Source organism: Synchiropus splendidus, chromosome 1 (assembly GCF_027744825.2).
Source record: "Synchiropus splendidus isolate RoL2022-P1 chromosome 1, RoL_Sspl_1.0, whole genome shotgun sequence".
NCBI classification, from domain to species: Eukaryota; Metazoa; Chordata; class Actinopteri; order Syngnathiformes; family Callionymidae; genus Synchiropus; species Synchiropus splendidus.
Window position 1 is genome coordinate 64,525,875 of NC_071334.1, and position 121,896 is coordinate 64,647,770.

At 42.2% G+C, this 121,896-nt stretch overlaps 5 protein-coding genes and 1 long non-coding RNA gene across 23 annotated transcripts; 2 read left to right on the forward strand and 4 right to left on the reverse strand.

The window, feature by feature from the left end:
* Positions 1–11,659: 11,659 nt before the first annotated feature.
* Positions 11,660–13,359, reverse strand: LOC128752391 (uncharacterized). The gene is made up of 4 exons (XR_008413659.1): positions 13,261–13,359; positions 13,104–13,167; positions 12,826–12,983; positions 11,660–12,447 (listed from the first exon to the last, which is right to left on the reverse strand). It is a non-coding gene; the product is annotated as an uncharacterized LOC128752391 (long non-coding RNA).
* A 36,371-nt stretch (positions 13,360–49,730) lies between these two features.
* On the reverse strand, positions 49,731–76,640 carry LOC128755036 (histone demethylase UTY-like). 2 transcript variants are annotated; one of them, XM_053858222.1, is made up of 30 exons: positions 76,147–76,640; positions 75,964–76,027; positions 72,339–72,447; positions 70,204–70,253; positions 69,187–69,245; positions 68,537–68,657; positions 65,520–65,574; positions 64,909–64,943; positions 63,801–63,894; positions 63,600–63,726; positions 63,295–63,393; positions 62,998–63,217; positions 61,709–61,846; positions 60,123–60,254; positions 59,972–60,043; positions 59,771–59,878; positions 59,320–59,697; positions 57,630–58,522; positions 57,215–57,344; positions 57,004–57,109; positions 55,984–56,189; positions 55,842–55,903; positions 55,359–55,433; positions 55,124–55,272; positions 54,902–55,016; positions 52,701–52,888; positions 52,427–52,568; positions 52,232–52,358; positions 51,762–51,932; positions 49,731–51,026 (listed from the first exon to the last, which is right to left on the reverse strand). In XM_053858222.1, the coding sequence occupies exons 1-30, from the start codon at positions 76,320–76,322 to the stop codon at positions 50,997–50,999; spliced, it is 4,431 nt and encodes a 1,476-aa protein (XP_053714197.1). In that variant the 5' UTR covers positions 76,323–76,640; the 3' UTR covers positions 49,731–50,996. The 2 variants fall into 2 exon arrangements, with proteins under 2 accessions (XP_053714197.1, XP_053714207.1); XM_053858232.1 differs by lacking the exon at positions 61,709–61,846 and having other exon boundaries at positions 49,733–51,026.
* Positions 76,641–77,116: 476 nt separating this feature from the next.
* LOC128765121 (FUN14 domain-containing protein 1) lies at positions 77,117–79,690 on the forward strand. Of its 2 annotated transcripts, none has more exons than XM_053875583.1 (5): positions 77,117–77,229; positions 77,723–77,888; positions 77,977–78,052; positions 78,194–78,328; positions 78,773–79,690. In XM_053875583.1, the coding sequence occupies exons 1-5, from the start codon at positions 77,205–77,207 to the stop codon at positions 78,848–78,850; spliced, it is 480 nt and encodes a 159-aa protein (XP_053731558.1). In that variant the 5' UTR covers positions 77,117–77,204; the 3' UTR covers positions 78,851–79,690. The 2 variants fall into 2 exon arrangements, with proteins under 2 accessions (XP_053731558.1, XP_053731566.1); XM_053875591.1 differs by having other exon boundaries at positions 78,194–78,322; positions 78,773–79,689.
* Positions 79,691–81,084: 1,394 nt separating this feature from the next.
* cenpl (centromere protein L) lies at positions 81,085–85,029 on the reverse strand. The gene is made up of 5 exons (XM_053875572.1): positions 84,954–85,029; positions 84,063–84,225; positions 83,751–83,993; positions 82,496–83,074; positions 81,085–82,129 (listed from the first exon to the last, which is right to left on the reverse strand). The coding sequence occupies exons 1-5, from the start codon at positions 85,016–85,018 to the stop codon at positions 82,055–82,057; spliced, it is 1,125 nt and encodes a 374-aa protein (XP_053731547.1). The 5' UTR covers positions 85,019–85,029; the 3' UTR covers positions 81,085–82,054.
* Positions 85,030–86,653: 1,624 nt separating this feature from the next.
* Positions 86,654–118,906, forward strand: LOC128760894 (peripheral plasma membrane protein CASK-like). 16 transcript variants are annotated; one of them, XM_053868623.1, is made up of 29 exons: positions 86,654–87,327; positions 93,396–93,508; positions 95,219–95,324; positions 95,472–95,549; positions 95,814–95,886; positions 99,585–99,687; positions 101,551–101,726; positions 102,740–102,862; positions 104,196–104,279; positions 104,380–104,479; positions 106,450–106,467; positions 107,081–107,205; positions 107,308–107,385; positions 108,375–108,455; positions 109,533–109,721; positions 109,814–109,892; positions 110,769–110,854; positions 110,951–111,019; positions 111,088–111,156; positions 111,396–111,431; positions 112,304–112,342; positions 112,773–112,969; positions 113,738–113,853; positions 114,465–114,545; positions 114,643–114,723; positions 116,079–116,281; positions 116,382–116,465; positions 116,631–116,657; positions 117,445–118,906. In XM_053868623.1, exons 1-29 carry the CDS (start codon positions 87,269–87,271, stop codon positions 117,619–117,621), a joined length of 2,850 nt encoding a protein of 949 aa, XP_053724598.1. In that variant the 5' UTR covers positions 86,654–87,268; the 3' UTR covers positions 117,622–118,906. The 16 variants fall into 16 exon arrangements, with proteins under 16 accessions (XP_053724598.1, XP_053724622.1, XP_053724615.1 ...); XM_053868647.1 differs by having other exon boundaries at positions 114,480–114,545; XM_053868640.1 differs by having other exon boundaries at positions 111,091–111,156.
* On the reverse strand, positions 95,399–99,065 carry LOC128760963 (probable G-protein coupled receptor 34). The gene is made up of 2 exons (XM_053868764.1): positions 98,857–99,065; positions 95,399–98,189 (listed from the first exon to the last, which is right to left on the reverse strand). The coding sequence occupies exon 2, from the start codon at positions 98,153–98,155 to the stop codon at positions 96,953–96,955; it is 1,203 nt and encodes a 400-aa protein (XP_053724739.1). The 5' UTR covers positions 98,156–98,189; positions 98,857–99,065; the 3' UTR covers positions 95,399–96,952.
* Positions 118,907–121,896: the final 2,990 nt, after the last annotated feature.

Here is a 121,896-nt window from a genome sequence, read left to right on the forward strand (position 1 = left end):
ACTGAAACTTTGAGGAACTTCTTTGAAGTGGGAATTGAATTCACAAGAGTCACAATACCTTCAAAAAATGTCATAAGCTTATCAAATGCTCGGCAATTTCCACGTGAAAAGATATACTTTGGATTTAATCTCAGCAGAGTCGGAGCCAAACTTTATCAGAGCTTACCGCTCCTCTCTGCTAAGTCATAGTTCGGTGACCCCATTTCCTTCCAATAGCTATTGTGATGGGTTTCCTGGCCCGCAGTGCTTTTACGCCAGTCCATAAAATCCAACCTCCCAGGTCCTCTCACGCGCCCAAACTCTGCCGGTAATAATCGAGGTCAGCTTCATCATCACATCTGCTAACCTCTCCACGCCCAACGCTGCCCCCACCTGTGTGACCCTGCACAACAACTGCATCCTGTGCATCAAGACCACTGAGTCATGCTTGAGTGTTCATTGTCAGGAACCCAGGGTGTGGGCACGGATGTGTTAGGTGGCATTGCCTCACGCTCGAGGAAGCTGGTGGCACCAATAGGTTAGAGAAGCTCCATCTGCATTGTTCTGCAGTCTTATTATTGTTATTGCTATATTAATGGACCCGATAAAGGTTCTCCATTGTACCCTCAGGCCTGTCAAGTGATTTGATGTCGACAAGAGTGGAAATCTTCCATGGCTCTATTGTCAAAGTTCAATCCTCCCCCAAAAAAAGTCCTGTATCCCAGTGGAGTGAGAGGGTTGCAGGCTTGCTTCCATCTTGAGGCAACCTCAGTCCTTTTTGTGGGTTAACACAGGGCACTAGGGTTTCAAAAACATACAGCGGTCCAAAGTACTGTAGATTGTCCGTCGGTATGGGTGACTGGTGGTTTGTCTCTGTGAGCCATTTCACACCCGACATGGCACTGTGTTGGTTCCGGTTCCTGAATGCTATTTTGCACCGACTGGCATGTTCAGAAAAAACAGCTTCTGAACATGAAGATGGTTGGAGCTCATAAACTGTGACATGATTGGTCGTATGTTTTCAAAAGGAGAGGGAAGTGATCCTATACACACACACTGGCATGTCGTACCGTCTCTGTGGGGACCGCTCATAGCCATAATACTTTCCCAACCCTCGCACCCTAAATCTAAACATCCAAAGCAAATGGTTAAACTTCATCATTACAATGTACCGAATTTAAGCCCAATTACAATGACCTTGTTATTTTGTAGTCTTCACCTTCTATGAGTCTTAAGCCTGTGGGGTCCGGCAAAAGGGCCCCAGAAATGCTTAAGGGGTCGACAAGGGGGTGTTTTGGACCTCACTAGGATAGATAACCTTAAACACACACTTGCTACTGTACATACCAGATGAGTCAGATGTGTTCAACTTCTAACAAATAGTCTCAGTAAAGCAACAAATGTGAGATATAAGCAATGTTTTCATTTTGCCGGTGTGTCAGTGTGGAAGGCCTCTGTGTGCTGCGTTCAGGAAGTCCCTCCTGCCCCTGTGAACCTCCGCATGGAATACATGGTAGAAGATGTGGGAAGATTTGTGGGAATCCTAAAAGACCCTGTTTGTAGAAAAAAAAATAACATTTTGGTTTCAGCTTTTAGTACATTTTAAAATACCCTGACTTATTTACTGAATTAAGTGGCATAAAGTACTGTATATGGTATTTTTTTTTCTCACTTCAAGTAACCAGAGGAGGAATTCTGCTCACTCAGTGAATAAGCATTCCAGCCCAAAACCCACAAGGAGCCAAATAATAAATGTGCAATGAAAACCAAACTTGTGCCCGTACTTCTGTTCAACGCCGAAGGCAAACTGTCAAGACCTTGAACCACAATTTCTCTAGCACTTAAGCAGCTTGGCTGGAGTGCAAGGGCAAGTCAAGGAGTCAAAGGCAGCCAATGTTTTTCTGCTGTGCGGAATTGCAGTTTAATGAGAACCGGTGGGACATTTTTCTCTTCTAAGCAACTGATGGCTTTCAGACAACTATGAAGGTTTTTCCCCTTCCTCAATGGAGCGGTTCTTCTTCAGAGAGAGAAATGTTTAAATTGAATTACTGAATCTGAAAATGGGAAGCACTGACATTTTGAGTCTCAGAGAGGACTCGGTGACTTGTTTCACACCCAAGCAGGAAGAGAAGGGAATATTCCACTCTCATATCATTTATTCAATAGGCTGAAGCTCGAAAACAGTCAGAGATGAAGACATGCTGTAAAAGAGGAGCTTCTTCACAGTGACATGGAAGTCACTTCTCTCATCAAATTGGTTTATTATGCCATCACCAGGAGGCTGATATTGTGTATAATAGAGCTTTTATTGATTAAAATTGTGAAATGATGAAATGATTGTTGAGAACATAGACTATCTACTCGCGTAGACGCTTGTATTCTGTCAGTCGTGTTTGTTTTTGTGTACAAAACCAGCCATCACAAAAAGAAACCAAAATACAAAATAGTACTTCTGGCTCCCAGATTCTTCCAATAAAAATATTCTCCTGGAAGAGAGTCCCAGAAATCTCCATTAGCCAGGTTTAAAGAATACTTTTTTGCAATGATCTGTACATATTTAAAAAAAAAAGAATCTAAAATGCCATCTTGGAAAATATCCAACCCAGAGGCTTTGCAGGAGAATAACACATATACAGTATATTCACACAGAGGAACCAGGGCAAATTTAGTTTCACCTCTTCGAGAGGACCAGCGCAGCAGCAGGTATCAAAAACTACGCCATTTTAGTTTGAATTAGTCCATTGAATGGCAAAGGGGCACAGGACTGAGCAATCTACCGCCACCACTGGCTATAGGGGCTGATAATTGAGAATTCAATTGGCTGTTGCTATCAGGTGCGTCAATGAGAGCCATGTTTACGCAACCCACCAGCATGTCTCACCAAATGTTTTTCAGACTTCCGTAGCCTACACCATCAAGATAGTGGAGTCATGACTGTGCTGCAGTGGAAACGGTTTCCACATGTGGCTTATCTGAATAAGAATCCAACACACACACACTTCTAAATGGTGGTCACAGTAAAGAATTACAAAAGATGGTAACCAAGGTATTGACGCAGAAGGAAGTAAATGACACAAAATTGATGTCATTATACGTCCTTAGTTGCCATCAGTTAGTTGTTTAAAGTATTGCGTTCAATATTTGTGGTCATTTTCTTGCCAGCTGTGCTTCTGTTATGCAGCGAGCCGGAATCTAACCCGCCCTCCTCTGCTGGTAACAGCAGCCTACTGGAACGGGTTGCCCCGTCCGGTAAATGATGTCAGAGAAAATGGCACACTCACTCTGTCGGAACCAATAAACCGATGGAGAGTCACCTGTAGCTCTGCTGACTGTAGCGCCCACTCCTAAGTCCTCAAGTCCAGAGTGATGCACGGCTGAGTTTGCCATTTGTTCCGTCAAAACTTGTTCCAGCAAATGATCTTCCCTTTAGTGGAACATTGTACTTCAACCTGGGAGAAGTATCTCCATCAATATGACCAGTGTTGGAACAATCATGCCTGTGGCAGCACAGTTATTCTTGACAGAGAAACCCTTCACTGACCTGACATCTTTGCTGATGTGCTACAGTGGCATGTAGAGGAAGGCGGCAGATGAGTCAATGACATGACTGTTGGAAGGGGGTGTGCTCCTTTGACAGTCAACGGTGATGAGATGACCATCTGGCTGAAGCTTTCCTTTTGCTTCCCACTGATCCAGAGGTCCCGTGTCCAGGCGCAGTATTAAAAAGTATTGCTCCTGGAGCACCCACGGGTTCAGAGCCTCCTATCACTTCCGGAGGTTTGGCCACTGTTTCCTGACCTTACCTGTGACCCAGGGTGGGGCCACGGCAGAGGGAGGATGCCCTAAATGTGCAGACAAGGAGTTAGCGGAAAGGGAAAGCAGTAGCCCGTTGGCAGCTGGAGCCAAAGCCCTTCCTCTTTATTCCGCTCCTTCCTGTGGTTTTATGGCCTACTTACCATCAGCAGACTCACCAGGCTGGCTTTGACGCAGTTCTAGAACACAAAGTAGGGCTCAACTAGGAAAGTGGATGCCTCGGGCCGGTCCTGGACTCACTTAGCTCTCCCAGGTGGCCTCATTTCAGGAGGTCCGGGTTCACCGGACACCTGCAGAGACTTCAATAGATTGTAGATTGTTTAAGGGACAACAATCACATGCATTCAGGCACATGACAGTTTTTACAAACCCAAATATTTTCACTACGCTGATGAAATTTCAGGTCACTTGCTTGTTTTTTTGTTTTTTGGGGGTTTTTTTTGGGGTATTTTTTTATGTTATCATGTTGCCCTTTGTGAGAGTGTATATTATTTACAAGGGCCAAAAGAGTTACCCATAGATTAAATTACATCATTCTATAATTATTGCCTTTCACTGCCCAAGAATTACGTGCAACTCCTTCTTCTTCTTCTTACTATTATTATTATTACTATTATTATTATTGAGTACAACAAAGGCAAGACTGTGGAGAAGTGGAGGTGGAGAGAGAAGAAAATCTAACTTGCTCAAAAATCTTATTGGATTCAAACAAGCAAAAAATCTAAACAAATTGTAGTTAAAGTAGCTCGTATAAAATGTCAAGAAGCAGGTACCAAGTCTCTGATGGAACGACTGAGGCAAGCAAGGAAGCACTGGATGTACAGTAGTTATCCCTCAAATATCGCAGGGGTTATCTCTGTGTTAGGGGAAATCCACAAAGCAGAGGCTCTGTAGATTTTCATTTTTTTTTTTTTAAATATATTTTAAGCCCTGGAAAAAACCCTCTACACACTATGACAAACATTTCCCACATTCGCCTAAGTCTGATGAAATGGATGGATGAAACTCGAAGTTGAAGTAATCAAAATACTTTCATCTCTGTGGAGGAACAGAGGATACAAAATTGTGCCTTTCATTTTACAGGTTGAGTATTGTGGTGAGGGAAACTCTCCCGACCTTGTTGTAGTTGCTGGAGCTTGTGGTTAACTACCATGATCTGAATCACCTGAGAGCGAGGGCCGGCGGTCTGACAGGCTTGGAGACAGAATTTGTCAAAAAGAAATTGGACAAGTGAGATGTGTATTGTAAATATCATGCTGGGATTGTTGTCAAAACATAATCGGGCTTGGGTTGATTTCAAAGGATTTACATGAGTGTGCGTGCATGCAGCCGTGCATGTGTTTGAGGACTCTTGTGGGTCGCCGTGTGGGTGGGCCAAACTCTAGCGTGCAACCTCACTTTGCTCTCTCCCTGTACGGCCCTCATATATGCAGGGCAGAGTGAATATTAGAGGCATTTACCTTTCCTCGTCCTAATCACTGAGGAAATAAATCATCATTTATGGATGCGGAGTGACTCCTCCAAGAACAGCAATGGAAACGTATGGCTGACTTGCAAAAGACAAAATAAGATTTGTTTTTACAGATTGTAAAGGAGAGAATTTATGTGTCTGTTTTTTGTTTCTTTTTTTTGTTTTTTTGCTGGAGCTTGTTCATTGGCAAAGGCCTTGTTGAGAACTTGGAAGAAAAATGTGGTGCAGAAATTGATGAATATTGTTCATATTGCAGATGACGTAATCACTCAGAAGGCAATGTTTTCATAGTGAGAGGGGTCCAGTGTTTGAGCAAGGGATTGTGGGGGTTTGTATGTTGTGGAGGAGGACATGGAACTGATATAGGTTTCGTGAAAGAAGGAGACACAAGGTTTGTAACCAAAAAAAATGGGTCAACCTGTGATTGTTGTGTGGCATGTCAAGTTAAAGTGCGTTGACCAAATCTGTTTACAATTCATTGACGAATGACTTCTCAGCCTCTTACCGTCTTAAGGTGAAAAATGTGAAGTGTTCTTCCAAAACCAGTGTGAAGGTCGATCAAATTGAGACTAAATAGACACAAGTCACAGCTACTGTCTTTCTTTAGGGGGTTACAGTGAGCCACCACTTTTCTGGGGCTCAGATCGTGCTTTCCCCAGAAGCTTTTCCACTCAAACTCTCACCAGTACACGCTGGGCCTGCCCCCTGGCTTCATCACAGTGTGACACGACCAACACTTCTCACAAAAATGACATAAAACATCTAACCTGGAAACCTCAATTTTGGGCTAGGATGGGTAATTGTCCACTGCCTGGATCAATGGTTTCCCATTGTGTGACAAGACCAACCCTGTGACCAGGGCAAAAAGGTGACTTAACTCTGCAATTGGTTTTATGGAATTGAGACACAGGCAGCTCAGTGGTACAGCAGCTTCCTCGCAGCCTGTTTTCAGATTGAGTCCAGCGCGGTTGTTTCGGAGTGGATTGACTCTGGACTCGCGTGGTTTCCTTCCACTCCGTATATCGAGATGAATCGATGACTCTGCCCCTTTTGCCCCTCGTAGTATTTGGGGTAGGCCCCACCCCCTTCTCCCCAGCTGACTAGTAATATCTAACAAATGCTCACTCTTATTACCGTGTGGATCTACGGCATTTCCATCACAATTTGTTTCCATGTTAATCTCCTCCTTTTCTTAGAACTTGCCTTTGTCTTACAAAAGTCTTACACTACACCTGCTGTCTTGAGAATCTGCACCGCTGCGTGTTAACTGTCCCTACTGTACATAGGTGTTTGTGATCTTCACTCCACTCCACCACTCGGGTTGATCTCATTTTTGAACATAAACCCCATGAGTATTTTGTTTGCACCCCTTCTTCTTGATCAAGTTATGAAAGATCACTTTTGATTTCCACGGCTGTGATTGGAGAGATAGTGTTTCTGAGTTGCTCCACATGCAGCTGAAGCCAGGAAAGTTCCCCTGAGCTTGGGGGTAGGACTGTTTTTATCATGAGAGGGTAATTGGCTTTGCAGAAGGCCTTTCCCCAGGGTGACCCACGCTGCTAACCCACTCATCCACTGGCTGTTTCATTCCAGCCAACCTGGGAAAGTCGCATGGCTGGATGCCCTGAAGGCAGTGGATAGCAGTGTAGGAGTGAGTGTGTGTGTGTTTAAGCATATCTGTTGTAGTGAGGTCCAATTTTGGGGAAAACACCGCCTCGTTTTTGTGGGGCCCTTTTGCCGGAAGGTTGAGCCTCAATTTGAGGATGGTGGCTTTTAACAGGCTTAGATTCTGATGAGGTTTAAGTTTGGTTCCGCGTCCTGGTTAAGTTCAGTCATTTGTTTTGGATGGTCAGGTTTAGGCTGAGAGACTGGGGAAAGCATTATGGCAATGGGCGGTCCCCACAGAGTTGGTGCGACTGTATGCGTGAGTGTGCGTGTGTGTGTGTAGATGCAAGTTACATGAGTCCATGAGTTGGCAGGTGGGCTAGGTGTGTCTCCAGTGAGTCATTCAATCCGAAACTCTGCAGCTCTTTGGAAAGTGTGGGCTCACGTTTTGATCTGATGCCTTTCCAAATGAAAGCTGGCGTGGGATAAGTTGGAGCCTGCCATGAAACACCGTTACTCGACTTTGCCTTTTCTGCTGAATTTGACTTATTCTCTCTTGATGTAGCAAACATGGAACTACACTTGAATTTTTTACAAACATAGCTACTCACAAATGGCCAAAGCAGTAATATAAAGCTAAACAACATTTAACAATATAAGTGTTTACGACAATTTTCATACCTTTTACATACCATATTGTTATTTACAGAACTATGCCATGCCATGTTGGCATTTTCCACTGTACGCGGCGTAGTCGATCAATCGTAAACTGCGTCCCTAATCGCCGATGTTACAGAAAAGGATGTCAGTGTGCTGAAGCCGCAACGCTGGGTTTGAATCAGACACTTCACAACAGTGTCTGCTCTCTAAATGGCATGTTGTAGATAATGTGCCAGTCCATGCGTGAGGGTCGGGGGGAACGTGATCCTCCAGCCAAAACAGTGCAAGTGGGGAAGCCTGCAAAACAACTGTGTTTTCTGCAAATGAGCTGTGACCTAAGACTACAGTGAGGTTGATGGGTTGACGTGGGCCAAATAAGGGCAGTGCACGGGATTCAGAGTGGTCTAATTAGCTGGTGCGTGCGCACGTCTCCTCATCAGTCTGGAGGTCTGGAGCAGGTCTGCATGATGAATTGGCGTAATTGGGGGAAAGACAATTTATAAATGTGTGTAAATTCCTAATAGTTCCTTCTGCTGGTCCGCTCCTCTGGTAGTCGAAATGTAGGTCACATTTCTACCCCTTTTAATGATGTTTTGTTGAAGCCGGAGGGTTTGGATTACATTGGGAAGAAGTCTTCAATACTTGGCCCAGGTTCCCTGAGCACATGGCCACAACACGGGGGTAAACACAAAGCATTAAGCGCATCGGAACTTGCAACATCTGCAAGTGGAACTGCTTACCTAGCTGTATCGCTGCAGCGGTTACAGTTCAAACTTTCAGTTCCTTTACTGTCAGTATAATGCACCAACATTTATGTATGTCCTTACTCTATATGAATTGCCACAAGATGTTCTACCCCGTCCACCAAAACACATGCATCCGCTGACATAGCACCTTCATCTGCAACTTCTCCACTGATATTCCAAAGCTGGTTTTCTTCCGAGTTCTCAGAGTACAACCCATGTCGTCGCCTAAAATGACTGGACCAAATTCTGAATAGATGGCACTTACAAAACACACGATTACAAGGTGCTACTTTTCCTGAGTTGAGCTGAGCTAGTCACCCGTTGGTTAGGACACATACTCAGTCAAGTAGAGAAAGTTGTCTTTTGCGTCCGATACCGACAAAAATAATGCAGCCTTCAGCATTGCATATTGACGCATTGGCAGTGTGACACGTGAAAAAAAAGATAGAGGTTGGGATAAGTTATGGGATGGTGCTGCACTTATTCATAAATGGCTGTGTCATATAGCTATTTAAAGGCCATCAAACAGCTGTGTGTTTCAGTCACGGTGACCAAGTCACTACGGAGAAGACTCACGCAAGGTGTTATAAATAGTAACTGACATCCAGTAACCGGGATTTGCATTCACGCACCTCTATGTGGGGTGCTCATCTCGAGCTCCATGATGCGTCACGCGCCCACGAGCAATGCACGATCCACGCTCTTGAAACTCCTCTGCGTAACATTTTACACTGAAAGCTTCCTTTTTCATCTGTATGGTACGAAAAAGTCCACTTTCCCAACGTCCTGAATCCTGAACTGGCTGGTGGCATTTATAGATTAAAAAGAGCAAAACACAAAGACATTGAACAGCACCAGACGATGGGGCAGCAATGGTTTGGAAAGCAGGTCTGACTGCTCACCTGGGGTCCTGGTGCTTGAACATTTTGATCCCTTTGAGCAACAAAATCCTTAAAAACAGGTGCCTGTTTCAGAGACCATGTTATCCTTAGTAGAATACGAGCATTTCCCTTTTATATATCTATGATTCATTAGACTAAATGGGTCCTCAGAGGGGAACAAAATGTACGTTCTATCATCCAAATGAAATGCTACTCTACTCTTCATGAACAGCAACCGCCACCACACAGTCAGATGCCTGACGTTCATGAAACTCTATAGACAATCATACGCAGACTTGGACTCAGTAACGTCACTTGCGAACGTAAACAATACATACAGCTGTTTTCCGTTCCATTGAACGCAGGCCTGCCAAGGAAGGAGCCTATTTTTCCCCATTACCACCTTCTCTATTGGCGTCAGTGTGTTTGACATCAGATTAGTGAGTGGGAGACATCTGCTTTCCAAAATATCCCAGTTGTATATTTTATCAGCAGATTGCTTCAATTACTTCTCTCTCTGATGGATGCATCACAGTTCTGCGGCTGTGTTTTTACTGAATCCACAAAAGTAATAGGAGAACAGGGATGCAGCCAAGGTTCACTTTTAAATTCGAGCACAAGTAACCAGCCCATGCATACATCAACTGTCGGGTCCTGACAAACTGTCTGACAATTCAACACATCCAGTGGAACCCAAGATAAGACGCCCAATAAAGTTTTGTTGTTGAAATGTTGCTTCATAATCGCATGTCAACAAACATAAGTGATGAGATCACATGGAGGAATTGTTTATGTTCGCAGTTTTACTGAGTTAGTAGTCAGTGCCGCAGCCTCACAGAAAGAAGGTCAACGGGTTTAGATCCAGCTTGAGGCAAGTGGGTTTGGAGTGAAGCTGGGTCCTTGGCTCTTCACTCCTCCTGCTGTCAAAATCTGACGGTGGTTTATTGATAACTGCCTGTGTAAATGATTTCCTGACTCTGTGAGTGCCATGCAATAATCTGGCAACTGATCCAGCTGTCCCGTCCCAACTAGCTAGGGTATGCTCCATTCCACTGCCGCCCTGCTGAGGGTGTGAGCCAGAATAACGTTTTGAAATAGCAGAAGCTGTTTTCAATGTTCAAACGTCCCAAGAGTCCAATCCATGCTACCGTCTGCTCAAGCACGGCTGGTCCATTCCCCAAAAATATTGTACCTTTCATCACTACTATAGTGGTGCACACTAAATGACCAGTGCAGCCATTTTCTTCATTCATTTTGTGCACCTGTATTAATCCTGTCAGCGATGCTTTGAACACCAACTGTACCAAGACCTTCAATTGCCTATTGACTCCTGTTAGTTGAAAGATTTGGTCAAAAAAAGTTGACCTTTCCATCTGACCAAGTCCTTCATTGGACAGCCATGGCTTCCATCGCACTGGCTGTTGTGGGCCAGACTTCTCAAGTTTCTCAAAAAATATTCCGAAGTCTCAATTCTGCTGATATATTTTTGGTTTCTCTCAAACCAGAGAGATTGGTTTTGACTTTCCTGATGCTATTATTGAACAGCCTGACACAGTTGGCCGTGGATCCAGGAGTGCGAGAGGCCGAACCACAGACAGACCTTTTAGGGAGCTGGTGAAATCTGGAAGAGCAAACTACTGATGTGCATGTGTTCGGCTTCACTCTCTTAAGTCCAATAAAGCCGCTGCTGTCGTCTCGATTTTCCCTTCAATCTGTGTCGGATTTGCGACTCGGCTCCCTGCATGAGTGGACCGAATCAAACAATACTTTTGTTATTATACACGTCCCTCTCACGGTCAGTGTTTAGCCCAGAAATTAGGTCGCGTTCATTTTTGTGGGAATAGTTCAATTTTTATCCCCAAAACCATGAGCTGAGCGGCGCAGGCCGCCCGGTTTTTGTGTAATCGAGCAGGTTATGGTTTTCTTCATCCTTTAAACCAGTCGCACTTGACGTACTAAACCGATTATCGAGGCAATTCCCCACCAAGGCTGCGTTGATCGCTTGCTCTTTGACTTGCACAAACCAAAAATATGTTAAGAAGCAACCCGAGAATGTTCAGAATGCAGCTTTGAAGAGAAGATAGAATTTTGATGATTCAGTCTGAGTCAGCCTTTTTCCACTGGATGCTATCAGCAGATCATATTCATTTCTCATCATGATGGTCTTTTTTTTTATATCTGGAGAAGGTTATCATGCACTGTGACATGTTTCCTGGTTGGTTGTTTTGGGGTTCCTTGCGGGGTCCAAGTTTTATGAAGCTTGAACAATGTCTTTGGCTGCTATGTTTTTCAACCCACTGGCCCATTTTGAATGAAGTTGATTATCACAGTGTGTGTGTGTGTGTGTGTGTGTGTGTGTGTGTGTGTGTGTGTGTGTGTGTGTGCGTGCGTGTGTGTGTGTGTGTGTCGAGGGTGCGTCACAAACACTGAGAAAGTGTTCCAGAAACATGTTACATTTATTGAAGCCAAACATGAGCTCTCAAATTGATCTTCGTGTGGTCAAATGTCATCAGTTATTTACATCATGTTTGAGGCTCAGACTGGAATTTCTTTTGCCACATTTGACTTAGGGACATCTCCAGCTCCTTCACAGGTTCTGGGAGCTGCTCTCTCCTCCTGCTCTTCCAGACCATCAATACCTCCACCACCACCACACATCATTATCAGCATCATGAAACTGAGCAGAACGGTCCTCACTAGATGGTGATCAAACTCTGGCTCTCTGAACATCACTGGGGTCTTAGATCTTAACACACAAAGGCGACTTCTCTCAACCACATCCCAGAACTCTCCGCTGACCTACAGAGAGACGTTCCTGATCAACAGGCTCCTTTAAAAAAGATACATGATGTTTTGTGGATACCAAACATCAGATACCCGTCCTTTGGTTCTGCTGGACCTCATGAACTAGTGAACATCACCAGTATAGACCATAGAGAGCAGTGAAGTCCTCCTCAATGAAGACCAAACCAGCTGGAGGCTCAGACTCCTTATCCTAGGTCCTGATCCTCATAACCCTTTGTTCACAGGTGTAGCCTCCCAAGTGGTCCAACACTGAAGATGGAAGCATCAGTGTGGACTAGAAACTTCGTCTAGAATTCCACGGTGAATTATACATCCATCACTCATGTTTGAATTCTGCTGCCGCCAGAACAGTTCAGCTACAGACTGTGTTCCACAGAATGGAGGACAAACTCTGGTGGTACTCTGACCAGGAAACCACTGTGTAGGTCACACCGGTGCTGCTTCTTCTCCAGAGAGTAGTGGGAAACAGGAACAAAAGGTCTGTCAACTGTGAGCAGAAGAGAAGGTTTGTTCTTCACCAACTGGTGTTTTACAATTCGATCAATAATGATGTAAAGAAATTAAAGCAGAGAAGTATCACAGAAGAGTTAAAAGTATCACAGAAGAGTCTTCAAATTGAATAGAAACTTTGAATCATTACAAAACTGAGAAGATATATATATATATATATATATATATATATATATATTTTTTTTTTTTTTTTTTTTTTTTTATTTCTTTTTCTTCTCGAAATTCTGGTGAGAAGGAATTCTGGTGAAAGCATCAACAGAAATGGGTCAATTTATAGTTTACTGTTTGTTTAATCTAAGATCCACATGCTGATGACTGAGCATTAGAATGACCGTTGTTATATATTTCCACTCACGTGCACTTCAGATGCTCTGGGGATTTTGTTTATGCAGACGTGGCCCTGACCGCTTCTGAATCCCCCCAAAAACTGTCCAGCTGCTTCACACTGATCCCCATCTGGAAAGAGTCTGGCAGCGTCCAACACAGGCATGTGCAGTCACACACGTGCACCAGCTTGCACACACACACACACACACACACACACACACAGTCGCAGACGTATGCACGCAGAATAAATCCACTTACACATCAATACATACTGGAGACATTTCCAGTTCACAGAGAACTGCCTACCTCAGCGATTACTATTGTTTTTGTTCCGTGGCCTTGTTGTGGCCCGTGACCTCCTTTCTCAAATCTGTAAAACGTGAACAGATTTTTTTTGTTGGAGGAAAAGTTGGGGAATGCTCCCAGTGGAACGAGGGTGAATAAACACATCTGAAACACTCACCAGCCTCTCCTCTTCTCCCCTCTGTTTTTTCCCCTTCACCTCCTTCCCTTCTTCCTCGACAGCCCCGTCTCAGCTCTGGCCTGCTCCGGAGAGACTGACCCACTTGGCTGTGCATCAACAGCGTGGTTCCAGGGCGATAAACACACAGCCCCACACACTTCACCAGCCAGGCGGTGTAGCTATTGATTGGAGCGTTGCATGAGCAACAGGTCCTTTAAAGTCGCTTCCTACTTTAATGTCGACAATCAGATGCACAAATTGTGTGACAAAGAAGTGACCACCGTGCAACAAAAAAGAAAACAATCCGGTGTTTGTAGTGATCTTGAATTTTATCTCTTATTGCTTTTAAATTATTATATTTAGTAACTATTCATCTATTATTATTATTTCAATTAATTATTACTCATTTGGGCTGTCAAAATGAACAAGCAAATATTTTAGACATGCGTACGGGACCCCCCACACCTCCCTCCCAAAAGAAGGAGGAAGTGGTGTGCGATATAAGCAAAGGTTTGAGCCAAATGTCAATCGTTGTTATGAAGAGGTGAGAGTTGGTTACTTGGTTTATTTGAACCATATCACTCGATGATGGCTTGTCAGAGGAGGACGGTTCAGACGATGAAGGGTTATAGGAATTCACTGTTCACCTCCATAACAGACACATGTAAAGATCACACCCTGAAACACTGCGTGGTAATCGACAGAGCTGAAGATCACACCACAAAACACAGCATGGTAATAGACACATCTGAAGATCACACCCCAAAACACTGCATGGTAATAGACACATCTAAAGATCACACTGCAAAACACTGCATGGTACTGTAATAGACACATCTAAAGATCACACTGCAAAACACTGCATGGTAATAGACACATCTGAAGATCACACCCCAAAAAACTGCATGGTAATAGACACATCTGAAGATCACACCACAAAACACTGCATGGTAATAGACACATCTGAAGATCACACCACAAAACACGGCTTGTGCGCGCAAGTGTTTATCGCATAATGATGTTGTCCGGTGTCACAATCGAGTCTGTCGCTGCCTGATCCGTCCGTTGCTGTAAAAACCTTGTTCAGTGAAAGTGTAAAAAAAGGGGCAGAACAGCTATCTCCTGCTCCTTTTAAATAACAAAGTGTCTCCCATACATTACATAATGTATCGGACGCAATGCATTGCGCAGGTCAAATGTATTGGAGGAGATTGAAATAACTATTTATTCAGTAATGATGGGTTTAAAAAACTAGAATATCAGATAAAAACATATATTTCCAGATTAAAAATGTTAAGAGAGGACTATTTTAATAATAAAAACTAATTCGATATAACTGGTGCTCTTGCACTTACCAGTAAACGTCAGTTGGTGGAATACAGGCGCGTTACTGACTTTCTGTTCCAGCAGCGGAATTTCCAGATCTTTCACTTATTTTAAACCATATCGCTATTTATGTTTGCTTTCTTGCATTAGTGGTGGGTAGATGAGGTTCCATGACACAGTACTAAAGGGTTGATGAGGTTTCATGACACAGTGTTTTGATTTTTAGAGGCCACCAGATGGCAGGTGCTGAAAAATGTTTGGACTTCAACAACGGATTCAATGAAACCTCACATCAATTCTAAACCAAGAGCGCCATCTAGTGGTCTCGGAAAATTAAGACACTGTTTCACCAACCCTGCAACACTGTGTCATGATACCTCATCTACCCATCACTTGTCTGTATCTTTTATGAAATGTTTCATTGTGTTCGCTGCTCCCCCAGACACTGAGTTTTCTGTAACTCGACGTGCTTTTGGCTTTTTACTAACATGAAAAAAGAAACGTACCTCAAACGCTTGACCAGATTAGACTGGGCAGACTGCCGGAATAATATTCAAGGCTTTCCTGGCTGGAGGGCCGCCATGTTCTTCATGAAGAACCATCAAGTATATGCAGCCATGTGCTCCTCTTCCTGGCGCTTACACATCCAACTTCCTCGGTGAACATATTCATCAATGTTCAAATGGCAATTTGTCGTTCTGAACAAAGCATGTATTGAATTGTAAACTCACATTTGAATGGAGTGATTGACACCTGGCCCCTCTGTATGTTTGGAGACATCTGTGTCAAATTTGCTTTTTCCCTGACATGATGAATTCCACCTCCACTGCATGCCAACCACGTCCACGTCACTGACACCCAAACACCATGTATTGAGTCAGGATAAGTCTCGATCCGAGTCACTCAGTGGGCAGCTTGTGAGCGGCGGATCATGACGCCCATACATGTTTCAGAGCTGTGCCCAGACCAGCACATTGCTTCTTCACTCACACAGCAAATCCTCCCAGCCAGACTCGTCTTGTTCCATTGTGCGACATTTTCAAGTGGTCGGCTTTTAAAAAACCACAATGGAGACAACAGTCTCATTTACAGAGTCACATCATTAAGTCTAGACACACACTCGGAAAAAAAAATGTTCCTGTTTGTGCAGACACTTCTTTTTAATTCCTTGATAGTGGAAGGCATCAGGACTGGCGGCTTTAATCCCCTGAATCACAACTCTGTCGGAGTGTCTGAAATAATTAGGAAAAACAAAAAGAGAAATAGTTCAATTCATCACCGTTTAGAAATGTGGCAGTGACGACACTTCACCACGCGGCCACAGAGTGAGCTGGGCTGGCAGGAATGCTGACTTGGCAGAATCTGCTGAGCGGGCACGTGCGAGCAGATTCACAGCTTTCGCTTCGTTGACCTCGATATTTATCAGACCAACAGAACTAATCCTGATGTCGGATTCATGCTTTGGGGAAGATGAAAGTGCGCTGGGTATTCTGTGGTGAAGAGCACAAATACCATGTTCACGGATGAAAGAGACTTGCTGGTTGTTGTGGTCCACTCCGAATGTAAAGGACATTTTGGCATCAAATGATTTTCTAACATATTTGTAGTGGTGCTTCAGTGGTTCGTCTTGCAGCAATACAGCAAGAAGGTCATAGCTTTTCTCCAGCTTGAGGCAACGTGCAGTGAAGTTGTGGAAATACGAAGGTATCTTCAGCAGGTGCTTGCATGAGTTTTCCCTGGGCACTCCAGTTTCCTCCCACAGTCCAAAAGCACATGGATATGAATTGATGACACTACATTTTCAATTGGGGATTGAAAACACTTTATTTCACAGGGAACATTGAACATGAAGAAGGAGACTTGAATGAGGTTGATGGATGGAAAATCCAAAGGTCAAAAATGTCATGATTCACTGGTAACTTCCGTTATGTATTTCTTCCTCTTCCCTTGCTTTGTGGCACACGGCTGGAGTCAGTCATCTCATCATGGTCAGAGCTCATAAGCACCTGGACTCCAGCTACGTAGGCCAGATCAACTTCATTCGTTCTTTTCGGTAATTTGGATCTCCTCGTTCGTTCTCGCCTTTTGCTCGCTTGGTTTATTGTTTGGTTACTTCTCCATTGTCCCTGGGGCCTGAGTTAGTGTTTTGTTCTTTCCTCTGTCTCCACGTACTTTGTAGTTTGTTCTGTGATTTTTGTTATTGCTGTTCATTGTGTTTTCCGTTTACAGATTTACGTTCATTTGATCTCCCGGTTCGGCGATGCTTTCTGTTGGACTCTTATTCTTTGCTGTGGACTTCTCACGGTTTAAGAAGCTCTTGTTTTGGACATTTTGACTTTGTTTTGTTTTCTCCCAGTTTGGTGACGCTTTCTGTTCTGTGTTTATTGCTGTGTAATATTAAATATTGTGCCTTTCTCCGCATCTTGCCTCCTGTAAGTTCCTCATCATGGCACTTGATCATAACAAAAAAGTTCAATAGCTTCAGGATTTAAGCGTTTAAGTTCTGCGTAGACATATCTGTGCACTTCATGCAGAGTTCACTCGTCTCTAGAGCAATTTGATCATTCAAATTTGTAAATTATCAAAATGCTATTACACACCATTAATGAACTTTAAAACATCTGAATATTTCGATTTTTGTTTTTCCAAGTCAATCTGCCTGTTTTGTTTGTATTGCTAAAATTCGCTAACGCTTGCTAGCAACAAAGCTAGTGCGCGCTCCAACAAACCTGTGATTCTCATGTCAATTTCTTCAACTAAAAGAAGTTAAATCACCTCTTTCTTCTTAATGGGTAGAACCTGAGAAGTACAAACTAAAAACACTGAAGACAGCTTTGTCTGCTTGGCACTGATCTTCGGTTCGGTTCTTCACAAGCAGAATTCTTATGAGTGACACAGAAGCTAATGCGAAGCTACACTCAGTTACACACTGGCCCAATTGGATTAACAAGGTGTCTTAGCCCGACGGCATGGAATATGAATTTCTCTCCCATGGGTGCACTAAACTGTTGACATACATTTCAGGAGTCCGATCTTCGCCGGACTAATAAGATTGCTTTCTGACTCATGTAGCTGCGGTCGCTGTCAGGAACTTGAGCAACTCAATGAAGCCTGTAAGCTGTTAAAACGTCCATCATAGGCTCCTGGCGCAGATACGTTTATTTTTATTTCTTTGTTGACCTTAAGCCATCTTTGCATGTTTCACAGTCGGCCACAAAAACCCAAGGAAGCGTGCCAGCACTCTTTCTCATGCTCTTCTGCTGACTCATCAAACTGTGCCGCCGTAGTAAAAGTCGACACTTAATCTCACCGTTTCTGAAATAACATAAAGAAATTCCGTTGTACTTGAATACCTCCACGAATTTGAACTGCTGAATATAGGTCAAACCCAATCTAAAGCATGTGATCGTGTGTGCGAGCGAATCAATGCAGCTATTATTCAGATGATACTCTACTCGGGGTGTCGTGTGGTCACACAGGAGTCGCACTCGTCCAGCGCTGCGCCCCCAGCACTGCTCGTGTTACGCTCACACAGCAGGCCTTATTGACTTTGGTGGGACTGACGTTGTCGCACCGCAGGAGTTCCGTGGCCCGGCTCGAGCTCATTTTGGGATGGAAAGTCACAGGCCTTTTCCCTCTCTGGAGAGAGAGGGGCGAACAGAAATAGGTGATGCCTGCTGGCGTGGCGTGGACAAACAGTGCTGGAGGACAGACACGTGCTTTGTTTTGAGTTTAGCTACCAGACATCAGCGACATTCTGTTTCCCCTAAATGAATCAAAGGACCTTTGGATTTTACATTGTTAATAATCATTTTTGTCTTGTGACTCGTATAAATATGGGTTTCATCAGTGGCTTCTGGTTATAGAAGGGAACCTGTGAAGGTGCCTTTGACCCTCTAATATGCAGTTTTGTTTACAGGAGTATCACGTAAGCTGCATTGGGAAGTTGGCTGCAACACCTCGATAAACAGTCGGCGTCAACTCTCAACCACCATCATTAGCCTCCGTACGTCTCTGGCCTCAGTGGAATCCCGCAGAGGCGTGAGGGGAACGCCCCAATGTCCATGTTCTCCATTTTGCCACCAGCACTGACCTATATTGTGAACCAAACCAGCTGTCAATCAAAGTAAAAATACTGCCCTGTTTTAAATCCGCCGTGTGTTTCCTTCCACATTTCCATCTCCTTCAGTGGGTCACATCAACCACACACCTAAATTTCACACACATTTGTAGGTCAGCTTCGTGGGCACCACCACAGTAAAAAAAAAAAGGGAAAACATATAAAGAGGCTTGGTGCCAAGTTGTAGTCGAGCTGCGTCGTCCTCATTGGAAACTGCGGACGTTCCACACTGCAAGCGTGATTCACTGTTTTCACCAGAAATGGGGTCACAGTTGCAGCGAGCAATAATGGGAATGATCACTCGCTGCTGAATCAACTGCTGAGTGAAACCTTTTTGACCAAGGGGAAGCGCAGAGGTGCTGACGCTCAATGGTGTTTCTTAGGTTTTTTTTAAACCTTGTTAAAAAGCAAAGTATTTCAGGTCACCCCAAAGGACTTGTTAGCTGCCGTCGTCTGGAATTTGTAGTCGCAGATGGAGGCAAGAGATGAGCTCACAACATTTAACTCACCAACAGCAGCTATGCAAGTACCCCGAGAAGACTGCACCCAGCCTCTGTCTGTGCAGGACCTGAATAGATGTCCAATTTTGATAGAATAAACATCCGTATTACTGCTATTTGATCAGGAAAACAACACAGATATGGCTGTTGTCAGCAGCATCACGCACAGTTGGAAAAGTCAGGTTGTTCACATAGCTTGAAAGCCTTTGCATTCTGCAAAAAGACACTCCATGGACCAGCTCCGCTTCAGACAATGGTGCTATTTAAATCCACACAACGTGCTCAAGGATCAATTCCATTTCTTTGAATTCCTCTGACATAACCGAGCCCTTGGAAGTGTCTCCGGCTTGTCTTGGTGTGGCACTTGACTTTTTCTTTTTTTCGTTACAAAGAATCTGGTCATTCGTCTCTAGCACCGATGCATTCAAGAATACTGTTGACCGTAAAAATGGCGGCTGCGGCCCCCAATGCATTGCAAAATCACATGACTTTTTGAGATATTGTCTGCAGCAACTCTTTCCCTCAACACATCCTCACCCCCATGGCATCATATATTGAAGTTGGGAAAGTTGCCTTTTTGAGTTTTTGAGTCCGATACTGACCAAAAAGGCAGCCTTCAGCCTCCCATACTGATGTATTGGCAGGGTGGCATGAGAAAAAAAGACGATGGCTGGGGTTAGGGTAAGCCATGGGACGCACATTTCATGCCACCCGTCTAGAACGCTAAGGAAGGAAAACGTTCTTTTAATCCATTCAAACACCTATGCGTCAACATGTATGTATGTATCAGTATAGCACGCAAAAGTCTTCCTTCCCAACGTCACTATATTATGCCATGGGAATGAGGTTGTTTGGCCTCAAAGATATTGCCAGTGTCTTCTTGAGCCAAAGACACCGAACAAGTTATCTTATCATCTGCAGGTTGAAAGCCCACTTCTTTCCCTCCTCTGCCAGAACATGTGAATACTCCACTCCCAGTATCACTTCCTAGGCGACTCCTCCTATTGGAAATGGCGAAATGACACTATAAATGCCGCTTGTTTTTTTCACAGAAACAGGACATTAACTAAAGCTCATGAACTTCATCGGCTGCTCCTTGTTGCTGGCATCTGCTGGTCCGCCTGCATCACCTCACTGGCTAAAGAGACTAATCTGTTCCTGCAAGATTGCACTTGATGGTTTGAATTTGTTGCTGTAAACGGAACAGGACATGAAGCTCTGACCCACTTTTAGCGCTCAAGAACGGAACAGAACATCCTGATGAACATGCACAGGTCCTCCTCAATTACACTTGGCTCTTAGTAATGGGGCTTTATCTTTATGGCTGTTTAAACAAAGCCATCATGGAACAGCATATAATGTCATCAGGAAAAAGCTCATCCTGGCTTTTATGGCGATGCGACTGTCTGAATTATACGGATCAAATCAGCTGCATCCAAAATTCAAAGGGCATTTATTAGATTCCAGCGAGAAGATGTAGCCAACATGTGGGGCCACGGGGTTAATGGAGCTGAGTGGCGTGTGTTGGAGCGGCCGCTGTTTTCATTGGTACCCTGTTGAATGTAGGCCAACTGTTGGGCCGCTGAGACACTCACACACATGCGGTCGACCCTTCACCTCCCGACTTCTCTCCTCCCACACAGCATCTTTAAAGCCAGACTGACCCTAATAATCTACAGCTGTTAGAGCCCTCGAGCAAAAGCAGTCACATGTGCTCACATGACCCTGCCGCTGCAGAATACAAAAAAGATGGTGATGTGACACTGTAGAGGTCATCAACAGTACGTCACAGTAATTTACCTGCAACAGTTGTTTTCTTTTTCATTCTAATGAGGATGAAAACATCTATCAAGCCAATGATAAATATCACAAAATTGGCCTGGTGTGTTCAATTGTTCAAACCGTGTGTAACATTTTTTTTAATGTTACATATTACCGCAGTGAGAGGGAAAAGTGTGGCCCAAATATACCTCAAATGTAGTTCTATTACTTACGTTACATTTAACTTTACATATGAAAATGTAACCGTCAAACGTTGTTACAGTCACTGATAACATACTTCCATCAGACGTTGGTGTTGCCGTTCACCAATGTATCCACCAAGGGAAGCACTTCAGAGTTACAACTTTAGGGAAACAAACCAAACATGGTGACTGTGGAAGAACATGTCCTGTGGCTGCGTTGTTGGAGTCGGTGGTCAGTGAGGCTGTTTAATTTATTGAGATTGAAGGACAAAGAATTTCCGCTATTGTTATGTCTTCTTCATGTCTCATTCAAGCAAAATATCATGTAGTAACACCAACACTGCCCCCACAGTTTCCGGTGGTACTGTTCCATTCCATCAGTTTTGTGGGTACGTATAGAAACATGGATAAAATGAACACAGAGCTCAGGCAGAAGGCTCCGTCGGTATCTGGATCTGTAAGCAACGTTGAGTATAAATGGCCCTTAAGTTGAACATATAAAATAAACTCTGACCACAGGTCTCTGCCAAGCAGCTTCCACCTCCACCCACACTATGAATTTCAACCACTTTTGTTGTCGGTATTTGAATAGTTCAAATTCTAATTAGACCATTGTGACAGCAGGTGGCAGCAGCAGTCCAGAATACTGAGAAAGTGAGCTTGAACTTCAGTGCTGTGACTGCAGAAGATGCAGAAGATGTGGGAATGTGGCCGGGGCCCCTCATGAGGCCCGTTACCTGTATTTATGCACCTCTAAAGTGGTGCGAGCAAAAGAAATGTGCCTTTGTTTTCAGTATTCAGGACAATTTGAATTCTATATTTTGCAGGATTTTACTTTTTTAGTCCCTTTTTACGTGTCAGATTCAATCCTGTTAATGAGTAATGTTCATTTTAACAGTATTTCCTGTCCCTTAAAATAAATGTATTAAATAATGAAATCCCAGTAAAACCAAAAAGTAGTTCTGTTGCTAATATATTTATCATATATGAGTGGGCTTACAGGAGGGAGGTGGAGCGGCTGGTGTCCTGCTGCAGCCACAACAACCTGGAGCTCAACGCCCAGAAGACAGTGGAGATGGTCATAGACTTCAGGAGAGTCACAGTTTCTCTGTCCCCTCTCATGTTGGCTGGTTTATCCATTCCTATTGTAGACTCCTTCTGCTTCCTAGGAACCACCATCACTGAGGACCTCAAATGGGAGCCGACCATCAGGTCCCTCATCAGGAAGGCCCAGCAGAGAATGTTCTTCTGACATTATCTAAGGAAATTACGACTGCCAGTGAAGATGCTGGTGAAGATTTACACAGCCATCGTCGAGTCCATCGTCATCTCCTCTGTCACTGTGTGTTAACGCAGCGCCACCTCCAGGGACAAGAGCAGACTACGGCGCATTGTGCGTTCTGCTGAGAAGGTGATGGGTTGCAGTCTGCCACCTCTTCAGGACCTGTATGTCTCCAGGACCAAGAAACGTGCAGGTGGGATCAGAGCCGACCCTTCTCATCCTGGACATGGACTGTTTGTTCCTCTTCCCTCTGGCAGGAGGCTACGGTCCATCCAGACCAGAACCTCCTGACACAGCACTTTCAAAGCAGATTCCAAAGCACTTTCCTAGTTGGTGGGATCCCCACTGACCATGGCAATATTCTGATCACACAAAAATAAAAATGGCATGGCATAATTACACTCAATCCTATTCTCTTTGTTCTGTAGTACTTAACAAAATGGAAGTTACATCGAAGACTGTTCTTCTGCCTAGACTTGACTAGACAGACCCTCACACAGGTGGCACCTTAGGAAATACAGTTGCAGAAATGGAGAGCACCACAAAAAGGAATTGGAATGGCTTTACTGTCATTGTAGTTGGTAGTTGACTACAATGTATTTGGCTGTTGCATGTTCCATTTTCAACATTTAAAATGCTCAAATCCGTTGTCCATCTTCCCCCGAAGGAGCTGTGTCTGTGAGTGACATGGTGAGGCTCTTGTTTCCGTCAACCATCCACAGTGCCCATCGACCTGGTTCGTGGCTCATCCATAAGCCCACTTGAAGACGTGATACTGGAGAGCCGTTGCTACTCGACTCGACATCCCAGAGCCATCAGCCGCCATTACCATCAAGTATGGAGGAGGGCCGCACGGCCCTCAGATCAGTGAAAACTAAAATGAAGTGTGAGCCTGTGGCCTGAAGGAATCTGCACGTGAGAGCAGAACCATCCATCATCATAAAACTATAGAACTGAGCGGCTTGTGTGGATTGACACGGGGCTCGATTTATATTTATAAAGTTTAAATACAAAAAGTCAAATAAAACTGCACAGGGCAAAAAAAAAAATGCTGTGAAGTCGACGGAAATGTGAATTTAGCAAGATGTATACTGCCCTCCAGTGGCTGGAGAAACACTTACACAAAGGGCCACAAAGGGAAAATGTACAAGAACACGGCGCTTGAATCATATTTTTGAAAACACACACAAAAAAGGTTCATCATTCTAACAATTATAATCTTATGGAACATTTTCTTCAGAGTTTAGAATAAATCTACTGACATTCCGGCACATACAAAACTCTTTCTACGCCCTTTTTATATAAATAATTTGCTGTGCTGAAGAGTTCGAGCGGCGTCATCCTGAGAATAAGCCACATCATTGGTTATAGTGGTATTTTCATGGAGTCTGAGGTGAAACAGTTTGCCTTCAAGCCGCTGGAGGGCGACAAACCTTCATATTTGAGAGCATCAAGAGACAGTCCATGATGAGTCCAACCCAAACCCCAACAGGTGCCTGCTTACACACATATTATATATTTATAATATACATTTATTTTTATTTTCGTTATTCTCGATCATCCGGAACAAGAGATCGGAACAAACAACATTAATTGAACAATCCTGCTGAGCTCTGTTAAAGACCATATTGATGAAGACGTCGATGAAGATTTCGGGAAATATTGCAGCAATAGTGGCAAAACATTGCTGTACACCATGTGTTAAATGCATGTAGTGTGTTTTTGTTGCTACAGTTCTGATCCACTCAGTGACGGCATGAGTTCATGTGAAGTAGGTTTGGCGGATCATTGTCGAGACACTAGAAACATGACTTTGCATCTTCGCTCACTCTGGCTTTGGTCCAACTGCCGTCCATGAAAAGTGGCCACTGGTGGGCAGTCGATGACCACCCGCTTGTGTTTCCACTCTTTCAGGTTCATCATTTGTTCACGATCATTTGCTGTAAATGTTTCTCTTAAATTCAGTGTGCGTGTGTGTACGTGATTTATCCTCATGAGGACCTTGGTGGGGACCATTTCACTGGACTCCACGAATCCAAGCTTCAGTTTGAGGCTGCAGACGTCAAAATAACTGGGTCATTATTAATAGGTTTCAGTTGGGTTCAGTGTCCAGGTTAAGTTTCGCCATGTATTTTGGGTGGTTAGGTTTCGGGTGAGAGGCTGGGGAAAGGGTCATGGCAATGAGTGAACCCCACAAGGATGAAGATACAAACGTGTGTGTGGGTGTGTTGTCGATATAAGGGGATTAAAAGACATAATGTGATTCTTGAGTGACTATATCTTGTGGCTCCTGCTGCTCTGACCCTCACCATCGGGTCTCCTCAGAGCTGTGTTCTCTCTCCATGGCTCTTCTCCCTCTACACTAACTGCTGCACCTCCAGCCACCAGTGAAGCTGATCAAGTTTGTGGATGACGCCACCATCATCGGGCTCATCTCAGATGGAGATGAGTCGGCTTACAGGAGGGAGGTGGAGCGGCTGGTGTCCTGGTGCAGCAACAACAACCTGGAGCTTAACGCTCAGAAGACAGTGGAGATGGTCATAGACTTCAGGAGAGTAACAGCTCCTCTGTCCCCTCTCATGTTGGCTGGTTTACCCATTCCTATTGTGGACTCCTTCTGCTTCCTAGGAACCACCATCACTGAGGACCTCAAATGGGAGCCGACCATCAGGTCCCTCATCAGGAAGGCCCAGCAGAGAATGTTCTTCCTGAGGCAGCTACGAAAACTACGACTGCCGACGAAGTTGCTGGTGGAGTTCTACACAGCCATCATCCAGTCCATCATCACCTCCTCCATCACCGTCTGGTACAGTAGCGCCACCTCCAGGGACAAGAGTAGACTGCAGCGCATGTCTCCAGGACCCAGAGACGTGCAGGTGGGATCAGAGCCGACCCTTCTCATCCTGGACATGGACTGTTTGTTCCTCTTCCCTCTGGCAGGAGGCTACGGTCCATCCAGACCAGAAACCTGCGTCACAGGAACAGCTTCTTCTCCTCGGCCATTTGTGATCAGCCTTTATTTTATTTTATTTTATTTTATTTTATTTTTTAGCAGAACTTTATTTCAAATCACTTTGCTAGTTGGTGGGACCCCCACTGACCATGGCAATAAATTCGATTCTGATTTTGATTCTGAACGAAGGGTCTGTTTAAATATGTTATTGCACCTTAAGTGGTTGGGATTTTTATTGATCTCGTCAAACTATATTTGTATTCAACAGCGTGACACAACTCCAGAGGGCCTTATCCGTTCTACTTCTCCTTGAAGTGATGAGCGGGTCAATATTGGTGAGGAACACAATCCTCTTCCTTCTGCGCTTGTTTTGAGGTGCAAGAGGGCTGCTGTTAAACCCCGCTCTATTTGCTTTTCCCCTCAAAGGGACTATGTGAGGAATGCCAGGAATCCGACTGATCCTGGAGTGTCCCGGTTTGGCTCCCAGCTCTCCTGCCCGCTCACGTTTTGGAAACAACTGAGCTACCTGAAACTGGACACTGCCTGACCACCCCGCCGTGGGAAGCTGCACAGACCCAAATTCCATTTTAAAAAATGAGCGTGGAAGGTCTGAGATCTTTAAAAAATATATATTTAATTGAGAATATAGGAAATGCAGGATGATGAGAAGCACACATCACATGGTGAGAAAGATATGTCCAGTTAACACAGAGCAAAGTGCTGAACAAGTTTAAGCACGATCACTGTGACACTCCCTGTTGACCTGCTCCCAACCCAAGTCTTCATGAAAATGCTTAAATTTCAGGGAGATTACTTTCAATGAATTAGTTGCAGAAAATAATAATCCATCCAAATAACTGCACAAATGAACTGCGCATAAACTTTCTTTCACAGGGAAGATTTTTCACTCACCAATTCCAGGTGCTCCACATTACACATTGTGATGTCATAACCAAAACATCCAAATAATATTGCCCTGATGGAGGGGAAATTGAAGTTTAAAAAACTTCCAGCCAGAGACACAAAAGATATTTAAGCTTATGTGTGCAGACGTAAGCTTAAATCTGATCATTCTGCTGTCAAATATTGATCGATTATAAAAAACTAAACTGTTGATTTAATTGTTTCCCACCTCTGGTTAAAATGAAATCTCAACTTCAGGAGTTATGAGACCGAAATGTTTTAGATAAAGGCAGACAATGGAAAGAGGTTCATGCAGAGATGAAAAACAATCCTTCTTATTCATATCGAGTCTGGGCACTCATTCACTAGGAACCATTGAGGAAAAGAAGGATTAAATTATCTTATTTGAAGTTACATTTGTATTTGTTATTTAAGTCACCAAAATTAAAATCGATTCAAGCAAGATGAAATAGATGTAAAGTCAAAAGACTCCAGCACCCTGTGAACCCAAGAAGCTAAATGGCAGCAGAAAGAGAGTGGATGAAAAACATCACTCTTGTTATTTTATTTTCTTTTTTAAAACCAACATGATTGACAAGATTGAAGATCCCTTTTAGTGGTGTTTTTTTCCTCCTCATCCTCATTTAACAATAAAGTCAGTGGACTTGCAGACGGATGTGCTGGTATCCTCTGATATTTTCATTTTTAAGGAAGTTAAGTTCTTCTGCTCCATCTGCTGACAAAACCGCCTCCGTCTCCTCCGACCTCCTCTCCGGGTCACATTCTGACAGAGACCGGTTATAGATGGACTGGGTGATAGAGGCAAGCCAGCCAAGCATCGTGGGATACCACAGAGAGGCCAATGAGAGCCCTCCAGTTGCCTTGCTGCCGGGCATGTGCATCCACCTACAGCTGATCTTCAGCCGTTGCTGTGGCAACAGCGGCACTTGACGAGAGAAGCGTGAACTCTTCCAACGTGTTGTGAGTTTTGTTTTGAAATCTCAGCGGTCAAAGTCCGAACTGTTGACCTTGACAGGAGAACAGGATGTTTGAGGACTGGATTTGGCCTCAAATCGGGGGAAAGGATTGAACAAGAAGTGATGCAGAGCCTATAGTGTAACCAGGTTTGAACAAGGCGTGTTGTGCAAAAGCCATGAAAAGAAGGCAAACATGCGCTTCTTTTTTTCTTCTTTTTTGAATCTGGTGTTGAATGAAAATGTGTGTTATGTTAACAGCCTGTTATGTTAGCAATATGTTAACAGCCTTCAGTCAAGAGACCTGATTAAAAACAAGCTATTAATGTGTGGAACTATGAGTGGAGGCAGAAGTTACAGATGATTTCCTGATCAGGAGAGTGAGGCCAGTGTCCGATCGAGCAGAGCCCTCCTCCTTCACTCCCACATTGACGCAAAATTTGGATGGTGAATTTGAAGTGGATGGTGGAACTATACTTTATCATAAAAGTAAAGAACTAAAATAAAATAAAGATTTTGTTGGTCGCTATTTTTCTCCAGCCGAGCACATGCTGTGCCCGGTCTCTCGTAGCTTATTAAAATCTAACCTCCAACATATGCACTCACCTGGGTCAGAGAGAATGTGGCTCTCTCAAACATTCTGGAGGTGGTTCAGTCTGCTCCAGATATTAGCCTCAGGTCCACATATCTGAGTCACAGATGATTGATATTCGTACTTCAACACTTTAATTGGCCTGCTTGAGACGAACCTCTCATTACTTTAGTTTAACTGTTTCATCTGTCATGTTTGGCCGCTGTGGGATCATTTCGGGTCGGCATCCACGCATTTTGATGCATTCCCAGTTCTCTTCCAGCTGATTTCACCCGGAAAATCTCTAAAGCAGACAAACTGTTGACACTACGACGGCCTTAAGAGACATGAAAAGAAGAAAGATAAAGTGAAAAACTAAATAACGGAATATACTGTAGACCTCAATGAACAAGAAGGTACTTGGTTCGTTTTACTATGAAAGGAAAAGTACCATTCATGATTTCAGACATGAAAACTAAAAAAAATAAGTAGGTCCAAACAAAATGTAAAAACTGGAGCATTCAAATACAGTGGTACCTCGGTTCTCGACCACAATCCGATCCAGATGGCCGTTCAAGAAGTGATTTGTTCAAAATCTGAATCGATTTTTCCCATTACTATGAATGGAAAAAGAAATAATGCGTTGCAAGCCTTAAAATAGGCTTTTGTAGGAGTGAATGTAGAGTGTCTGCTGCAGGTGGCTGTTCCTCTATGTGTGTGGCCGCTGCATGTGGGAGGGGTTGCCGAGTGAGTGACGTCTCTCCAGAAGTGAAGAGGTGCCCGGTGCGTGTCCAGCTCTGAATGTGCGCTTCTGTGCAGTTTGGCTGTGACAAAGTCATAAACCAAGTCACGCTCTGTCCCAGACTGGCCTCATCCCTGTCCCAGCTCCAGCCCACAACAGGACATCAAACCCTGGAGTGAGCGCTCCAGCACCTCCCCTGTGACACTCTACCACGGTCCAGTGCGGAGACAGGAAAGGTTTTACACCTCAATATGAAGACAAAACAGTCACAAACAAAAACAATCAGCTGTTCGGTCCGCGCACGTTTCGGAGGCGTTCGAGTTCTGGATTTTCGTTCGAAATCCGAAGCAAAAAAATCTCAAAATTTTTGTTTGAACTCCGGTTTGTTCGAATTGCGGGACGTTCGAAAAGACTTAGACTTAGACTTAGACTTAGACTTGACTTTATTGATCCCTTTGGGATGACTCCCTCCAGGAAATTTACGTTTCCAGTAACAATAGAGGCAAGGAAGGGCATGCAGTTAGGAAGAGCATCACACAGAGAATAAGAAAGAAAATACAAATGAAATAAAAATAATAGTACTAATAACCTGGAAGTAAAAATACAATTGAAAATAAAATAAGATTAAGTGGTACCGAGGTACCACTGTAATTTGTTTCTAAAAATAGCAAGTAACAGTAACTGTTCTTTTTCAGACAATTCCGATCACTCAATCATGAAATCCGGAAAGGATTGAGGGATGATGACACATTACACCTTTCCTAAAGATCCCGGCCCGTGGACCAAGTCTTTCAAGATGGCCCAGCTGGAGTCTCCCTGTAGACTGTGGTCAGGGTTTATATACAGTGAAGGGGCAAGAAGAATGGTGTAGTACAGCTGCATTAGACGGGTGCCTCAATCGACCACTCAACCAAACAAAATGTTTGTGGAAGACACGTTCATTTACATGTCAAGGTTCAAAAACTCATCCTGGATGTGAACCTTGCTGACAAGAAGGTTTGTTTAAAGTGCTGTGATTGTTTCCTTGACTGCTGTTTGTGCTGCTGTCTGCTGTCTAAGGTAGGTATTTCGTAGACTTGGTCTAGATATAACTGAAAATACAAATGTTTGCATTGTTCATTTCATGCAGTGCTGCTGTATGATCATGTGAGATTTGATCCAGGATCTGAACCAGGATTTAGAGATTTGCAAATCCATAAACAGGAGGGTGATTTTGTGGGGAAGACCTATGAGTTAAATGTTCATATGAAATGATCAGATGATTCTTCGAAAGTAACTGTTGCCAGGTCAATCAATATTTTTATAACGTCAGAAAAGTCAGTAGATTTGTCTGATGGATAAATTAAAAAGTTGCATTAATGAATATGTATTATATGGCAAAACAACTTTTATTCTGATGTGTACAGTTAGAGTTAGAGAGGAAATTGTAGATCATCAACTGAAGCGCGGTTCAAGTGTCACTGCAGAAACGTTTCAACATGCTCAGTTTCACATCCACCATATATTCCAGAGGTCTATAATTTCCTGCTGTCAGCCATGACTTCAGACTTAATGTCAACCCTCCTCAAAGTGTTTGAACGCACAGCTGAGAACCTTGATATTTACCAGTGAGAAACGGAACCTGACAACATGTTGCTTCTTCCTCCGATGTTGTATTCACCACACCTTTGTAATTCAGTTACTCCTCTCTTTCCCCTCTCGTCTGAGAAGCACCTCCCTGAGCAAAGACACGTCTGTATGGATGGCAGGACTCTCGAATCGGATGCTATAGAGTGGGAGTTAGTCTTCTCACCCTGTCTGGCAGCTACAGCATTCACAGTTGGGGCTGTTGAACTGCAAAGAAAATTGAATACTGAAGCCACAGAATCATGTAAAAGAAAGCATCGTGGGTAACATCACATGAAATGGATCGAAAATGTTCAATATTGTTTCAGTTTCCAGTTCAATTAAAGTTTCTGCCGAAGCACATTTATAATTCCTGGCATACGGCTCCAACAAATAACCAACAAATTTCTGTGAAGCGCGAACACACACTCCGGCAGTGAGATCCACACTTGACTGTTGCCATGGCTCTACGAATCTGCCGATGTCTTGCCGCCAAGGCCGCAATGTTTGAAAAAGATATTGTCTGCGACGGTGATTCACATGGCGCTCAATACACGGAGCCTGTCTTTCTCTCTGCTTGTGAAAGCCTGTGCGTTTGCCAGAAGCTCTGTGATTGTGTTTGCCTAAACTGTCGAGGGAAACAAACATATTAAAGCTCAACAAAATATCTTCCTGAACAAGCAGCGGTTCTAATAAAGGTTGCGCCCGAAATATTCTCGGAGTGGAACTGATGCGGGAAGTACAGCTTCCTCACATACGTCCCAACGCTTACACGACAAACACGTTGCATCTCCTGGACTTTTCTGACAGATTCATGAATATCTCAGCTTCATGTTGGCAGATATTACATTTCTTTGTTGTAAAGGAGGCAGTGTGGCTGCTCCCTTGCCAGAAAACACCCACGCGCCCCATGTGTTCTTCTCTCGTACACGAGCTGCCGACACAAAAAAAATGAACAAAATTCATTCTCAACACTTCTGCTGTGCGACAGAGATTTGATATTGACTGTAAAATTGCCAAAATAAAATAAAAAGGGGGAATATATAATCCTTTTCTTTCATGGTCACAGCGACAGCACCGTCGGAGAGACAGTCCGGAACATGTCGGGGTCGGATCTGTTTCGCTCTTCGTCTGCTTTGCCGTGGTCTCCTTGCTCCATACAACCCTCCATGCACAGAGCTAACAGCAAAGATGCAGCATCTGTCTCCAGGAAGAGTCACGTCGTCCGCGTCACCAACTCAACAACGCAGCGAAGGTAGATAGTATCCAATGTAGTCAACACGAACACACAAGTCCATGTGTTAGCCGATGAGGTCTGATCTGGTTCGGGTGTGTTGAACGTTTACTGGTGTGGCAGGATTGATGCAGATGACTGGTGATGCCTGGATGAGGTTTCATGAAACCATGTCCTCATTTTCAGAGCTCACTCGGTGGTGTAAAAATGATGCGAGGTTTCATAGAAATTGTTCTCCAAAACCTACAGACAGTGCCACTAGATTCGATGTGATGCTCCCACAGTGGGGAAACTCAACCTGTCACAGCAGCCAATGACATCAAAAACACAAATAACATCATAATAAAAAACATCAAAGGCATCCATCAAGCAATAGCATACATGAAAGCACAAAGGTAAAAAAATCAACCCATCACTACCGATGACTCAAGACTGTGTCCGAGCTTTGGATTATAGAGATGAAAATTGAATCAAAAAAGAAAAAAAAGAGAGCGACAAGCCTTTAAAGAACATTCAAGAAAACATGTTATTGTCATGTGGTGTGCTGGTAGAGAGTAAAATATGAGATTAACTGAACATAATGTAAAATAAATGGAAGGTCAGACAAATTAAAAGGTGAATCAAAGAGTGAAAAAAGTTCAATTAAAAGGTGCCTGGAAGAGTTACTGGCTTTTTATTCATGAGCCTCACCGGTTATATTGAGGACACAATCTGAATCTTTAGTCAGGAAGTTAAATATTGCATTTATATATATATATGACTGGAGACAGGCAAGGTGACCAGAAAGGTGGGATTCAATTCATCTAGTTCAGTAAGAGGTGTTGTAGTCAATTACTCATTGTCATTTTAATACTTAAGACCAGAATAATGAAATTGAACATGTTCACATAAACTTAAACTTAGTGAACGCTTTACTCCATAACATTTTTTAAACTTAAATTTTCCTTCCATTAAGCCGTCCTGAGTCAATTTCTCTGTGACGTGTCTGCGTGACGCTAAAATATTTTGCCTTTTTAACATAATTAATCTCTGTTTGGATCAACATCACATGACAAATGAGGTGTGTTCAATGAATGCTGGAATAACAATTTCAGCCATTCATTTTCTAAATGTTGCATGTGCTACTGGCCTGTTTTTAATATCAAGGTCACATTGAATGAATAAAGAGACTTGTCATGGTTTGATTCCTGATGCATCGATCCGGTTTGCGATGGGCGCAGCTTCTTCTTTGTTGTCCCTCGTGAGTCGAGTGCGAGTTTTGATTTTGCACCACTTTTTTCATCGTCTTATTACAGAACATTTTCGAGTTCAGTTGTGACTGTGAAGAGTTTTACAAAGGAGAACATGGCTCCTAATTGACTTATAGTTTCTGCTTCAAATTAGCTCACAACAAAAAAATGGCTCATTCAATGAACTGTAACAGTGTCAAACTGGCGACAGACGTGTCTTTCCTCTTCCCCTCTTTGCTGCTTATCCAATAAAATAGTCTGGTCTGGTGCCGATTTGATTTGCCCTTGCGGTGATGTGGTCGGACGTCATGATTTTGTGAAACACTGTGGGAGCAAATGATTTACAAAACAAGAACTTGGAATGAATAGAATACATTAAACAGCGGAGGTGCAGATTCTTCATGGTGTTTGGTTTCCATTAAGGTAGTAGACACATTCTTGTTTGCAACGTTTCAACATGGCAACATGATTTGCCTTTGCCTCTGCTGGAGAACTTTAAATTATTATTATTACATGTGAACAGACTACATGTGTGCAGGTCAGGTGATTTTAGCTAGATTTTGCTTTCATCAGTGTTTCAACTGCTATCTGTGTCAATGACCAGGAAAAAAACAGAGACAAGTCTGACCCTTTTTTTTCAATGAAACCTTCCAGTTTGAAATCACTATTTCAAAAAACTGTAGCTCTAAGACAGTGAGCGATGAAGACTTACTGTAAAAGAAAGATGTGATCCAAAGTTTGGGATAGAAGTAAATGCATTAAATGAATTTGTGTATGATAGTTTCACCTGGCATAGTATATTACTTTACCTTTACAGATGTTTTCCTGATCCACTGGAGATACTCTTCCTCATCTCTCCAGCAACACGGTGAGGCGCCAGTATGTGCTGCCATCACAACATGCTGAAGCAGAATCACTTTCCAATATTCCTCCTCAGAATCTGAACCCACAAATGTTGCTCAGATTGAAGTTACAGGTGTTTGCCAGCTGCTTGTGTCAAGTAGTAACTAAACCAGGCCTCATACTGTATCTGCAACTTGTCACAGTGTTGCGACAATGAGGCTCTCAGGAAAACTGTTGCTGTTGGTCAGGCTTTGGTCTCAACTTAAGAGGGGCACACACATGAGGGTTTTCAAAACATTGAACTGTTTATTTACTTAAATTTTTATCTGTCAGAGACACCACAGATAGAGATTAACAAAATCTGAATTTGATCCTTATTCCTGTGGTATGTTCTAGTAATTCCATCGCAGCAAGCCGCACACACACCGAGAAGCTCGTCCATCAAGGCAGACATTTCTGAAAACACGATTTGCAATGGAAGTGGACATGATGATTTTTTTTAAACAGCAAAATCCAGAAAGAAGCATCATGAAGACAAAGCAATAGGAACACGTGGTCGTCCCACACACATAAATATTTTTGTTCAAAAATACTGAACACCGTTTTCACAGCAGATTCTTCTTCTTTTCCTTTTCACTTCTCCCTTCAGGGGTCACCACAGCGGATCATCCTCCTCCATCTCACCCTGTCCTCTGCTTCCTCTTCTCTCAAACCTACAAACCTCATGTCCTCCTTCACCACCTCCATCAATCTCATCTTTGGCCTTCCTCTCCACCTTCTGCCTGGCAGTTCCAACCTCAACATCTTCCTACCAATGTACTGGCTCTCTCTCTCCTCTGTACATGTCCAAACCATCTCCATCAAGCCTCTCTGACTTTGTCTCCTAAACACCTGACATGGGCTGTCCCTCTGATCTACTGCTTCCTGATCCTATCCATCCAGCTCACTCCCAGAGAGACGCTCAGCATCTTCATCTCTGCTACCTTCAGCTCTGCCTCCTGTCTTTTCCTCAGTGCCACTGTTTCCAAACCATACAACATTGCTGGCCTCACCACCCTTTTGGACACTTTCCCTTTCATCCTTGCCGACACCCTTTTGTCACACATCGCACCTGACACTTTTCTCCAATTATTCCACCCTGCCTGCACCCGCTTCTTCACCTCTTTCTCACACTCTCCAGCCTAAGTATTTAAAATCCACCACCTTCTTTATCTCTACATCCTGTAACTTCACCTGTCCACTTTGTCCCTCTCATTCACACACATGAACGAATTCACTTTTAACACACCTTGGACATGAGGATTCCCTCATGGGATGACAACAGAAAAGTTAAACCTTTACCATCCTTGGTTGGAAGGGTGACTATTGCCCCCTTAAGGCAGGTAGTGGAGGTATGGCACAGCCACTTTTACCCTCCAAGTCCTCAAATCTGGTTTAGGATGGAAGCAGCTTCTTGTTAAATATCTGTCTTGACTCAATCCCAAATCCGGAGTCCTCGTCTTGATTTTGTGGCAATAATAAAGAATTTCGCACCAGCTGTAATTTAACGGCAAATAATAATTTCCAGACTTCACATTTCCCTGCTAGAAACATCTTTTTAAAGAATCCGCAGTCGAAACTGGCCTCTCTCGACTTCCCAGAAGTTCAAAATCAATATCTCATTTTTAGAAAAGTTTCACAAGCTGTCCTTGGCTCTTCACCTGTGTTGAATTCTCATGTGCACTCCTCACGTTACAGACTAGATGAAGGACCTCCAGAGAAAAGACTAAGGCATATCTTAACCGTCTTGGGAAGTTACTTGAATCTATAAATCATTACAAACATGACACAAACCAATTCAAGGTTGGCATCACTTCCAAAATATTCAGAGAAGTGGGATCTTCTGTGGCGAAAGACCCTGAGTACCATCAACCAAACATTGTGCGGAACCAAACCCTGTTTTTTGGTTGCTCCTCTTCACCTGACTTGGATTATGGTGATTGTCCTTTTTTTGTCAGAAAAGAGTTTGTTTCTAAGTAAATTTGAGCTGCCTTTGTCCAAAAAACACACTTGTAAATAACAGCAATATTTTGTTCTTCACCGTACAGAGGCACCTGCACACATCAAAGGCCAACAGAATAGCACTGGAAAGGTAGATACTACACTCAACAAAAATGTAAACACATGAAGAAAAAACTTGTAGTTATTGTTATATTGCAATGGCACGCTCCCTTATTATCTGTGATATCTGTGGTACATTGACAAGTGGCAAAAGTCCACATTTGGTGACCAGACGGTAGGAGAAGGTGGTGTACTGGTCACACTTATTGACCCGCTCTCTACCATGCTCCATGACTCTGGGAGCTGAAGTACTCAATCTGAGACTGTAGTCAACAGGATTGGCCAAGTGACACTGGACTGCTGGGTTCGAGCAAAACGAATCATTCCATAAACAAATAACAAATCTAAGCAAATGCCATGACATTCTATTTTTGTTGACCATTTCAGGTTTGTGCGTTTATATTTTTGTTGCGTGTAATGACAGCTGTCAATTAACACCTTAAAAATAAGTGAATCATAGCCAATCTTTTTGCTGCTGATATTTTTTTGACCGTCTGCTTCTGCATTTTGAACCCTCCCTCTGTCCGAGCCGAGCGGTTGTGACATTAGTGAAGGTGAAAGTGAGACTGTCTCTTGATTCCTATGAGTAGTTTCACGTCTTGTGCATCTTTTGACAAGGCTGAAGTTATTACAGCTACAAACACAAGCACTTTCTCCATCATTGCGCTGTTCTTTAGGGCATGCGTTTATGCTGCTGGCATGTTGTTGAGCCTCTTCAGTGCCTCTGAGGTGTTTCTTAAGAATGTCCTTGACGTTTACGTTGCTATGTTGGCTTGTCGGAGTAAACAAATGTTTGCATGAGGAAAGCACTATTGGTGGCTCTTGTGTTGACAGCATCTTCCTTTCACTTACATTTAGAACAGGTGCAAAAAGTGCGATTTTATTTCGACGCCACAAAGCTCATGCAGCGTCACCCATCCTCTAAGGAGGTCTCGGGTTGAAATCCTGCTGGCATATTCACTGTGGCATCTCAGAAATGAAAGAGGAAGCTAGTGGGCAACAATGAGGGTGAGCAAAGAGGTGAGTGGTGACGGACGATCCACACGCGCCTTTCAAACTCCACACGAGGCAAAACATAAACTGAAACCCCCTGGTTGTCGATGGGTTGTATGGCTGTGAAAAGGGTTCGACTGAAAAGCGTAAAGAAATAGGGACGACCTTTATATTGCAAATACGACCTTTGTATAGTAACTGTCTCATTCATCGATTGAATTCATTTCATTTTATTTTTTTACTTATTTTTATTCATTTTTATCCTATTCAATGAATCCGAACCTTGCAGGAACGGATTCATTGGCGTCTTTTATTCAGGAAAAAGGTTTTGAAACTCAAATATTTCAAACAGAGACCGAAGCGAATTAGGTTCCAAGGACCAATTGTGCTGTCGTCATCATCACCGGGAAAGTGTTAAAGCAAATGTTGCCTCACACCTGTTAAAGCAAATGTTTTGGCTTCATCCCCGTCACGTACACAAAACCTGGCTGTGATGTGACCTCGATCTCTGTTCCAGATGAGCATGTCTGACGAATAAAACCGGAGATAGATGAAAAGATCCGAATGCTCTGAGGCATCATTAGACACCGTCTTCTGCAAAAAAAGAGGGGAATCGATCCATTGATTCCTTTGTTTTGTTTGCATGCTCTGGTGTCATTTTGTTGCCTTCCATCTCATGAGTCACTTGCCTTAAGCATAAATTCCTTGAAAGTATGAACTCATGTTGGAATAGATGTTTGCGCTCCCGCACCCCCGCAATCCTACCGCTCCTGCTTTTGCCAACACCTACACAACACACACATGCAGACGGTGTGTGGAAGCAAATGCTGTTCATGCATGTCTGCGAGAGCGCAGCTATGTGGAGAGGATCTTTGATCTCAGCCAGGCAGCCAACCCGCTTCTCCACTATTTGCATTTTAGTCTCCTGGGTCTGTTGGCTTCTTGGCCCCTCACCAGCTTCAGATGCAGGTTACAGAGGTAGCCAGAGGGAGATTCCCACACATTCCTGTTTGTGAGCGTGTGTGTTTAAGGGTTGTGTGTTTTTGAGCGTACACAAGCTGCCGGAGAACATGTGCCTGTCTATGTGTGTGGGAGAGGGGGGCATAAAAGAAGGGGCCAAGCGAGAGTACCTGGACCAGCACCACATCAAAGCCTACCAAGAATAGAGAGTGCCAGAGCAAGGAAAGTGAGAGAGGAAAAACAAACTTGTAATGTAAAGAGAGAAAAGGAGAGAGTGAGAGAGGCCTCTCCAGGAGGTCACTGAGTTTCTGGATCTCTGCTCCTTTTGTGCCGCGGCACATTCCATAGCAACAATCTGACCGGTCGCCCAAGGAGCCGCCAACATGAAAAGAAATATAGAGGCACCAAAACAAGGCCACCTCGGACAGAAACACTGGCAGCCTCCACTTCCCACAGGACAAATGATTCCCACTGTTTCACTGGAACTTGGAGACGCTTCTGACGTGCAAAACACATTTTATCACAAGACTGGAATAATATCAGCAACAAAACACTATCATTGAAGGCTGCTTTCCTGTCAGTGTCCTCTTAACAACATGATTTCACCTCATGGATGATACCCTTGTCACACACATGGGGTGCATCCTTGCTCATGATGATATTTTTCATGATATTTTTTTGAATTTAAGAGGAGCGATCAAAGGACAAGTGTGTTCATTGACAGTCACCGTGGATCAGAATCACAATCAAATTTATTGCCATGGTCAGTGGGGATCCCACCAACAAGGAAAGTGCTTTGGAATAAAATAAAATAAAATAAAATAAAATAAAATAAAATAAAATAAAATAAAATAAAATAAAATAAAATAAAATGGCTGATCACGAATTCAACAGTCTGAGGGCCGAGGGGAAGAAGCTGTTCGTGTGACGGGAGGTTCTGGTCTGGATCCATCCATGCATGGAGACAGAGTCGGTCATATCCAAGTTATATCATATCCAAGGTCATATCCAAGTTCTAGGCCGTCCATCCTCTCGAATCTTCCGTTTTCACTCACCGTATCGGATTCTTTTTGAAACTCGGTTCCCAAGTGAACACATTTGAAATGTTGGTTCCGTGTCCCTGCAACTTGTTGATGAACCTGCAACTTGTTGATGAACATCACTGCGATGGGAACTTTACACAACATTGACGGCAGGGATGAGCGATGGCGGCGGAGCTCATAGTGCATGTTTCATGGTCCTCTTTAATGGTCTACCTTACTCTGTCGCTCGATATGTGACCATTCCCTCCTTTTTCAAAGGACAAATCCATTGTGTTTTAACCTGATGCACCACTAACTTGAGCGTTACGGCAGATTGATGCGCGCACCTTTTCTGACCTGACCGACACTTAGGACTGTCTGCACCCCAGAGCTGCTCACGCGTAGAACCTCAGGTTTACCTCATTGTAAAAGTTGGTTTAAAACCATATGCAGAACCAAACAAAGGATCCTCAAAACGTGAACACTCAAAGAACTGTTCAGGTGCGAGCTGAAATAATGGATGTGAAAGGTTTGTCAGGAAAAACTGAAATTAAATGCAGATGAAGTTTAATTACGAACTGAACACCAACTTTAATACCTTCTAAGTTGTATCGTATTTTAACTAAAATAACAGTGGTGAAAAAAAATGCATTTTACTGTGTACTAATGGCAAGACTACCAAATATTAGTTTGATGGATTGATGCTTCATTTTTTGTGCGGTTTTGAATATCTTCTGTTATTTGTTGAGTTTGATACCAACACTGTTGAGAACTGACATATTGAAACTGTCAGGAATTGAGTTTTATTACATTTGCCTGTAAACAATAACCAAAATGTTGCATTGTATTTGTTTGTGTTTGCATCATGCAGTCGCCCTTTTGAAACACAAACAAAAAAAAAATCCAAGAGTTTTCATGATAATATTTAAGATTGTGTCGAACTTTAAGGGACACTTAAAGAAAGATTATTTGGCCTAAAATGTTCATATTTTTATTTTATTAGGACTTTGTACTGTACATACAGAAATGTTTTGGACTAACCAAAATCTGTAAATGTAAGTTTATGTTAAAATTGAAATCCTGATTTAATAACCCCACTTCCCATTGCAAAAGAAAAAAAAAGCTACACATTTGCTTCTTGGAAAGATTTTGGCATCCATTTTGGGATTAAAAAAATAGACTTTCTGCATGCAAAGGTTTGAGCGACTGTATATTTTGCATCCCACAATAGACACAGGGAGCAGGCCATGGTGCCCACAGGCTGTTTCCAGAAGATACATTTGTGACACCCGTCACTCTAGTATTTTACAAGCCACCATGAATGTGTGCTTTTTTTGCCTAGATCCGGTCGTTCACTTGGTTGGACCTTTGGCGAACCCTGGAGTGAATAGCGTGTGAACAATGTCGCCAAAGCAGGGGTCCTCCACCCCCTTCTGTCACTCGCCCCGCTGTCCCAAACGTCCACGTAATGCAGAATCCCAGCCATAAAAATTCTCTAACAGCAAGAGCCTCCTGAACGCATCTCATCCATCACTCGAACGGCTCGAATATAGCATCGCAGTCATCAGCTCGAGGTGTGTTTCGGTGTGTGACTGACATGACCAGATGATCCGCCTCAGGTTGAAGGAATTCGATTCAGCAAGAGAAAATGCTTTTAGCCGACTTAAATTGCGGTGCATGGTGAAAGCACCCATACGTGTGACATGGCCCCTTTAAGCTGTTATTTCCAGATATGCAAATGGAAGCTGCCAGTTCAGGCGAATTGCAGAAATCACCTATCACTCACTGCTTCCTCTGCTCTTAACGCGTCCCCCCGTGCACTAAAGTCAGGGAGTTCGCTCTCATTCCCGTCGGTAATTTGATATGTAATTACCCGTCATTTTGGAGTGCTTCAGGAGCCCAACACCTACATGCCCCTCGCCATCTTTCTTCTCTCTCTCCCTCCACTTGTTATTGTATGCCGGTGCAGGCTTGTATGTTTTCCTCCCCCACGCCTTTTTGAGCACTATCCATTCCTTAACCAATGTAAATGACTGGAGCTTATCAGACACGCCGTTTGCAGAACCACCTCACCAACAGCTGCGATGATAACGCTCTTAGGCACCAGCGGGAAATGGATCGTGTCCGAAAAGATCTTCTCACCCTCGTGTCTGTTCAGTGAAATACTCAAACATATAAAGTGTGGCCGGTCGTAATGCTCCTCTTCCTCCCTCATGTTCACCTCAACAGAAAGCTTAGTCCACACAGGCTGCCTCAAGAGTCACTGTTTGTACCTCTTATGTTTCGATGACCAGCATTACATGCTGAGAATTGCCCGACTCAGTTGAGCCGCCTAGTAGCAGGTTGTCCCGGTTTACGTGAGGCAGAGATCTTCACCGAAGAGCCTCTCCGCATCAACTGTCAACACGACGCAGACAGAGGATGTTTTCAGACCTCTGTATCGGATTCAGTACACATCAATGGTGCTGACTGATCAACTAGCTAAACTATAGAGGTCCAATATCAGCACAGCAGCGTGACGTCGCCACTGTCGTGGACCAGTAATCATAGTGGGGGAGAGGTTTCTAGATGAAACTTGCAAGTTCCTCAATAAAGTCAAGACGTGTTGAACGGTTTTTGATCTGTTTTCTTTGTTTTGTTTTTTTTATATATATTTTATTGATTTATTTCAATTGAACAATATGTGATGTGAGCCTGTTAAACACAGGCTCTGGTTTTAATGTCAGTGTGAAATATTAACACAACAGACCCGCCACTTCAAAGTGGCTTTTGTGAGCCAAGACTTTAATGACTTTTAATGCTAATGCTATTTCCTTAAACCAACAACTCACATGTTCTAATCTCTTTGTGAGAACTAAAGATTACAACTGGACCTGAGTGATGGTCGTTGAGGATTAATCTTGGAACATAGTGTTGAGTAAAACACAGCGTCTCTGTTGTATATAATGTAGTAGACCATCCTCACTTCACAGGAGTCGACACTTTAAATCACCTGGTCCCATCATAATAGAGCTTAATGGTTAACCAAGTACTGTTGTGAACAGTGAAAATGTCATTTGATTTGAATTATTTAGAGTAAGGAAGAGGTTAGGGATAAGAGTTGGAGGTATGAGGTGGCCAGATGAGGAATGAAGGTCAGTTGAAGAGAGGCAGGTGTGGACATGAGAGCGAGTCTGGAGAAAGAGTGAAGGTGAGGTCTGGAAAACAGAGGAGTTCAAGCTTATGGGAGGAGAAAACTAGAGTAATGGACTGAGATTCAGAGAGGCGAAGAAGATGCTGCGGCCAGGGTGGAATGGGTGGAGAGGCCCGTCGGGCAGGATGTCCACAATAGGGCAAGGTGGAGGAGGCTGGCTCTCGTGGGAAATGCTGAAGTTAAATAAATGAAAATGACTCGTATTCTAATCTTTCCATGTTTTCAATATGGATTCTTACTTGTCCTGCATAAAACAGAACTTTTTTTTTTCCAGTTGTCACACAGCTGTTCCACACAAACCAGAGCGAGTAGCCACGGTCTGCCTTCCCTCATCAGGATGAAAATCAGGTGAAATGAAATGGTGGGCTTTTGTTTTAATGGCCCTGTGAGCGTGGGTGCAGGCGATTGATGCGTAGGGGTGTGGAGTGGTCAACTGATGAGGCAATGTGGAGGCTGAGAGCTCTGAAGAGTGCTGTGTGGGTTGGAAGCCTTCTCTCCTCACACACACACACACACAAAAAAGCAAGGGGAGGTGGAGGGAACAATTCTCTCTGCTGCCCGTCCATTGATCAGTGGAGAGGTTGATGGACTTAAAAGATGAGTTTAGAGAGCGCTGAGGAGCAGAGAGAGGGATGGACACAGTGGAGGAGAGCGTGTGCTGAGGCACCACAGCCTGGACCATGTTGCTCCTGGTAAGCTCTCTGTTTGTCCATGTGCTGCATGTATTTGTATGCCTGTGTCGAGCCTCTGCAGAGAGGCTGTCTGCACGGTGCAGCAGGAGTCTTCACTGCAGACCAGACACTCCATCTGTTTGCTCCTCAATTCAACAGAGCACTACACTGCCCACCGCTGCTGCAGGATCCATGTCAGCACGCGTGCGACAGAGGGAATATCACAAGAATATTGATGCCGAAGTGGCACTGGGCTCGGCTTCTCGCGAATTACTGCTTTATCAATGACAGTGTTGGTAACAGGTTGTTGACCTTCCGTTAGCCCTTCGGAACAAGGGCTCCTATTTAGCGGTAATTTGTGGCTCTTTTCATTGAACATCTACAGAAAGAAGGTTTTTGGAGTCGCTGGAAAATGAACAATGGTTTTCCGTATCAACATGTTTCCGTTCTGTGAACAATTAAATCAGGTGCCTTCACACCGGGATTGCTGCGACTAAATAAATCAAGGTTTCAACAGTCAACTTCAGACTAGTAAATTCTCCTGATATTCTGATGGTTTAAATACGTCTTGTTCTGTGCATGCTCAACTCTTTCGTATCAAGAACAAATAAGAACTTGAAGAAAGAACAAATATGTGGAATTATATATATATATATATATATAATTAAATTAAATTCTATAACGTGACATTTATATGCTTAAACAATTATTTTAAAAATAGAAAACGCGTTTGCTGCAGGCTTTATAATGACATCCGTCTTATGAGGACTTTAACACCACTATTCATAACCTCCCACTATTGTCCGCCTCACGTAATGGTTACACTTAAAAATGAAAAAAATGTGTCACACATGACACTTCATGGATATTTAACATTACGAGCATGACACAGACATCGCCCTCAAGGAGAAACTTCAGTAATTTCACATTACACTTCGCTGCACAAGTCCTGTGCTTCACATTGGTAATAATTCTGATTTAAAACATCAGATATAAAGGTGATAAATATCTCACTTTCAGTGCTAAACTGATAGATAAAGGCCAACTGGTGAGGATAAGGACAGCAATGAGACACGAGTTATTGGAGGAAACTGCAAGGCTATTGAGCATGAGCCCTAGACCAATATGAATGTCCTGATTTGGGGTGTTTTGAGGTCCGCGCACCCCCGATTGTGCACCTCTGAGGGCAGGCAGCAGCTGAAAAATCTTATGATATGGAGGCAAACACGCGTTGACGTGTCGCGCTTCCGACCAGTGCTCTCGGAATGCGTCTCCCTCACTCGCACACTCCCACACTTTCACACACTCTTTCTCTCTCTCACACACACTCTCTCCCTCACTGGGACATGCGGCCAGGACACACGGTAAGTAGATCGACTTTCTCTCTGGGAGTTTTCCGACTAACTTTCTCCGGCTCCTAGTCCGCGTTTGTTGCTGAATAAGGCGGCAGTTGAACAGGGTTGCTCTTGTTCAGCGGCACCATTGCGCACATCCACGCGGATTGCGCAACGCGACGCGTGATCAGACTGAAGAAAACGAGTGTCAACAAATTATTGGTGCTTATCCTCTCTTTTTTTTCGCGTTGACAACTTTGCTGAATCCATCGCGTCTGACTGCGACCACGCCGAGCCTCCCCAGCCGCGCGTCCGACTTTCCTCGTTTGGAAAAGGTGACTTTACGCGCGGACTTTCTTTTGAACGCGAGTCAAGCTGGTTAACATCGTGTCTGTTTTTGGTTTAATCTCGATTGTTTGTCCCACTTCAATTTGCGTGTATGTGTGTGGTGGTTGGTGAAGGGGAGGGCATGCGCAAAGTGTGTGGTCCCGAGCTCTCCACCCCCGCAGAGACGCGCCGGTCGCACGCTCTCTCGCGCGCGCTCCTCCAACAAAATGTAGCAAAATCCAGTTAAAAAAAGAATCACGACTGTCCTCTCTAAATACTTGAAATGCATTTCTAGTCGTTAAAGTGATATCTCTGTCAATTTTGGGAGGTGAAATCAACCCAACTTCCGGTGGTGGTTTTCAAAATAAAAGCTGTCGGGCCTTGAGTTGAGACGCTTTTAATCGCGTAAACACGCGATTGCATTTACATCAGTCAATATAGATGTAATTTTCCTGTGGTTGGAAGGTTGAACAATAATTTAAAACTGGTTCGAATGGGTTCTCAAAACATACCCAACAATTTGTTGCTTCACGTTGCTTCAATGGGCATCTTTTATTTCTTTTAACCTAAACCTCTAGGTATTTCCTGTTTACCTCTTCTGGCCTTGGTGCAGCTTCACAGTCCAAACTAAGGGGGAGCTGAGGGGAGTTATCCATTGCCTGGGGAGATGGGATGGGGTGGGGGGGTTCTTGTGTTTTTGGTATGCAATTACCCGGCAGAGAACCCATGACTGAAGCGGAGGAGGAGCCGAGCCCAGTTAGGATACATTCCTGGCCTTCCTATTTCAGTTGTCCACTATCTCAGAGCTGCTGACAGGACGTCCACTCACATGACTCCCATGTGGTCAGATGACCACCGCACCACCACGAGAAACACTTGCTGAGCCAAACCTGGTATCGAAAACCCAAGTACATTTGTCGCTGCAGCTTCTCAAAAGCAAAGCTGATAAAACGTGGATCGCAAATGGCGGTTTTTAGTGAAAATTTAAGAGGAATCTGACACTGGAGTGAAATGCTATTTAATTTCATAAGAAGCAGTCGCGATCAATGAAGGAGGTCCATCATGTTCTTGTTCATGGCAGGCGTCAGCTGAAGCCGCTCACCTGCAGAACTGCCTCTGAAATCAGATGCCGGCTGTGGGATTTGCATAAAACCAGCCTGTTCCTCAACACCTCCGTCAGAGGCGTCATCGCCCACTCCACAATTATAATAATGGACTGATTGTTGGATTATAGCACCAAAGTGGTTTTAGCCGGCATCTGCATAATTGTTCCGAGCATATACGCAGCCGCAGGCTCCTGCTGCCATTAACTGCAGCCGGATGATTGAGGAGTCTGTCGGCGCTCAGGGAGCACGGTGCCAAGCGCGTGGGCGTCTGTCGTGTCTGTCTCAGCGCGGCAAAGTGTTGCATTGTTTGGTTGAGAATCGCAGTGGAGAAGGTGGCGAAGGACTTCGGTTGGACAACTTTACTTCACAGCAATGTAACGGTCTCCTTCTGTTTCAGCCATACGTGAAGCCACTACCGTGGAATTTCAAACGATATACGTTGCTGGACGTCGATAACGCTACGCCACTAAGCCTTGTCACCACTTATGCTACATTAGCAGTTCAGCTAATGAATAGCTCTTCGTAAATGGAGCTGCCAACTTCTGAATACTTTAGCGTGTTCCCTTCCGTACTGTACAAGTTCCCTGTCAGAAGTTAGGAGTGCGCAATCCAAAATGGCTTCCCTGGACCAAAACAGGAAGTAGCCTGCCACAGCTTTCTAGTCGGTAGAAGAACATGTTTATCAAGACGTGCTTATATCCAAACAACGCACATGCGAGAATAGCTTTCTTTTCCGACTTCATTTAGTGGCATACACTGAATTCAGCGTGACATTATCCCCATCTCCTACTTCCAAGGTAACTGGAACACAGCCTTCATGTGTGACAAGGGTGGAGGGCAGCGCCACCATCACATCGTGTAGCAAACAGAATTGGCTAGAAATACGTGAAAGGTGCCGTGACATGCCTCAACTTTCACACCGTCTGATTGTGTGAAAGTTGGCAGCCCTGTCTTTACCGCTTTGGCTTTCCAGCTAGCATTCATGCTACGTTAGCGCCTGAGCTGCGTTAGCATGTTGGCTGATGAGCGCACTTTCATTTGGTTGTATTAGCAAAACATGTTTTTGGTGACACCTTGAGCAAATAAGATTTTTAGTTTATACACTTAAATTACATTTCAATTCCATCTACAAGTAACATTGGACGTATGACTTACTGCTCGACTTATGTCCACCCCGACTTCCGACCACGGCCAGCAGATGTTTCTTTTTTTTATTCAATGTCTTGCACCGCAGCACGTAGCAGCCTGGCATCGTGAACAACAGTTATGGCAGCACAGTATCCCAGCATCTCACTCTCACACAGTGATCTACCACGACAGTAGTATCTATGACCCTCACGTCAGCCATTTTGAATGGCATTCGACTTACGTCCAATCCGACTTACGACCGGTTGGTCGGAACCGATCCCGGTCGCAAGTCGGATGCTACTTGTATATGGGTTGACAAACACATCACTAGTAAAAACTTAGTCCTGGTGGTCCCTGGAGTCTCAGCAGCAGGCGACTAACCGTCAATAATGGTTGACTACGTCCACTAGTCCAGTGCTGTTCTCAATATTAAGGATGAGTGATGTAGCTTCATGAAGCAGCGCCCTCATCTCCAGCAGAGAGCGCCATCTAGTGTGATCCGTGAGACATTTCTTGCTCCACTCTGACAGTTGAGCGGCACAGTGTAAACACGACAAGACGTTTGGCAGAATGGTTTTGTCAGAAGTGACAGTGATCCCATCTCGTCCTCTCGCTCTGAACCAGCAGCAGCGTCCCGCATGCGCAACACTCACTCATTCTCTCCTTCTCTCTTGACTACACTCTCTGCTAATTTATCTCCGTCTCCATAGCAACCGGCAGTTTCTGTGGCTAGTCTTTTATAGCATCACACCTGAAGAATGACTCAACCAGTTGCTAGTATTGAATTATCTGGTCTCAAGCTGTTTTTGGCTTTGAAATTCAATTTGAAAGTGACTTCAACCCCTAGTCTGAGACCACCATCAGCGGGAGCGTGCTCTCGGACTGGTCATCTTCTGCCTTTGAATCAACTCGAGTCTGTTTTAACCAGTCGCCTCGACTTGGACCCCTATCCTTCCAACCGTCACTGGGCCCATGACTCTGGGTCTGACAACCTGATTCAGACTTGTGTGCCTCCCATGTGACTCATTTAAATTGAATGGTAACCTGACAGAAACAAAAAAAATGCTGGCGGATCAAGGGACAAAAAGGACTAACCCTAACCCATCACCATGGGATTTGTGAATGAAGCGCAGAGAGCTCTGTGATTGGCTGGGAGAAGGAGCCAATCAGGAAGCACCACTCACCACAGACGGATGAATGAACTAGTCAGACACGTCGCAGAGGTCAGTGCCCGTCTGTTTACTGCCGGGCCACTGTACACGGCTGGAGGAAACACGGGCAGACAGTGAGGCGGGTTAAAATTAGCAGGCCGGTCCAGGCGGAAACTGAGCGAAGACGGACGCAGCAGAAAGGAAGGGAAAGCGGAAGGGACGGAGTGAAAAGAGGAATGAGGAGGTCGTGGAGGGGAAGGGGCGGGGGGACATTCATTACTTTGCTAGTTCCTTCCCTCGTGGGTTTCTCTCTGGTGCGACACAAGCAGACATTGTTAAGCAGCGGGAATTTAGGGGGGGCAGGTCGGTGGTCCGGGCCAGGCAGAGTTCACATACCACTCCTCTGGATCATTGCCAGACTTCACAAAGAATAAAGGTGGACCATGTTGGACCCGGAAACCACTGAGCTCATAAACACCTGAAATGAGTTTTGAGGGGAAATAGTTGGGAAATTACCAGAGCCCGTTGCACACACGTGAGGGAAGCGGGGAGTGGAGGGGAAGGGAGGGGAGGGGGGGTGTTCAGGATGGTGCCTTCATGTGCTCACGACACTCAAGGTTAGCTTCTGTGAATCCCACAAAAACATTGTGGCACATCATGTCAGTTTATTTTAATGGCCTTGTGTCAATGTGCCAAACAGAAGCCGTCTTTTATGCATCAAAAATGACGGCCCGATGATTATTTACCAATAGAATTGTGGACCTTTTTAAAATATGGTTGATTGCAATTACCGTCAGAGGACAGCTGGTGTCAGTAGTGTGCCAGAGCAAACTTGCACAACACAGCAGAGCAAGAACTGCCTGTTCTGCCCCACAGCGTGATGGAGCTTTAAATGTTTCGTGGATCCAGATGGTAATTCGGAACCCCACCGGAATGCAACCGCCTGTTTCAGGTTCCTTTGTGAATGTTTCCTGAAAATTTCATTGAAATCCGTTCATCTGTTTTACTTTGCTTCCAGACAAAAGAAATGCAGCAGTTTTTAAGCATTTCTCATCTTGGTTTTTACTTTGGACTCCCCTTAACATTCCAGCTACAACCCAAATTTTAAAATATCTAATTCTCTTTTTGTTTTCTCAGGAGACCAGACAACGGAAAAATGACGTCACGCCACCATCGGATGTGGAGCAAGAGTCTCAGACTTCAAGTGCCAATATTCCAGAAATAAATGGAAAGACCCCGAGGCTCACTCATACTTGAGGCCGCCGGGCCGCGTGGCGACAGGACGCCCAGCGTCTGCTCAGTAGTCAGTGTAGATCCTGTGGGGCTGGCAGCAGCTACATCTGGCTACTGGGTCTCTGCTGGACGGCGACTTTGTCGGGACACCTGGAGGATGCAGGAATGCGGAATGCTTTTTAGTAATGCCACTTTCTGAACCCAGAGGTTGCTGACAAGCAGCCGTTTAATTAATATTGTGAAAGCCTGCCTTGAAAGTGCTTTTGTCCAGAGGCAACACTTTGACCCTGATACCGGTTGAAGTCACTCTAAACATTCAAGGACGACTTGAAAATCTCAATCTACGCTAACAGACAAGTCAATCTGTGGGAAGAAGAAAAGAAACCATAGAGCATATATTTAATCTTTGGAATCTTTTATGCGATTAGGACAAGTTGCGGAGTTCCATGAATGCATCGTACCTCCTCACAGAAACGGCCGCTCTAGTCCAAAGCCACGGAAACGTGGACCTCTCTAGTTGACTTCTTACCTGAATGATAATGCTTCATGCAATGTAGCAACTTAATTCCACTTATTCTAAATGAAAGTTTGTTTGGATTGATGGGTATTTCAGCATCCGTGTCGGGAGTTCTGTGTCACTCGACCCTCTCTCTCTCTTCGTAATGTGACTCCGACACAGTGTGTGCTGCAGCAGAGGCTGAAGAGCCTCTTCCCATTTGGCACCTGAGGCGCGATGCATTCATGGAACTCCTCTAGTTTTTGTATTACTTCCTCATGGTCCTGAATCATGTGATGTCAGGTGAACTCGGCATTATTTTCCACTATATTCCTGTAATTGCATAAATGTTTGGAGTACTCTGATACAACTAGCACTATATAAATAACAGTAATGATTGTTTTAAGAATGAGTCTGGTTTTTCCCCCATACTTAAACAGCAGTGAAATGCAACCTTTGTTTTTTGCTAAACGCACAGGAATGGGCTTCAAGAGAAATATTCAAGAAAAGGAAAAATAATTCACATGGTTTATGGTAATAATCCTGCTCCACACTGACTTTTGGGACGTGCCACGACTTCAAGGAAATTTGTGTGTCAAGTCTGGACCTGGCATACAGTGTAGAATCCTGTGTGTCAGTCTACAGCTACATTGTCTGCTGGGTTTCAGGCCTCACTCAACAGCGTCAGAAGAGTGTGTGTTGTAATGATGAAAAAAAAAAAAGTTACATTATTTGACAATTTTTGTGTTTATTGACTCATAAAACATTCTTCAAACAATAAAACACTTTTAAATGTCTGTTTATGTACAATGCTTGCTAAGCAATTTTTATTTATATATAGAAAATGTACGAGGAGTCGTGTTAAAATGACAAAACTCCTTCAAATTTAATGGCAGGTACTCTGGAAAAAATAACAGCATTCCATCCACAAATATTTCCAAGCAATAAATATGTATTTATAAATAGTGTAAATTTACATCAAGATTAGAAACATAACAAAAAAAAAAAAATCACAAATGAAACCTTATTCCGTAAGTCTATGTGCAACCCATTTTCTTTGTGACTTGGCTAGGTTTTTTATTTATTTATTTTTTTTAATCATACATTTTCCTTTTTTTTCCTATTAAAATAAAGTTTCTGAAAAAAAGGGAAAAGCTGTAAGAAGAAACAAAGAAAAGGATTTCACCTAAACTCTTCACATTACAAATTTTTTTGGGGATATTTTGTAGTCCGAACAGTACTCAAATGACTACCTACCATAGAAAAGGACCAGTTAGTGCTCTTTAATCGGAGGAATACTGGGAACTCTAGAAATCAAAGTTGAAGCATCCCGATACCAGGAAAGAGGAGGATGAGGAGGAGGAAGGTCATCAAGTCAGTAGTATTTACGGGTGTCGCCGGCTGTGACGAGTATCTACAAAACAACAACAACAGCAACAAAAAAAAAAGAAACATTCCCGACCATTTTTGATTACGTCCTCCGTCAGAACCGGACCAAACCATTGTCTTTAAGTGGACAGTCAGGAGGAGGGAGTGACAGTCCTGCTTGTGAGCTCAGTAGCGCCTCCTTCTGGAAGGGCCAAGCACTCAAAAACAGGTTGCATAGACAGACGCAGTCGGCCGGCCAAGCCTCCAGCCGTCGCCATGGAGACCAGCCATAAGGGAGACGGCCTCGGCTTTCCTGAATATCAGAAATAGTCTGTGTTTAACCACACAGGAGGGCTCTGTGGATGGCATTAATTATTCCATGGGGTGACCAGAAGGCGTCGCCTAATGTCAAGATGAAGATGAGTGAATGGGCGGAGCCTAGAGAGAGAGGGAAAATAACAATTAAGCAGCGTTACACCGACAGCAGAAGGCGCCTGCGGGTCAACAGAATCAGTTCAAAAGCAAGATTTACTGAGGCCACATCTAACATCACACCACTGATCCAGACACATCTGAATATCATGACAACAGTTCTGACTCATTTGACTTCCTCAGGATAAAAGTGCAATATTAAAAATAAAAGATGTTCAATTGTTTTATGCGATAGACTTTCGCATCACTGAGAACATTAAAAACATCATCTCATATCATGGAACACATTTATAAAACGCCCTGCTCAAGTCGGACTAGAACAAAACAAATCATCACGCCCACCCTGTTGAGGTGTGGGTGAGGTATTCATCGAGAGCCATAATTCATAGAGGGCACAGGTTTCCCTACATGTTCTTAAAGGCTCTCTCTTGCGCTTTGAGGGAAATGGCATATGCACCAGCAGAGCGCCACATTTAACAGTCACCTCCTCCAGATGATGATACAGAAACAAGGAGTTGCTTGCTTCTCTCATCCGTCTGTCACGTCGACAGAGACGACAGCAGTGGGCGAGTCTGCTCAGAGGTTTAGTGACTATGTTCCAACAGCCTTACTATAATCATAATTCCGGCTGACTTGGTTCTTAACCAGAGAATCATCACCATTGCGTGGACCTGAATCCTAGGCAACATGCACCTATCCCAGAGAGAAGTGTGTCCCAGTGTGTGTTCAGCTGTTACTTACTAATGTGAACTGGTCGTAAATGTGCATGAGGTCCTCCATCCGGTGCTGCTCGAGCACCACAAAGTCATCCAGTGCAGCGCTGCCTTTCCTGGCACAGTCCTGGCAGTGCACCACGTACTGCTTTTTGGACAGAAGCTCACGGCGCACAAAAAGCAGGTTGAACACCTCCACCTGCCAGAAACAAACACAACTCTGAGCTTGAGCACACCACAGATGGTTCCCCAAACCTTTGACACTGCCACTTCCCAGAGTTTTAAATCAACATCCGTTTTATTTTCCCTAACAAACGAATGAAGCTTTATTTGTTACTGTTTTTTTATTACGCTACCAAACCTTAGCTCAACTGCAGACCAGCGTGAATAATAAATATGACTCAAACGTAGTATAAAAATGTGACAAATAAAATAATTGTGATATAAAAAAAAAACACTCGATACGTGAAGAAACAGGACGACTGGATGTTCACTGACCTCGCAGATGGAGCAGTAATGGGCAGATTCATCTCTTGTTCTCGGACGTAGGACTGTTTCCTTGCCAGCTGCCACCAGAGACTCCTTCACAGTCTGGCACTGTTTCAGCGTGCGAAGCAAGCAGTACCTGAATGCACCAACAAGGTCAAACAACATGTGACAAGAGACCGGATGTGGGTGTTGAGAGACACTCACTTGATCATCTCAAACAGCTTGTGATCTGACACTTTGAGGTTGCGGGCCATATTCCAGGACAGGTGTACCATGGGGACCATGGACTTAACACTTTGGAGCTTGTTCCACTCATAGCGTTCCACAGCAAGCTTGTACTGGTGGGCTGAAAAGTTGACACGTGATTTAAGTCCCTTAATAATGTTTAAAAATGACAAATTATGATATATAATGAAAATAATTTGGTCTTGAAAGCCACAATAACTACATTGGACTGACAAAAAAAAAAGTACCATACCTGTAAGTGGTCCGACATTCCAGGCGATGTTGTTGCACCATCCGATGGCCTGAACCCAGTGGACGGTGCCGGTGTTGAGCCACACAAGATCACCAGGTCGTTGGATGAACCGATACACGGGAACATCGGCCTCATACAGGTCCTCCAGGTTTGGCCACCACGAGCCCATCAGGAAGTTGATGTTGTTCCTGTGAGCAACAAGAATTGAGTTAGAAGAACATCTGTGCCGTTTACCCGCTTCTTTCCACGCTAAAAAAAAGTTTTGCAGATGAGCACTTTATAAACAGTATTCCCAAGGTGTTTTGTAAGTAAATCTTTATATTATTATGATGTGGGAGAGGCCGGTGTCTGTGCCATCCAAACTACTATAGGAGGGTGATCACAGCAAACTAGATGATGCCCAACAGACAGGAAGAGTTTCACTACGATTTGTGGTCATCCATGTGAAATGAGAATAAAACAAGTGAGCTATTATGCAGAGAGTTTGCTTTTCAATCTGCCTTTGGCTTTCATAAACAGCAACTCCACCTACATTTGCTATTGTGAAGGAATGAAGTGCACCTTCTATTTGCGCTCACGTACACAATTTGTACAACATACAGAAGTACAGAACAGAACAACATTAATATGGACATGGATAAGGAACAAGTAAAGATGACCCAATACACATAGACCTACTTTTGTGTTCCCTCACTATATTCCATGGATTCTGTGCATGGTAGGTCTACTCTCTGCTCTCAAGCAAATTAAGTTGGTCGCAGCTATGTAAGGAAGGCAGGTAGGTACTACTCCCTTAAATGCAGTACGGTGGTGGACCTCCACACCACTTCAAATCGGCAACAGTTTGATTTTTTTTTACAGACCTCCACGCCACTTCAAACTGGTGACGGTTTGATTTTTTACAGAGCTCCACACCACTGAGGAAATGTCATAATGTCAAATTAGATAGACGTCATCACGACATGGACTACAGCTCAGCGCTGTGAAACCCCACACCAAAGCTGAGCGTGCTTAAGTTCATGAACGTACTTTTAATTGTACTTTTAGAAAGAAACTCCACAGTTCACACTTTGATTTGATTAGCTCCACCCGTGCGTCTGCCCCGATGAGATTGCAGATGCCCCGTCTTTGATTAGCTGAGTTATGATTTATGCCGCGCTGAGAAAGAAGCGATTCAGATACTGGCAACTGGAACTTTTTCCATGATCGTAGTTTTAAAAGAGTTTAATTCCAGGAAACACAAAAAACAGTATGGAACGCAGCCACTGATGGGGAAAGTTTTGACATTTCCTGAATTGGTGACAATAGGTGGTTTTTAATAGGAGAAGTGAATCTCTCTAATCTGCAGCTGTCCTCACACAGCCCAGTCTTCATACCTCTGGCTGGATCAGTCAACTAGAGTCCTACAAGCAATGGACTTTAGTGATTATGACGTTTCTTTCTACAGTTCTTACCGAAAACTGTCATGTTCATGTCCACCCCCATGATGCGTTGTTATCCAATTGTTTTGATGTTTCCACTTAGTATATATACACGTTTGATGTCGTGAGTTTTCTTTTTTTAAAGGAGATCTTTTTTCTGATAGTGTGGCAGATATCATTTAAGCCGTGGCGGTTAACTACACTTGTTTACATATAACTGAAACCCTGCATTAGTTGCTACAGAGTCTCTGATTCCATTTGATCGGTGCTAACCTGGGATTATTATGGTATCTTCCCATCATGGTGTGGTCCCACAACGTAACCCCGGCAACAAACAATATGTAAACCAGTAGGTCATACAAGGATCTTAGATATTATATATATCAGCACATGCAAAGATTGCCCAGACTAGACTGGAAATGTTAAAGGTGACATATGTGGCAGTGGGGTCACTTTTGTTCACGGAATGAAAAGAGAATGAAAGAAAATAACTTGATATCAGAACATCCCTTATAAGTCATAAGTATCTCAGAGTTTTTTTTTTTTGCTTGGTTTTGATTCTGGTCTGATATAATTCAATTCACTCATCCAATTTCCATGTGGTCCACAGGATGACTAACTGTCTAGCATGTGAGAGATGAGAAAATAGCTCCCCTGGAGCCAACGTTACAAATTCTAGAGTCCTGTAGATGGCGCTGTTTGTTCAATAATCCAGTGATTGACTGTTCAAAGCAATGTATCACAGCAGTGTATGTGTTCCAACATCCAACTGCTTCTTACTTCTCACAGAAGTTGCTCATCACCCCCCAGTAGTGCTCTGGAACAGCAAACCATTCACAGTCTCCAGGTCCGATATTGATGTTGACGGCACAGAAGTTATTGTGCTCCTGATGTCCTGTGGTACAGAGAAAATCTCCTCAGTCCGTATCATCACAATAGCACCATTTAAGTGCAGACATGTTCTTGCATATGAAAAATGAGTTCCCTTGTGAATGTTCCTACCAGGTATCCTGCTCCCAGGGACCTTCATGTAAAGCTGGACCGTGTTCATGCCCAGGATGGTGTGACCCACATGGCTGAGCAGGTTGCCCGCAGACACAACACGAGCAAAAGCAGGAAGTTTGCTGAGCTCTTGAAGTTGCTGCTTCCACCTTCCAGAAGGAGACCAATTCAAATTTAGGAACGAGACAAAGGGTCTTGAAAACAAATCCTGATAACATAAGAAACTAGAACTCACTTCCTTTCGTCAGACACGTCGATGTTGGTACCAAACTTAATGTGCTTTAAGGGACCTCTTCGTCTGCGTGCAGCACTGAACACACAAGGATGAAGTGGTTAAAACAGTGATCAGTGATGTAACGCCTGACAGAATGGTGCATTGCCATAAGGTCTCATTAACATTATTCATTTCAAATTTCATTGATGCGTGAACTAGGATGTGTGTCAATTTACAATGCATTTTTCCACATAATGGTAATTTACAATAAAACAGGGTGAAAGAAGAAAGCAGTAAATATCACACAGGAAGAGCATGTCGCCGGAACACTGGAAAACGCACCATTGACAGTTTCACTGTACCAGCAGTGAAATGCATGCCTGTGACTTGGAAGGTTTTTTTTGTTTGTTTAAAAGAAAAAAAAAACTGACAAACCAATGACGCTGCACATCTCAGGCTAACAAAACCTCCAATGCATTTGAAATCAAAAACAGGCTTGTGTACCTCTCAGCTGATGCTTGCTCTGTGTCAGCAGGCTCCTTGAGTGCTTTCTTCTCATTCTCCTCCTGTAAACAGTAGAATTCGACAATTATACAAATCATCTGTGGCCACAGATGATGAATGCAAAATCTTTCAGACAACGGACCCGCAGCGATTCTTGAAAGGAAGCTGCTTGGTACTGGGCATATTTGGCGATGGTGGTGTGGGCCCTGGTGCTCTCACAGCGCCACATTTTCTTTGTGCCGGCCGGGTCCCAATTCTCATCCGCAGGCTGAGAAAGCTGTGTCCACACTTCCACCAGGTGTTCGGGGTTCGCCTCCACCAGTGTTTTCGTGGAGAACAAGCCTAGGTCTGAAAAACAGATGCAGATCGTCAACAGAACATCTAGAATAGAATACACGGTTTGGACAATATTGGCTCACACGTTCTGTTCCAGAGAGCTGGCTGTAGGGCTGGACGATTATGGCAAACATGATCATCACAATTATTCACCAATTTATGATTTTGCTGTCATTGAACTTTCAAACTTAAATATCAATAATAATTTAACAGTTATGTTTAGCCTTCATCATGTAGGTTAAATGTTTCTTTCTAGAAACTCCAATCTGTATGGCCTGGCATGAGAGAACAGTGGAGACAAGACTTTTGACTTTCAAGATTTTTGTGTGGTTCTGATGTTCATGTAAATTCACATTCCAAGCTTTTTAGTCATTCTTCATGAGATCATAAGAAACACTCATTTGATGATCAAACTTCCAAGGAGAGCTTAGTTTCATCATCCCTGTCTCAGGTTGAGTGCGAGCAATTGTTCTTATAACTTTATCCACTTCCAAATAATCATTGGTTTTCAAAACATCTCTAACAAACAGTCGTCACTGCTGTTATGACTCAGAACGCTGTATGAGCGTCTGCTCCTTGGAGGTTCTGACACTGAAAACCTTACGACTGAGTCAGGAGCCAACAGTGGCTAATATTGGCGTCCCTCACGCCGTGAAAAGAGGCTTGACCTCTCTCACAGAGCTTTGTGCTGAGGGGCTCCCTCTCAGTAGCGGGCTCACTGTGCCTTCCAGAGAAGCTTCCTCGTCATATCTACTCTCTGCTTTTGAAGTCAGGAATGCAGGTCGGGCAGATAACTTCTTTTAAATAAATTAGAAATATACTTTACCAAGTTTCAGTGCTCCAGCCAGTCCTCGGATGACAGTGACAGGGTTGGAAGGGTTTGTGCAGAACTGATGTAGTGGTGGAAAGAAGGCATCCCTCTTGTTCTCCAGCTGCAGAACATGACAGGGAAGAGTGAGCGTGCAGATCACAGCCACTATGACGAACGAGTATAATTCACCTAATTTGAGCAAATATTGTAGATTTGAAACACTCACATAGATGCTGGGCGTGGGAGGGTTGAGTTTATCTTTGGGCAAGGCTGGTGAAGGCGGAGGGGGTAATCTTGGCGGGGGGCACTTATCAAGAAGGATACTACTATTGGAGAGACCATTTTTCCCCAAATTTCTACATCAAAAGAAAATTGTGTTAATGTGAGTCAACAAACGTCTGATTGATTAAAAGCTTAATTCCTCCATTCGTGATATTTCATGACGATCTCTGCTTCGCAACAAGATCAGCCAGTAGTCAGCGGTGTTGTTTACAGTTACATAATCATTGCTGGGAAAACTGTATTTGCACTAAGACTCCACTGGAGGGCGACAACACATTAAAAACAACCAGCAGAAACTCAGGCCATTTCCAGATCACATTGGTCGTCAGACTCCACCACTCAGAACACGTTTGTCTCACCTACAGGCCTTCAGGACGTCAGTGGAACTTGGGTAGATGGAAACCGAAGATGAAGATGATGAAGACGAAGAACAATGGGCGTGTGGCGGCGTTGCTTTTAAGCTGCAGACCACGGGTGGGTCCGTCTTCAGTGGGCTTTGGGAGTCTTCTGAGATACCACCCTTGCCATTACCATTCACAGTTAGTGCTGCAGATGTGGTTGGGGCAGGACTTTGGGCGCCTGCTGGGATGTGTTCAGAGGATTTGGGCGAGGGGGTGGCTGTAGACATAGCTGAAATAGGCGATGACGCTGTGGAGCTACCCTGTGCGTGTGGGGTGGAGGGCAAAGCAGCAGGATGTATGTTGTTTATTTTCTTATGGGGCTCTGAATTAGTAGTTGCGGGTGCAGTAGTGGGAGATTCTGTCTTTTCCTCACCACCTTCAGGACCCTTTTGCCCTGCCAGCAGGGCAGACAGTCTAGGATTGTCAGCGCTAAGGCTTGGCTTCTCACTGCTCTCTGCCACCTTGCCACCGTCACCTGAGTTAACGTGATTGGCCAGGTCATCTCCCTGCGCCGCTTTGTCGTCAACTAATGGTTGTGGCGACGGCGTCTTTCCTTCCAAACCCCCGTTGCCAAGGGACGTGGATGTCATGACGAGGGGGGCAGCAGCGTTGCCATCTTTGGTAGTGGATGCACCAGGTGCTGCTCCACCTGAGGTAGAGGAGTGGGCGATGGATGGGGGCGATGGGAGGTGGTTGTGAGCTGGCAGCGGCTGTGGTGACGTCGCATTTCGGGAATGTCCAACCTGATTGTTGGCATGCAAGGAAGCGACGGAGTTGGTGAGCTGGGATTGAGAGGGTGTTCCCTCACTGCTGGAGCCCGTCACATGTGGAACAGACCCTTTCTGAAGCCCCTGGAGAAGAACATCAATGTGAACCAGATGGCACTTTGGTGCAAACCATACTATGTAGCTCTGTAACTTGCAGTTGTTGCTCCTAAAGAATATTAAGTTGCTCAAAGAGCAAAAACATTAGACTCAAGATTTTTTTTTTACTGAATCATTATATGCACAATATTGAAGGGGATTATGGACTGAACTAAATAGCAATTTTACTATAAAGTAGAGTAGTAGAGGGTACAGAATGAATTGTCGACAATAAATAAATGCGCCACAGTGTTTGAGGACTTGGCCGATAAGTGTAGAAGACAGAATGTATCTGAAAAAAAGCAGTTTATGGAAAGCCCATTACTTCAGCAAATGATCCATGCAAATATTTTTCAAATTCAAACTGGTTGAAATAATTGTTCAACATCATGAAGGGGACAATTTCCAAACAAACAGAGTTACGTAAATAGACACTGTATATGTTTTGATCATGCTCAACCTTGAAAGTCAAAACTTAAGACTCAATTTGTTTAGCCAAAAAAGGGTCTAAAAGATGGGGATAACTCTGTGTACTGCGAAGCACTGCCCAACTTTGAATCCCCTAAAGTTAACTTTCAGCGAGGCGTACTGACAAATGGTAGCTTTCTGTGAAAAGCACTTGCCTCTCAATAAAACTATCGAAAGACAGAAGAGTAATTAAAAAACCGAACACTTGCTAAGAATACGTATTTCACTATACATTTCCATGTGACTCTGATATTGAAGCCGCCACAAAAAAAAAAATAAAAATAAAAAATAAACCTGGCCAACAAGCAACTTCTTACCTGAGAGGAGTTTTGGTCCAGGGCCTGGCGTGGCATGGCATCCTGTGTTTGCGAGCTTGTGCAGGTGTGAGGTAGCAATGCTGCGTCGCCGCTGCCGGCGGGTTGCAGGTAAGGCACATCACTGTTGGGCCCTGTGGCTGTGGACCCTGGCTGATTATTACTACTGTTACTCTCACCCACAAGGTGTGTTTCTGAGTGTCCGTGTGTCCCAGGGCCTAGTGGACCATTAGATAGAGGTTGAGATGGGCAGGGTAGCCTGTGAGGTCCAAGGAAGGGCCTTATAGGGTTAAGGCTAGGATTAGGGGAAGGAAGCGAATTGGTGGTGGGGCCGTTGGGGAGAGAAGGTCGCATCTGAGTTCCTGCCGGATTCTGACGCATCTGGATATGAACGAAATAAAACATTACCAAACAGCAGCTTCAACCCGTTTAGTGTGTGTAAGGCCTTTCCTACCTGCTGCTGGTGCTGCTGCATCATAGCGAGCTGGGCCTCCAGCTGCTCTAACATCTGGAGCTGTGGAGTTTTCAAACTGGCCCGGTTGCCCCTCAACTGTTCCAGCAACTAAATACAGAATAATACAGGTTATATGTCACCCACACCCAAACGTGATGAATTGTAAGCACTGAAAAGGATGGATTAAGATAAGGCACAAACCTGTAATTTCTGGGGGGACAGGTACCAGGTGGGCACTGGCTGTGGTGCTGGACTATTGGCCCAAGAATCCCCCTGAAGAACAACATAAAGACACATGAAGCAGATAATACAAATCATGGCTACAGTGAATCAAAGAATCCAGTGAGATTACCTTAGCAGGACCTGAGGCTCTCCTCCGTTTGGCTGGGCAAGATTGGTCGTCTGCCTGGCCAAGCGACGCAACATGAGGTGGCAAGGTCTGCCCCGAACTGCCACCCTCTGCATTGTGGTTGGGCTTGGATGCCTGAGGAGAATGGTGATTTGAAGGACGGAGGGAGCAAGAGTTGCATGTAGAGAGCAAGGAATTGGTGGGAAGGATAAACATTGGAGAGAGAGAGGATTGGATAGAAACAGGGCAAAGTGAGCAAGACAGAAATTAAAATGATATGCAGCAGGAAAGTAATTCCATCACAATGATAGGAAGCAGAGCAAGAGAAAGAGAGCAAAGAATGGAGAACAAAAACCAGGAGAAAGAACAGTGGTGAAATTTGTCAGAACATGATGACTTGAAATATTTGTTTTTGCAGATTGAGAACAACCCCCCCCAAGAAAAAACTACATAAAACTAACATGTCATTGAGTACATGAAGCATTTAACACAGCAAACACACACACACCTAGTTGACAACTAAAACTACTACTATTACAAATCCTTCAGAGGGTGAAAACGGACAGACACTAGAGGGCGTACTGAGGCATTGTTGACAGAACATTTAAGGTCAACTACTGAAGGGGGAGGAAGACAGACAGAGCCAATAGGAAGCCTGGATGTGGTCAGGAGCAGCAACTTCACCGTTCACACAGGAGCAGGTCACAGGGTCAAATGAGTGTGAGAATGAAAAACCTCCGCACTCAAGTATTTCAGTCTTTTAACCTCCAACAAAAGCCAATTAGAGAGCAGCTGAATGCTAGAGGTTAATTAGCCATCAAAGCTAAATAGGCGATTCCAGTATAGATGGCTACATCCACGCTATTGCATGAACATCAGAGAATGGGACACCATAAACACATGCACTGTCTTAAAAAAATGAGCACAGATTTCTTTTGAGAATCTGCACGGAGAAAGTTTTTTTTTTTTATGAAAAAGGAATATCAAAGATGATAAATGACATGCAAAGTCTTTCCAGTAGTGGGGTTTTAAGATCGAGCATGACCAACCACCTTCTGTGAAAATAATGCGAGTTGGTGTTGGTGTTTTATTTTGGTACAAAGAAAGACGATATCCATTACAGTCATGACCTGTAATACACATTTACGGTATTGTGAACCTCATGACGTCTGAGTGGATGTAGCCAAATAAGAGCAAATAAAGATGCTTCAGAGAGGAAAGCTAGACAAATACTCCCAAGGCCCAAGTGTGAAGGGTGAAAGCGTGCAATACCAAAAATGAGCAACACTTGTTTGGACACCTCCTTATCCAAGAATAAAGCCTTAAAGCGGCGATGAGCTTAAAATGAAACTTGACTGCGTTATTCAGTTATTTACTTTACGCGATTGTTTATCTAGCAGATTATATACGGTATTTATTTGATGGATTTCTTTTCTTTCACAGAATGAGGAAAGCGGCAGTCATGTGTTGCTCATTCTGGGCATGTGTTGACCTGTAGGTATGTCTGTGTGTACATTAGGATTAAGTGTTTGAGTGTCTGTACTCAGTCGGGGGAGGGGAGGTGTGGGTTGCTCTATCTGGTCTCTCACCTGCTGAGGTGCACCGCTCAGGCCTCCCTGCCTGGAGGTTAGCTCGGCTGGGATTGGTAGACTCCATGCTTCCTCAATTAGAGGAAGCATTTTACTTTTACTCTGAAGGCTACTGAGCTGGGGGTTACTCAACTGAGCCTAGGGGAATGGAAAATGGCGTGAAAAAAAAACAAAAAACGAAAGGAAAACACAAGGATTCTGATTTAAAAAAAAAAGAAAAGTGATGACCTCAAAACAAAAGTGATCAGCAATGTTTAAAAGGCAGATTATATCACAAATGAAGTGGACTTTTGTGGCTGTGTGGTCCATTTCTCAGACAACAAGGAGGATTAACTAAATGACACTCGGCAACAATAATCCTAAACACAGTCAGTCAAGCACAGTCCATTAAAACAAGCTGCCCACTTGTCTTAATGAGATGAGTGTGTGCGGACCAGGGGAAATGCCCTTCATGCATGTGTAGGAAACATGAAACTGGATTTTGGAAGAGTTCAGACACTGTAGTTCAAACAACACAAGACATGGAGCTTCACGTTAAACACGATCAGACTCCTTGAAGGAAACTACTATGTTTTCAAATGGGGGAATCGTCCTAGAAGTGAGATTGAAGCCCAATCACGTTCTAGAATCCCTAATCTAATATCCAAATTGGACACGTTTGAAACGCCCATGTTTAGAGTTCAGAGCTTCTGAACCAAGGTGCCAGTTGTCCTGAAAACCCAAAGGTAACCCTGATTTAAGACAACCCGAAAACACCGAGAAAATAGAAAGCAGGGCAGCACAATATTTAATATTAATGTGTAATGTGTTACAAACAAACCTAGAAAATTCCGATGTACACTTAAAAATGGATGGCTAGTAAACAAATTTCAAATAAACGTCTGCATGTATCAATACAAGTTAACAAGAGGATTGTTTTTTCATACAAATGCTTCAGTGCAAAGAAACTGCAAAGTAAATATTGTGCTGCCCAACTCTGCTGTGTGGCCCTCATGCAGGTTTTGTGAGAAAACAGGGAAAGTGGCAGTTGGGTTCAGAAGCAAAGAGACGGCAGCCGCCTAGGTTAAATTCATTGTTGTTTCTCTCATCAAGTCTGCCCATTATCCTCACAGACACAAGTTACTGCCAATAAAGCTGAAGGCAGCCGCAGCTACCAAGCAAATTAAAACATGATTCCAATAGAAGGAAGGAAGAACAGTTTTGCATCCTTTATAAACACAGCTGGTTATTTCAAGTCAATTAATAATCAACTGTTGGCAATTCATTATTTTCGGATCAACAGAACTCACCTGCAGACATTTGATGCGGTGAGTGAGCGCCGTGGTGTTGGTGCAGCCCTTGCTGCGAGTGGCATTGATATAGCACTTGATGGCGTCATGCGGTTGGTTGCAAGACTCATAAAGTGTGCCGAGGTCCATCCAGGCCGCTGCATGACTGTGGTCCAGCTGCACTGCACAGATGTAGGCTTGCAATGCATCCATGGGCTGGTTTTGCTGCTGGTACAACACCCTTTAAGGGAAGAAACACTGGGTCAAAAAACAAATGTAAAATTGGGAGTCTGTGACTTGTAATGTGACTCGTCTTACCCGATCGAGCACCAGGTGTCAGCACTAGCTTCTGATTTGTCAATTGATTGGCGGTAAGAGATGAAAGCGTCTTGGACTTTCCCGATACTGGAGTAGCACCTGCAAATGACCGCAAACGCTTTAGAAATTTCTCAGACTGAAATAAAGAGACAGCAAATATTAATTTTCCAAAACCACTGACAATATTTCACTAAAACAAAGAATAGGTATAGCCAAGTACAATAAAAAGTATAAAATAAAGCAACATAATAAAAAATTTAACTTGAAATCAAAAGTGGTTCCTCCACTCGTTACTGCAATCGTACCTGCCAAGGAAGTACCAGGACTGTCCAGAGTTGGGATCAGCCTCCAGAGACTTCTGCAAACACTGGATGGCATAGCTGTCCCTGCCAGCTCGGTCTCCGAGCTGCTCCACCGTGTGATGCATCCAGCCTGGAACAAGACATACGGTTATTGCATGACTCCCCCAATGCCAGACTGATGATGTCAGTGCAGGTTACACTCACCAAGCTGCTGCAGGGTTGTGGCCTTCACCTGTGCAGGAAGGTCTTCCGTCTGCAGTAGACTTTCATAAGCCTCTTTTGCTGACCGGTGTCTCTTCTGTGTTAATAATAGAAGTCCCGTTAAACATTCAAAAGCTGATAGAATTACTATTACAACTTTTAATTTCTAGTCGGTACAAAGCATATACAGCACAGCCTGCATCTTGCAGAAAAGATCAAAATGCCGGAGCAGGGTTTATACAGCTTTTAGAGATACATAGGCAACTCAACAACATATAATGTTATGAATTGTTCAGATTGGATTCACTTCTTCCTGAGGAGTTCTACTGTGTTATTTTCCGGTTTGCTTTCATCATAAGGGTTGGTGTGTATCAACAACACAGTTCACTATTGAGCGAGGTAATGGGTAAAGCCATGACAAATGCCATTTATTTAAATTTAAACTTGTGAAGATAAACCTAATGTATTCAATATTATTATGTTTAATCACTTCAAATATTATTTAGCTCAATGTCAGTGAGAATATCATAGATATCTGAGTCCTGAGTTAATAGCTTGTCTTCAATTTTCAAAAGGGCAGTAAATGTGATAAATGGTCGAATCTATCCCTAATTTAAGTGTGAACAAACAAGAACATCGAAGCAAAAAGAAGCCAGTCTAAAATATCCCATTTCTTCTATCGTTAAATCCACACCTGAGGTCTCACAAGTGCTGAATTCATCAGGTGATTCTCTGTTTGGAGGAAAACTAACAGGCTGGATAAAGAAAAAAAACCCTGCAGAAAACTACAGTACCTCAGTAACAAATCTGACAAAAAAGCAGGGAGACCACAAGCATACAAAAGAGAGGGAGACTCTGTTTCCGTGGAAACCTATTCTATGGGGTGTGGGGATTCATCTCCTCCCATCAGCCACCCACTCTACTCAAATGAGTCCGTACAAAATGGATTAAAGGGCTTTCCCTTATTAAGAGGCTCTGAATAAAAATATTCACAGAAAAAAAGACTTCAGTTTTTTGATTAGCAGATAGTAAAAGCACGCGACACAGCAAAACAAAATAACTGTTATTAATAGTGGTCAGCAGTACAATGAGAAAAAACTCTAGCACTTACCTGAATCTCATACAGATGAGCAATGTGAAATTGAACTGTGAAGAGAACAAAGATAAAGTCAGTCAGGCAGACATTTTTCACATTCAACAAGTCCATACAAAATAAGATCAGGAGACACCATGGACAGCATCCACAACCACAAGCTGGACAGGTTACTGGTTATATCGCAGATAAGTAGCAGCAGCATTGGAGTACCTTCCTCTGTCTGGAGCTCTGCAGTGTCTGATCTAAGCTGCCTGAGTGACTCTTGGCAGATGAAGGGAGGGGGAGCAAAAAGAGAGCGAGAGAAGAAAGACGAGGGCTGCCCTTGCGGTGTGTGTTGGTGAGAGGAGGAATGAGTGGGGACACACTGAGGCAAATATCCATTATTACTCATCCTCTCACTGTCTCCAAGGTAACAGGTGCCAGGCGGGGGAGTGCAGATGATAGTGGTGCATCAAACAATCATGCATTCTACTCCGACTAAATCTGGGTTTCAGTAGGAAGTGATGCAGACCAACAACACCCCAAAAGCAGGCTGCACATAGACTGACAATTTATTGAATTATTGATTTCAACTAAGTCAAGATTTTTTTTAAACAACAAATGAGGGGAAGAAAATAGGAACTTACTTTCAGCTTTGGACAAAGTGCAGGGGTTGGAGTCAATCAAAGCCAGCTGAAAATGCTGCAATAAAAAAAATAGTGAAGGTTAAAGATTCACAATTTACTTGAAGATATTTTTGATGCAAATAAAATCTACGCTATTGTGAATAACTAAGGTCACTTTTTTCACAATTCTTCCATCCACTGCAGCATTTTAGATATGAGCAATTCCATAGTGGGAGGTCTTCATCAGCTTGGCAATTGGGAAAGGGGGGAAAAAGGCCACAATTCCACAAGCACGAGCATTAAAACCGGTAAGGCGAAGGATTGACCATCACTGGTGGGTGACTGGGATCCCATAACAACTACAGCCATTCAAGAGCACATGCTTCTATTTCAGAGAGAGACTCCAGTGGAGTGTGCGGAGGGAAGTAGGAATGTAAGGTGTATTTATTTTATAACATAACCAAATGTAATTTCTACCAAGATGCTAAATGGATCCTTTTGGGGCTGCATATATTTCCAAGCTGTCCCTGGCGCATCTTTGTGTAGCGTGATGTGTAGTGATGTCTTTGATCTTGGCAAGAGAATATAGACTCTGGCTCATACTATACTATTCTTGAGTGAGCTTAACTTGAGTGTGTGGTGAACATCTACTGTGATTTACAAAAATTTCTGTTATTTTGCTGAAGTAGATTGAAAATCAGATTCCATATTTGGTGCATATGTTGAATTTCCCCACAGTGGGAATAAAAGCCATCTAATCTAATGCGATTTTTGGCAAAATCTTGCGGTTATTCACATCTCGCAACACTCGCAATTGACTAGTCACTGTGGAAGAGCGACATCACTGATGGGAAGCCTGACGATGTGGTTAAGAAGAAATGCTGGCATGTCATCCACCACACCAGTAAAGTTGTGTACAGCTGCATTGGTTTCATGAAAACGCTTTTAACTGCATAAATGAAAGTACAACATGTCAAAAATATAGTAATAAATTAACATACATAACATGCATAATAAAATTTGGACGCCCTGTTTCAAAATCGTAGCTAAAAGCTAGGACAGACATTTTCATTCTATTCCATGTGTTGGACACATTACACATCTCTCGAAGAACGCGGGCGTGCAGTTGAATATTAGAAATAATGTAACTAAATAATCATTTAGTCATATTATATTCTTTAATTGGATTTTATTCTATTCTTGAAATCGTTAGACAAACTGTCAGTCCTTTGTCTAGTGTGATGAAATGGTTGTTTTGCATTAGCATGACTGAAGATTTCACCGTTACTTCACTTTGACTTTGTTCCGAATTGATGCCAGATTGTAGCATTAGAGCTGGCTGTGAGAGTGTGTTCGCAATCAGAGAATTGGGGACATGGAAGAGGACGGCACCTCCAACACCATAGCGGATGTCTGACGAATATCCAACTATTTTCACCACAGTGTTTCCTGTATGTGTTGATATGAACCAAGGCAAAGGACCACTCGATCAAATAAAAAATCACTGATCCGGAGGCTGAGAGTCGATCAACGTCATTATCAAAACTCCTGTATTTAAGAGAAGTTTAAAACTTGGATCGTGAAACGAAGCAAACTCTTCGCACTCTGGTGTTGGCTGACAAACGGCACGAAGCAAGAGAGCATGGACTCGTATTCATGCAAGACCAATGCAGTAAGTGTGCCGCATGCTTATCAAATTTACCACGAGATGCAAAATTCTCATCTTAGGGATTGTTTTTGGCAGTACGTCATGTACGATTAGTTATCATCCATCCCAAACAGACGACTAAAGTAAGAATATATGATAGAAGGAAAAATGAAAAAAAAAAGGGTGATTGAAATAAAAGTAAGGACGGGAGGCACAGAAGCGGAAGAGAATTGCAAGCATGGCAGAAACACTCGCACTTAAGTCATATTTACAAAGAAAACACTTCATTGTCTGACACAAGAAAGTGGTAAATGTGATCAAAACACTTCAAGAATTTAGGCAGCTAAGCTTGCTTGCAGCTAAGCAAGAGAAACAATGTCCAAGAAGCATATGGCGAAACGGATAAGATGCTATCAAGCTGTTGTGAAAATAGGCTGGCTCATGAAACCCTTTATGACAGCATCAGACCGAATAACTGAATGATTGTGTGAAGGGATGCTCTGACCAGGATTTTTGTTGCCAATCACAGATTCCGATCAGCCAGAGTGCCGATCACCACCAATCATCAATACCGATCACATTGATTGACAATGAATTTGTAATAAAAATGACGAGACCTTCTGTGTACATGATGTTAATTCAAACATGTTTTCATGCACCTCTTCAAGGAGGAAAAAAAAACTATTCAGTCAAAAGAACAACTGAACAACATTCGATTTGATGCGAGACGTCGCACTTTGATGACTAAGACTATGCTATGTCTGTGACATTTACATACTGGCTGTTTCCAGATGTTTAAGATTCAGGAGGCTAACAACCTAAGAATCCGACTCCACAGTGACAGTCTCCACGTAACAACACCTGAGAACGGCTGGTCATCTATCTCGGGAAAAGAAATAATTATTTCTTGGGGAATTTGCTTCACGTTCCGAATGTCACACTCAGACTGGCTGGTGTTGCTAAGCAGTAGCTGCACTAACAGTCTGCTGCTGAGGAACCAGCAGTCTCAAGTTCAGGAGCCGTGAAAACTATGTATGCTCCATCAAGTGCTCATGCTTAAAATGGCGTATTGAATTGTAGCGCACTTCCCTGTACAGCATTTTCATGTGCAAGTACTGCAGGATACAAACTTGAAAGAAGACAGACATGCTGCAGTCAAGTGAGCAGCGAGTAGGGAGGAGCGAATGCATCAGAATCAGCGGGGCTTCATCACAGTGCCGGCTGTCGCATGTGATCAGTCGTGATCGGCAATGACAGGTAGTGATTGGCATTCGCAGATCAAGCTGATATCGGCCAATCATGATCAGTCACCGATCAACCAAAGCATGCCTAGTTGTGTGAAATAATTTGAGCCTTTATATATTTAAAATGACAGAAAGGTGTTGCTTACCTTTAGGCTTGACTCATAGTCTGTGTTGACCTTAAACATGAGACCCAGACGAAGGTGGATTTCCTTGGCCCGAGAGAACCCCGGGTCTATATACAACACCTCCTGGAATGCTTTGATCGCCCTGCAAATGCAATGGGTGAGGAAGATGGAGGAAAGAGTGTTTTTTTAAAAAAAAGATGTACAATGAAACTCTTTTTTTAAAAGCCAGTTTTCCTTCACATTATTCTAGATCAGGTCTGGTGAATCTTGAAGATGAATACTAAAAAGACCACCCCACACTTGTGGTTGGCTTCAGGAACTGATGATGCCAAAATAGCGCACAGGCAGTCATCATCAAAAATAAAATGGACATTAACAACTTCTTTCTTGTGGGTTTTTGGGAAACAAATGAGTGGAAACACAAATATTTTGTGGCCGAGTGGTTACCATAGAAACAGCTCAGGACAGCTTCACTCACAAGCTGCTCCCCAGCTGACAGCAACCACATCTTGAGTAAGTGAGACGCAGGTGGCATCCTCAAAACTCAATTTTCTAGTGAAGACTTAGTGTGCCATAGGTCATGCTCAAGCTCGACTCACTGAATTCACAATGGCAGGAAAAGAAATATGCACTTGAAATGTATAAATATCACACTTAATGCCATTACTTACCACTGAAAGGCATTATAGTGGAAGTAAACCATTCCCAGGCCGTACAGAAAGGCAGCATTCTAAAACAGGTTGGGAAAAAGGTTGACTATTAATGAATCCAAAGAGTAATTCCAAGGTACCATTGATTAGAAACTCAATACAAAGATTAAGAAGTGATGAACAAGCTTATTCACTAAGTGAATCCATTTTTTCTACCCACACATACACAGCTAAAGCTTGGTTCTCCAAGATGTTCTTGCTTTTATTCACAAGCTATGCTTCAGTTTCCATCTAAGCAGAGGACAGTTGGGACTTCTGCAGCACAGTATTAGCACAGCTCATTCAGTTTCATATTTTTTACAATTTTGTTTGGCCCCCGTCCACTGTTATTTAACAACCAACCATCTGAACTCAAAATTATTCACTAGAAAAGCTAAATGGAATGTTAGATAGGAATATTTTTCATAATATAAAGGGTGAGCTCACTGCTGTCGGCATCCAACATAAATACAAAAACTGTTGATTGGGCTCAGCAGAAAGAGAGGAGTTCAAAATCCACCACTGACCAAGATTCCAGAAATGTTTCCAGTTAATATTATCAATCAAAAAAATATTTACAATTCACATTTCCCAAAATATTAGCAGCTGACTTTTGAAATGGTTTTGTAGTTTTAAACGTATGGCGATAAATACATCTGTATACAATAATGACAGAAAGTCAAACACAGCGCTACCAATAGTATTTTCTTCCTGTAGTATTCTGAAAGAGCTGAAATGCTTGTTGAGTGTCATGCCAATAATATAACGCAACACTTAATTGTTTCACTCCAAACACAAATTATAGATGAGCTTAATAAAGACCAACATGGTAGCAAGTTGCTATAATTCTGATTTTCACGTTCATGAATACTAAATCTTTTCAACTAATTCAATATTGTAAAATGACTGACAGGCACATGTAACATCACAGTTCAACTTAAAAAAACACAAATGCATTAAAAGATTAAAAGGCTTGTCTGTATACAGTTAGTGTCTTACCTTCCAGTAGTCCGACTGTAAACTGTAGTACCTCTGGTATGCCGATAATGCTGAAAATAAATGAGTAAAGCAAAAAACATATTAAAATAAATGAACATATACACAATAAGAGAAATTAACTGGCACCAGGCTTTTAGCTTGGATTTTGAAACAGGGCGTCCAAAACCCCGCCCTCAAGCCGACATCGTGGGCCATACATCACACATCATATGTCAGACAGGTAGCCAGTGATTCCCACCCCTACTCACAACAATAGTTTAGTATTTATTCACAAACTACATCCCCACTCAAATGCCTGAGAGAAGGGTAAGTAAGTAGGGTAAGGTGAAACTGTATGAAAACTTCATGTCAGTTACTGTCTCCAAAATGATCACGGTTATCATTATTGTCACGGTATTGGTGAAATTGACTCTATTTGAGGACACACATTATTATAATAACAGTTTTATACACTAAAAAATATGCAGGTGTTTTTCCTTGTTTAAAAATAGACAAGGAACTGCTGGTTTTCCAAATAAAATGCACATTTATCAATAACACAACAAAATGTAAATATAATCAGTAGTGCAGGTGTGTGCATTTGAAATGCCTGCTGTATGGTTTGTAACCTTCAGAGGACAGCGACACTTGAAGTACTGGTTTGTTCAAATTTCAGTCAACAGAGGTGACGTTTCCGTTGTTTCATCATATATTTGACCAATATAATGATGAAAATACTGCCCTGAACATCCCCTCCGACTGCCTCACTCGCCTATGTCTCTCTCGCCTGTGACGGCAGCACTCATTCATTCCCCCCATGCACCAAATGAAAACAACACCTACATTTACTCCATATTTCTGTTGTATCAACAACATATATTTGACTGATTTAATTACAAAAAGGAGCGACAGATGCACTGAACTTGCCGCTGTGATGACGGGCAGGAATTCCTGCTGGACAGACCACTTGGCACAGAATACAGTGAAGGGCATTGCCGCTAATTTCAATTCACGTACACACTATCAAATCCAAGTGTGAGAAAACCGTTCTTGTCTCAATTTTTAATAACTGGAACCACATTTTGCAGTTAAAAGTCAAATGTTTAATGCTCCAATTGAACCATGGTGCCGTGTACATCAACGTAAACCTTTTATTGTCATCATGATAGTTGTCAAGAAGTCGACTTCGGGCTGGGACGATTTGCCCTCAAATCAATATCATGAAAATTGGGCTTGTTTACCTCAATAACAATACATTCACAATTAAATCCCTCTGACCGTGGTACATATTATTAGCAAAAAAATATGGTATAGTGTACAAGAGACAAACCACACCTTCCCGGATGAATCTTTAACTTTGGTTTGTCAATTCATCTTCCCAATATCATTTTTTTTTTTATTTACTCTTCATATACACAAAGCTGATAATATTCTATACCAAGGTGCAAGAGCATCTGACAGTAAAGATTTGGAGTTAAATTGAAATGTGCATGAACAGTAATATGTACATTTCACTAATAGTAATAAATCCAACCGATTTCCCCAGAGTACTGCACCCTAGGACAACCCTTGAGTATAGTGACAGTGTTGATTCTATGAGTTTGTGATATACATTTCATTGAGTTATCATTTGATTGGGTTCTGAAAATAAACGTTTGCTGCATATATTGAACATGCTTTTGACAGGTTGCACCGTTCAGCATGTTCGTAAACGTGTTTGTGATACCTTCAACAGACGTACACAAAAGTTTGTCAGGCTAGCTCCAGTTATCTATCAGAGGAAACCATGAAACAAGGTTTGTGGTTGGGCAGTATTTTAGCTGCGTTGTGAAGGGAGAGCGCAAAAGTAACGTTTATCGTTATGTTTATTGTCATATGACAAACGTCGTGAATGGATTTTGCAATGTTAATTCACCTATCCACTCTGACTGGATAGGTGGTGTTACATGACTATGCTTGATTTACCCCATCTTAAAGGGAAACGTGCACTGTTTAGGCATGTGGTAAATTTTTGGATTATCGCCAAGCCCTAAGTCGACAATCAAAACATTTGTTTGTTGCAGCTATAATAATAAGATTCAGGTGCTGGCATAACGCCAAAGGATAGATGAATGCAATGAGTCATAGTCGTAATCTTTGAATCATGATTTGCTCACCTTTTGGGTAATCCTCCAAAAGGAGGTTGAAATGACCTAACTGGCAGAACACCTCAGGTTCCACTTTGCCCTCTGCCTTGAGGATGAGAGAATCATAGCAGCGGACAGCCTGTAAGATGAAAAAGCAAAGAGTGGGTCAAAACTTGCATTTGTCAGTCAGGGATTTATGGTTCTTTTATTCATGTCAGAAATGAGATACAAAGCATGACAAAAAAAGGTGGATTTGGAAATGTCACAGAGGGCCAGAAAGAGAAATGTGAATGCATTAAGATGGCAATATTTGAAGGATTTTTTACAACCAAATCCATCGCGTTTCACTTCGAATTAAATGTTTTTCAGTTGTCCGTTTGACAGAATAGTAACTGCACGCTGCAAGGTTTTTCTATTTTTTGCCTCCTTGAAAAGGTATATAAAAACATGTCGAAAATAAAATGATTTTATGGTTTACACAGAAGGGCTCGTCATCTGTGGCTTCCACTGAAAATGTCACTGAAGCGCAGCAGCTGATCAGTGCTAAAACCAAGCGGCCTAGTCATTCATCAGGCACACACAAACATACATACAAGTTTCATAATGAATGCAGTGACTCATTCTCTAATGATTCGGGATGCTCTTTTCGATCAGTACCGATCATGATCTGCCAATTTCAGTGTGATTGGTAAATGCCGATCACTACCAGTCATCGCCGATCACAACAACCAATCACATGTGACAGCCGCCACTCTGATGAAGCACCGCTGGTTGCGATGCGTCCACTCCTCCATCCCTGCTGCTCACTCGGCAGCAGCTGCTGTGTAGCTTCTTTGAATCTGTCATGTGAAGTTTGCATCCTGCAGCACATGCTTGTGACAATGCTGTGCAGGGAAGCACATCAAAATTAAATACGCCATTTAAAGCGCCAGCACTTGACAGAGCACGGAGAGTTTTAGGGCCTTGTGAAAGTGAGATCGCTGGTTCCTCAGTAGCAGGCTGTTAGCACAGCTGCCGCTTAGCAACACCCGCCCGTCCAAGTGTGACATTTGGAACGCTAAGCAAATTGCCCAAGAAATATATTTATTTCACAGAGTTAGATGAGCAGGTCGATCGGAAACAACTAAATTCATCGCGTTTCATGTCGAATTAAATGTTTTCCAGTTGTCTGACAGAATAGTAACTGCACGCTGCAAGGTTTTTCTATTTTTTGCCTCCTTGAAGAGGTATATAAAAACATGTCTGAAATAAAATTATTTTATGGTTTACACAGAAGGGCTCGCCATTTTGATTACAAATTCATTGTCAATCTTAGAATGTGACATCACATCTTACGACAACAGATCCATAGAAATGCTGGAAAGAGGGTTTTCAGCTGCATGAAAGCATGCAGCATGGCAAAATATGGTCTCACTTTTCTCTAAAGCCAGACCGCACAGATTATTCTTTGAGTTGTGTGATGATGGTTAAATACAACTTTTAGTTATTACTTCCAAGGAAGTAAATCCAAGGGAGCTCAATTCAAATGGTGCGTAAAATCAGGAATTACATGAGCAATTGAATTGCACATTCTTTAGTTTTCACACCCTGGAACTAAAAACGTCATATGAAGAAAAATGGGAAGCACCTGGACGCAAAATACAATGCATGGCAAGCAATTTGTTTCATTTCATTTGGAACCAATTTCAGTTCTTCCTAAAAACTGCTAATGATAATGCCTGCTGCAAAAGACATTTAACATAACTTATTTATTTTGTGACGCAAGCTACACTTTAAAATGTCTGTTCCAGGAATATCTAACCACAATAACAATACAGTCTTAAGCATGAATGCAATATCTCCATCAACATACGTGCAATCTCAAGCAACAGAGCAACAGTACAAGAAAACGCCCCACCAGAAATTCATTGCATACCCAGGTAAAATTAGGAACCAGCAGGAATTGAGGCAAACGTGCTTCAGCCATCAACTCGGGTGTGTGATGGCTACAGGTGCAATCCCGGTCCCGTGTTATTAAAATGTTGCAGTACTATATCACTTTTAAATAGAATGTATTCCTTGTAGTGCTGCAACAACTACCGTAGTCAAATCTAATCGACTGCTAAATCAGTAGCAGACAGGTTCATGAGTCGACTAGTCGAGAGAGTCGCTCGCCATATGAAGCTAAGGCTACAGGCCCATCACGACTCAATAGAGGACATCTAATCTAATATGTCAGAAGTATGGGACCATTTCACAAAAGGCACACATTAAAGGAAACACAGCATTTACACCACATTTTGAGATATTAGTTGGTATGGTATAAATTTCAAAGTTTCAAAACAACATTTAACACTACAAGAGTTTACAGATATTTGAATACATTTACTATTTTGAATTACTATTTAAAACAGTACAATCGCATGTTTGTGTGTTCGTCAACCCATACGTCAAATGCCGACTTGTCGCTAAAGTCGTTGTCAGTCAAAATTGTAGTTAGTATTTCCAGCTCCATGTATCAAAATTGCTGTCTCATATTGATAGAAAACAGTATCCTAACATTACTTATTTTCACGTTTCATAAAAATTCTGACCAATTGATGGTAACAAAGAAAAACATATCCATGAATCATGACTGCACACTAACACTGAAGTAACACTCCTGGATACAACTGAACTCCCATGATGGTGTGACCACACACACTTTCTGGGTATTCAACTCCACCTAGCGACCAGACTCATGGATGAAGTACAGATTGCAGTCAAACAGAACCCCTATCTCCATCTTCATACCAAATGCACACAATGTATTTGGATCGACTTGTCGAGATTATTAGCACACAAACGTCCTCTTCCATGGAAATAAAAGGCATTATAAGTTGTCGGAAATATCGGACAAGGGAAACTATCAGTTGGCGTGACACAGTACAGCCGTGGTGCATGCAAAAGTAGGAGACACAAAAATGAGGAAATCGTGAAATAGGTTTTGGTAATTAAATCTACCGATGACATATCGCCATGCCCCGCCATCTTGGGCATCCAAGCCAGCCATTAAATACTTGACAACTTATGAACAAGATCAGATCGTTTATGATCAGCGCTACACACACACGCACATTAAGGTGGATAAATGCAATTGACCTGAATTCACCTTGCAACTGGCCGGACAGACTGGATCTAGCCACTAGGTTGCATCTCATACACATAAGGCTGATTCAATTCCACGCACAGAATGGTTTGTGCTACATTCTAGGTTTGCACGACCATTTAACTTTTCATCATTAGCACGTAAAACATCCTGCAGTCAAACACGCTTTACAAAAGCCGTGACGACGTTTGTTATGATGCTAAAAAGCAAGGGTGTCGTGCAAGTTGTCGTTTCGCTGTCGCAAATGCAGACATCCAGTTGGTGTGTCAGGGGTAGGATGAACAGCAATAGATGAAGGGGGTGACATAGAGGCTTTAAATTTGCCATCGAGTCCCTGCAGGTGCAAGGGACGCTGTTCATGGGAGTTAGCTGCGATGCTAATACGGACTAGCTGGCCTCGGTGTTCGCTGCAAGGCTGCAGCCTAAGGAAGAGGGCTTGGTGGAAATGAAAATCGAGCGGTGGTAGAGTGGCGACACCGCGCACCGTAACTGTTTTAGTTGCAAAATACATGCGGGTTTATTCGCTACCTTTAGCAACAGGGCCTTCGTTCTGGCGCCATCTTCATGAAGCTTCTGAAATCCAAACAGTGAGCTGTAAAGCAAGAAGACAACACAGGCCACTTAGGAATCGCTCACAATGCTCGGGATTCATTCTAGATGTGCAAATTCACACTGTGTTGTGGCATAAGTGATCGGGGTCGCTGTTCCGACCTGTCAATTCCGACTAAATTGTCCCTCTCCTGTGCTGTCAGTGTCGGAAAGTCCTCCTCTGTTTCACTCGCTTTTCCCGCCGCCATTTTCTCTTCCTCATCACCACCAGAAGCTGAGCCGAGACTCCGAGCAGCAGCGCAAGCAGCGACGGCCACCGACACTCCGCACGATTGCATGGACAATGTGAAAAATCGCAGAAACAATCACCGCCGAATCGGGGAAAACCGACGTAAACAAAACGATCAAAAACTTTTTCCCAGCATGAAAAGATGCGGTTCGATGTAGTAAATCCTTGCAGGGGTACAGTGGCGCTCTCCGGGCTGGCTCCTCAAACGTCACATTTTCCTCATCAGAAATTAAACCATATGTGTCAAATGGAAGGTATGAGACTGCAGAATATTCAAATAATTGAGAATTCCACGACGTTAATTGTAGGTGAAGATAAAGTTGTTTTAATAGTGTCAACCCAAGCGAACCCACGCGCCGCTCTAGCCACGCCCTACTTCCTTCTTAAGCCAATGCAAGCTGTTGCATTACACCACGTGACTTAGTAATACCCCCCTCTCCACAGTTTCGCCAACATTTTAGTTGTGGTTATTTGTCTTATATATTCAAGATTTTTATTTTCCCAATTGAAAAATATTGAGTGAGCAATAGTTCGATTTGGACATCCATACGGACTGTCTGGGTCGGTGAAAGCGCAGTGGGTACATAGTTAAACAATACTAGATCACATTGAATGGGTTGGATTTTAAACAAATTCTGAGGAAACTGAAATTGTTGCCGTATTTACTTTGTATTTCCCGTAACAACCATTTGCACATTTTTTGATAATACGTTTATAATATATTTTTTATAACTGCTTTTGATAGAAGTTGACAAACGTAATAATAACAAGGCACCAACTAAATGTGCTTTTTACTTTTTTGTATGTCATGAAAAAATAAATACGAAATAATTTTTTGATAAAACGTATACGCACGGACGTGGCATAGCGTCATGGTATGGGCGTGTCTTAATTTTGTCAACATCCTTGTGACATAACTAGTTTCTCCAAAATGGCGACCACTGGCCAGAGGGGAGGTTAGTCATCCCGTTTTCAGCAAAAATATCGCATTTTCACCGTTTATTATTTGATGCACAATATTTAGATGAAGAAGTTGCCATGTCACATCACATTTGTTCGCAAAATATCTGTCAATTACACATCACTGGGAGTAACGCTCTTCGTGCTCGCCATGTAGATGTTTTCGAATGAAAACATCTATATTATAACTTGGTGAACGGTCGCTTACGCTTGTTTATTTGTGAAAGTGATAAGCTGGTGGATCGTTCATTTCTAATGAATTTGTAATGATGAATGTCTTCCATATGATTGCGCATATTAAACAACTAGGTGAAACGTTTATTTGTAATCAGCATTTTGTTCCGTTTATTTATTTTGTCACGATATTTGTTAATATGTAATGCGTATTTATTTATTTGTCTCGTGTTGTTTAATAGCTTGTGACTTCACTTTTTTTATGCTGATGTTTAGTGGATGTCTTTGATGTTTTATCAATTATTCTCACGACAGGTCAGGAGGACCCCGAGAGTGAGGAGGAGGTGTATGAGGTGATGGATTTGACAGAGTATGCCCGAAGACATCAATGGTGGAGCAGAGTATTTGGAAACAACTCTGGCCCGATTGCTGAAAAATATTCTGTTGCAACACAACTGATGATGGGAGGAGTGACAGGATGGTGGGGACATCTCCTTTACAAGCCTAGACGTCAAACCTAAATATTAAAAATAACTATTTTTGAACTACATTTTTCCTATTTAATTTAGGTGCACTGGGTACCTCTTCCAGAGAGTCGGTAAGATCGCTGCAACTGCAGTTGGTGGTGGATTCTTACTTTTGCAGGTAGGCTGATATGAGTGTATCTGGAGTTCATGAGGCCAAATAGATTCTCATTTCATGGCTGAAGCACAGTGCTCAACTGTGTTCATCCGGTAGTAGTTACTGTTGTAACTGGAACTCTAAGACAAGTGTCTGTTTTTGCAGATTGCCAATCACAGCGGCTATGTTCAGGTTGACTGGAAGAAGGTGGAGAAGGATGTAAATAAAGCTAAGAAGCACCTAAAGAAGAAGGCCAACAAAGCAGCTCCAGAGATAAACACGTTCATTGAGGAGGTAAAGGTATCTGTGACGGCTTTTTCCTTTTTGTCCCACCAGCATCTCTGCAGCATTTCATTTTTATGCCTACCTAGACTATTGAACAAACCTGTGAATGACGTTTCTGACCTCTATGAGTCCAGAAGCATATTGCATGACTGTTTGTGTCAATACATATTCGTCTTCAAGTGGCCTCTTTAAAAAAACACATAGCTTGACAAGAATGCCCTCTTTCAAAGTAACTGGTCTTGGTCATTGTATTTTTCCTGAGAAATTCTGCTTACTCAAAACATTGTGCAAGCCCCTATAATTAAGTCTTTCATTTATAAATAACTATTTTGTTATCGTTTCATTGTGAAGGAAAAGGCTTTCTGACTATTCATTTGCCCTCAGACAACGTCCTCTAGTGTTCAACTGTTTACACTGCACCCTGTTGCTACATGATGCTCTTCTCTTTTTTTTCTGCAGGCCACCGATTTCATCAAGAGAAACATCGTCCTGTCCAGCGGGTTTGTTGGGGGTTTCTTCCTGGGTTTGGCCTCCTAAAGCTTCATAAAGTCCATCGTGCAGTATCTTATTCTTCTTCGTATTTCCATCTCAGTTCTAATGGTCCGACTTTGCAGTGCATTATTCTCGAGTATGTGCTGTGTGGCTGTATACTGGTGATGCTTGTTGCATCTCATGTTGTGCTGGGAGCCAAATGTTATTTTTTTTACTATTATTGTTGTGAACAATTTGTTTTGCTGAATGATTGTTGCTGTTATAGCTTTCCCCACTCGGAAAGGCTGTCGTAAGACTTTTCTTCAGTGCCAAATCTCATGACTTTTGTTGCAAATCATAAGTCAGCAGGGGGGTGATGAGTGCCATACGTGACTTTACCTGCTGTTGTTATGGCCATGAGGTCGAAAATGTCACTATGATCTATGTGAGTCTGCAGAGCTTTAATTAATCTGAAAATTAAAACGTAAGGACCAACCTTTACTTACAAATGTGAGTTATGATGCTTTTTTGACTTGACTTTGTCCTGTACAATTGTGTTAAGTTAACTATGTAAATATAACTGCAGTGAAAGCTGTAAATAGGCAGCCACATGAACAGATATAGAAGTCATTTTGTGTTACAGTGAAGCATCTATGAACATGAGGAAACATTTTAATTATAGTACACTTGTGTGAGCATGACTACTAAATGTTGGAGCATTGACAAAAACATTGTCTTTTGCCATTTAAAGCTGCATCATGTTGACGCACTGGAGTCCACTTTGTTTTTATTTTATTTTTTGTCATTTATCCTCATGGTGCATTATGTTTACTTCTTTGACCAGAGTTTGAATCTAACCATTTTGTTTGTTGACAAATAAAGTTTCAGAAGCATTTTGGTCAGCTTCATTTTTCTTCTCAATCATACATTCTTGATGAAATCTATGTCGCGTTAAATATCGGAGCTTCAGTAAAATACAGAAGTGATAATCAAGTCATCCAATTTTAATTTCTTCAAAGTCAAGGCTGGGAATTTTCAGATATTAGTTCTGATTCATTCATTACAGATAAAAACAACTTATCAATACAAATAATGCAAATTAAAAACTTTCTCAGGCGTCATATATCAACCAATTCCAGGTGCACTGCATGAGACAATGTAATGTCATAACCAGAAAAGACCAAATGAAAAAAATCCACTTTGATGTTTATATTAATGAGTACAGCGGGAAGCTAAATTGGATCATTCTGGTTCGAAATGTGATCAGTTGCGATGAACTTCTAGTTAACTCCCTACTTAACAAGAGAAAAGAAGAAAAAGAAACATAATAAAGAGACAAAAAAGTTGCAATATTATGTTAACTTCCTTCAGTCTTCAAAATTATCAAGTTTCTCTTGTTTCCATTGAACTCCTGAAGAGTCCCTTTTCTCCACGTGTCTTGGAACACCTCTTCTTTCAAAGTATATAGATCATCTTTTCCATGATGTACATTTTTTGTTACAATATTTAGCCAGTCTTTCTCAGAAAATGTCACTATGATCTATGTGAGTCTGCAGAGCTTTAATTAATCTGAAAATTAAAACGTAAGGACCAACCTTTACTTACAAATGTGAGTTATGATGCTTTTTTGACTTGACTTTGTCCTGTACAATTGTGTTAAGTTAACTATGTAAATATAACTGCAGTGAAAGCTGTAAATAGGCAGCCACATGAACAGATATAGAAGTCATTTTGTGTTACAGTGAAGCATCTATGAACACGAGGAAACATTTTAATTATAGTACACTTGTGTGAGCATGACTACTAAATGTTGGAGCATTGACAAAAACATTGTCTTTTGCCATTTAAAGCTGCATCATGTTGACGCACTGGAGTCCACTTTGTTTTTATTTTATTTTTTGTCATTTATCCTCATGGTGCATTATGTTTACTTCTTTGACCAGAGTTTGAATCTAACCATTTTGTTTGTTGACAAATAAAGTTTCAGAAGCATTTTGGTCAGCTTCATTTTTCTTCTCAATCATACATTCTTGATGAAATCTATGTCGCGTTAAATATCGGAGCTTCAGTAAAATACAGAAGTGATAATCAAGTCATCCAATTTTAATTTCTTCAAAGTCAAGGCTGGGAATTTTCAGATATTAGTTCTGATTCATTCATTACAGATAAAAACAACTTATCAATACAAATAATGCAAATTAAAAACTTTCTCAGGCGTCATATATCAACCAATTCCAGGTGCACTGCATGAGACAATGTAATGTCATAACCAGAAAAGACCAAATGAAAAAAATCCACTTTGATGTTTATATTAATGAGTACAGCGGGAAGCTAAATTGGATCATTCTGGTTCGAAATGTGATCAGTTGCGATGAACTTCTAGTTAACTCCCTACTTAACAAGAGAAAAGAAGAAAATGAAACATAATAAAGAGACAAAAAAGTTGCAATATTATGTTAACTTCCTTCAGTCTTCAAAATTATCAAGTTTCTCTTGTTTCCATTGAACTCCTGAAGAGTCCCTTTTCTCCACGTGTCTTGGAACACCTCTTCTTTCAAAGTATATAGATCATCTTTTCCATGATGTACATTTTTTGTTACAATATTTAGCCAGTCTTTCTCAGATGTATCTACTTTGTCACAGTTTCTAGTGATCGCTATCTTGCGTGCATCAATAATGTGTTTAGAAGGCAAACATCTTTATTGTCCACATATTGCTTTATATTTCCCAAATATAACCGGAATAATGTGTCTATTTTTTCACTCAGCCCCAAAATTTATCGAGTTTCTTACATTGCCAAAATATGTGTATGTGTGTGTGTGGTTTGCCCCTCCAGCATGCAGCCACGTTTGTTTTTTGCTCTAAATTTTGGGTGTGATGAAAAAAAAAAACCCATGTTTTATGTTCACTAGTGAGCCTGAGTTCAACTTGACAATACAACACCAATCTTGAAAAGACCCAATTCTTTTTCAATTAAATTAAGCCAAACCTTTTTAATTTTATGAAATGTTTGTGTTTAATTTAGAAACAACATATAAACAAAAATGCAAAAACATTGTAGGAAATTATTCAAACTATAAATGGATAAAAGACAACAATTTACACAGTGATGCACAATTATGTATTCACAAGTGGAAAAAGCAAATGAGAAAAGAAAGAAAAAAACATTAAATCCATAATTGTAGGAAACTGTGACATGCAACATAATTGGAAGAAGTCCAGAAATGTGATGGAAATAATTGTCTGCTACCATGCAATGTACAGATATGCTTAAATAGGCATTTTAAGAAGGGCACACTCTGTCAGCAGGGTCAGCGTGCTCATCAAGTGTTTGCCGTTGTTGATCTGAAACATAGAAAAACAATGTGATGAACATAAATTGAACACCAATTATTTTTTTCTCTCTCCATATAAAAAATTAGATTTATTTCTTAAAACAATTCACGGATAGTGAGCAGAGTGTTATGGGTGGTTTTAGCAAAAGTATTATCAAAGTAGTATCATTGAGAATTTTTGTGGGTTTAACCAAAACTACCTCTGTTGGTTCTGTTTCTTCTGAATTGTGCCACTAAAATTCCAAAAACAAGAGCATATTGTTGCACAGTCTTCTGTTAAGTATTATCGTGTAACAGTTTAGAGTATTATCTCTATACATTCACCCTGTAAAAAAAATCTGTATTACATAGCCTCATACACAACAGTGAAGTGTACCTTGATTCTTCCGCCATGCTTTGCCGAACCCACAGCTGTGGACACTTGACTGAGGTTTCCTGCCGTCAGGTCCAATCTGAAGTGTCTGAAGAAGTGAGTCTGCAGCCCCTTTATGAACCTTAATACCTCCTCAATGTAAATGCTCTCGTCATCAATGTCCTCACTTCCACATTCCTCCTCCCGTGGATTGTTTCTCACGCTGCACCACAGCTCCCAAACCTCCTTGGAATTGATGCTATATGCAACGTGCAGCAGGGGAACAACCGGAAGAGTCCAGACCAATTCCAGATTTTGAATATTCGTCTCATTGTGGCAGTTAGTCCAAAGAGCTGCTAGCCACTGCAGATTGGTGTGATTGATTTCCAGCGGGCCAAAGCAGCAGTCAAAGTTTAACTGGAACCAGTTTTTGACTAGGCTGCCAATGACCTCTGAGCCGCTACAGCCAAACAGCGGAAGCAAAATTAAGTCTTTCGGTAAGGAGTTCAGGTAATTTGGTTCGCCATTATTGCAGGACAGCCAGCCTTTCCACACTGACTTCTGTGCTTGATCCACAGCGCCAAACAAAGACTTGGAATTGACCTGAAAGTAAAAAACAGATACAATTTTTAAAAGAGCAGAATCTGAAATGTGAGTCCCAAATATGTTTGAATTTATTTGCAACTCTGGGTGCTGCCTTTTAATCCCCCATCTGCAACTGATCATATGCTTCAGACGCCGACTAGTACACTCTATCATGTAAACTTCACTTCCAATTGCCTTGTTGCATTCAACAACACATACAGAACATACCTTGAATTCACAGATGAAAAAGATAAACATTTATTTTATAACACATTCATATCTCATATCTCCAGTCTTTCATCACGTCCGTCCTCAGGAGAGCCGGCAACATCACAAAGGACAACACCCACCCAGTCTGTTCACATTCCTGCCCTCAAGACGAAGGTACAGGAGTGTCAAATGCAGGACAATCTGGTTAAAGAATCATTCTTCCCCAGAATCCTCAATAGCTCACTGCACTGAAGACACTTTATATACTTGGATATATACTTCACTTCTGAACTGCTTTATGTTTGCATTACTTGTTGCTAAGAACAAAAACAAAAATGATATTGATATGCATAAAAAATTAAGTTGGAATTCACGAGTGAGGGTAATCCTGGAACATTCTGTGCTATTTGAAACATGGTTAAAATGATGTGGCTGCATAGTAACATGTTGATGAGGAAGAAAGGATGAGATTGATTGAGATTACCTGTATAAAAAGAGTCTTGGCATAATCATCCGTGTTGGTCATCCAATCTACCATAGAGAAGGAGACTGTGAAGCTGCCCTGCAGCTCGACATCCACAGCAATACCCCTTTGCTTCTCAGCCAAAAGGAATGCTGAAAGCTGCCGGGAGTAGACCTTCAGCTGGGTGTATCTGAACTGGTGCAGAGGAGTCACATACGACAGTCGCCACTCTTGCCCGGCCAGTAGCGCAACGTTCACCTTCTCCTGAGGATTGAAAACAAAAAAAAAGTTGCTGTCATGTAAGACAAGTACAACATTACAACCCATTCTTACAGTGTTGTCGGTTAACGTCTGGGGATTTTCTCTTGGTGCTGATCGTCGAGGCCTGAATCGATAACTTGAGGCGGTTCCGATGCTGCTGTGGTATGACAAACGGCAGCTCTTGTTCCTGCTTCTCCTCTGAAGAGAAATGCTTGTAAATGGGGTCCTCGGCGCACTAGAGGAGAAGATGGATAACTATCAAGCGCAACTGAATTACAGCAATGAAAAAAATCATGCAGGATATCATGCTGGAAAAAAAAAACTCTCTTCCTGATTTTTGTCTCATGATGGAACTGTATAGTGCGTCAACATGATGCAAGTTATTTAAAACAAAAAACAAACAAACAAAAAACAAGAGATTGTGCTCTTGGTCACATTGTATCGTGTTTCCAAGAACACAGAAAGAGCTCTTTGGATCAGCACTGTACAATTGCTTATCCAGAATTTCTCGTCGCGATTTGGAATAAGTATACTGTATACTCAAAACTAATAGTAACAGATAACTTCAAACCTTTTACCTAACAATGGTGCGCATTATTTGTTTAACAAAACAAACGAGCAACAAAACATTTTAATCAAAATCAGTGCTACATACTGTTCTTTGAGCAGTTTCAGAGTTAGCTAGTCGCAATTTAGCAAACCATTAGCCTCAACAAGCTATAGCCATCTGTACGTAGTGTCGAATTGACTTGAATCACTGGCATGTTATAATTCAAGCATAAAATGTAACCGACAAGTCTTCACGGCCCATTTTGCTGAACTGCAGGAAAACGATCTTAGGCTTTATCTCCCGGAAAACATTTCGGTATTGAACAAATAAGGAATATTGAGACCGAATTAAACATTTCCAGCATATACAGCGGACATTTTCAGGACAAACACGATTACTTTCTAAAACAATACCTGCTCTCACGGTGCTCCATGACGTCTTGGCTAAGGCGCCCACAGCCGGAAATCGATTTGAACATCGCGCTTTCCAAACACTCACGTGGTACAAGTCGGCCAATCCAAGCGACCCAAACAGGAAAAGCATGAAGTTCAGTATTTAATTTCACAATAAAAGGTATTGTAAACTCAAATAGCCCATCGACGAATTAAGACGTTTAATGTAAGTACTATGCTATTATAAGGACAATTTTCTCACTATTTGTTTTAAACATATATAAATGAATAATTTATATCATTTGAAATATAAACTCGAGTAATTTAACTAAATGATGTAATGGAATGGGTCCCTGGTGCTATGACATGAAATAAATTGAAGTGCGCGTTCAGAGAGTCATTATATGCTAAAATTCCTCTCGTATCTACTTTTATGTTGCGACTATCTGCTGCAGTCAATAGCGACCAACCAGGAAGCAGAAGTTCGTTTTACAGTTTACATCTAAAACGCTTCGAAAATCCATCATTTTCTAATCAGTACTATTCGTCCATAAATAATAATTAAAATACAAAAATTCAATTAGGGTGTGTGCGGGCATGCGTGTGTCTGTGTGTGTGTGACAGACCGCTCTCCCTGTTACCATGGAAACAGCCACTTCTCTCTTCTGTGCCTCATTTTTTCCATTCATCTGCGTTTAAATAGCAGTCCTCATACGCATCTAACGATTCCTGGTTTTATGGCCATATTTCACACGCACATACATGACGCTCAATACAAGATATTTTAACTGTCGGTTAGATGACCACATCAACAGCCAATCGGATAAAGGATGGCGCCTGATGGACTTTAACCAATTGGGGTGCTCCCAAATGATGCGTGAAAGGATGCAGCACCATGGTAACTGCAAATGGTTTCAGAGCAAAACAGCGCAACCTTGTGGTCCACTTTGACTATTTAGTGAAGCGTTCACCAATCCTTCATCTTACAACTTATTAGTTTGTTCATTGTCAATTGAAGTAGGGCAATTCGTTGAGTCCACACAGTCCTTTTAGTGCCTAAAATCACTTGAACCATGTCATTCAATCATGACAAGAAAGTTGGGGAAAGTGTGGTAGAATGTGCACCACATGTCACTTATGCGTTAGTCCTGCGTTCCAGTTTTTGTATTAGTACTATACAGTCAGATAATATATTACATTCTGGGCAGAGGAAAACAACAACAACCTGAGCTCATAACTACACACTAAAGATATTGATACATCAATATAGGTTCATCCCTTGCAGACCACCACTGACCGAGGTAAGTAGAAGTAAATCAAGAGCAGCATTTTGAATTCTAGAGAAACTAATTGCTTACAGACCCCGATAAGGCTCTATATTAATGTTGAAATAAATACAAGCGTACAAAATAATAGTCTCTCAGCGGGATCCGTTTGTTTTTATAACATATGTGCCACCGCTTAATATCGTCCAGTGGGGCAGATAGTGGTGTAGACTGCATAATAAACGATGGAGAAAAGAAGGGCTGACGTAAGACGATGGCTGTGGATGGCCGACGCTTGCGCGGGTGAGCCTGGATGCTGCTGTTAGGGAAGATTAGGAAACTGCCCTTAAATCGGTCCCGATGGCGGCCATTTTGGCTCAAATCACGCAGCAGTGCAACAGGGGGGGCTTCCGTCGAACGGAACCATTTCGGCTCCAGTTTCTTGGACGACAGAGGGAGGAGTCGGGCATTTCTGGAAGTCGGAGGAGCAGCGGCCAGCATCAGAGCAGGCGGATTCGGCAAAGGAAGGGTGATGGTGTGCTGGATTTAATGCATTTTCACACCCAGATACGCTGAAGGCGTCGCCATGAGCGCCGTCCATTCAGACGGGGGGAGCTGAAGCACATTGCGCCCAGCTCGCTCTCTGTAGATCCTGGTGGGATAAAGCAGATACTGGGTGTGCACGGCGTTATAACGGTGAAGCAGCCGGTCCTCCCGTCGCCAGCTCGGGAAAGGAGCATCTTTGTCTGAGGGCGTTATCGATGTGGAAGCCTCATTCAGCCTGAAGGATGCAACGGTGATTTTTTTCCTGCACATGAGCGAGGAGATCTCCACACCCGCTGCTATCCACTAGCCTAGCTCCCGAGCGCTCAGCAGCAGAAGGTGGGGCCGCGGACTGACAGCTAATGTGGCTAGCCGGCTAACCTGGACCTCACGGTGACCACTGCTTATCGTCACATTGACAACCAGGGAGGTCCAGACCACGCAGTCCATCGCAGACTGCTTCAAATAAAGGCTGCCATTGATTGTGGGTGGGAGATCCGGCGAGCATCCCCCCTTTACCTATAGACTATGGCGGACGACGACGTGCTGTTTGAGGATGTCTACGAGCTGTGTGAAGTCATTGGCAAGTAAGTACCGCCATTAAGTCTGATCAGACTCAACATTCAGTCATTTTCAGCCACTCATCCTCTACTACACTGTTATGACTGCAGTAATGGCTGTGACCTAAGCATTCAGACTACCTTATACCAACCAACATCTTCGTTGAATACACATGGTTCGTTAAAACACAATTAGAAATTAGGAATATATACGCCAAGTGACAATATTTTTTTGTCTACTAAAGTATGACATTGTTTTTTTAGCATACCATTTATTTTATTTATGATCTTTCTTTCATATATATATATATATATATATATATATATATATATATATATATATATATATATATATATATAGCTTGGCGGGGCTTCTTCAATCTGCCCCTTTTTTTAATGTTGCAAACTGGGCTTTAACCCGTGCCCAGTCTACCACCCCACCCCTTCTTCAAATGCTCTTTATGGGGGGATGAAGTTCCATTAAGTTTGCCTGGGAAGCTCCTTTGACCCTGCAGGCAATACTGTTCATCAGACTTTATGTTACTGTGGTTACTAATTGATCCTGGGAACAGCAGTGCTTCTTTAACTCTTGGTTTAAGCATTGTAGACTATATATAGGGCTGCAACCAAAGATGATTTTGATCGATTTGATTGATTTTGTCGACTAGTCACTGACTACCTAAACGATACACTGGCTACTAGGCGTGTGATGTGAATGGGTAGATGACTTTTCAAACATGTCTGATTTTAGCGTGATAAATAGTGGCAGCTCACTTAAGTCCTTGATGCGTCAAATGGTCCCACACTTTTGATGTCTTTGATCACAATGGTCTCAGACCCTCAGCCATTTAACCTCTTCCTGTAGATTGTGCTTAGTCGTGCACAATCACACCAGTGAAAGAGAGCGATGACATCTTGACTTGTCGAAGCTGTTGATGACTATCCTGTGGGACAAATAAAGGATATCTAATCTAATTTAAAAGCATGTAATCGACTGTGTTGAAGAGTTGCTGGAGCTCTAGCAAAAACCTTGAGTTGCAGATTAAAGTTTTTAAGTTTAATAACCACTTTGAATATCTAACATGCAATTCATGTTAGGATTTGGTTGTTGAAATGGACTATCTTAAAAAGTTTGAGGTTCAAATTTGTAGTCTTCTATGTCACTACGTCTCACTTGATAACTTATTGTCATTTGTTTGGTTTGGTCACACTCATTAAGGATACAAATACACAATAATACAAGCACATTGATGGCTTTCTAGATTGATAATAACAAAAAGAAAAGTGAAATTAATTAATGGGACGTCACAGCTCAAACTGGCCACACTTTACCTCGTGGACTCACGGCGGCTCTTTTTGAACTTGCAACCTCAAGTTCTTTCACACTTGATCCATAAACATGTTAATGTGGACCGGCCCTCCTTCTGAGCTCCTATTGTTGTTCAGACAAGGTGTCTGTTTTTGTTCCCCTCAGAGAATGTCTTCATTCGTGGTGTGGTGGGGGAAGTGCCTCAATTTTTATTGGCTTGCCAATGATGGCAAACATATTTTTACATTTTAACTGACCAGAGTGTAGTTGTCCCAGACATCATAGCGCGGGTCATATTTAATTCTGGATACTCCCGATAGTGGTGTTGAGCTTTGAGCAGCAGTGTCGGAATTTGGCTACATTAACTTTCCTGAAAGATGACACAGGTTATTGATCAGTGCTGGTCATTGTGCGTCAATGATGTTCCTGCAGGGAATATACACTGTCTGGTAAATAATGGGCAGAGCCTGCCTGTTCACACGGATCCTCATTGTTTATTTTGAGATTTCATGTACAACCCCTAGCGATTACTTCAATGTTTCATGGATTTTAAAAAGACTGAAAATCCTTAAAACTACAAGTTACCTGTTTTTGAAGCACTCACACCATTCTTGAATCCATGCTGTCTGAACGGACACAGATTGGAGTTGTCAAGCACCACGACTGCAGTTGAAGTATTCTTGAGTTCAGGCCTGAGGTGCTCATTAGAGAGACAGGTATTAGGATGTGCAGCTTTGTCCAAACCAATGAGTTTAAAACCTTTGTTCATTCTAGCTGTGTTAAATTGGCCTGACTTTTAAACGGGCGCTTTCATATTTATTGCTTCAAAGTTGGTCAGTGTGTAATTATACACCCACATAGTCCTTTAGGCAGAGCAGCGGAAGCCGTCAACTGGGCTTTTGCAATGTAAGATCAACTTCTAGACCCCGTCTGTTCAACTGAAATAAATCACAGTTTATGTACGGAGGACTGTTTCTTTACGACAAATGCATTTATTAAATTTTTCACCTTCAAGTATATGAGGAACTTAATTAAATGCACTTACAATGCAAACATCTGGGGCTTTCACTGGTGTGTGGTGTTCACTGCTGTAATGCTACCGGTTGATATGGAGCTGTTATATCTTAGAAGCAGATTAGAAGACTTTTACATAGCATCAGCAGTGAGCTTCAGCTCAATGGTTTTGCTTATTGTGGAGAAGTATCTGTATTGTAAAGTACTTCAGTTATGTGGAACTCTGAATTAGTTTTTCGGTCCCAAATCATCTTTTTCCTGAAGGTTTTCTTTTTTTGGGAGTTATTTTGGTAACAGAGAGAGAAAATTTCTTTCTGAACTTTTCAGAAACACAGCAATAGGGCTATCAGAAAACATGAAGTAAAGCCACTGTCTGTGTTATACTTATGTTGGACGGGTGTCTAGGAAAATGAATACATATTATGCATGTTTTCCTACTTTGTGTTGTTTACAGAAAACGTCTTTACTGCGGGGATAAAGTTTTTTCACCTGTGTGTCAATGAGTTAAAAGCAAATCAGAGTAAAGTGATGTTACCCTCAATGATTGTTTAATGCTTATACAGAGAGAGTCCTATGAAGCAAATAGTGTGTGTATTTTCTGTCCTCCTGGAGTAGCCCACATGGTTCCTAGAATAGAACTTCAACTCTGATTCTGTGAGTCTAGCGTCCTGTGGGCATCACTGCTCTATATTTTTTTGTCATGCACGACAAATGCTAATTTCCACTCTGATATTCAAAGAGTTTGTTCATTTGCATCAGGAAAGCTGCACTAAACCTTTCTGAACTTGTTTCCTTAACATTGTCTAATTGAGTTCTGCTGTAAAATGCAACCCACATATCCAAAGGACTAAGCAAAGTAATTTGTTCTTCTACTTGGTCAGCACTTGACTCCACTCTGCGAGCCATTATTGAAAGAAGTTACAGTTGTGGAAGAGATGTGTGCCGTCTTAGCTATTTATTTCACTTTTCCCTTACTCACGACATTCATTCAACATGAATAGAATTGAATCCTGCCTTTAAGTGAGGCTTTATTCTGCTTCAATTCTCTATCAGGAAAGGGAACTGGCTATAATCTGAGAGTGTTCTCAACAATTTTCACCTCACAACACCATGGAGTCTATGGCATGGAGTCTGGTGAGATTGTGTCTCTTAATCCAGAAATGAAGGCTTGTGAGTGATCCACCCGCCCCACCCTGCACATTCTTCTCACGAAGATTGCCACTTTGGGTCTGGGTTTGAAGACTGCCGCCATCGGATATGAGCCATGTGTGGGCGTTTTGTGCGAGCCCACTCTGCACAGCTGTGGTGATGTCAGCACAGCCTGTCAGACAATAACACGCTCTCTTCGTCCTCGACTGTTGAACGCCTGAATAATTCCTGCTAATCCCAGGATAGTTGTTTTCTAATTTGTCCTTGTGCTTTGCAGACATCTTTTCCAACATTTGCTGTTTGTGAACTGACTTGGTTTCTTTATCGATTTCCTTGAAACCACGGGGTGACATTAAAAATGGGGTTGGTGCCTAAAATGTGGCAGATTCATCCAACCCCATGTTATTGTTTAATAGAGGTTATAAGATTCATTGCTCCACATTAGATCAGAGCCACTGCAGCCTGCCACTATTCTAGTTGTTGCAGCGTCACAGCAAAACACGTCCTCAATCATTGATAAAAATGGATAATGCATTGATAAAAAAAATGCAATTTTAATGTAACATATCAAACAATTTTCTCATTTCCAAAGCAACAATTGCATTCTTGCATGGCTAAACAAACAAAATCTGTTTCTTGGGGGTTGCCATTAGTTGGACAAATATTTTAGAAGTTGAAGTGATTGTGCTTTTCTTTGCTAAATGGACTGACCACACTGCCCATCAGCCAGTTTATGTTGTTGACGGAACACATCACCTTTCTATTCAGAACAGTAGGGGTCAAGTCTTTGATCATCGACTACACAACAACGTAGATCAGAAGCTTTGCATGGTGTGAGTTTGTGTGAAAATACAGAAATTGCACTATACACGCCTGAGAAATTGTGACATAACTTCTTATTACACGCACCTCTACTTACAAATGCCGATCACGAGAAGTAGTCCACGTTGCTTTATTTTCTCGACCTCACTTGGGCCACTTTTTATGTGAACTGCAGCTGCTGTAACACATCACTCCACAGGTCAACAGGTCACTGGGGTTGTCCGATGATCAGGTGGTGAAAGTGTCTCGCTTTACAATCCTCTGGTTCGCTTCCACAGTTGGTTTTGTGTGTTAATTGTCACAGCAGATGTTTACGCTGGGGGTTAAGATCATTACTTTTACAGAGGTCGCCATTTCTTGGTCCCTACCGATTTTTAGGGATTTCAAGATGCAGGGTCAGAATTTTTGGGTCTTTCCCCTGTAACTAAATGAAAGAGTTTTTTTTTTCATTTGGAACTCAACAGAAAGAGGCAAATCACTAACAGTGCGATAAATGTGTTCAATAGTAAAATGAATTCCGGTAATAATGAAATAAAACAATGAAAAATATATAATTAAAAATTTTTTTTTCAGACCTGAAGTTTTTGACTTAAACTTTGGAAAAATTGTCTGCATTTTGTGTGTCAAGCAGCATTTGTCCCACGACTGAGGCATGTCAGGAGTTGTGGCGACAGCTGGAGCACAGCAGGGTGTGTGGATGTGTGTGTGTGTGTGCTTGTGGAAAATTTCACCACTAATTAGATTTAACGCTTGGTACGTTTCTAATCACGAGTGGAAGTGATCTTCTAAAGACTGTCAGAAATCTAACTCAGTGCAGTTGAACTATCAACGATTGGTCATGGAAACTGATGGATTTTAAATAAAATAATACAATGGTGCAAAAACATGTTGAATTTGCTACTGCAGTGTCTTTCAGCTCATTCCTGGAAGAAATGTACAATGTTATATGTCATGGATATCTATTAACAGTACACGTGCAGTCCTTTAAAAGTTTCCTTACTCGAGTAGATGCTGCTTTAGGGCCACATAAAAATACAGAATCAGAGGTTTGAATGAAAATAAATATGCTGTGAAGAACTGGTGTGGATTCATGAAACAACAATGTCTCATCGGTAGCTGAAGTGAGAGTTCATTTAAATAAGATTATGGAACCGATAGTGCCACTTAGTGGGAAATAGGAACCTTCATCACTATTAAGAAGTACATTATCTTAAGATTTACCATTGATTTGGAAAACCTGTGCTGCACAAATATATAGACAATGCAAATATTCTCATAAAGCACTGTTTGAATTCATTCAATTTGATGGAGCGTTTTTTAATGTGTCCATTAGATGGCGCTCTCTACTAATACTGTGTCTGTAATGAAATGACTTGTCAGTTTATGTGGGTTTACACTCAGCCGACAATGGAGAGTGATACTGTATTTTAAAGCAGGTGTGAGTACAAGATGTCTGCAGATAAGAAAATGTCACTGAGGTACAGAAGGCGAAGCAGTAGCATTGGCATTTAAATACGTTACCATTCTGTTGAACTCCACGCCTTTATGCAGGATATTGTTTTGTCGCAGACCCATTGACTTTCTTTAGTAAGTGACGAGGTAAAAAAATATATATATTACCCATTTAACAACGTTTTTGGCTGCTAAACCCTCATTATGTCCATTTTTTTTACTTTTACAGTGCTGTGCACCTCTAATTCCTTTTGAAAAACCCACCTACTGTACAAGTTTTTAGAGGTTGTTAAAGCCTCCTTTCACAGTCCCTTACTCTTTCTGTTTGTGTCTTTTTTCCCCCTTGCAGGGGTCCGTTCAGTGTGGTGAGGCGATGCATCAACAGGGACACTGGCCAGCAGTTTGCTGTGAAGATAGTGGATGTGGCAAGCTTCACATCCAGCCCTGGTCTCAGCACTGAAGGTATGTACAGGGTGTCAAATTACTATAGAATTCACAAAGACTTATGAAGAATTAGAGGGCTCTAGTTCACTTAAATATTGTGGATATGTCCATAAGAACGGCATTTACAATTAATAGTGAAACTGAACAGCATGGACATCATTAACCTTTTCACAATTATTCAGAGTCAATGAGCCTTGGGTGACTCATATATACGGCGATGCCTGTGGTCTTCTACTGGATATAGTCGTTGCCAAGTTTGATTCATTCAAGTGATACTTGCTATACTAATGTGAGAAATGACTGGCATGACTTGTTAACCAGGCTCTGAAAGGGTATTGTTTACTTAGGGTATTTGGACGGATTAATTTTACTTGCAACTGTGAGTGAAAATGCTCAGTGTGTTAAGTGTTTCTTCTTTCTCTGACAATAGTATCGGTGCAAAGATTTATGCACTGAACCCATTTAGGGTTTCTAGTTTTTCACAACAGACAGTGAAGTATCTGTTGCAGGATTCCAAATGAATCATATGCCAGGTTTTGACAAAACCATGTGTGATGTGAATCTCAGATCCAGTCTGAGTGGTGGTTTTATGCGTCTCCTGCGTGGACACTGAGCACCATTGTCCTCCTCAGAGTAGATCCAAGTCAAAGCGAGGAGGAAGAAGAGCGTAAGGAAGTCATGACGATGAAGAGTTTAGGAGAACAGACGCTCAGTTGAGATAAATACACAGTCATTATCTCTGGTTGCACAATGATACTGGTCGGTCACGACAGGAAGACGCAGATGTGTTGCATGAGAAAAGTGTATTCTGTAAATGAAGCTCTTGACAGCAGCAGTGGTTTGAGAGGTCCAACCACCATTTCTGCCAATCATGCGGTATAATGAGCTCGCTCATGTTCTCTCTCTCACTGATCATGCCAAACGATTGGGCTTAAACCTTTGAAATGTCTGACCACAGCCTGCAGTGAAATCAAATCGTAGTCAGATGGCTTTAGGTTTTTGGCTCCACAAAGAAGACATGACAATTCTCAGTGTATCCCTGAGGTTTTTGAGAGTTTTGAGGTGCCAATGTGTTGTTAATGGAGTTTTAGCAAGTATATATTGACTATAATGAAAAGATTTTGTAACAAAGCCACATTGATGTTTGTTTTTCATGAAAAATTTATAGATAAAAATGCTAAATATGACAAAAATAACAATTAACTCAGTGCTAAAATGTGAGCACATCAGTAAAACTTTAGCATATAAATTAATTTAATGCAAGCTTGTGCCACTTTCTTGCTTACTTCCTACAGAATTGTGCATTATTGATATTTCTACCTGATGAAATGATAACCACAAGCATGTTACTGGTATGTACTCCTTAATAAGGCGTCTTTGAAGATTCTAAAAATGGTGAAAATAACCAGTTAATATTTGTCAGTTATTCTCAAGCAATAGATTGTGAACTCCCTCACAAATACAACCTCAGGTGGCCTGTTTAAATTTGTATTGTGGTAAGAAAGGTTTCTGATTCTGAAAAAACATCAGTAAGTTCCCTTTTTGCCTCACAAACAAGTGTGAAACACAATTACAGTTACAAAACTGCTTCAGCTGCAAAAACAACTACTCTTTATGTCCTCATAATGTAAGAGTAGACTAGTTGTGAATATGCTTCAAATTGCCTTTCTTTCTGTGTCCTTCCAAACTGTACTCAGAACTGGATATGTGCATGTGTTTGTGTGGCAGATCTGAAGCGAGAGGCCAGCATCTGTCATATGCTGAAACACCCCCACATTGTGGAGCTTCTAGAGACCTACAGCTCTGATGGAATGCTCTACATGGTCTTCGAATTGTGAGATTGTCCTTGCTTTTTTCCCCAAGCACATTCTTAATTTTCTGTGAAAAAAAGTGTTCACTAGCAGAAAATTTTCATGAACCTTTTATTAAAATTCCTCATGTCAAGCAAAACAATGAACCTGAATCCTTTTTTTCTTTGAAGTATGGATGGAGCTGACCTGTGTTTTGAAATCGTGAAGCGAGCTGATGCTGGGTTCGTGTACAGTGAAGCAGTGGCCAGGTAAGCTTGGAAGTCTGGTAACAATCGATGATACATTCTTGCTTTTGACTCACCATTTTTTAGGTGGTCCCCATGAAACTAGCAAAGTACTCATTTTGGCTTCTTTATAAAAGAGATGCAAAAATGTTTTCCTTAACCTTTACTTTTTTTAGTGTGACATTATATCTTAAAACCTTTTTGTTAATCCCTCAAGGCATTTTAAGTGCTCATATATATATTCATGTATTCTTTGACCAACACATTTTCTCTCTTGTTAAACTGCAGTCATTATATGAGGCAGATTTTGGAAGCTCTTCGGTACTGCCATGACAACAACGTGATCCACCGCGATGTAAAGGTAAAACCACCGGACCTTTTCACGTACAACCCACGAAATAAATGACAAAATTTCCCATTGAAGTGTTATCAGCAGAAAACACGTCAGTATGCAGAACAAGCGTCATCGACTGTTCAGTGACATTTTCATCTAACGGGAATCCCCTTCTGGGGGCTGATCTTTAAATCATGCCCCTTTATGTCTCTGTAATTACAATGTGCGTTTGTTTGGAGTCCTGATAGTCAGATTATCATCAGGCACTCAGCAATTGGATTAACCTCACACAGATGTCAAATACCACCAGGCCAGATGGAGCGGTCCTAACCCAGACAAATCCAGCAATACAGAGCTTCATTTACATGTAAAAGACACAGTATTGGTTGAGTTTTCGTGATTATCTATGTCCAAATCACAATTACCGTATCAAAATAAAATGAATTTAATAATCAGTGTAATCCACAACTGTACTAAATTAAAACGGTTATTAAAAAAATTAAAAATGCACAATAATCTCATATTATTAGGCAATCATGAGACAAAAACACGACGGTAAATAACTTGATATTCACTGACTCATTTTAGTCTTAAATTATTTCTAGCAATAACAAGGCTAGTAATAAAAAAGGTATCAAAACAGCAAAGCAAATGAACAATAATGGAGATGTAAATATTTCCTTGACATTTTTTGCAAGATTATTTTACTTCTAATGAGTACAATGGTGTTTGCCTTATATCAAAAAGTAATGCTTATTATTATTTCTTAAATAGTTGATAATGTTATCTTTGATGAATTCCATTTTAATTACATGAAAGCTTGTTGGTTATACTGGAATGGCACACATCATTGTGTGTGGTTAGAATAATTTTTATGAAAATGAGTGTTTCCTCCTGAAACACAAGCCTTTTGAGACTGAAGACTGTTACTGTAATATTTTAACTCTCAATGGTCTTAGCCACAGTGGAATTAACACAATCTAAGTCAGTCTAACTGGAAGAGCACAATCGGTCTGAAACTGCTACCAAAACCACTGGTGCATGAGGCAACAATGACGTGTGCGACAGCAGAAGCATTGTTTGGTTCGACGTTTCAGTCTTTGTTGGTGAGCAATGTGGTCACATCTTTTGGCTCGACGGCGCTGACCACGTAAAGACTGGCTCTCGGAGTCACAGAGTTATTGTTCCAGTTGTTGGGCAAAGCGATCGGCACACTGGATCGCCGGAACTCCATCGTGGAGCTGTTGTACGTCGCCTCAGTTTGGAAGGCAAACAAGTTGCCAATTCGTTGGCCGAGAGCCTGCATGGCAGTTTTGCGCACTGATCCAGACAAAAGAAAATACATGACTGGATCCAGACAGCTGTTGAATGCAGACAATACGAGCATGATCTCGTTGATGCGGTCCACCAGCTGCAGGTATTCACATGGAAGCGACTTGTTGAGCTGTGAGAGAATGTAGACCGGGCGGAAGGTGTGGTACGGCATGAAGCAGATGGTGAACACAAAAAGGACAAAGAAGGATTTCTTAGCTGTTCGCTGGTAGCGAGAGGCATTGGGCAAGTCTGGTTTGTCCCGAGATACTTTCAACAAACGCAATGCAATTTTGGCGTAGGACACGATCAGCACCAGGAAGATGAGCCAGAAAGCAGCCACCAGCAGTCCGTTGAAATATGCTTTTCCCTTGGCATTGCTGCTGCGATGCTTGAATTGGAAACACTTGCCAGTGTCCTCTTTGTCTTCAGCTGTCACAATCATAGTCACGCACCCCAGCAAGGACATACCCCACAGTACTCCGCATAAGGCCCAACTCTGTCCCCACAGCTTGATCGACATGCACTTTCGCGACCTGCCGCTCATGTTCAACCGGAGGTATCGGTCCAGACTAATGAATCCCAGCAACAAAATACTGATGTACATGTTCATGTAGAACAAATTTCCCACGAGTCTGCAGGCGGTCTGCCCCAGCACCCACTCATTTCCATTCATGTGGTAGTGGATCCTGAAGGCCAAGCACACCAGGAGGACCAGGTCAGCCACAGCACAGTTGATGAGGAACACCCGCACAGAGTTGCGACTCACTTGTAAAAAAAGGAAGACCCACAGGGCGAAGAGGTTGCCGACCAGACCGATGAGGAAAAAAAGGGAATAGAGTCCTGCGAGGGGCAGACGGAGCGCTGCGTCATCAAATGAACAACTTTGATCTGAAGGGGCCTGAGTTGTGGAGGAGTGTGATAACGTAGACATGGAGAAGGTTGATGAAAGAACGGATGTGTTGACGGTAGATGAGTTGGCCATTTGTTGTGCCGTCACTTCCCTTGACCACTGACACCTGTGCAGGTAAAACAGTGTCGTCGTCAAAGTAGTCTTTCCTAAAACAGTGCTATTGTCACAAAACAGCTGCGTCTCTTCTGTGTTTTAGATCTAGAAATTTAAAATAAACTTTTAAATATAATATGACCGAGGTTAAGAATTCCACTGCACCTACTGGGTTTAAACAACCAAAGTTCTACAATTAAAAAAACTAAGTAGTCATCAATTATTAAATGACTAGTCTGCAAATTAACAGATGAATGTCTTGGAAAAAATATTTCTACAATTCAAATTTCTGAGGAATCACAACAACAATCTATTTTTTATACACTTTATTGCTGCTGTGCTATTTTTGACTCAAATGGGGCCCCGTTCATGAAGTAGCTCTCGCCACAACTGCCTCTCGACTGAGGGCTGCAGGTGCCTCTCATTGTCTGCTGTACTTGATGCTGTGCGTTCATTGTATCGTAAGATACCGTTCTTTGTCTTTGTTAAATTTTCACTCGAAAAGTAACTTGTAACTCATCTTAAAATGTACTCTCTTCTTTGGTATTGGACCAAGCCATTTTTTATTTCTTTTTCCAGCAAAGAATCATTTCACCCAAAAACTCTTACTTACACATAAGTGCCCCAAAAGGCTAAATTGTTAGCTGCTTAACAAGACAAATTACTGTGCATTCACTTACCGTTTTTCACCCTTTCAATGTGGCAGACCAAGTTTTTCGCATGCTTTAAGTGTCTCCCTATTCTGTTGGCAATTTGCTCCGTCCTCTGTCTTTGATGAACTGTTTCCTTTTTCCTCCTCTCTCTCGACTAAGTCAACTTTGACTCTTATCTAGGTTTCCTGTTCTGTTTGTACCGCCCTCTTTATCTCTCCTTTCAATGACAGGTGTGAAATTGCTGGAGGAAGAAAAAGCATGATAACATAGAAAAATTCCCTTTAGTTTAGGCTTTGATTGACAGCTTGCATTTATTCATCGTGTCTCCAACAAAGGTGCACATGCACAAACAAATCTAAACTAAAGTAGATGGGGTGTAAATACACACCCCTAAATGCCAAATAATGAACACTCTGAAGCTCCTGAAAACAACAAAAAAAGCTTTGAGCATTGGCCATATTTATGCTGTTTTATTGTGTTTTTGAATAGTTTCTTTATCAAATATTGCAGGTGATGTTTATTTCAGATGATGGTGGCGGATATTCACGCTTAGCACTGACTGTATCTTCATCCTAAATTTTGCTTTCTTTATTGTTCTAGTTTGTAATACATCCACAACATTTTTTTTCCTGTCTGATCAATATGAGATAAAGAACAGAACAAAAAACCTAGCATCACTGTTTTGCAGGCTTTTGAATTTCACATGAAGTGAGTTGCATCTCCTTCTTACCAGTCTCCCTCTCATATTTCTGCAGCCTCACTGTGTGCTACTGGCCTCGAAGGAAAACTCTGCACCTGTCAAACTTGGAGGTTTCGGAGTTGCGATTCAACTGGGAGAGTCTGGTTTAGTAGCTGGAGGTACGGTACCGCAGTTGGGACACTGAAAACAATCAGCAAACAGTTGGATGACACAAACCAAAGAAGCTGACAAAGGCACAGAAAGTTTTCAGGGATCTAGGACTCCAAGGAGAGATAAACAAGTCAGACATCCTGCTGAGGAGACACCTAGTTAGGCACCGTGCAGACAGATATGTGCTCATTAAAGCGTCTCCAGGGACTTGTGGAGCCACAAGCAAAGTTCCCAACAGAATTGTATCATAAATAAAAGACCAGAAACTATCCATGAATGAAGAGGCATGTGCACTTCTGCTCTAGAAGTTGAAATCATCTCAATTATCCAGCTTCACCAAAACTATCAAAATCTCTCTGCTGGACGCGTTTACACGTGGCTTCAAAAGAAAAAACATCTTTTGCATTTAATTTTTTTGCGATTAATGTACATCATGAAACTAAGATTCATACTCCAGTTGCAATGTTTCATTCTCCCAATTCATGGATTCAGCTCTAATAATTCAGATATATGTCAAGCCCACTTTGATCCATGGGGTGCATTCTTCAAATGCAGCAACATCTAATGCCTTCCTGCTGGTAAAGGTGAAATAGGTGGTGAATTACCATAGAAGTGGAAGCACCATGACTACCGGTATTTGAAGTATCAATTTCTGAATGCAGAAGTTGATGTGTGGTTTCATCCGAGGTGTCAAATTCGATCACATACGGCGCCTGCATTTCACACACGCTGAGAGCGGAACAAAGTTATTATTTGTTGAAGACTCTGTTAATGGCATTTTTCACGAGGTAGTTTAAACACATTCTTCTATCAGAGTCCTTTTTAGTTAGGGAATGCTAATGTTAACACAAGTCTTCCCTGTGGTTTGCTTCAAAACACAATGTCCACCTCCACCACTGACTCACTGCACATGAGGGAGTCTGGTTTTCTTCTTAAATTCTTTCTTCCTATTTCTGATTATCTGCATCATTTTGGGGGGAGTTCTGCAGACTAATTCTTGGCCTTTAAAACTCCCACTTGCTTGCTTGTCTTGAACAGTAACCTTTGTAGGTCATGATATCAACGTGCTTTGTTGGTGATTTCAGTTTCTTTTTTGAATTCAATTATTTTTTCAATTGACGGCCAAACAAAATCACGTCGGTGGCCAGATTTAGACCTTCGCTTTAGTCTGAGTTTAACAGGTCGATTCCATACTAGCTTTGTATATGTAAAAATGCTGGCTACATTACTTGCAGAATGTATGGATTTTCGCTAGCTACTTGGACTTTTACTTTTTAATTTTGATGAATTACTGACATACAAAACAACAAATCAAGCACTGTTATTTGTTGACTATTATACCTGTTGAGAACACACATTGAAACAGTATAATTTAGTTTTGTTTGTTTATCAGACAGACGAAGAATTGTATTGAAATGGAAGGAAGTTTTGTTCCACAAATTTTTATGATAAATTTTAAGGGTGTCGAAAACCCTTTTTCCGCCACTGTACAATGTAATGTAACCACCATAAAATTCATAATGAAGAACTGTAAATGAGATCACTGATGGGCAAAAAATTAAGTTTAAAAACTCTAGGTTAGAAACACAAAAAAAAACATTCTGTTCTGTTCTGTGCATTTCATGCAACAAAGAGATGATGTTTAGGCTTATGTGCATAGATTTAACTTCAGTTTGATCATTCAGCTGTCAAATTTTCTCAGGATTAATTTTGATTTTTAAAATCTAGTCCCACTCCTAATTTTAAAACATTGCAAAATTCAGTTTACTTCAAAATGTACTCCCAAAATGTCCATATCTGTTCTGCTGATAAACCACACAGTGTGTCAATGTGGTTTGAATATTCAGTTTTTCTGTGTCCTGCTCTTCTAGGTCGAGTTGGCACTCCTCATTTTATGGCTCCAGAGGTTGTGAAGAGAGAGCCCTATGGCAAACCTGTAGATGTCTGGGGATGCGGCGTCATCCTCTTCATCCTTCTGTCAGGCTGTCTGCCTTTCTATGGCACAAAGGAGCGCCTTTTCGAGGCCATCATTAAGGGGAAGTACAAGGTAAGGAGGTGTCTCATGGGGGTGCCATTTTTAGCTTGAAAGAATTACAAATATTTAGGTTTTTTATTTTAATGAAAACTTCATACTGCTCCATCTTATATTCTCGGGTTTACATACAGCTTCACGCTGCATGTAAACCCAATATGACGTATGAAAAACATATAAACATGTGATCGCCTATCACAGTTCTTTTATGACACTGCAGTTTAACTACAAACCATATCTGTGTTGTTTAATGAAAGGACAACACATTCATTTATAATGCATCATAACACTAACCTAACAGAAAGAGGCTGTATAGATTGGGGAAGAGGACCAGCTCAGTCCTGGTCTGCAGGACACCCTGACGCCACTGGGCAGCACCGTCAATAGCAGGCTGATCCATCCTCGCTGCACGACCGAGTGATTTTGATGCTCCTTTCTGTCCAGTGCCGACAGGTTGCACAACAGCAAAATCTGATGGAATGATTGATGACCACTGTTGATTGTCCCTCATTTATTTGTTGTCTATCTATTTTTATATATATATATATATATATATATATATATATTGTATTTATTTTGTCACGGTATTTATATTTATCATGGGTATTTATTTATTTGTCTTGCGTTCTTTGATAGCTTGTGACTTCACTTTTTTGTTTGCTGATGCTTTTTGGACGTCCATGATGTTTGTTGTGCAACTTTAATGTCTTTGATATGTGTCTGTCTTCATTGCTATGACTATTTCCCTACTGTGGGACTAATGAAAGCATTCTAAACTAATGTAATCTAATGTAAAAGCACAACCTAAACCTAGATGTGGTAAACATTAAACTCTTGAGTTTCAAAACTGAGTGAGTGGAGCTACATCATACTTAACGCCCATGAATGTGAAACCGTGGGTTGTGACTTCACGCTGCGGCTAACCAACCCTAGATAAAACGACGAAGGTTGCAAAATATGTAGTCTATTGTCTAAAGGTGAGAAAATGTTAATGCTTCCTTCACTGCAACTTTTGTGTGGCTCCTCAGATGAATCCCAGACAGTGGGCCCACATCTCTGAGAGTGCCAAAGACCTGGTGAGACGCATGCTGATGCTGGACCCTGCTGAGAGAATCACAGTGTACGAGGCCCTGAACCACCCCTGGCTGAAGGCAAGATAAGACAACTGTTATTTCTGTTAACAATCACTTTCCTCGTGATCATGAGACATGTGAACAGCAGCTTAACAGCTGCATCACAATACAGTGAAGTAAATTAAGTAAACAATTTGTGCAATAACTACCATTGACTAATGATGTGCAGACAATTATATTTAGATTAGAGACATCGAGAAATACAAATGTATTTACTCTTTACCACTCCTCCATTCAGCAGAGTGAATTCAACAGTATTTTTCATACAAGGCACTCGAACTACGTTTCTGCACTCAAACACTTACAAAAAATCCCATAACAAATGAGGGATGACTCTTAATTCCTTTGTTCTTGAAATGATTGACACCTTCTGGCATCATAGTGTGATTGTGTGTGAATGGGCGACAGCGCTGAGGATGCTGTGCAGGCCTGTTAAGAGCTGTATATGGTAGAGCCATCAACCACACCGTCCTACTTATATGTACAATCCTTGTTGTTTCTGTTTCTGTACTGATTCTGAAGTAAGGCCTTTAATTTACACGGCCCAAGAGCGATGTTGGGACTTGTGGAAATGTGCGGTGCCCCTTGCACATTTTGTGAAGTCACATGCTATTACGTAAACCTTGGCCCATCTGTGCTCAACCCCATCTGTCAGGTACATGGTACAGCTTCCAGGGTGCTCTTTACCCAGTCGCTGACTTTTCAGTGAATCCTAGATGCAGTGCTGGGTGTTAAAAGTGATGCCACTGACCTGATGACAATATCTTTGAGTGAGGACAATGCCCAGACGTTTGACCCTCTACCCAAATGGTGGGCCAAGAGGAACCAGAAACTAGCTCTTGCATTATAGTCTGCAAGAAGACGTGTGAGCTTTTATAATGGTTAGGGGCTAAGACACTTCTGACCCCTGAAAATTAATATGCATATTTACTGTTCTGTGAACATTTAAAATGCATTATGACTATTTTCACTTGGGGATTATAATTTATATTATTGTAGGGAAAAAAATGAAAAGATATAAAGCATAAAAATCATTCTGGTTCCTTAAAAGTCACCGCAGTCATTTGGTACGTATTTCTCAGTAACCTGACGGCAACCATGGTACCTGTGTGGTTAGCCACACGCTCCATGCATTTCATCGTGCATGCGAGTGCAAAAAACTTGCGATCCCACTCTCTTCTGAAACTGTCTGAAAAAGTCTGGGTCCTTGATGTTGTCTCCTACTTCCTTACCTATATCAGCCGCTCATATACATGTTTCTATTTGCGTCCTTCCTAGCCCCACTCAATGAAAACTTGAGCCACTTCAACTGTGACTATTCTCCATTGCATGTGCTTTTTGTGCTACATAGGAAAGGGACAGGTACGCCTACAAAATCCACCTCCCCGAAACAGTGGAACAGCTGAGGAAGTTCAATGCCAGGAGAAAGCTGAAGGTCAGCAAAACCGCTGTTTTCACTTTTCATAAGATTTGAAAGCTACAACCAAACATAGTGGACTAAAGTCATTCCGTGTAACTGCTGTCTCTTCCTCCAGGGTGCAGTGCTGGCAGCTGTGTCGAGCCACAAGTTTAATTCCTACTATGGAGATCCCCCAGAGGAGATGCATGATTTCTCTGATGACCCCACCTCTTCAGGTAAAACCATACGTATATAACCCAGGCAAGTCAGTGCCTGTGATGATAGTAAATTTTGCTGGTGGATTAATTGTCCCACAAATTATTACCGATATACAATATTATATACAATTTCTTTTTTTTTTTTTTTTTTTAACCTAAGCCCCAAAACAAAAATGGAACACAATAAATCAGACAGACGAAACAAGGAAGCTGAGAGTTTGACTTTGTTGAGTTGGTGACAATTATGACTCTGATTCTGTGAGTCGCAGTCAGTTATTATGGTGTTTCTTTAGGGATTTTTCCATTAATAACGCATGTCTCCATGATGTGTTGTTCGTTTTCTGCTTGTTTTGATGCTGTTTGATCACTTGATAGTTAATCTTTATAAAGAGATCAAGAGTTTATATGTAGCAGAAACCCTGCTTTATTTATACAACATTGTCATGTTTCTCTTCTCGACACTGCACCTGACTGCTGCCCAAGCTCTGCTTTTATCTGAAGACGACTGACTCTGACATGACCGACAAGAGGGATCACTTTGTTCATTTCGTGTTGTTACAAATGTACCCAGAGAGGAATATGAGGGGCATGCAGAGTGAATCCTCATGTCACTGGTTGAAGATAAACTGCAGCAGGAGCTAGATAGAGAGATAGATACACAGATAGATAGATGGATGGATGGATGATAGATATATAGATAGATAGATACATAGATACATAGATAGATAGATGCATAGATAGATAGATGGATGGATTGATAGATAGATAGATACACAGATAGATAGATGATGGATGGATGATAGATAGACAGACAGACAGACAGACAGACAGACAGATAGATAGATAGATAGATAGATGATAGATAGATAGATACACAGATAGATAGATAGAATGTGTTTTTTAAATGCGAAAATGCACAGTCTCTGCTTCACTGTTGTAAAACAGCTTCAGTCAGCCTCACATCCCCGTCTCTGTCAGTGACTTTCACTTCCTCTCATCCCCAGCCTGTAATTTACAACTTTGATCGAGAAGTTGAACAAAATAATGCGTATAATCCTAGTGTAATCACTGAGCTACAATTTAACACCAGAGAAAGGTTCTGCCTTGTCTTCTGGTGAAAATAATTTCATTTTCATTGCTGGATATTTGCTGAGGTTTGCAGAAGAACGTGCTTCAGACGCTTCCTGTTTGTATTCCGCTGTTGTCTTCTCCCAGACAAAGTGTCTGCCATCGACTTGCAGAGTGGAATTCCGACTAAGCTTTTCTTGCGGATGTGCTTTTTTTTCATGGTTTCTTTTTCTGTGTAAATTTCTTTTTATATACTTCCTGTTTCCTTCTTTCTTTACAGCTGCTATAGTTGACAAGGTTGATCTGTGGCTCCTGCAAACTTGCTAAACATATAGTCTTACACAGAGACTGTGATGATGGTGCAACACAGTTTTGCTTTCCTCTGTGTCTTTGCAGTTTTGCCGAGCTATGTTTCCTGAGCACCGAGATTGTGGTGTCACCGAGGAAGTCACAAATGTGGCTAAATATTCAATTTAATGAGTATTAAAAATAAAAATACCAAATAAAAAGAGATAAGAGATATAAAGACAGGATGTCCTTGCAGGACTGAGTCACTGATACATGTTTGTTGTAGATTGGGTTTTGCAATATCACTAGCTCCTGGTTGACTTTTTTAAACACTGACTCCCAGCTTATTCAGTGAGTACCAAAAATGATCAAATAAACCCCATAAAAATCAGATTGCCATAAATATAGCGAGTTATGTGAACTGGATTAAAGTGTAGACATTTTTAAACAAATCAAACAGTTTCTAAAATGAGGTGCTTTGGATGGTCATGCTGAGTAAACACTTGTTCCAAATGAAAAGGCGCTTTTCTGATTCTTTCAGTGTCTGTGTGAAAGTGTAGCTTGTATGAACAGTACTCTGTGTAAATGTGCGCTAACCTCGGCCTGTCTTCCTACTGCTGTGCTGTCTGTAGGACTGCTAGCTGCTGAAAGTACGTATCCTGCTTCCTGCCATGTGTGAAACCACCTGCCTTTTTTTTTGTCAAACCTCACTTACATCCAACCATTTATGAACTCCTCCCTTAAGTGTCTGTAAAAATGCCATGACAAGTCCTTCCCATTAAATCAAGCTCAGTATTGACCGATTGTCCCCTAATGTCTACTAAGCTTTACCACTTTTCCATGAACTCCATATGAAGTTGAAGTCCATTATTTCAAACTGTCTTCTGTGACTGTTGTCATGAACTTTCCTGCATTTGAATACTTTGTCTTCACTCTTCTGCTCCTAACAACCCTGCTCTGATGTGTCTTTATTCTGACTCTGTATTGATGCTTCTGCCACTGTTTCTCTGGTTATGCTGCATGTGTGGGCAATGCAGCAGGTACTCGGGGTTGAATAGTTTTGGGTGGTGTGTGTGTGTGTCTGTGTGTGTGTTTATGTCTCGTGACTTCAGTTTTTATTATGGAATATTTTTTATTGCATCTCCCTTATTTTGCCTGTTTTATGTGTTGTGTTCAGTGTGTGCTGTGCTGTGAGTGTGTGGTGTTGGGGTGTCTGCATGGAATTGAGCCGACATGAGTTACTTATTCCGGTGTGATTTCGTGCAGGGGCAGTGTCGCAGGTGTTGGATAGCCTAGAGGAGATTCACGCTTTGACGGACTGCAGTGAGAAGGACATGGACTTCCTTCACAGTGTCTTCCAGGATCAACACCTTCATACGCTCTTAGATGTGAGTTTGTCTGGAAAATGGCTGCAGTTTTACAAAGTCCCACTAGGTGGTGAGCTGATTCCATTGAGTGGTTCTTTCCTAAATGTCTTGTTTTTATTTCAGCTTTATGATAAAATCAACACCAGATCATCCCCTCAGATCAGGAATCCTCCAAGTGATGGGGTGCAGAGGGCCAAGGAGGTGAGGGCATTAGTTATCTGCACAGCGATGGCTGGTTTGGCTTCAAACTTTCCATCTTACACATTTCAAAATTATACATCAAGTATCATCCATAGGTCAATTTTGGAAATGATTCTTGCCACCGTTGAGTGTCTCTGGACTGTTTATCCACCACAGGCTTGTGTTGGTTCCTCACCTCTGAACGCTACACCTGAACTAAAGCTTCGTCACACATTTGATTTGAATCAGACTTGAGTGGCTGCAGAACTTCATGTGCCCTACGATAACCGAACAAAATCACTCCTGTGTTCTTCATTCTTACACATTGACTGCTGGCCTTTTTATTTGAGCAGTTACTTCGAGTTTTAAAGCCCAGGTTGATACTGTTTTTTTGTCTGTGTCCAGAAACTTATTTACCCAACAGTGCTTCCAATTTCAATTCATGCAGTGATGTATATAATGTGATATATGCAAACCAATGTATACGTGATAAATTGATTCATTAAAAAAATCTATTCAATACTTGGATTCCTGTAATAGGCAGTCAAAGTGATGGTAATGATTAACAAATAAAATATTATTTTAATGTTTTAATTTTTAATTATTTTGATATTCTTTATTGTTGTAGTTCTATTTTGAGGTTAATAATTATTTTATTTCGATTGTTCTCCAATTTTTTTCTTCACAAGTTCGCCAAATATAGAGGGCTAGTGTGGGTATCATTCTATAAGTTCAAAAGTCTGAAAGTTTTGTTCTACCATGTGGTTGAGCAGGCAGGTTAAAGTCCTGAAGCGCAGTCAGGACGTCTTTGCTGGGGTCATGTCAGCAGAGATGCATAGAGTGGGCGGGGCAATGTGTTCTGACCTGAATTTCAATAAAATTATAAAATGAAATTGGCCTTGGATGGTTCATACTTGCGTTGTAACTCCCAAATTAAATAAAAGGACCAGCAGCGTCTGTGTCGTATATTTTATATATTGGAAATGATCATGTCACATTGTATCTATTAGGTGCTGGAAACCATCTCCTGTTATCCAGAGAACATGGAAGCCAAGGAGCTAAGAAGGATCCTCACACAGCCGCACTTCATGGTGAGGATACAAACACTGTCTGAATTGATCCTTGACTTTCGCCAAGTATGTTCAAGTGTGTCTACTTCATGATCCACATAACACCTTTGGCCACAAAGCTGCTTACTTGCAGAGCTTGCCAGCTTGTCGGCAGAGACTCGCCGAGGCTTCAGTGTCAGCACAGCAGCAAGTGCTAAAGGGTGTATTTGCTGACAGCTCTGCACAATTGTACAGAGCCTTATTTCATTCTGTTGTCCAATGGCTGACACAGATCTGACACCAGGGGAGTACTTATGGACGAGATGCTCGGCAGAACCGGGATCACAAAGCGAAGAGGGGAGGAATCCAGTTTAAGGTCCAATCCCTTGGGATCTAACTGATTGTTTGCCTTGCTGTATATGCTTGTTTTTACTAAAGATTTCACTCATTTCTCTGGCGGAATGTGTATATATTCATGGTTGTTCATTATTTAGCAAGTGTAGATGACTCATGAGAAGGAATTACTACTGACCTCATTTTCTGTTCAGTCATGGACAGGTGAGCTGTGGTTAGTGAGACACTCCATAGATGCCAAGGGTCTGTGTGCCGTTCTGAAAGAGGGAAGGTTTTTCTCATCATCGAGTCTGTGTCACACTTGTCGTTGCTGCTACACTTGTGGAGCTTAAATCCAATTATGTTGTCCTGATCTTTGGTCTGAGCAGCTTCTGGCTGAAGAGTATAATGGACTGGAGTATTGCCCACCTTCTGAATAATGTGACAGCCATTGATGCTGGCTTGTGTCATAGCTGTGGTTTACTTCCATAGACTGCCTTTAATGACATAATATTTTGGTTGTAACACGCGCAAACAATATGGACTTGCCCAAAGAGGATTAGTGTAAGCCAGCTACTTGCATGCAACATGGATGGTGTTTTTACTTGGTTCATGAAAAGTTAGCACTGGCATCTGTGTGAAGCACATCAGTGCCAATAAGAGCTGCAACTGTGTGACACTCATAAGAAATCCACTGAGAATCATCTGCCAAACTGAGATGGAAGTGAGAAACCGCTGTGCCTCTTGTCAAAAACAAGCAACGCTTTGATTTGCATTTTCTTCCAGGCTCTGCTGCAAACTCACGATGTTGTGGCCCACGAAGTGTACAGTGACGAGGCTCTGAGGGTCACCCCTCCGCCCACCTCCCCATACCTAAACGGAGACTCGCCAGACAGCACCAACGGCGACATGGACCTGGAGAACGTTACCAGGGTTCGTCTTGTCCAGTTTCAGAAGAACACGGATGAGCCCATGGTGTGTAGTAACCTCTGTACTCACAATTGAGTTTAACATGTTTGGATCAATGGTGTGGAAGTGACCTCTCAACCTTTGTTTGTCCATCATAGGGAATCACGCTGAAAATGAATGACCTTAACCACTGCATTGTTGCCCGTATCATGCATGGCGGAATGATTCATCGACAAGGTAAACACACAGACACGTTCATGGCTGTAACAGTGCTGGAAGAAGGCAGGATGATGATTGATGTAGGGTTCAGAAATTGCTTTATTCAGTGTCTTATATGAGACAAGATCTGAAATGAGTTTATCAGCAGGACAAGTCAGGTGGAGAAGTTAGGAGATAAAGTTTGTACTCGTGGAGAGACAGTGGACATGATGGACGGAGCATTAAAAAATGGAGTGACCTGGTAAAAGGAGAGCAAAATGACCAATGAGGTTCATAGATGTGATAAAGAAGGACATTAAGAGAACAGACTTGTTAGTCTCAGTCCAACAGGATGAGGACAAGAAGAACAAGTACAGGGGGCGAAAATAAAATTTTCTCTGGACAACTATACAGGCAGATGAATGTTTATGATGTCAGCAAGCTGTGACAACAAATAGTATCATTTTTCTGACATGAAGTCCACCAACCACAATGATGAACTCTGTCATTTCACTTCTCCTTGTTGATGGATTTTCCCACAGCACATGTCACTGTAAGACCTGGGCTTTAATGACAGATTTTTCTGTCATTTGTCACCTGAAATGTTTAGCTTGAAATGCACTGAACGACTTGGTCACCCAAAAACACGTTTCATTCCTTGCTCTTGTATTTCAGTGTGAGAGTTTGTCATGCAAAATCTCAGCTCTATGTGACGTTGCTTTTGTTGTTTAAAACATGTAGTGTTATAGTCGAGATCGAGTTGAGACTGAGACTCAGCCATGACAGAAACCAAGTCCAAGACAAACCACAAACTTGTAGTTTGGTTTGTATTCAGTCTCGACTTGTTCTCAGATAAGCGGTCTTGACTTCAACCCAAAAACTGTGATGGTGACATTGATTGCTTCTGCACTTCAGGGACTCTCCATGTTGGCGATGAGATCCGGGAGATTAATGGTATCAGTGTTGCTAACCAGACAGTGGAGCAGCTCCAGAAGATGCTGGTAAGTGGCATTAATGCCAAGAAAATCCACCATGTTTTTACCCTGTCTGTTTTGGACAAATAAACATGCATGTTTTCCTTACGTTCTGATACACAGAGAGAAATGAGAGGCAGCATCACCTTCAAAATTGTACCTAGCTACCGCTCGCAGTCCATGTCTTGTGAGGTTGGTACATACACTCATCTGTTCAGAACAGTGTGAGGAGTTGTTAGTGATGCTATTGGTGTTTATAGAAGGAGTCCCCCGATGTGTCCCGACAGTCACCTGCAAACGGCCATGCAAGTGTCAACAGCTCCATTCTGGTGAGCATGTTTTTTCTTTACACATGAAGCATGGATTCCCGGACCTATTTTCTAACACATCATGGAGCCAAATAACTAATTCCTTAAATAGCACTTGTCTCAAACAGAAACTGATCTGCTTGAACTGTTGCTAGGTTAAAAAAAATTTGTACTCATGAATGCCTCTTTGCAAAGTACTTGCTGCACACATATCTTTGGTGCATTCTGGCATAACTAACATTGCTTCTTTTATCATCCAGGACTTACCAGCCACGATTCAGCCAAAAGGCCGGCAGGTAATTTTCCTCTTCACATATTCTTGTAGGAATTCCACACCTGTGTCTTCTAGTTAAAACATATCTGGAAAATATTTTAATATTTGGCCTCAATTTTTTTATTTTTGTTTTTTTTGGGAGGAGACTGTATGAGGCTTTTGATGTGTAGTTGTTGTTACCACATATGGGATACTGCAACGATCATATGGATAACACATTCATGTGTTTCCTATCTCCTTTATTTGTCTCACAGTCGGGAGGTTTTAGACTGCCAGTCAATATGGTGGGGAGAAAAGGCGTATAGTACAGAAAGACTCAAGTATCTTGAAACAGGAAGAAGTAAATGTAGAAGCGTTTACTTATATTTCACTCTGAAACTCCATCCCCTTGTCAAGCGTAAAACCTAGGAAAAATGCTCTGAAAATCAATGCCAACTTACTGTATAATGTAAAACGTTTTTGCGAGTGAAGCCTGTGCTTTTGGTCTCCTGTATGAATCAGTTAGATAATAGCATCAATAACTGTGTCTGGTCATGGAGCCTCACAACACATGACGTCAGTTCCTACGAGTGTTCCTCCAGCCCTTCCCTAATTCATGTGTGCTTGAGTGCTGTTTTTTGTTTGTGTTTGAATGTCTTTCTTCTCAAACATTTTATGGTTATTTTATTGATGTTTATTTCCCTAGTATTGATTTGGTTGCCTGTTAAACATTTCAGAAGCTCCATATGTTTAAATCCTAGTCAGCATAAAAACAGGAGGTGTAAAGAACCATCCCATTGTTTGTCCAAATCGCATCTTCCAAAGTGTCCACAGCATGAGTGATCATCTTCGATTTATGCCTGTAACTAGTGCATGATCAGTGTGTAAGTGTGTGTGATGCTCTCAATCCCATAGATCTCCAGACCTGCCATCAAGGACAAATTGTCCATCAAGGTAAGATGTCTCCATGTGGATCCCTCGTAGAAGTAGACTCCCAGCTGCTCCTGTCCAAACCCCCCTCTGTATGGCAGACCCTGGCCCCTTGTCATAGTGCTGTTGAAACCCCATGCTACCTAGCTGTCCCAGGCTTTAGGCTTCATTTCTGGTTCGTCAGTGGGCACCAAAAGCTACCATAAAAAAAATGGATGTGGCGGACACCGCTGCGGGCAGAGAAGCAATAAAGCTCATTGTTCTTTTGTTCCCCATCACTTTCATTTCTGGCTCTTGATATTTCCAGCGCTGCCTTCCTAACTGTGATGAACAACCAGCTTCCCGTTTTCTATCAGCTTGAGTGTCACGTCCTTCCACAAATGTCCACCTGCATCGCGGTGTCTTTTTTTGTGTTTAACACCTGATGTTTGCTTTCTGTATCCTCTCCTGACAGATCTACGTGCGGGCGCAGTTTGAATACGACCCGGCGAAAGATGACCTCATACCGTGTAAGGAAGCTGGCGTCCGCTTCAGGGTTGGCGACATCATTCAGATTATCTCAAAGGACGATCACAACTGGTGGCAGGGGAAACTGGAGAACACCAAGAACAGCACAGCGGGACTCATCCCTTCCCCTGAGCTGCAGGAGTGGTGAGGCCAATGTTTGTATTCAGGAGGGAAAAAGGTCATGTATTAAACTTTGCATTTTTGTCATCACTTGACAAAATCCGATTCATCAGACACACCAAATGTTTTTGAGACACTCAAAACTTGAATGGACTTGAATGTTCTTTAGTACACATCCTCAACAGACTCCGAATATCTATTGGTACTGCAATAACAGGTTATATATATTGGAAAAACTGCAACTTAAGATGATTTCAGTGGATGAACCTTAAGTTGCAGTCAAGATTCAACTTAAGAATCTTAAATGCAACTTAAAGATTGTCACCCCCCAGGCCCTTCAAAACTCTTCGAACGTCTTGCCATAATGACTTTGTTTTGCTGTATTTCCCAATATAATGCAAAAGGTTTTCTCGAAACTGTCAGGGTTTCAAGGTAGAAACCAGACTTCAGAAAACTCTACAAACTGTAGTAAAGTAACTGAAATAAATCAACTGTCATTCACTATGGTGACAAAATGTGTCACTTTCTCATTGGTCAGTCCACAAAATGTGGATTTACCAGTCCTTTCCTCAACACAGCCTCTTCTCTCTACTGTGTGAGTGTTGTGTGAAGCGCTGTGACACTACTCCCTCCTGCTGTCCGATTGTGTTCACTGCATCCAGAATGTTATGAACTTGAATTATGTAGCTATTAATATTGCTTAAAAAAGTCCCAGTGCGAGTGGAAATGGGCGATGGCGCAGAGGTTGGCTGTGTCGGATGCTTAGGTTGAAGATTGTGTCCATCTTTACAGGCGTGTTGCCTGCATTGCGATGGAGAAAACTAAACAGGAGCAGCAGGCCAGTTGTACCTGGTTTGGCAAAAAGAAAAAGCAGTACAAAGACAAGTACCTGGCCAAGCACAATGCAGGTGAGGTACTCTGGATTGTATTGATGATTGTATCGATGTGACAGATATTAATTCTTCTTGTTTAAATTTGTCTAAATAGTTGTGTTAACTCCTGCATGCTTGTCCCCTTTCTTCCCTCGGATGGGCCCCCTGTTTTGAATTGGCCAGCCCTGTTGAAAAGTATTGTCCTTTTGCAAACTGTGCTTGTTTTTATTTTTAACTGTGTCTTTTTAACCCTTCCTCTTGCCCCCTCCTGTCCATGTCTCTCATGCCGTCTCTTTCCAAATGATATGGCTGCATGTAAGTAACACCAGACTGCTTCTGTGTTCTGTTTCCTTCCTCTGTTCCTTAGATCCTTGGTTCCTGATACATTTTAGTTCCAGATGAAAGTTGTCAAGACAAGCCTCTTGTATTAATGCTAGACTCTGGATCTATAGAAACAATGTTGAGAGTAATATTTCAACTAGTTAATGTACGATATGGCAACATTTTTGTGACACATACTTTGAGTGTGGATGTGGAGAACTGGCACTATGTGCACAGGTCGCATAATTCGGCACAATAAGCAGCTGTGTTTGTTTATCCTGAAGCTGCACTGCTCTTATTTTAAAATGCTGTTTTCCACCCTGCAGTGTTTGATCAACTAGATCTTGTGACGTATGAGGAAGTGGTCAGGGTGCCGTGCTTCAAGAGGAAAACGTTGGTTTTGCTTGGTAAGTCAAAGCAAAAAACAACAACAACGCTTTAACTGCTGAAATTGAAGTCGAGCCGAAGTGCAAAAACTTCTCTTTCTTTTTTTCCTACCTTCAGGAGCACATGGAGTGGGAAGGAGACACATTAAGAACACACTCATCACAAAACATCCTGACCGCTTCGCCTACCCGATACCCCGTAAGTCAAGATTGTTCTCACAGGGGTGCAGAATGAACGAGGCGCAAATGTGTGGGGGTCAACTGTCCCACCTGCCATTACTTTAACCATAGAAGATACATGCATTTCTATGTTTTCCTTTCGCTCAGAACTTGAAATGGCTGGTTTTCTAACATCCAGTTTGTGTCTACAACATAGCCTGCAGTATTTACTTACTATTTACTAATTCCTTTGAGACCTTCCCTTGGGTGAAATTCAGGGAAATAGAAACATTTCAAGACTTAATAATAATATAATTGTGCAGTTAGGACACCTCGAGGTGACACCTCATGTTCCTTCTCTTGCTGACTATCACTCGAGATGTTGCCCACTTGATTTTTAAGGCTGAGTTGTCTGCTGAGTCACCCACTGGTGCATTATCTTTATATACATCACCCTGAGATAATCACGGTGAAATCGCTGGCCGTCCTGTGTTGTTGTGGGAGTCTGGGTCGAAGAGCTTTGGGCATGTGTTGTGCAACCAGATGTCTTACGTAAATATCTCGCAGCATCTGAACCTCGAATGATTGTTTGGCTGCTTCTTACTCATCCTGCGGTGAGATTTCAATAAGCATGTCCAAAGGATCTAATTCAAATAAGACTGAAATGTGATGTCCGGGTAAAATGATTCAACCCTAGTAGAGCAGTGGTCAATTCAAATTGTCTTGTAGTGTGACATGTTTGAAATGATGGAAGTATGTATACCTTTTGAGTACATGTTAGCATGAGTTGACTGTTGAATCACAGTTTTGTCTCTGTTTTTCTGCCTTGCCATTGTCCTATTGTTTTTAGGTTCTCACGGGAGGACTGAGCAACCCGGTGGTCTCTCTCACTGTCAGTGAGAGAGACCACCAGTGTGAGTGAGACTTGTGATACAAATTCCCAAACTAGTCCTTTCTAATGTTAGAAAAGCTGCAGCCGCATGTGTGGAGCTTTTTTTACATGTTGACATTGGAAAGTTTTCTCCTTTCAAGAGCTGAGTTTTTAAAATCGCACAGACCGCTCAGGAATTATTCTACACTGAAGCCTGCATAAGTCCTACACCGCGAGGCAGGCACCACAAGTAGATCTGCACTGTGTTTGGGAAGTCTCAGTGCAGCACTGGTCCATAATGACAAGTGTGTGAGTGCATTTGCCCCGACTTGCTTCTTTCACTTGGTGTGTCAATGTCCTATGTAGAATGAACCCTTGAGGAGTTTTGGACATTTAAAATGTTTCCATCAAATCAGACAAGACAGACATCACGTAGTTGGGGGCTCTGCACTGTTCACTGCACTTGCATTGTCCTTTTCTGGTTTCATACTCTTGACCGACGTTTGCACTCCTCTTCTTCTAAGACACAACTCGGCCCCCGAAGAAGGACGAGGAGAACGGGAAGAACTACTACTTCGTATCTCATGACCAGATGATGCAGGACATCAGCAACAACGACTACCTGGAGTACGGCAGCCACGAGGATGCCATGTACGGGACCAGGCTGGAGACCATCCGACAGATCCACAGCCAAGGCATGATCTCCATACTGGACGTCGAGCCGCAGGTCAGAAGTCAGCATTGTTACAGAATGTTTCTGGAGACTCAGTTTTATTTGTATTTTTTAGATTGAGTTTTATTTTACGATAATTCATACTGGTTTCCAGGCATTGAAGATCCTCAGGACGGCAGAATTTGCTCCCTACGTCGTCTTCATTGCAGCACCAACCATCACACCTGGAATCACTGAGGTAAACACACAACAACCGTTTTCCTCACATGTGCACGAATTTTCTTTTTTTCTTAATCATTCCGGCCACTCCACTGTTTCTCCCTCGACTTTGTGAACAATCCCAGCAGTCATTTTTATTTCAAGCATGTCTGTATTTACTTTTGCATGCAACTTTCCAAACAAGCTTCCAAAGTGGTGCCGAAAGCTCCCAGTAAGTACAAGTCACTTGTGTGGCCGTCTTTTGTGTTGAGTAGACCCCGTCCCCTGGTTCAATCCCCCCTGTTCATTTTTGATACTGACGGCTAAGAAATCTTAAATGGTCAGATGCAGAAGGGGAGAGAAACAAGGAGGTTCTGCAGGAATATATGTACCTCCCTGCCTTTTATCAGGTTTGCGACGTACGACCCAGTTTGGTGAAGGTTCCCTACCTGGTTGGTGGGGGGATCTGAATGACAAATGTGTCCATGGTGACATCATGTCACAGCTAGAGTGAACCCGACATGACCCAATAACAATGTTGCCAGCTCCCTGTGCTGTTTGTTAAACGTTCCCATGACTGCTACTCGAAATTATGATGATTATTTTTGCCGATTTTACTCATTTCAAAAGTGAAAGAAATGGGTCTCAAAGTCAATACAGATGCACCGAATGACCAGGATAGGAGCCACACATGAGTTTCTTCACAGTCACTCGATAAACGTTGTGGTCACAGCATTTCCAGACTGGAAAGTTGAAATAAACAAGATCTGTCATGCAGTTTCATAAGTAGCACGTAAACAAGAGTAATGGATTAATACATTGCACTGAGCCTGGTAACTTGCTGAACTGGCATTAAGTTATTTGAACAGCTCTTTCTTTGCTTCATCCCCACTGTAGGAACCTCGCAGTGTCAGAAGTAGTCGATCCCAGAGTTCTTTGTCTCATCTGCCCAACTCTCTTTGCAGCACTCCCTTGTCACTCCTCTGCATGATTTTCTGTACGTCTCCTCTCCCCCTCAGGACGATTCGCTCCAGCGGCTGCAGAAGGAATCCGAGATGCTGCAGCAGACGTACGCCCACTACTTTGACCAGACCATCATCAACAACGAAATCGACGACACCCTGCGCCTGCTCGAGGAAGCGGTGGACCTGGTGTCCACCACCCCTCAGTGGGTCCCCGTCTCTTGGGTCTACTGACACACGATCAACCAGGACCAACTTCCTCTCACTCTTTCATCCTCTGTAGATAGAATCTGGCCGAAAACTGAAGAAAGGCTGCGACACCTCAATGCCTAGCGTCTTGTACATATATACATATATACATATATATATATAAATATATATATAAAATCTATAAATGACAAAAAGGTGTTCTACTCTAGTGGACAGAGAGAAAAGGGGCTGCCTGGTAGATATTTTGTACTTTTCTTTTGTAATTGATAGACGGGTGGGTGCAACGTATCAGAGTGGCAATTGTGAGCATGGCCAGTTGTAAGTGAGTACGTATGGGTGTTTTAAGACACTTCCTGTGGTACATGGTCTTATCCTCTCCTGTGGCCCCAGTTAGCTCCTCAGGGGGGTCATCGAAGCACATTAGAAGCTGCTACAGTGGCGACAACTCTCAGCTCCACAGGCAAAGAAAGCACAGAAAACTTGGCAGTTTCTTTCCCCACCAGCCCCCCTGACTCCATCCCTTTATTTATTTCTCTGGCCCTTCGTGCCTGCCAGTCTTATGAAGGAGCACAGCGCCTTTCCTCCCGACCTCTTTGTTTACATCTCAGTTTGCACAAAAAACGGACATGTACGAGATCATGTTTCTACGTTTTCATCTGGCTGTCTCTCACTCTCCTCAACGTGAGCGGAACCGAAACCCCCCCGCCTGAACTGCCTGAACAGAATCTTGTGGGAGGACCCCCTATTGCACACCCCAGTTTCCTCCCAGGCCGACTCCGATGGCAACGGTCCCTGAAAAAGAGAGCCATGTTTGTGACATAAAAGGGGAATGTGTATGTGGGGAAGGGGGCGAGGGGTCCTGACTTGGTGGGATCGGTCTCAATTTTTTCGGACTTGTAACTGTTGTCTTAAAAAATATAGAGTATTCTTGTTCCCGGGAGAGAAAATAACAAAATTTTGTGTGTAAATGTTACAATGGTGCGTATGTCATATGAGTGAAAAACCAAGAGCCAGTGTATATTAATCCCGAAAAAAAAAGAAGCTCGGTATGTGACATCGTCTGTTCATGCTTTACAGGAAGTAGCACAATCAGTTACAAAGGCACATTGGATTGACGGGTTTGAGACTTCTGTGCCACTTCAAGTAAAGTTGTTTCATTTCAGGTCCTGTGTATATTTCTTCTGCTCAACGACGACAACGTCTTCTCTTCTGTATGAAATTGTTGTTTTGTTCGGTCATTTCGTTTTTTAAAAATATATAAATTTCCTTTTACGTGTTTAAATTAAACTGACTCGTCTTTGACCAGCTCACATGGAATGTTGCATTTGGACGAAGCCCTGTTGGGGTCTCTTTTAACTTTTATTAAAAGGTACAGTTGTCTTTAACTGGACAACGCAATTTCTGAAGAAATTGCAGGCGTGAATGCAATGTGACGTGTTTGTGTGTCGGTGTTAACTGAAGCTGCTCCTACGGCATGCATTCACTTGGGCTGCAAACTCTCACACTGATTCAAGCTCGGTTGTCATGGCAACGACGCTCTTACCAAACAGCCGGATGAGCTGCACAGCTGCTGTCTGACGAGACGCTGCTCAAAATGCTGAAGTTGCTCCTCCCGAACAAGACAGGAGATCTGTAAAACCACGACAGATTCAGCAGCAATGTGCCCAATGCGTGTTTCTACAGTAAATGGTTTGTGACTAGCAGCAACATTCTGAGCTTATCTCATAAGCTTTAAATGTTGTTTCTAGGTGACAATACGGGTGACCAGTTGGCCGTCGAACAAGTGGCTATATGCTGAAGTTTTCTGTCCGACTCACGTTCATTTCAAAGGGGAAATGTTTGGAACTTATCCTGGAATATCTTCGATAATATGGGGATCGAGAAAATAGCAGGATTCCAGCCAAGCAGCACAATTTGGTTTTTGAACAGTGGTAGACACTGTTCAAAAACCAAATTGTGCTGCTTGGCTGGAATCCTGGAGTAGTGGACCAAAGTTGTCAGCAGAAAACATCACAACGGCAAGATGAACAGCAATAGTCACTGGAGCATCCACACCTAGTAAGCTGACATGATTTAATATTGAACCACATCACTGAACATCAGCAGCAAAGACACGTTTTCCAGACATTTACTTTTTAAAGATGGTTTTAGATTGTGAGGTGAGGTGTGTGGAAACTTCCTCTGCGATGTACTTTGCAACATTGTGTCCAGTAGTGATGGGTTTATGAGGCTTCATGAAACAATGTCCTCATTTTCGCAGGTCATTAATAACCATTTTAATGAAACAAGGTCACTGTTTCATGACGCCTCATCTACCCACTTCAGGAATCGTTTTAGCAGAACTAGTATTTCATACTTGTTGGTGTCTCAGTACTTCCATGAAGCCTTATAAATGCACTATTGGCTTTTATGAGTGTAGTAATGATGCATTATTAAGTATAGCTTTGGGGCAAGTGTAACTGAATGCATGAACAAAAGAAAGCACTAACATGGACACATCTGTGCTGTGTGTACGTGACCCGGATCTGTGGGCCACTCCGGGCCAGATGCGGCTCACATCTTTTTCTGATCTGGCAAACGGATCCATACTGGATGTGGCCCATTGTCCAAAAAGATTGTGTCCATAATCCATTTTAGGAATTCAGTCCAGATCCGGGAGTACATCCGGCCTGCATCTGGGCCTGATACATTTTGCAGTCTGGGATCAACTCTTGTTTTCAGCACCTGGACAGTTCCAAAAACAGAAGCCAGCCTGCACAGTCTCTGTACAGCAGGGCTCTCAAACTAATCCAGGGGCCGCAGTGGGTGCAGGTTTTTGTTCCAATCTATTGAGCTCGCACAGTCTCACCACTCTGAAACAAGCGACACCTCACTATGATAATAATAATAATTAAACTTAAGTGAGATTTCAGCCTCTCAAGTTTGACATTACGAGTCTGACATCAGACCAAGTTTATTTATGGAGCGGGCTTTTTCAACCTGTTTTGAGCCACAGCTCAGTTCATTCACTGAAGAAATCCTGAGGCTCATAACCACCTACAGAGCCTCAGCCAAAGCACAGTTGTGCGCCATCAGATGTCCTGCAGAAAATCCCTTTTGATCTGGGAAAAATATGTAGCTAAATATGTTGCAGAAACAAAATGCTGAAGATGTCTGTTTAAAAATGTCTCCAGAAAGAGGTGGACAACATGGGAAAATATACCACGATTTATTCATTTATTTTTAATAACTGTTTCAGTTATATCACAGTCACACATGTATTTTAACTTGCAAGTTTCTGGCCAGTGTTAGTCCTAAAGGGAAAACAAAAATCGGACAATTTAGGCCAAAGACCTTTAATATTCTTCTACTGCTGCTATACTATAGTTATACTTTTCACTCTTCACATTTTAGAGAAAAAAATATTTGTTTATGCATTTAGATTTCAGACAATTTTTAATCATAAAAGCAAACTTTGACAGTTTATAAATGTCAATAACGTTTTAGAGTGAGTCATCACATTAGCCATTAGCTCTGTTAGCTCTGCGGTGTAGACTGTCTTTAGCCTCGCGGTTCCACCAAGGATCACGCCATCATTCTGTCTTCAAGGTGTGTGGTCAAGTTAGAGGCGCATCAGGTTTAAAAAAACAACTCAGTGACGCGTTTGGCCAGCTTCTTTGTTGTGAGTGTGTGGGAAGAGGTGCGTCACGTGGAGCTCAGCAGAGACTGATGGAAGAAAGAATGTGACCGAATCCATGTGATCTCCTCGTCATCATATCGCCCACATTTATCTCCGGACAAATATGGTTAAACTGAGTCATTTATCACGATTCACACTTATGGCACACTGGCTGAAAACCACTGTTCCAGGGCACTTAAAAAACAACCAGCCACAAAGTGCACTCATGAGTGAATAAAACATACATTCAAATCAATAAAATACATAAAGATCAATCATAAATTGCATAGAAAAAAAGCATGATGTAACCTCTGCATTTCTGGAATTAGTGACACATACTGAAACAGCTTCCATAGAATTCCTTGCCTTTAGCCTCTCAGTTTCCTCAGGGTGCTCATGTTTCGTCACCATGACGACAGCTTTTATTAATCTAAAACAGGGGTGCGTAATATTATTTCCAAAGGGGCCTCTTTCATTTCTGGGACTAAAGTGACAGGCCTTCATACCACAAGAGAAAAGTAAAGGGGAAAATCTTCAGTGAAGCTTTATTGAATTTTTCAACATAAATAATATTTAAGAAAAGTCTAATGACATCATGACTTTATTTGCATAAAATTTGTAATCTCTTAATCAATAAAACT

Coding starts and splice junctions, on each gene's coding strand:
- LOC128755036 (XM_053858222.1), bottom strand. CDS start 76,322: ATGCAATCGTGCGGAGTGTCGGTGGCCGTCGCTGCTTGCGCTGCTGCT. Junction 76,028..76,146: donor AATTTAGTCGGAATTGACAG/GTCGGAACAGCG, acceptor CTTGCTTTACAG/CTCACTGTTTGGATTTCAGA. Junction 63,218..63,294: donor GACACCTGGTGCTCGATCGG/GTAAGACGAGTC, acceptor CTTCCCTTAAAG/GGTGTTGTACCAGCAGCAAA.
- LOC128765121 (XM_053875583.1), top strand. CDS start 77,205: ATGGCGACCACTGGCCAGAGGGGAG. Junction 77,230..77,722: donor GACCACTGGCCAGAGGGGAG/GTTAGTCATCCC, acceptor TTCTCACGACAG/GTCAGGAGGACCCCGAGAGT. Junction 78,329..78,772: donor CGTTCATTGAGGAGGTAAAG/GTATCTGTGACG, acceptor TTTTTTCTGCAG/GCCACCGATTTCATCAAGAG.
- cenpl (XM_053875572.1), bottom strand. CDS start 85,018: ATGTTCAAATCGATTTCCGGCTGTGGGCGCCTTAGCCAAGACGTCATG. Junction 84,226..84,953: donor ATGGAGCACCGTGAGAGCAG/GTATTGTTTTAG, acceptor CTTCTCCTCTAG/TGCGCCGAGGACCCCATTTA. Junction 83,075..83,750: donor CCAAGACTCTTTTTATACAG/GTAATCTCAATC, acceptor TTTTACTTTCAG/GTCAATTCCAAGTCTTTGTT.
- LOC128760894 (XM_053868623.1), top strand. CDS start 87,269: ATGGCGGACGACGACGTGCTGTTTGAGGATGTCTACGAGCTGTGTGAA. Junction 114,724..116,078: donor CTTCGCCTACCCGATACCCC/GTAAGTCAAGAT, acceptor TCTTCTTCTAAG/ACACAACTCGGCCCCCGAAG. Junction 116,466..116,630: donor TCACACCTGGAATCACTGAG/GTAAACACACAA, acceptor TTTCCAAACAAG/CTTCCAAAGTGGTGCCGAAA.
- LOC128760963 (XM_053868764.1), bottom strand. CDS start 98,155: ATGGCCAACTCATCTACCGTCAACACATCCGTTCTTTCATCAACCTTC.